Below are 121,896 nucleotides of genomic sequence, written 5' to 3' on the forward strand. Positions count from 1 at the left end.
CCTTCCCTCCCTTCTTCAGTGAACATGACATTTGGAACCTGAAGCTGGCATCTTAATAAAGTTTGCATACGGAATAGGGCTCTGTGTAAGCTGAAATGCCCAGACTCCCATGCGGACCTCCTGAAGTCAGTTTCTGCTGATGGCATCTGAGGGAAAGGCGAAAGCATCTTCAGGAAGCTGGGGAACACCCTTCAGATGAGCTCAGAGAAACTAGCTGGAGCCATAGTGAGGCCTGGTATAAAACTTCAGAAAGATTTTTCAGTTGCTGTTGGAGTGTGACCGCCTAGCGTGGTAGAAATTCCACCTGGACTTGGAATCCTCGCGGTCCATGAATGAGCTTGGGACCTTGGGCGAGCTGCTAGAATCGCTCCGGAGCTCAGTGTTCTGAGCTGCAAGCTGGGTGGAGGGAGGGAATGCTGCTTCATCAGGGGAAGTGTGGGAAACACAATACCGATCTTGGAGGATGCCTTGCCTGGCCCTGGACGCCTCAACCGGAGTTCATTCCTCGCTTCCACCCTGGCCTTCTTTGTAGGAGCCTGGAAGGGTCAGAACGGCTTCTCAGAGGACGCTTCCTGCTCAGAAGACTCAGAAGAGTTGTTCTGCCCAGGTTTTGTCCCTATATAAACTCAACAAGCCAGGACCCTTTTGATGCTCCACAGAAAAAACTCTGTGTCCTCACCTCTGGTTATGGCAAGTTCAATACCAGCCTCTTACTTTACCTAAGGAGACACAGAGGCATTGGAATTTAAGTTCCTTTCAAGGCTAAAAGATAATTATCAACACCTGCAAAAAAGAACTTGTACATTAATCTCCTAAAACATGAGGGATTTTTTTTTCGTACACAGGAAATGAACACATTTATTTTCTTCCCTGAGAAGGCCTCCACTCAGGCTGCTCAGAACTTGTTAGCATCCAACGCAACTGGGGGCATTTATTTTGAAGACACATTAATATTTTTCTCTTAGAAAACGTTCCAGGATCTTTGAAAATATTTTTTTTTTTTTTAGACCATGCATAAAATCTCCTCTGTCCTACACCATGGGATTCCCCAGCACTCTTGCTCCCCTCCAGGCCAAGAACTCTGCCCCTCACCCTTAGACTGTCCTCTGCCTCAAATTCCTCCATTATGGGCCAGACATTATCTTTCATTTGGCTCCTGGGGAGTTAAGGAGGCCAATAGCTGTTAATGACAATGTAGCAAGAATAAATCTGTACTCATAAACTTAAACAAGCAATAGATAGAATTGTATTTATTTTCCTCATCCAACTAATTCCAGACCCCTGAGTCTTGAAGCCTTCCGTAGGTTTCCCCAACCCTCCAGCTTCCTGTCCCGCGCTCTGGAATCTTGCTGACATTCTGGCTGCTTATTCTAGTAGGGTTTGGATAACAAGCAGACCCCAACTGGTAGGTGTCTACCTCATCTGCCTGGTCCTATCCATAGGTGATAGGCTTCACATCCTCCCCTAAGATGAGCTAAGTAGCATGAACATCTCCGTACAAGTGTACCAGTGAGGATCTCTGGCTTTTGAGAACAGACAGGTAAGTCCTAGGGCACAAGCGTACACGGTTTCACTCTGCACTTCCAGATTGCTCCCTAAGACCACTGGACCTACCCTAACAATGGTTCTGGTTCCCCATGGCCTCCCTGACATTGGTCATTCTCTGGTTTTCCAGTTTTGTCACCTGATGGATATAACGTATATCTTTTTAGTTTCTCCTCTCTGTGGTTAAGGGTGACGTTCAGCATTTCTTTGGGTCTTTATTACATTCAGCTTCCCTTCCCTATGAGCTGCCTGTTCCTGTCCTTTGCCCATTTTTCTAAACTGTTCTTGATTTTTTATTGTTGATTTTCAAGAGCTCCATATATATTCTAAATGTTACATTATTGTTATTTTCTCCAGCTTTTTATTTTGAAAAATCTGAAACAAACAAAAAAGTGACCTATCATAACAGATTTACCAACTGTCATCTTGTTCCGCATCTGCTTGCTTGCTTGCTTTGGTATAGGTATAAATATAGATATATAAGCATATATTCGGATGAAACATTTGAAAGTAAATTGGGCACATTCAGACACTACACGACTAAATATTTCAATGTAAATCTAAGAACAAGGACATTCTGTTACATAAACCACAATACAATTCCTCTACTCTACAAATTTAGCATTTATATAACACCAATGTCTAATTTAGGGTTCATATTCAATGTTTCCCATTATCTTAATCTCCTTTGACATTATAAAAAATACCTCCCAATCTATCAATTTTTTTATTAACCCCATCTATGAAAACCGTTTAACAAAATCTTTAATTTTGATATCATCAAATGCATTCATTTTTCTCCCTCAGGAGAAAAGTTTTGAGGGTCTCATTTAAGAAGTTTTCGGCTACCCCCAAATGTAAATGTATCTTTCAACAATTTCTCCTATTAGCTTTATAGCTTCACCTTTCAAATTTAGCTTCTAAATCTCAGTGGGTTTCACCTTCGTATGAGGGTAAGAAGTCGGGATTCGACTTTCTTTTCACAGAGTGAGCAAGATTTTCCAAAGCTATTTATTAAACCATCTGTTCTTTTCCGGGTTGTTTGCCGCATTCTGTTATAATCCAGTTCCCACCAGCATGGATCTGTTCTCAGTCTCCCTCTCCTTTCCATTTGTCTATCTGCCCACTCCTGCTCAGGAGCCACTGGTGGTCTTTGCATCTGGGTAGAGAACAACCTCAAAGGTCCCTCTAGCTAGACTAAGAATCCAATTGACACGACACAGGTTAACAGGCGGAAATCACATTAAAGAGCGTAGGTACAGAGAACCCACACAGACATGGAAATGCCAGACAACATGAGGTACGTATGCCATTCTCAACTGAGAAGCGGCCATGGTGTGCACTTCTCAAGGTGGTAAGAAGAGAGGAGGTTTGGTAGTTAGGTGTTTGCCTAGCCATACAGATGGGTCCACTCAGATAATATTTTTCTCTGTTAATAACATTATTTGGAAAACACCCCCAATTTAGATTCTTCTGGGTGGTTAAGGGAGGGACAGAATTTCCCTTCAGCCTGCAGGGTCTCAAGTGCCTTTAGCTCAAAATAATCCACGGGCCCAAATAGCACGTTAGGAGGTGGGTGGGGGGGCTGTCCTGAACCCGTTCAATATATTTTCATTTATTTCCAATAAATTAATTGCTTCCTTTTTGCTCTTATGATTCAAACTTGACAGCTGTTTGGAGACTTCGTTATCCTACTAGATCAGTTTTAGATCATATTTTTTAAGGTCCTCAAACATTCTTACCAACAGCCAACCACTATAGTAACTTTTTTTTTTTTTAATTTTATTTATTTGACAGACAGAGATCGCAAGTAGGCCGAGAGGCAGGCAGAGAGAGAGGAGGAAGTAGGCTCCCCGCTGGGCAGAGAGCCCGATGCGGGGCTCAATCCCAGAACCCTGGGATCATGACCCCAGCTGAAGGCAGAGGCTTACCCCACTGAGCAACCCAGGTGCCCCCAGTAACTTTAATACAGAGCTGCCTTGACACTAAGTGTCAAGCCCTCTGAAGTGCAGAGAGGCCCGGTGGAGAGAGGCTGGCAGCCATATTTACCCATCATGGGCATCTCTTCTTGGCTCTTAGCAAGCCCAGGGGTAAAGGCATTCCTCTCTGTCCGAATTCCTGCATGTCCATTCAGGAAAGGACTCCAGGTGGCTTTGCTCACACCAAGACTAATCCCTGGGGCCCTGGAATTCTGATAGGCTGAGCCCAGTCAGATGACCACCCCTGCTTGGGGGGGTGGTGGACAACGTGCCCTCCTCAGATGCAAGGTTGGTCCAGGTGATGGGAACCTGGAGGACACCCAGCAAGAGCTGACAGGCTGTGGAGGGCTCTGCTTTCCTTAAGGACAATATCCAGATCTCTACTCCCTCTATCCTGGGCTTTTCCACACTGGCAGAGCCCTTGACATTTCCTGCCATAGGATAAAAAGCCCGGGCCGGTCTTCTTCCCACACCCGAGAATAACACTGCTAACCCACAATGCAAGTGAGCTGCCCATCATTTCTTGGGCTCTTACTGTGAGCCAAGCCCTGTCCAACACACTCTATGAGGATTATTATCTTCACTTCCCAAGTTAGGTAACCGGCTCCAAGAATGTAAGTGACTTGTCCAAAGTATTGGTGTATAGCCAGTGTGGGATTTGAAACCAAGTCCTGGTTCCGGTGAACACCTGGGACTTTGCCCAAGAGCCAGAGAGGGTAGGGAGGGAGGCAGGGGTGGGGGCGCAGGGTGCAGATCTCAGGTCTCCAAAAGCACACCGCCTTATACAAATACAGGCCTAAGAGGGGACTTGCAGACTATCTTATTTAACTACCTCCATTTGTATTTAATTTTATTTTATGGGCCCTCAGGGCTAGGGTTTTAAGATCCATCCATGTTTCTAAGTGAACATCTGGTCTGTTGCTTTTAAATGCGTCTAAGCCAACCTCCACCCTGGTTCACCGCCCACTACTGCAGCCACGGACTCCCAGATCCCAACCCGCTCCACAAAGGACACTGTCCTCATCCACGGTCATGGCTCTGTTTTTAAAGGTGAGGGGAAAAAAAGGCGTGGGGGGGGGGGGCAAGGAGGAGAGAGAGGCTGGCAGCCAAGTTCATCCATGGTGGGCATCTCTAGTTAGCTCTTTGCAAGCCTAGGGTGGGGGAAGACGGAGGGGAAAGGCATTTCTCTCTCTCTCCTAGTCTCTGCGTGTCCATTCAGGAAGGACTCAGAGTCCTTGCTTGGGTGTTCACACCCATGATGAGTCCCCAGGGCTGGGCCTTCCTGAGTTGGGTCAGGGGACAGCCCGTGCTTTGGGATGGGAGGAGCTGCTCCTTAGCTCCCTCCAGAGGATAGAAGCAATGGGGAAGGGACGCTTCCTTCTTCCAGGGGAAAAAAAAAAAAAAGGAATTCTGGCAGAGAAAAACAGCAGGAGTCCTCACAGGGACTTGGGATCACTCCCAGGCTGAGACGCCGGGAGCGGCCATCCCGGCAGAGCCCTCCGTGGGGACGGAGCGCAGTGGGACTCCCTGGAAGGAGCAGGGGGTGGGCGCACGTGGCCAATGCTGACGCCATCTGGAGGGGCGCGCTCCCTGCAGTGAGCTTCCACACGGGCCTCAGGAAAGCCTCTCTGAGCCCTCTGAAGTGCAGAGCAGGGAGCAGCAGGGCCCCCTCACTCACCACACACCCCCTCTCCACGTTGGTCCAGCCCACAGGGAGGAGAAGGTGGAACCTCTAGGAGGAGGGTCACTGCGTCTGCGCAGAAGCAGGGGCACAGAGAATCTCCTCCCAGGCAAGCGGGCTGGGAGCTCCGCCCTCCTTCCACTCCTGGGAGTGTGGTCTCTGATCCTCCCTCAGGGCTAAATCTCTCAGAAAGTTGAGGAACCAGGGCGCCTGGGTGGCTCAGTTGGTTAAGCCACTGCCTTCAGCTCAGGTCATGATCCCAGGGTCCTGGGGTCAAGACCCACATCAGGCTCTGTGCTGGGTAGGGAGCCTGCTTCTCCCTCTCCCTCTGCTGCTCTGCCTGCTTATGCACTCTCGCTCTCTCTGTCAAATAATTAAATAAAATCTGAAAAGAAAGTGGAGGAACTAGACCCTGCTTCCGTGGACCTAATTATGGTCAACAAAGCAACCCACGGCCACCAGGGACCAGGATTTGGTGCATCCACCGCCCAGCGCCCTCTCCCTCTGTGTGGCTGCTCCAGCGCCTCCCAGGTCTCACCGCAGGGACTAAGCCCTGGCTGTCCAAGTGCACACGTGCACTGTATCCCAGGCTCTAGAAGCTTCCTTCCTCTTTGCCTCACTTCCCCACTCCCTTGCCTGCCTTTCCCAGGATCGCTTTCCAAAAAAAAACCACTTTCACTCAAATCCTTCCCTCCAGGTCTCTGGAGGGACTCTAAAGTAATGTGATAACCAGGAAAGTAAATCTGGAAAGAAACCTGGACGCCTAGTAGCAGAGCAGGTATCCTACAGGCTGCGGAGTCAGACAGTCTGTGTTTGAATCTGCCTCTACGAGAGTATAAACATTTAATAGTAAAATGAATGCTATTTAGAGATTTGAGGAAGTGGATTTCAGAATAGGCAGAGCTGGGAACTAGAGGAACACGAAGGTAACTCAAGGATGGGAGGGAAGCTTTTACAAATTCTGAGAAAACACAAATAATCTATTCCTCAGAGGCAACTCCAGAAAGGCTCTGGCTTCCCAGGATGCTCTGGGGGAGGGAGGGCAGGTGTTTAAAAGGACAAAGAGCAGAAGGAGTGACCCTGGCAAAGCAGAGAGCAGAGGCTCCCACTCCCAGTCCGAGCTGCTGGCATTGGAAGGCCAAACCCCAAAATGCACATGACTTGCTAACAGACCAAGGACAACAGAGAGGGTTCTGTTCAAGACTGCCCCACAGGAGCTCGAGGGGCAGGAAGGGACAGGCCTGTGCTTGTGGCACAGTGGGCTCCTCATGGGTGACAGGGAGAAAGCAGAACCTATTTGACTCCTGTCTTTCCTATCAAGACAACTGTTTTAAAAGCATAACAGGTGAAGACAGAGTTAAGAGAAATCAGCACTCAACTAATGTGCCCGCAGGCAGGAGGGAGGTTGGCTTGGGCTGTGCGGCCCCCAACAATCTGGGCTCTGAGGGCAGACGGGCGAATGGTTACTAGGAGTGGGCTGCAGTGCTCGGTCCTGAGTCCCAGCATGCTCTCCAAGAAGCATAAGGAAGGTTCCAGGCATAGTGCTTGTCACACCAAAGGCCCTTAGCCAGCATTCTCTCCCCAGGACATACAAGGACTGGAGAACACATATGGCTGTCATGTATGGCGTGGCGGGGTGCATTGACATCTAACAGGCAGAGCCCAGGGAGGTTTGACTCCCTAAAAGGCACAGCAGAACCCCCTAGCCACAAAGAATTCTCTGTCCTAACAGGCTGATCATGCGGAGGCTGAGAGAGCCAGCTCTAAATGGGTGACTGTTGAATGAATGAGAGAGCAGTTGAGCGTCCACAACGTGCCCTGGGACTACACAGATGAACAGGAAACAGGCTGTCCCCTCGAGAGCTTGCCCTTCAGTACAGGAGACAGAGGCAGGTGGCTGCTCACTGTATGAAATGTGCTTTCATGGAGGGGACATGAGAACAGAGACACAAGAACCCCCAATCCCACCAGAGCAAAGGTGCCATGCAAGCTGGGCTTTAAAAGATGAATGGAACTGTATCCAGGACACAAGGCAGAGATGAAGGTTAGAAACACCTCCGTGTTGGGGATGCCACAAGCAAGCCAGTGGGACGAGGGTGCTCGTAAGGAGGAATGACTGGGGACAGAGCAGGGGACACCATATGCCTTGGTAGGGCCAGTTGCTGGAGTCATGCCAGCACAGGGTTCAAGAAAGTTGTGATGCAGATGATAAGATCAGATCTTTTTAAAATAAGAATATATGCTTTGTCTCTTTGGTTAAAAAAACAAAAAACAAAAAACTTCCCTTCTGTAAAGAACTACTATAACATTAATCATATTCATAAATGCACCATAATGACCAAAACACAGTGATTCCACTAGAATCTTCTAGAACACGCCAAAACATTGCCCCATCTTGCCCTGTTTATGTGCCAGATTAAGTGGACACTATAATTGTCAGTAAATTTACAGGAGTGTGTGACATTAGCAAAATCCTGTTTTAGAACATTTCTATCACCTCAAAGAGTCCCGTGTGTGCATTGGTAGACAATCCCCATGAAGACCCCCACTCCCAGGCAACCACTAATCTGCTTTCTATTGCTATAGATTCGCCATTTCTAGAAACTTCCCGTAATGAAATTGTATAATATGTGGTCTTTCGCTTCCGGCTTCTTTCCCTCAGTGTTGTGTTTCACTCAGCTCGTGTGCGAGCATGAATCAGCCGTCTGTTCCTTTTTATTGCTGACTGATATTCCAGTGAGATGTCTGAAAGAGGATGCCGACGGAACGAAACATGGGGAGGAGGAGGAAGAAGTGAGAAGCCAGGAGACCCTCTAGGAGACCAGGGTGGCAGTGGGCCTGGAGAGAGGGAGGGACTGGAGGCCGTTCGCTCACAGGAGGCTGGGTGGGCAAGGGGAGAAGCCTGGAGGCTGAGAAAGGGGCAAAGCGAGCCGAGGGCCCCTCTGGACAGATTCACAGCCGGCTGAGGGCGTGGAATGTCCACGGATCCAGTCAGCTCTGAGGACCCTCAGGGGGTGGCGGGGGGCACCGAGGCTGGCTCCACAGGCCAGTGGGATGAAGACACTGAGAACAAGTCTGTCAACTGTGCTGATGACACAAAGCCATAAGGGGCAGCAAATTTGGGATGCCCAAATTCAAAAAAATCCTGGCAAGCTCAAATGATGAACCATGGCAGAACCCAGGCAGCTCTTGGGGAGACCTAAAAATGCCAGTGGACTGTGGTTTTTCTGGATCCTTGTCTGTCTTCCCGCGATGCTGAGAACCGAGACAGTGTCTGCCGCGTCCAAGGGGGTTCATGAGAAACTGACCCTGGTAGCTTGCTCTGGGTTTTGGGGCCTCCTCTTTTCAGCTTCCTAGGGGACCAGGAGCCCCTGTGCTCCAGTAGGAGGGTTGGTGGCTGCCAGAAACTCCCACGGGTCCCCAAGGTCCCCAAGTGGAAGGTAACTGCTTTCTTCCATCTTTAAGCCTAGCATGCCAATCCATGGGATGCGGGGAAGATGGAGACCTCGTGTCTCTTCTTGCTGATCTCTACTTGCGTGTTTCTCCCTGTAAAGTCTGTCCCTGAACCCTGCCTGTGTTGTGTGCGGGAATTTATCCCACGCCCTGGTAGACAACAGGTGATCAACAAAGTAGCAATAGCATGACAAGAGTGATTTCTTCATTTTGTCCCCATCCATTCCAGCAGAACGCCTGGCCCATGCTAAGTGTTCCATAGACAGCTGACGGGCACCACCTTGGTGAAGGGCACCTGCCCTAAACGGGGAGTCCCCCTTTCCCGGCAGCAAGCAGGGGTCCTAGCGCTACCATCTACTCATTGTGCACTAATTCTGGAAAACCGGAAATTCAATGACATGCACTGTAATTTTTTAACTATAGAAGTCGCATCTGCTCTCCAAGGCCGATCTAGAAACTGTAAGCAATGTTAACTTTTTTATTAATTTCTTTCTCTCTCAATCTAGAATGTGTGTTCAGAATATTCCTTCATTCATACACATATAAAACACGTATATAGTCTATGTACACGTAGCCCACATATCTTTACTACGTAACTGGGTCAACAGCAGCATTTTTCAGTTTCAACGGAACATTTTTCTGTCGTTCAGACTCTTCGGAAATACCTTTTATAATCGGGGCAAAGTGTTCCATTGTACGTAGGTTACCCGACTGACTGGCCCATCCTCCTCTCCCTGCCTGGAGAAGGTTGCCTCTGGGTCTGGGGACTGGCTTCAGGGATCCCTGGCCTGTGCTCCCCCACACCGTGGGGCTCAGGAGTCCTTGCCCAGCTACCTGCTTCTCTCCCCTTTGCCCTGCCCGCTCTCTGTACCTGCAAACACCCCTCTTCCGGTTACCTTGCTCCCCATCCCGGGGGTCCCTTGGCCTGGGTTCCCACGTTCTTCCCACCAGCCAGTTTCCAGAACTGCACCTCTCCACAGTCCTGGAGTCCAGGACGTTCCCGGCTCTCTCCTGCCATCTCCTGCCCGTTTGCAACACGTCTGGCAGTGGGCTTCACTCCCACGGCATTAGAACTAACTGGGAAAGGACAGGCTTGAGCCAACATGACGCCATTGGACATATTTTGCGGTAAAGTCCCGTACTTACTTTGTTCTCAGTTATCTACATATTCACACTACGAGAGGCCCGATCTCACTGCTTCTGAAAATAGTCCTAAAGGTTTTCCTTGGTAATAAGCCCAGGAAGAATCAATAATGCAGTGTGGCTGCATTATTGAAATGAAAAGGGCTCATTTCATTTCCAGCTAGAACCAATAGGGGGATGTCACAGGAAGGCAGTTTCAGGTCAACATAAGGAAAAAGTTTTATAACGGGAGTTGTCCTCCTATGAAAAGGACTGGCAGTAAGTGGCCCAGAGCCGGCAATGTTCTAGAAAAGATGGGATTTCCTAGGCCTCCAAGATTTTATTGCTACCCCCACATGCTCATTGTGTACACTTAAGTGACTACAAAGAGAGAGAGAGAGAAAGAACACTCAAACACCTATGGAAAGTGTGAGCACGGGTGAATCTTCATTATGCAGCTCATACCCTGGAATCACTGGGGCCCAGAGGCCTTGGAAGACCCAGCAAGTCCTGAACAAACCCCAGGCAGACTTTGCACGAGGAGCTGGGCATGGCAGAGTGGGGCAGCCCCTGGTCTCATTCACTAGGACAGTCCTGGGGTGGAGTGAGGCACAGTGTCCTCCACTCTCCCTGCCTGGCAGGCAGAGCTCACAGGCCCCACGTCCCCTCCCCATCAGCTCTGGGATGCTTTGTGGCTGTCACACACACACACACACACACACACACACACACACACACACAAAAGAGAATGTGCAAAAACAGGGAGGCAGAGGGGCTTGGGACAGGTTGCTGGGAAAGAAAGCATTCAATATGGCACACGGCCGCCTGGCTGGGGCTGAGCGGGGGATGACACGAGGCTGCCGGGACAGACGGGGCTCCTAATGAGAACAGCCATGCTGATGAACTTGGATTGCAATCTGAAGGCCATGGGAGACACAGAGAGCTGTATGAGAAGCCTGAAGAACTCAAGGACTATGAGGTGAGTGGTTCCTTTTAAGGGTGAAGACCAACTGAAAGGATGAAAAGCTTTGATCCCTACTTTTTTTTTTTTTTTTTTAAGGTAGCTTCATGCCCAGCGGGGCTTGAACTCCTAACCCTGAGATCAAGATTCAGATGTTTAACCAACTGAGCCACCCAGGTGCCCCTGATCCCTACATTCTTGATCTCATGGGCTCCCTTTCTGGCAATGACCAACCTGAGACATCAGACAGTGCCATATGGAGAGGGTGATGCCTCGTTCTCACTGAAACACATTTCGATTTGCTTCCTGTGCCCACGATGCTTCTGCCAACATAGCCATCCATAGACTCATCTTCTACATGGACTTCATATCAAAAACAACATCGCTTCTAAGGAACTCATTTTTCTGCAAAATTAAAAAAATTGGTTGATGGTCTTCATTCATTAGTTTTTGGCTGGTACCAAATCACCCAGAGACCGTTGGCCTTCCAGAAGGGTGTCACCTATTGAAAATCCCAGTTACAGCGTCATTGGAGAAACAAGATCTTTGAGGTCAGGGAGCTTATCTACAATATACAGTACATGTCTTAAGCCAGCGACCACTTCATGGTGCCCAGAACGGAGCAGTGGAGGGGAACCAGCTCTGGCTTGTCAGTATCATGTCAGTATTGACCCACTCACAGTGTTTGCTTCCCACCCCTAGAACTCAGAGCTCTTTTGGTTAAAAGCTTTCAGTCTTGAAAGAAGAATGCTTCCACCAGAAGACAAAAAAATGGCTTCTCGTATATTCACCATTTCACCTCCTCAGGCTGCTGTGGTGGTGGAACAGAGTCACCGCATCACGCAAGAGGAGAAAAGTTAAGTTGGATCGTAGAAGATCCCATGGGACTCCTCTGGACACTGCAATGATCAGTGGTAAAAATGAATGGAAACCACAGCCAGTGGTACAATTGTTGTGTTTGCCCATTTCCTTAAAGACTCCTACCGGGCCAATTTCAAGCTAGCGATAAAACATCACCACGTTAGGAATGCATACGTGGGGAAAGGGGAACAGTAACACACTGTTATATGGCATTCCTACCATGTATATAAAAGATAAAAATGATCTCCAAAATATAGGGAGTGGTCAAATAATTAGGAAGTGACGAGTTTGGGTATTTATTACATTGTTTTTAGTATATGTGCTGCCGAAGCGAGCACTATTACATTGTTTTTAATATAAGTTATTTAGTGGTGATTTTGTATAATTTAATTCTTAATAATGGCTATTTTTAATAAGTGAGTCCTTCCATTGCCAAAAATTTACCACTCTTACAAGGCAGAGCAAGGTAAATCCAGCACACCGCTGATAAGCAATTCCCTAGAAAAAGGGTCATTAGCCTCAGATGCCTCAGAAGAAAATGAAAGTTTGGATCACCTTTCCTGGTTAAACAATCCAACCGAAGTTCTGGCTGAAAGCAAAGAGAATCTTAAATATTATGGAGGAGAAAAGTCACAAACCCCAGTTCTGGCCTTGGGTCCATTTGCAAAAACTAAGGCTAGAGCAGTTACCCGTTCTTACTTCCAGTCCTTGTGTGCGTTCGTGTGTTGTGATTCATTTCCCTGTCTTTGCTCCACTGTCCCCAGCTGGGGTAATGAACTTCACAGGTTAGTCTCTAGGTCAGGTCACAGAATTCTGGGAAGAATGTGTCAGGACTGGAAGAGGAGGGCGTCCCCAGAGACCTGGGATGTGGACTTGGAACTGGTTACAGCCCTTATGAGATGCTGGGTGGTCTCCCTTTGACAAATGGACGAATGCAATCTTTATCATATGAGGGTTAGGACAGGGAGGGCGGTTTGTGTTGTCATACTTTGTTTTTGAAGCAGTCATGTGGGAAGAAGGAATGATATCGATATACAGTAACATGTGACCTCATGATGCAGCCCTGGATATAGCATGATGAACAATTGCTCTGTCTTCTGCCCAACCTCTGTTCTCGAATGGGGGCAGGTATAACTTATCTTCTGCTTCTGCAGCAGGACTGAGGAACACGGAAGGAGGACCAAGCCAGGCCCGGGAACAGCAGGCTACCCTGGATGGTAAAGGAGAGAGACAGGGAGTACTCTGTTCCATCACTGGTATTCCTTCCAGATCAGGACAATGAAACGGGAACCGATGAAGTGGGGGGAGGTTTAGAATCACTGCACCTGTTTTGGAATCCCTTCCTGCTGCAGAATCCAGAATCATTGCCTTGCTATGTAAGCTGGAGCTGATGCCTGCCCCAAATGGCAGCCAGGACCTGGACCCAGCTGGGTCATGTGGTGGGGAGGCTCTCAGAGCTGCCACCCAGCCAACCGCTGCCTCACCATTATGTAATTGGTTTCACGGACATACAGTTCACATCTTATAAGAATTTTCTTGGATAATGTATTTGCATTTAGTACACAATGGTACACATAGTAAATACCTAGTATTACAGTAGGGTATTATGGTAATCGGACACCAAAGGGAAGTTAGCGGATACTCGTGCTCTGTTTGATTTTTGGCTTCCCAGAATTTGAGCCCATGTCTAGAATTAGGAAATTCCCACCCTGTGGGTGTTAGACTGAGCCAGTGCTGACGAGGCCCAAGACCCACTTTCCAGCCTCCCTCCCATTTCACACAGCCAGGTGCAGCCAGGACCAGGCACTGCGTGAGAATGACAGGGAGCGTCTACGCTGAACCAGCTCTCGATAATGACAATGGTGTCTACGCTAAACCAACTCTACAACATGGTTTGCTGCATAGGCCTTGCGCTTTGTCTTTCCATCTTTCCAGGGATTCTATGAGCTTCCTTATATTTTTTTCAATAACTTATGTTTATTCTCCAATCAGGCAACTGTTCTTGTAATTAAAATCCTTGGTGGATACTACATGCATAATTTCTGAGGGGAAGTAACAGTCTCATTCTAACTCCCAGACTAGTGGCCCAGGATGTAGGGCCACCCCTCAACAGAGTTCTGGGTTGGAGTGAAGGGATGAGCCAGTTTGAGCTACTGTAGAATCTTTTTTGAATGAGCCTCCAGCATCCATTTGCTACTTCGTTGGGGAGCTCTGTGAACTCCCGGGCTTTAATCTCTCCTCCGTTCATACTGCTTGTCTCCCAGCCATTATTGGAGAGGCAGGAGAGATGCCCTTGTGTCTCCAGTGGCTTGTTTTAACCCCTGAATGTCTCCTCTCTTGGTTAACGCGCACGAGCAAGGACTGACCGCACAACACCAGCGGTGAGGGGTTCATAGACACGCATGCAAGCACACACACATCTCGACCAAACAGTGTCAGAAAAAGGAACCTGAAATCCATAATTCAGAAAAAACAGGAAGAGCATGAGTGGTCCAAATACCAAGACAAACCAACAATCGCTCCAGGAATAGAACCTCATAAAAGTTTTAGGCTGAGAAGTACTTATGTAAGAATCAAAACGTCTCTTTTCCATTCAGGTCTAGATAGGGGAGTTCAAGTGTTTACCTGAGGTCACACTGGTAATCAGGAGCATACCCAGGACCCAGCACCAAATCGTGCTTCTATCTCTACTTTCACAAAATTATACATTTTCATCATTAAATGTGTTAGCTATGACCTAACATAGTCTCTCTCTCTCTCTCTCTCTCTCTCTCACACACACACACACACACACAGTGTTCAGTAAGATGAAAAGATTTTCTACAGAAAGGCAAGCCCAATTTCCAACTGAGCCCACACTAATCTTTAAAAGACATCCCTCACTTTATTTACAGTTAATTTCTCTCCCCAAGACATGAAACTCTTCTACAAAGTGCCATTTTGGAAGGATCTCAGCAAGCTTCGTACTTTGGAAATTTTATTGAACTAGTTTTTCCACCATGGGCCCTGGCTTTTCCTGCTGATCATTACAGCCATAGCAAAAATGGGGCCATCCAAGTTCTTGACTACATCCCAATCCCAACACAGACGAGAAAGGATTGATATGGGCCAATATTGTCAATGTAACACACAATTACAGAAAAGGCCCTTCGATTCGCCCAGGTCCTAACAGCGCTGTCCTCTGGATTAGAGAAGTAGCTGGGGGGCGGGAACAGAAAACCCTAGCAGACTAGTTTTCCTTTGGTCTTTAGAAAGCTCAGAGGTGATTTTGCAGGCTAAGTGTAGTTACCATATGAGGACTATACCCCTACCTTTATCTGAACCTTCAATTTCCTTATGTAATTACTTTACGTCATGTATGTTTCTGCAAGTCAGTGCTTACTTTTCTGAAGAACAAAGTGAATTTATGATTTTAACATTGTGAAATAATTACAGTCACCAAAAGTTTTAAAGATATACAGAAAGGTCTTGCTTACCATTTACTTAGTTTCCTCCAGCAGTTACACTTCAGCTGAATAAAATATCCAACCCAGGGACCTGATGTTGGTACAATGTGTGTATAGTTCCAGATCAGGTTATCGTGTGTGTGTGTGTGTGTGTGTGTGTGTGTGTGTGTGTGTGTGTGTGTGCAGATCTGTGTAACTATGTAATTTCCACTGAGGTCAAGACCCGGAACATCCCACCCCCAGAGAGACCTCCTTTGGGCCATTCCTTTCTAATCACTTCCCCACTCCTAAACTCAATTCCTGGCAACAGCTAATCTGTTCTCCATTGCTCTAATTTTGCTGTAATTTCGTCATTCTGAGAATGATACATAAATGGGTTCATGCAGTATGAGAAAGTTAATGTATTTTTGAAGTACATCTTGTTCACGCATCTCTTCTCCAGATCATTTTCATTTGCTATTTTATCCGTACATTCACTTATTCAAGTGGAAGCTTCTGGGCTAGGGTAGCCATGGCTGGAGGGATTCAAAGTTTTCTGAGTATCCCTAAGCCCAGCAGTTTATCCTTTGGTTTAGGAGATAAAAAGACAATAAAATGGATGCTGGACTTCTGGCTTCCCAAACTGTGAGAGAATAAATTTCTGTTGTTTTAAGCCACTGTGCTTATGGTAATTTGTCAGAGCAGCCGTACGAAATTGATATCTGCCCCATCAACTAGGACAGCGCCTTTCAGATACATGGCAAGTACTCAAGAAATGTTTTATGAATATCTTGAGTTCAGAATAAAAGGAAAGACTAACACTCTTCCAGGGGCACCTGGGTGGCTCAGTTGGCAAAGTGTCTGCCTTCGGCTCAGGTCATGATCTCAGGGTTCTGGGATGGAGCCCAGGACCTCAGCAGAGAGGGAGCCTGCTTCTCCCTCTCCCTCTGCCCCTCTTGTGTGTTCTTTCTTTCTCAAATAAATAAATAAAACCTTAAAAAAAAAAAAAAAAAAGTAAGATTCTTCCAAAAGGGGATTCCTTGAAATCGTCACGGAAATAGGATTTGGGGATGTTCCTTGAAGAATTAGGTAAATTATAACGGCAAGAAATAGAGTAGGGGATCATTTCAAGTGATGGGATAAAATGGGAAAAACAAAGAGGCACGAAAGCCCAGGACAGTGAGGGCAGTGACGTGGACCCAGCTGGGCTCGAATGGAAGATACAGATGTCCTGACTCCCTCATTTACCAGCCCTTGTATGGGTTTTCATTTGCTTTCCTCCAATACGATCAATTCTACCAACGTGGGAAACATGTACAGATTATGCTTCGAAGACTGGGCACCAGCAGGGCTGTTCTGTGGTGTACTATAGAAATCCAAACAGGTCTCCTTGACTCGCCTGCAAGGAGGCTATTTGGAACCTAGCAGGATAGAAAGATACTTTTCCCTCCTCTGGGAACTGGCTCTCTAAATTTCCTACCAACTGTTTATGATTGTTTAGCTAGCGTTCTGTAATGGGTCTTACTCACCAAGTCCATTCATCAGCTTTGTGTGGATGTGGTAATTTACAGAGCAAACTGATAGACTTGTCCTCTGTCTCCAAGGACCCTAGTACTCATTTCACTCCTGGTATCCAAAAAGAAATATAGTCAATTCTATTTTATCCAATATTCTGTTCAGACTCTGTTAATGAGCACATTACTGTATGTATAGCATAAGGATAACCAATGTGTGTGTGGTGTTGCGGATGACCCTGAGATACCATAAGGTCTTGACAGGTCTTATGAATTCTCAAAGTCAAAATCAAATTACTTCAATACAACTGTTTATTTACAGGAATTCTTCATTAACCAGAACATTCCATTCCCTGTCTACATTAAAGAACAGAGTTTTCCATAATGACAATCCCCAACTGATAGGTCCCACCAAATCCCTGCCTATTTAACCCAAGATTGTCTCTCCCCACCCCCCAAGAGCAACTACAGAAAGATTTGGAACTTGAAAGAACATACAGATTTTGAAGTGGAGGTAAGAGATAGGTAGACCAACAAAACAGAACAAAAAGTAAAAAAACAACCCCAGAGAGAAATTTAGCATGTTCCCAAGGTGGCATTAGAAATCAGTGGCGAAAACACAAATGACTGCATTGAAGATAAAAGGTAATTGAATTAATCAAACTATGTAGCAATATAAACAATAATTAAGCTGAATCTTTAGCTCACATGATATCCTAAAACAAATTCTGAGTGGATTGTGTGTTTAATATAACTCATAATACCATAAAAGCACTAGATAAAATGTGTATCTCTGTGTTGGCAAAGGATATTTAAGGCATGACACCAATGTCACAAACCACAAAAGATGGCCAAATTTCTACACAAAATTTAAACTTCTGAGTGGGAGAAAAAACAAAGTTAAGCACAAATGACAACATTAGAGGGAAAAAATTGTCAACCTACACAGCAAAGAGGTGCCAGCCTTTTGTAAGTGATCCTTTCATTAGTTATGGGGCTTAAAAGCAATTCCAGCCCACACAGTCCAATCCGACTAAGCACTCTTAACCCTAGGCTCTTAAGACAAGGGTAGGAAGACTATATACTGGATTCCCTGGACAAGGCAGAAAGTGCCCTCCCAAAATCCTGTATCATTATTTTTCGACAGCACGGTCTTCCTTGAACTGAATATATACAATGGTATTAGAAAAGATACTTCACCAAAGCATTAAAAATATTGATATCGGGGTTTGAGGCGAATTGAGTTCTCCTTTCTTCCTGATTGTATTTTCCAAGTTTCTAAATTGAATATACGTTGCTTTGGAGATAAGAGGGAAATTTTTATATCAGCTCAAGTTTTTATTTGTAAGATGCAGAAACTAATCTTGTCTGTTTTAACCAAATAGGGGATTTATTATTTATTACAAATGTACTAGGTTAGCTCATTAAATTATAGAGAAGGCAGGAGACCAGGCTTGGGCCCAACAGACAGAGCTTCCAAATCATACAGCAGAGTCTGTCCGGGGAGAAAACAGCAGCCTTCCCAACCAAGCAATAGATGCTAATCTTTGGGCCCCCTCCATCTCTGCACCAGGAGCTTGATCTTGGAGCACACCAAACTGTCCCAGCTACTGGAAAGACATCACCTCTGCCTCTTACCATCACTTAGTGCCCCACAGTTGAGGGCATAGTTGGCAAAATGACCTGGCCTGGGTCATGTGTCTCCATCCCGAGATGCCAGGGAAAAGCAAATATCTGGCATTTTTAGCCTCTATAGTGGGCAGATGTCTCTTCTCTTCATCTCATTAAGGTTTTTAAGATAATTTCCTAAACACAGAAAGACGGTTCTTATGTTGAGTGGTCAAGAGAACAGTGAACGTCCACTTCTTAGTACACTTTAAAGAAGAAATCTTCACCAAAGATAGAGGGGGAGGGACGACTCTGTGACAAGTAATAATAGTTTAGAGGGAATTACGAAGATGGGGTGAGCAAAGTTCAACTGAGGACGAAGGCCTCCTCTACCTGCTGCAAATTTTCTTCTTCACTCCTTAAAATGTGATTTCTTCTTTATTATTCCCCTAAAATTATCCAGTTAGTACATGATGGGGAGCTAAGCATGTTGTTTTTTTTAAACTAAAAAATCATTTATAATAGAAACACTGGGGATCGAGAATAAGAGGAGAGGAAAAAACCTTCTTCTTCATGGACCCAAATGGACCACAAATGTGGGCCATTATTGCTGACTCCATCATCTCACCAGCTACAAATGACTGCAAACCAAAAATGTTATCCTAAACTAGCTTCCGCTTCTTACCATCCAGTCTGATGCAAGCACTTAGAAAGTAAGACACGCTACCATCCCCCTGCACGTGCCCCAGAGGGAGCACACATTCCCTCTGGGGCAACCCCAGAGGGGAACACCACCGGCTGTGCTTGACCCTCTGGGGGACGGGCTGGCCCGCCTGAGCACCAGGGCCAGCGGCGCTCTAGGGAACAGATGCTATGTTCCCATCCATGATGCTCAGTCCTTGCAGTGGCTGCTAGGAAGTTGAGTCACATCGAGGCAGCTCCAGAAAAGTAAGCGGTATATTACGGTGTCTCTGTCATGAGTTCTGGATCCCAAGCTGCTGCTTATTTTTCCTCTCCTTTTGATATTTACACCCTCCCTTCTCCTCTCCCATATTAAGGGAAACACTGCAAGCCACCTTAACTTCCTTTTTGTAATGAGGCTGGGCAAAAATAATAAATGTGCATATTGACATTTGCTTGGGAACCTCGAATTGTAAATTCGAGACACCAGCTCTTTATGCTGGTTAGACATCAGATCACAATTAAATCTTCCTCAAATTCTCTGTCGTCCTGGTAACTGCTCTCTACTTAGAACATGAGGGCGAGATTACCCAAAAGGGTCTGGAAGGGGAGCAAGAGCTTATTAAGTTCTTTCCGATGCTCAGAACCACACGAGCAGTGCTGGAGCAGTAGCGAGGCGACAGGAGAAAAGCCCCCGCTCAGGTTATCCGGATTGCTGTGATGTATTTGGGCTCTGCTGCCGTTAAGTAGTTATGTACATTATAATAACAAGATTGGCTATGGCACACCAAAAATATTGACAATGAATAGTATTTTGGATAATCACAGATTGCAAATCCTCTTAAACGCATTCAACTCTAACAGATATATTTAGACTTAGATGAACAGTAGCTGGAGGAATTTCTTAAAACGTCAATTGGTGTGAATGAATAAAGATGGTTTTCAGGGAGCCATATTGCTTAGGGATTAAGGCCAACTGGAACAATTCACTTTAAAAAAAAAAAAAAAAAGAGGCTCCAAGCTCAAGAGAGCAGCTCCCCTTTATCTGATGGAGGCACGGAGGCTTCGGTCCTCAGGACTGGTGCTGGCGGCCCTGCCGTGATGGTTCGGGCCTCTCCATTTGCACAGAGAAGAGTTTGTAATTGTGCATAAATGGGAACGCACAGCTCCTGTGAGACAATGTTTGCAGCAAGGATGAGGAAAACAAAATCTCAGGAGCAGTCATTTTTATTTTGGCTTAACAGATTTTAGCAGGAAGACTGAATATGAATGGGCTTCATTTTTAAATCCTGAAGACAATTTCTGAAGCAGCCCATAAGGTGCCACTTTAGTCGGAGGCAATTAAAAACAGCCTAGAATAGCAGGAAAGAAAAATCACACCATTTGTTTGGACATTGCAAGGGGGAAAAGTTACGCATGAGATGAACTCCATTCCTACATCCTCCCTGTTATCTTTTTTGCTTTTTTACTCTTCCCGGGGTTTTGGAGGTGGAAATGGGACAGGAGGCACGGCGGAGAAACAAGTAAGAAACATTTCTAATGCTTAAGATACTGCTTGTCGTGCTTTAATGACCATAACGTGAGGTACGTTACAAGCACTTAATTAAAAGGAAGGCGCGGACTTTATCCCCATGGGTCTTCTCAGGAGTGGATCCCCTCTTTGATAAGTTGGGCATTACTAAAAAAAAGTAAACGCGTATTAGAAGTAAATTCTCTCTTTTGTTTCCTTTCATTGTCCTTAAGGACCACTAGATAAGGCATTTTTGAACTTAAAATCTTGATGATCTCGAGTGACCTGGAAACTACTGGAAACCTAGTTTCTCCAAGTGGGATATCGAGAGGGGATGCCCAGGGAGTTGGATTTCCTGCAAGTCCCACTTTCAGAGTGCCCTTCACCATCGTCTCGTAGCCTCTGAGGCGGCCACTTGATGAGGAACAAAACTAATTAAAGTCACACTGAATCTGTATGGTAGCTGTTCACAACGTGGAAAATCACTCTTTTTTCACAGCTTCTTTTCTTTTAAAATGTATGCCCTTTTCCTCGTCCTTAATGCGTTCTGTATCTATGACACAAATACTCTTCGCCGTGGGACCTGGACTCAGAGGCGTCAAAACCCAATAAAAGAGTCCTGTAGCTTAATGGTCCTTAAATGCTCAACATCTTTGTCACTTAATGTAAAATCCATCCGATCTAATAGCCGTGACGGAATTAAAGATATATAATTTTTTTCCTATTAAATGTTAATCTTCTGACTTGGCAGAGCAATAGAAGCTCTAAATTATTAAGAAGGCAATAACCTCTCTAAACTCTTTCCTGAATTCAGAATACTCCCAGGACCGCTATCTCGAAAAACAAACTGCAAAGCTGTTTAAAATATAAAAATCAGGCCCATTCAGTACAACAATTTGAGACCAAATAGCAATTATAATGGGCATTATTTTTACTGACGTCTCTTCTACTATTTCATGGAGTAGAATGTAAGTATATGTAGGTGCACACAGACACACAGACACACACACACACACAGCTACTGGGGAAGCAATCCTTTCTCATTTACATATGACATTTTTGTAACCTTCCCTTTCTGGTTGAATCCATCCCTCACCGAAGTTTGTTCCTGCGGGTATAAATAATGAACCCAGCCTCTAATGCATAAGCGACACCACATGACCAGTAACACTCACCACGAGGGCACTCAGCTCCATACCCTGGAATGCCACCCCTGCTGCAGCTTCTGGCCTTTTTTTTTTTTTTTTTAAATCTCTACCATCATGTCTCTTGCAAGGTGGAGGCCCCTACATGTGGCCAGAGACCGAAGCCATGCTCAGACTGCAGGTTACTATTTACCGAGAGGTCTGATCTAGGCAGTCATGTTTCAAGGCACCAAGGCCCAAACCTGGGAAAGAACTTCCAACAACAAAGACTCCGACCTAGCTCAGCTGGGGAGATCACTGAATGGAAGGGAGCGGAGATGCCCTTTTTCTGTGTTGTATTTTGCATATACATATGTGATGGTGCCATTTTTTTCCTCTTTTCTGAAACGTCATCGTTGCAGAATATCACTCACAGCATGCAGCAGCCAGGAGCGAGGCCGAGGCTCTTCCTTCTCTGGCAGGCGTGGGCCGCCATATTTTTGCCTGCTCATCACAGGCAAGTCTCTCTCTGTCCCTATGTTGGTGCCAGAGGTACCGCCATTACTTTGACGCACAGAACTTGTGAGAAGAAAAAAGATCATGCGAGGCTGCAGAGTCCAGTGATGAGGAGAATGCAGAGGCAGCACGGAGTAGTTGTCTCCCACTGTGGTGAAGCAGACATCAAAAGAAGTTTCTGGCCATTGCTGCCTAAGCTTCAGCTTTATGTGGGCAGGCACCAATAGGCCTTGTCATCGTGGGCACCAAAAATGAACCTTCCCTTTTCTACTTTGAAGCAAGTCAACCAAGAACAGGAACCCTTCAGGTAGGTGAGAAGCATGTGTAGAAGTTTTTAGGTGCTTGTTTGAGGAAAGCTGGTAATGCACTTGTGTTCTGAAGCGGCAAGATCCCTAAAGCAGCAAAGATCCAACGCCTAAGAGTTTTAAACCATGGAATATCTGGCTAGGGACAAGAGCAAAGGTTGGAAATAAAAAGCAAGCCATCAGAAAGATGAAGCTACATTTGCCTGGAGTCTTAGAACAGCGCAGGTTTAGCTAGTGAATAAGTCACTGTAATATTACAATTTAAGATGTTTGTTGAATGAATATTCGACTTTAAAAGTTCTTTATAACATGGATCCTCTGGCAAAAAGAATGAGCTTTCCCAATGAAGCAGGAATGGTAAGAATGAAACAGTGGGAAAGTAATAAAGCTTTCAACAAAGGAATGCGCCCCAATAGGAATTTGGTGACTTTTCCCCACTCACATCTCAGACACAACTGATCTTCGTTCAGATGTCCTAGTTCTTCTGAACACAGAACAGAAGAGACCAGCATCTACCTACTCTGTACATTCCACTGTTTACTACCTAAAAAGCTTCAGCCTTCAGTGTCATAAAGGCTATCTCTGCCTTTGATATCAAAAGATGGGTGAAGGAGAACATGGCATTAATTCAAGGGGGTTCCTTGCTCCTCCATGTGGCGGACTAATAATGGGCGACATCACCGGTGGACCCCATCGTTCTCTACACCAAATTCTCCAAAGTGGCACATGGCATAAATGACCTTGTAAATCTTTTACGAGGATGCTCAAAACAATATTCCACATTTTACTGGTGATTGGTGACAAAATAAAGCACACATGAGGTTCCCTCCCAGCTCTACTAAGGAAAATGCAGCACTGAAATGTGACTATTCAGTAAGGAACGTTTTCTACTTTAGAGCTTCAAAGGAGACCTAAATAAAACTGATGAAACAGAACTCGTGCCAAAAGACAACATTAAATATGAAAATTAAAGAATCCAATTTTTTTACATGAAAAAAATATCTAAAGAATTAAAAAATAAATCCAATTCTGACTTTTCACTGTTGTTCCTACACTGAAGAAATGTGATGGTTTCTGGTGGAAGAAGCTATTTTGATGGCTCTTTGTCCTTGTTACTATACAAAATTGGAACCAGAAAATCTGGGTGCCTGGCTGGCACAGTCAGTGGAGCATGCAACTCTTGATCTCAGGGTCGTGAGCTCAAGGCCCACGTTGGGCACAAATAAATAAATAAGAAATCTGGTCCAGAATGTTCAAAGATTATTGCTAAGGCACATTTTGCGATGAAAAGAAAACTTGGTTGAAATGATTCATTTGCTCAGTTTATTTGCTAACAGTCAAATTAGTAATCTTCAATCTGAATGGTAAACAAAATAGCAAAACACATAAACTCTTCTTAATGAGATGTAGTTAATAAAAATGGTTGGTTACAATATTTACTAAAACATGGCCTATTTTATTTTTTTCCTTGTGAGCTACGTTCTTACGGTTTATTATTGCCCTTTCACCTAAAACCTGAAAAATGTTTTCTAAAATCTGTTCTCTAATTTCGCAGGAAAACTGCATGTTATTAATTTCATTAGTGCAATTTTCCTATAAGTAAGTACAAAGCATTTGGAGGATGTGTGTATAGTGAGTGTTTGGTTACTATAGTAGCAAATGTCAAAGTAGTTGCTTAAAAAAAGCCTATAATTTTTGACACTTTGAAAAATCTAGTATACCATTTATCATAGTTCTCTAAATACTATGGCAAGAGAAATCACAAGTGAAAATTAAAATGCTGTTGTGGATATTATGAGGCCATTTTAATATAAATTCCTGATATATTCTACCCTTGCCTGTTTTTAATCTAAATGTAATTTAGCACTGCACACCGCTTTATAAAAAGAAGTGTATTTAAAGGGGCATAAAAGTTACTAGGTAAGAAGAAAAAAATCTGTACCTCTAAAACAAGTCAAAGGCACTCATGAAGTTACTTCAATAAAAATGCAACTTGGCCAGCCAAGTTATGATGCATTCCTTAAAATCACATTCGGTTTCATGGCTTAGCTGAAGACCAGAAAGATCTTTTGATCCACTTACCAAATTAATTTCTCTAAAAGAAATCATTAAAAATTATTTCAGCCTGACCCCTCTTCATATGGCCCTACGAAGGTGGCGTATACTTTATTACGGACTCAACAGTTTAAAAATACATAGCCCATCTGAGGCAGTGTTAGGTTGTTTGCCCGACCATAAAATTAACATATATAGAATATAAGAGTTGAACTGATAGGGAAAAACTCAGTAACATACCCATCTAATTTAAAAACAAAACAAAACAAAACTGGGGTGCCTGGGTGGTTCAGTGGGTTAAGTCTCTGCCTTCAGCTCAAGTCATGGTCTCAGGGTCCTGGGATCAAGCCCCACATCAGGCTCCATGTTCAGCAGGGAGCCTGCTTCCCCGTCTCTCTCTGCCTGCCTTTCTACCTACTTGTGATCTCTCTCTGTCAAATAAATATATAAAATCTTAAAAAAAAGAAACTTGCTGATGAAACAAAATATATTTTATTTCAACTGTAACCAGCACAAAGCAGCTGAGGAAGGCCATGGAGTTGTACTGGGACTGCTGAGCACCAGCAGCTAAAGCACGCCCCAGCTGGTCGGGACTGCCTTTAGCACACGAGCCCCTGCCGCATTTGTATGATCTGGAGTAAGGCCGCCTGCACGTCTTCATCCATGTGACCCTGGAGAGAAAGAAGAAAGGCAGAAATATTTTATGTCATCCTCACGGACACAAGAATTCTAAAGCCCGAGGCTTTGAAACAGGGCCTAAGTGGTTGTGATTCACCAAATGCTAAAGCCTCATCATTGCAGATATTCTAAAGGATTTCCTGGAAGGAGGGCAGAGCTGTGTGATGGAAAGAAAGAAAGTCAGCTTAAAAGTAGTAGAAACCAGCTGCTCTTAACACTTATTATCAGAAGACAGATGGACAAACTTCTCTCCTTCTCTTTTTTTAACAATGGCTCAGATAATAGGGGCAGCATGAATTGTAGATAAGCAAAGTCAGCTACAAGTTAAGTTTTTTTCCTGCTCCTGCTGAGAAATGCTTTTGTAATTAGAAAAGTAATTAATGAAAAAGACCCCATACTTATATTCTTATCCTAAGTAGGATCACATGTATGATTTTCCAACTTGCCCTTTCACCTAATGTCACAAAGTCTTTCCCCAGCTGTATCCCTAATTATTTTAAGTTATTGGATAATAACACTTACGGATATATCATTTCTTTACTTGGTCCTGCAGTGATGCCCATTTAAGGTGTCACCCATCTTTATAGGCAGATTCCTAATGCCTGTTCAAAAAGCAGGCTCAATTGCTAATTTTGCTAAGCACTACAAAACTTCCCCTACAGGCGTTGTAACAATTTACACTCCCACCAACAGGGTATAAATGCCAATTTCCCAGACACCTTGGCCAACACTCCAGACGATCATCTTGTTTAGTATTTGCCAATCCCCTTGGTGAAAAATGGTACCTCCTTTGCTTATTCGCATTTCTCCATTATTGACGAGGTTGAGATCTTTTTTATATGTATGTTAGCCATTTATATTTAGGAAGAAACACTTTGAACTTAAAAAGATGGCAAGAGGTTGATTAAATGCGAGTCAATATGGTAAGCTTACAACACCCTCTTCCCCTTTTTCTTTGCTTGAACACTTGAACAGGTTTTAGCATAACACTTCCTATTAATATAAAAAGTTATGCTTCCAAAATCTGTTTCTATAACAGCAGGATGTTTAAATTTCAAACATTAGCCATAGTTGACTAAACTGAATTTCTTAGTTAACTTTATGATGCCAGAAGGCAAGACTATTTCAGATGCCAGTTGTTTTTGTTATGTTTCATTAGGAGTCAGTAGAATTTCAACTTTTGGAAGCAGACTTTAGACAAAGTTGAAAGGCTCGCTAGTTTGCAGTGTCTCTCGGCGAAGGCACACTCTTCCTCTTCTGGCCAATACCAGACCTGAATGAGTTCCTCATCCTCTCTGATACACATCTTCGACACTTTTCTACCCTCTCCCTCCTAAAAGTCCCATTCCGCTATCCATCAACTGTCCTCTCTAACAACCGCAATATACAGTTTACCCTTAAACAACAGGAGTTTGAACCATGGCTCCATACAGACACAGATTTTGTTTTTTATTAATATCATATGGCATATGATATTAATACAAAATACATGTATTTTCTCTTTATGATTTTCTTTTCTTTCTTTTTTTTTTTAAATCAGAGAGAGAGAGGGGGAGAGGGCGAGCAAGCACAAGCAGACAGAGTGGCAGGCAGATGCAGAGGGAGAAGCAGGCTCCCTGCCAAGCAAGGAGCCCAATGTGGGACTCGATCCCAGGACCCTGGGATCATGACCTGAGCCAAAGGTAGCCGCCCAACCAACTGAGCCACCCAGGCATCCCTCTTTATGATTTTCTTAATACTATTTTTTTCTCCAGCTGACTTTATTATAATATAGTATATAATAAGTATATAATAAATATAACATAGCAAAGGTGTATTAATTGAATTGACTACTTATATTATTGGGGAGGTTTCCAGTCAACAATAAACTATTAATAGCCAAGTTTTTGGAGGGATCAAAAGTTATATGCGGAGTTTTCGACCTTGCAGGGTTGGCTCCCCTGCCTCCCGCTGTTCACGCGTCAATGGTACTGTGAAATCTCAGCTCATCTTCTAGCTCCGCAAAAGAAAGTAGCCAATCATACCATAATCCATTCTTTTCCTTTTGTTACCCCTTTATCTCCTATAGAAAAGGAAGGCTTTTTGGTTTTAAGAATTTGACACTGTAAAGTTTCTTCCTTTTTATTATTTCACCTGGTTCCTTTTATTAAAAAATGACCTTCTTGGAAGCTTTCTCTCATCTCAACACCTCTTTAAAACAAACAAACAAACAAATAAACAAAAAAACCATGTGGACTGACACTTCAAATTCTAAACAAGTCCTGTTATATCTCACCCGCCATTCTAACACTGTCTCTTTTAATACGTCTTCCTCAAAAATCTATTCTGAGAATTTTGGAGATGCTGATCACAGGATTTCTACAGAGCATTAAGTATGGCACTCTTCATATGTCAAACATATTCTTATTCTTCTAAAAAAAAGCTTTCTCATTATACCCCCAAAGAAGGGAATTCTTAATCTTACGCTTCACTGAGTTTAAGCCTCAATAAATAAATGTTATTGGTAATCTCCTACCGGAACCAATTTTTTCGTTACATTCTTACAATTTTGTGCACACTTTGTCATTTTTGCACTTTTATAGTACTACATGTCCAAGAAATACTCCCAAGAAACAGTGAAGTCCTTCACTCTCTTGAGCTGAGAGCCAGGTATGGCTGTCAAGACGCTATCTCCAGCTAGCAGTGCCACGAGCACGGGCCGCCATCAGATGCTGCCAAATGGTCTATAAAATGAGTGACAAGCAGATGGAGAGAACACGAAATTGAAGATGTTGTGTTACCATATAGCTTTGTAAATTTTGCTGGGAGATACACAGCCATGATTAAAAGAAACACAATTATTTTTAAATAAGCATATGGGGTACAACTACTTTACACATCAATGACTTTCTCATAAATGTACTTGCAAATAAAAAATGGTCTTCTCCAAAATGGGATCGAGGAGTGCGGCTGTGCTGAGCACAGATGACGTATGGAACTACTTAATCACTGTATTGTACATCTGACACTAATACAGCACTGCATGTTAATGACACCGGAATTTTTAAAAAATAAAATGGATGAAAATACAAATGAAATCTTTTCCAAAGGAGGAAGAGTATTCTTTTTTTTTTTTTTTTTACCTGTGCAGCACTAAGAAGATGTGTACGGTAAATTGCAATCACCTCTTGGTGCTGTCTGTCAGCATCCTAGAAATGTGAAAAGACAGACAGGTCAGAGCATCGGCATTCACATTTTCAAACACAGAGAGGCTTGTGGGAATGCCACCTTCAGGCTTGACACTACACAACAGTAGTGCGCTCCCACCATGTTATGCTCCTGCCACACCTTGTAACAAATCACCTTGGGCTCCATGATGCAAAACCTTGTAGCATAACAGTAACATAGACTTTCCTAATCAATGTGTGGGAACCTAGTGAAAGCAATGCCACTTGTCCTCCGTACTGGGAAATCACTGCCTTAGTTGACATCTCATGCCACCAGATCATCCAGATACCTACTAACTTCTACATCGGATTATTGCAAAAGCTTCCCATTTTGTCTCCCTGCCTCTAAATTTTATTTCTTTTCATGCTCCTGAAATTAAGGTAGCTCTTTGCCCATATCACTTTTGGCTCAAAAACCTCAGGAGAAACTTCATTCCATATAAAAGAGAATCCAAACTCATCCACTTGCTTCTCAACAGGCTTGGCAGTTTTGCCACAAACATAATTCTGGTGACCAGCCAGGCTGAGCAGCCTCTCACTGCCTCATGGTATGGCCCTCGCAATCCACTCCACCCCCTCCTTCCTACAATTTCCCTTGCCTGGAATATTCTCTATGTTCCATTCACCTACCAAAATGCCATCTATCTTACAGGTTCAGGCCAGTTGTTCCCTTCCTCTTTGACTAGCTCCCACCACCACACCAGGGATCCCTCCTTCCTATGAATTCATAACCACTTGGAATCTGGGATCTTATTCTCAATTCTATATTTGATATTTTGGGGTTTGTTATTTTACTTTTCGTGGATCTGTGTTTTGCCTAACTTTCCAGAACTCCCTGGGACAAAAACTATGTACTTTCTCTCTCCCTGACAGTGTTTAGCGCAGTGTCATGAACATACTGAATAATAAACCAGTATTTCCAATTATTGAAGGGACTACCATATCCTTTCAACAAGATCCAAATCAGTAATTTATCATCATTAATTTGTAGGCCAGGGGTGTTAATAAAATGAACCCTTAAAAAACAGCTTTCTTCTATCCAAAAGCAACTCCTAACCAATTCCTATAAAATCAGAAATTATTAGCAACAATTTACATTTGAGTGGGCTACATTTTCCTTAGCATTTCCATGCACATTATATTATCTCATCTGATTAAAAAAAGCAAACAAATAAGTAATCAGTTATTAGCCTATTTTATGGATAAGGAGGCCAAGGATCAAGGGGAATGTTTCATGTCACTCACTTTTAAGTGGCAGAGTTTAGAACAAGCTCCTATCTTCACAGATTCTCAATTCACTTGCTTTCTTTCCCATATAAAGGAGATACATATATGGATATATATATTTCCAGATGTCTTCTTTTAATATATAAGGTTCCAAACCAGAGGGATGCCTACCTTTACTTGTAAGCGTAAAATATCAGTATTTTAGAGACTGTGCTGCAGTTAGAAAGATATCAGATTTGGAGTCAGCCAGTCCTAGGATTAAATTCTAGCTGAATGTCCCTAGGCCTCAAGTATTTTCATCTTTGCTTCTTTAAAAATAAAGTGGAGCGGGGGCACCTGGGTGGCTCAGTGGGTTAAAGCCTCTGCTTTCGGCTCAGGTCATGGTCCCAGGGTCCTAGGATCGAGCCCCACATCGGGCTCTCTGCTCAGCAGGGAGCCTGCTTCCTCCTCTCTCTCTGCCTGCCTCTCTGCCTACTTGTGATCTATCTGTCAAATAAATAAATAAAATCTTTTAAAAATAAAGTGGAGGGGGTGTATGTGGGGGGAATAAAACCTTGTAGGACTGTGATAAAGATCAAGGTCAAAGTATGTAAAGTGTTCAGGGCCATGTCTGGCATATCAAAGGCAGCACATCTACTACTAGTACAAGTAACTCTGAGCAAACGTGATTACCTTCCTGGACCTGAGCATAGCCACAAATTAATGTGCCTTCTAAATAAACTTTTACCAACTAACGTGAACCCGCACATGCGGGCATGAAGGCTCCAAGGGCAGGCTACTCACAGCCAGCTGCTGCTGCAGGGACTTCACTTGCTGCTGCAGGGTGTCGACCAGCTGGCTCTGCCTCTTGCTGGGGCCCCCGCTTGGGGACGTGAGCTGTGAAAGGCCACTGAGTGCCTGCTTGAGTCTTTCCACGTCATTGAGCAGTTCTGTTATCTTATAAAGAAAGAAAAAAGGCATGGGAGAAACCTGTATTATTCACTTATTCGATTCTAATGGACACCTTTACACAAAAATCCCTCCTTGAGGCACACAATTTATCTTTATAGACCAGAAAATTGAGGAATGGATATTGTCAATATTATGATCAATAGTACATAAACTATACAGGTTTTTTCATTAAATTCCTCTCAATAAATTCCTTATAAACGCATTACCAAATTGAGAATAAATATATATCCTAAGATTGGACTGTGACCTTAGTCTTTTTATTCTTAGATAATACTTAAGTACTTATGAAAGTCTACAGATTATCTTCTAGGTCATCTGAACAGGAACTTATGGGGCACTGCCTCCAACAAAGTTTGAAAAGACAGCATGGCTCATTTAAGTCCAGCACTAACTCATGTCCCTGGTTTGTGTCAAGAACATATGATTTTAGACTACTTCATCTTAAAAAGGGGCGGGGGGATCAGGAGGCTCTTCAGACCAGTGGAGAGAGCAAAGGCTTTATTTAAGATCAGCCTGATCTGTTAGTGATTAGCTGTGTGAGTTTGGTTAATTTCCTTTCTTTCTCTGAGCTTTAGTTCCTTTATCAATGAAAGGGGAGAAGTTCTTTCATAGTTAAGAAAATCAAATGCAATCATAAATACATGCCTGGTATGTAGTATAAGCTCAATTAAGTGGCAAAAATGTTAAATAGTTATTAAAAACTTGCTCTTGTATTATTCAATGTTACATTTGTAACATTCTTCTGAATAAGCGGAGAGCATTTAAATTCTGGGCCATCGGAGCAGATAGGTCAGGTTAGTACTGGCACTTCTCCAAGGAGGTGGGCTGGGATGTGTCTGCTCTCAGGTGTCACTGTACCCCTAGAACTCACCACGGCACCCTGCACATAGAAGGCATTCAATAGTTATTTACTGAACTGATAAAAATGCACCCAAATGCACCCTGATTTCTCGTCTTCACAATATACACTTTACGCCAACTACCAGTTTCAAAAATATTGTTGGGCACCTGTTCTGTAGATTGTAGCATGAGAATGAAAGAAGAAAAGGTAAGTTACAAACCTGAGCTTATAAGGTGGTTGAGACGATCAAGCACATAACTCAATAATTGAGACATTTGAAATGGATGGCAGCACTAACAGAAACCATGCATTTTGGGAGGGGAACAGTTTACTGGAGGCTAGACGGGACAGTGAAGGCTTCAGGAAGGAGGACACATGTTGAAGTGGGCATGAAGGAATGTACAGGACTTAACTCGGCAGGCACGAGGGGCAGGACATTCTGGGTGAGGAGACCAGGGTGTGAAAAGACACGAGGACAGACTGTGCAAGGAACTGGAGGGCTCGGTTATTGGTATGAGTGAGTGCCAAGATCAAGTCTGGGGTGCTCCCCCATGTCCTTCGTTTCTCGGAGCCCCGAAACAGCTTTCTTCCTCCTCTCTCTCATCACCCTTCCATATCCTAAAACCCATTGCACTGACCACTCGCTTATGAAGCCCAGGAATCTTGAGTCTCCCCCATCTTTCCTCAATTCTTGGCTCTACGAGTTGAGGAAACCAAAGGAGAAAAGCTTTGCCTGTATGACTTGACTTTTCTTTCAATCCTGAATTTCTTTGCACACCAGCAGTCTAACCGGAAAGGTGGCATTTAGTGGTCCCGTAGTGAATGCTTTTGTAACCCCGTCCCGTGGGATGCTGCGGTAAAGGGCCCTGTCCCACTCCGGCAGCTCTGCCCTGGGGTCTGCCAACGCCAAGCCATGCACACGCCTCGTAGCCTACCTTATTATCTTTTGCTTCAATCTGTTTGGCAGATTCCTGTATTCTTTTCTGTAACTCTGCGATTGTGGTCAAGGACTTATCGCACCGCTCCTGCTGATCCTTGATTTCTTGCTCGATGCTGAAATGCAGTAATTCCTTCTCATCTTTGGCACAAAGTTGCTTCTTTTGGGCCTGCAGCACCTCCTCGCAGGCTTCCTCGTACTTTCTATTCAGATTGGCCAGTTTTTCATTGAGGCTGGAAATCTGGGTCTCCAAGTCACTTTTTGTTGCTTTGTATTTAGACAAATCTACCACCTCTCTCGTCTCTAGCTTTTTTAATGCTTGTTTAGTGTTCTGAACCTCGGACTGGAGTTTGGAGACCTCTTCCGTTTTGTTTTGGCTCTCCTCTTCCTTCTCCCTCAGGCTGGCCTTCATGATGCCCACTTCCTTCTCAAATGCTTCCTTAATCCGCAAATGCTCTGCCAGGGGCACCGAAGAGTTCTTTTGGTTCTCTAGCAGCTGACGCAGATTGGCCACCGTCTGCTGCTCTTTCTCGTAACACCTCTGCTTAGTCTTCAGTTCCTCCCTCAGATGCTCGATGGTGCCGTTAAGAGATTTTTTCAGGGCCTCAACCTGCTCCAGGGGAACATGCTGCTTCTGCAGAAGGGTCTGGGCCATAAGAAGCTCCGAAGCCTGTCTGGTATTCTCGTCCACCAGCTTCTCCTTCTCAGTCTTCACCTCCGTGTACTTCTGTAACAGGTCTTTCAACTGTTTGTTTAGCTCTTCTGCTTTCCTGTTCAGTGCTCTCTCTGTGCCATGAGAGTTCTCCACGAGAACGTTCTTATCCTTTAAATCCTTCTGAAGAGCGCATATCTCCTTCTTCAGCTTGTCATTCTCGTGCTTGCACTTCTTGGCCTCTTCTTCCCTGACGTGGTATTTTTGCGTCTGCTCTGAGAGCTTTTCTTTTAGTTCTTTCTCTGCTGCTTTAAATTTTCTCTCACACTCTTCGAAGCTGACGATTGGAGCGTATTTGAGCTTAATGCATTCCTGTATCGTGTCAAGTTCCTTCTTCTGGGCTTCGATTTCGGCATGCAGGGTCACAATCTCGTCTTGGCCCTTTCTGTAGTTGGCCAGTATTTCCGCGCTGTCATCCTGTACTCTCTGCAGGCTCTGGTTTACGGCACTCATCTTCTCCTTGTGCTCTCGGAGGCTGATATACTCGGCTTTTATTTGGCTCTGAGTGTTTTCCAGGTTTCTTCTGAGGATTTCATTCTCACCTTTAGTTTTTACAAATTCCTGATTGAGATCTTCGAGCTTTTTCTTCGTGTCTAATAACTCTCTGTTGGCCTTATCCACTGTGCCATTCAACGCGGTTTTCACCTCCTCATGGGTTTTAGCCGGCACATACTGGGTACTCAGGGTCTTTTTCAGGTTAGTGTTTTCAGACACGAGTGCATTTATTTTCTCTCGCTCTTCACCGCTCCTCTTATTCAGTTCGGACAGCTGTTGTTTGAGGTCAGCGACACTGGATTTCAGAGCCGAGACCTCTTTTTGGTGCTTCTCGGGAGGCACAAACACAGTTTCCAGGCGGCTAACATTCTTACTTAAACTGTCATTTTCCATCAGCAACTTCTCCATTTCCAGCTTCCTGTCCGCGTATTTTTGTGTTACATCTAAAAGCTGTTTCTTCAGCTCATCAACAGTGATATCATGTGACTTTTTCATCTCTTCGCTGACTTGTAGAGGAACGTAATGACTTTTCATTTCACTTGTTAAGTTCTGGACTTGCTGGTTGAGGGCCTTGTTCTCCAGATAAACCTTTTCAATGTCCCTTTGCAACGTCTGATTTTTCGAGGTGAGTTCGGTGACCTTCTTCGCCAGCTCTCCTGCTCTCTGCTCCAGTCTGCTTCTGAGCTGCTCGTGCTCCTCTGGCTTGATGTGCTGAGCAAGTTTGGCCTTATAATTCTCAAGCTCTCTCTTCAACTGTCTGATTTCTGTAAGTGACTTTTCATACTCTCTTTCTGCCTCTCCTATTTTTTTCACCTTCTCGTTTACTTCGCTTGACAACAAGCTCTTCATGCTTTCAAATTTTTCCGTCGGAACCGAGAGGGCCAACTTGGCTAAGAGTTCTTTCACCTGGCCTTCCGCCTCGGCCACCCTCCTTCCTTTCTGGTCTCGCTCCGTTTCACACGTACTGAGTTCCTTCTGTAAGCGCTTATTCTCTTCCACCAGCCTGCCTTCGTCCCTCCTCAACTGTTCCACTACCAGCTCATTTTGTTTGATCTGGTTTCGCAATTTCCCCACTTCAGCGGATGCGCCCTCGTACTTCGCCTTCATATCCTTCAGCTGGTCCTTCAGCCCCTCCATCAGCCTGTGGCTCCCTGTGGCTCCTTCACTTGTCAGGTGCTCCTTAAGGGCAAGAAAGTGCGTCTGCATCTGTTTTACTTTACCTTCGGAGTCATACATTCTCTTCTGCACGTCCTTCAAGGCGTCTTCCAACTGCTTTATCTGCTCATCGGAGTCCGCCTTGACCCGTTCGCACTCCAGCGCTAACGCCTTGCACTCGGCCACCTTGTGCGCCAGCTCATTCTGCAGCTTGAGGCGGTCTTGTTTTGCCGATTCACAGAAAGTTCTCATTGCCTCTAACTCTTTCTTTAAAATGTCATTTTCAGAATATGAGGTTTGATTGGTTAATGACAGCTCCAGTGGTCTTAACATGGACCTGCTCTGCATGTAGGCTGGGACCCCCGGGGAAGTACACTGAAAAGGGAAACCAAAAAAAAGATACTAATCACAAAAGCCTAAAGAAGACAACGACTTAACTGCCAAACTTACAAAGTTCCTACATCATCAGCAGTCAAGGGGTTTTCAGACCAGCACCCTGGAAAACTACAGTAGTGATTCTGGGTATGAGTCCCTTCATATGCTCTCAAGCAGTGATACTTAGAGAGTCTGTTCATTTTAAGTATTTCTGGCAGAACAAAGAAGGTAAATAGTTGTGACCTCTGGGGACTACTTCCTCTTCCTTTCTCCATACACAGTAACTACCCACAAGTGATAACAACTTTATCAAAACTCATTATTATTTCTATGCTTTATGGCACATAATTAGAACTTCCAATTCTGAACAAAGTCATCAGAACCCTCAAATCAAAACAAGTATTACAATTTTAAATCTGCAAATTATTTCACAGAATGATACATTATATAACTTCTAATAAGATATATAATTTCTTGGGCGCCTGGGTGGCTCAGTGGGTTAAGCCGCTGCCTTCGGCTCAGGTCATGATCTCAGGGTCCTGGGATCGAGTCCTGCATCGGGCTCTCTGCTCAGCAGGGAGCCTGCTTCCTCCTCTCTCTCTCTCTGCCTGCGTCTCCACCTACTTGTGATCTCTCTCTGTCAAATAAATAAATAAAATCTTTAAAAAAAAAAAAAGATATATAATTTCTGAATATCCTCGTTAACTCCAATGTAATGTTCTCTAAGTTATAAAAATACCACCAAAATAAGCAGCACAGCTAGTATGAGTTGTCAAGAGAATATTAGCTTACAAAAATGAAACCAAGTTTTCTTCGGTCAAGTAGGGTGAATGAGAACTTAGCATATAATCTTAGTACAAAATCTGACTGACATCTCATTCCCTCCACTAAGAGTTGACACAAAAAAGTATAATTAAACTTCTCATGAAATAGTTCATAAACAGAACATATAAGCACGAAACACTAAATTCAACAATTTTATTTTTTCCCATACAGCCTATCGCAGTAAGGGCCCCTTACAGGTACTAACTCATTGATAAAACCTATGTGCTGTGCACACATTCCACTATTTTAATAAGCAGGTTTCACTGTTGTTTAGTTAAATCTATACTGCCTTCCCCAGGGTCAAGAAAGAAAATTAACAACATGGAAGAATTTCCCGGCCTCTCTGCTTCTAAATTATCTTTCAATTTGCCAATGATCTTTAGACTAAAACTGCAAAAATTTACCAATTACTTATACATCTTTACAATTTCCAGACTTTTTTTATTATAATCAAATATTTATCTAATCTTAAATACTTTTCATATGATATCCATTTTCTCAACCTAGAATCTTAGAAGCTTCCAGCTTAAAATGATCCTTTTTTTTTTTTTAATATTGTACTTATTTATTTGAGAGAGAGAGTGTACACAAGTAGGGGGAGTGGCAGGCAGAGGGAGAGGACGAAGGACGCTCTCCACAGAGCAGGAAGCCCGATATGGGGCTTGATTCCAGGACTCTGGGGATCATGACCTGAGCTGAGGCAGATACTTAACCGACTTAGCCACCCAGGTGTCCCTGCAGCTTAAAGTGATCTTAAGACATCACGAAGGCTAACTCATTCTGCCTATCAATAACAGAAGGTTAAAAAAGCCTTTAAAAGTCCAAATATTGGGGCGCCTGGGTGGCTCAGTGGGTTAAAGCCTCTGCCTTCGGCTCAGGTCATGATCCCAGGGTCCTGGGATCGGGCCCCGCATCGGGCTCTCTGCTCAGCAGTAAGCCTGCTTCCTCCTCTCTCTCTGCTGGCTTGTGATCTCTGTCTATCAAATAAATAAATAAAATCTTTAAAAAAATAAAAATAAAAACAAAAGCCCAAATATTTATGCCTTTAGTCCACGGGAGGTGCTAAAAATGCAAACTTCTATCTACTGGAAAGTAAAGATGAGAAGGATATCAACAAGAAAATCAGACAACACTATCTCTTGGAAGGTTTTCTTATTTTGAGGTGAATTTCCAACACATAAAACAGATATTTGAACATAAGGAAAAATACATTTCAAAGCCAAAAAAATTACTTCTGAGTTATTCATAACCTGTCTTCCCCTCTATATGGGCAAATATGAAGAGGTAACCAATCACTGTTAATAAATACAGGCTTACTATCCAAGACAATGAAATTGTAATTCAAATCTCTTATTTAAGCTACTGTCATCAGAAACACTCTAGAGGGCACTAGAAACAGTAATATCTGCTTTTATTAAACTCAGAACACCACCAACAACTTTTCTTTGATAATGAAAACCTTATTCAATGTATATGTACTAATATAGAATGCTGTTTTCCTCTTTTTAAAAAGGCACAAATGTTTTTATTTATTTTTTTTTAAGATTTTATTTATTCATTTGACACAGAGAGATCACAAGTAGGCAGAGAGGCAGGCAGAGAGAGAGAGAGCAGGAAGCAGGCTCCCCGCGGAGCAGAGAACCCGATGCAGGACTCGATCCCAGGACCCTGAGATCATGACCTGAGCCGAAGGCAGCGGCTTAACCCACTGAGCCACCCAGGCGCCCTGCACAAATGTTTTTAATAAATATTTTTAAATTAAAAAACAATTACCTGTGAATCTGCCGTGTACATTTGACCCTGTTTGAGAAGCATATCTTCTTTTCCTACATAAATCCAAATAAATGATATCTTAACTTAAATACCCATACCAAAGTAGGCTAAGAATTGATTTGGTGTTATTATCTCTCCTCTAGTAGTCAAACAAAGGCATGAGTTACAACATAAAATTATCCTTGTTCTAAAATATTCCCATTTTTCATTATTATTTCTATATATATAAGGAAAGTACCCATATTCTTCTGAATAGATACTAAGTTGGTTTTTAGAAATATGTAAGACTGTTAGATTACATAAGCTACATGATTATTATAAAATGTATCTTATAATCAGTCAAAATAAAAATGGTGTTCTTTATATTTATAGGATAAATGAGCTTGAGGATAATTTAATATTTCCTGGGAAGGAAAAAAAAATGGATTTTCTAGAGGAATTATTTAGAATTAGCAAATAATACATAAAAGTTAATATTAATTACACAGTCTTAAAATAACTAAGAAATAAGTGTTTATGTAACTTCTAATTTTTAGATGCCTCCCTGCATTGAAACTATATCCAAAGATTTCTCCAAATCAGAAGTTATGTTTCTTTTCATAAAAGACAAGCCCCAAATATCACAAAATAAATGTCTACTAATGAACAAGGTAAGTTTGGTAACTCATATAAGATACAACTTAAAAATACAAGTGGCTAGGGAAAATCAGAGCCTCAGCATTACCGGATGTTATGCTAGAGGCTACAGTAGTATCATTACCTCTTCCTACTTCCGTATGTTGAGGTATAACACACAAGCAGTTGAAATTGAGTGGCAAGAATGTCATATACAGTTAGACAAAATGAATAGGTAGAAACATTCTTCTTTGTTTTAACTGGGTGAATGGTAATGATAATCTATGCTTTTGTACTTACGGTTACTGAAATGACTTCCTGATCCTAAATGATCAGTCTGAAATCAGAAGCATAAATTTACGATGAATATTGCTTCATTTTGTTAAATTCTGTATCTATTTTAGCTCTTAAATGATCCAATTATTAAAGTCACATTTCAAGATTACTTGTTTCTCCTGAGTATGACTCTACTTGAAACTATAAAAAGACACAGCATTGATGACAATTCGAGAGACCAGTTGGGAATAAAATACTTCACTGAGCATTTTAATAAAAGCAGCCAAGCGGTTCAAGGAAAAACTTTTCTGCTCAAAACAAAAAACAAACAAACAAACAAAAAAAGTGAGCCCCAAATGAACTGAAACAACTTTCAATACACACTCTTCACTGCTTCTTTACCTCAAAAGGAAGAAAATGGCTTCCCTATCAAATGCAATCTGTATCAAAATACCAAAGCACTTGTCAAAGAACTAGAATAATAGTAAATTTTGAATGGAACCACAAAGACCCCAAATAGCCCAAGCAATCTTTAGAAAGAATAAAGCTGAAGGGATCACAACCCCAGATTTCAGGATACACTATGAAGCTATAGTAATCAAAACGGTACAGGGACGGCAGAAAAACAGACACATAGACCAACAGAACAGAACAGAGAGCCCAGAAATAAGCCCAAGCTTATATAGTCAATTAATTTACGACGAAGGAGGCAAGAGTATATAAAGGAGAAAAGACAGTCTCTCTTTAACAAATCATGTTGGGAAAACGGGACAGCTAAATGCAAAAAAAAAAAAGAAAGAAAGAAAAAGAAACGGAACCATTTCTTACACCATACACAAAAATAAACTCAGAAATCATTAAAGACCTAAATATGACATGTGAAACCATAAAACTGGTAGAAAAAAATAGGCTATAACCTATTTGACATGGGCCATAGAAACAGTTTTCTAGATAGGTCTCTTCTGGCAAAGGAAACAAAAGCAAAAATAAATTGCTGGGACCACATCAAAACAAAAACCCCTTGGGCGCCTGGGTGGCTCAGTGGGTTAAGCCGCTGCCTTCGGCTCAGGTCATGATCTCAGGGTCCTGGGATCGAGTCCCGCGTCGGGCTCTCTGCTCAGCAGGTAGCCTGCTTCCTCCTCTCTCTCTGCCTGCCTCTCTCCCTACTTGTGATCTCTCTCTGTCAAATAAATAAATAAAATCTTAAAAAAAAAAAAAAAAACCCTTGCAGAGCAAAGAAAACCATATAAAGACCATCTAGTGAATGGGAGTTGATATCTATAAATCACATATCTGATAATGAATTAATATCCAAAATATAGGAAGAACTTATACACACTCCCCAAAAATAATCCAATTAAAAAGTGGGCAAAGGACCCGAATAGACATTTCTACAAAGAAGGCATACAGATGGCCATCACATGTAAAGACACTCTACATCACTAATCATCAGGGAAATACAATTGAAATAACAATGAGATATCCCCTCATACCTGTCATAATGGCTAGTATCAGAAAGACAAGAAAAAACAAGTGTTGGCAAGAATGTGGAGAAAAAGGAACCCTGTGCACTACTGGTAGGAATGTAAATTTTCCGCAGCCACTGTGGAAAACAGCATGGAGGATCCTTGAAAAATTTAGAAATACCATATGATCCAGTAACTCCACTATTGGGTAATTTACCCAAAGAAAACAGAAACACTAATTCGAGAAAATATATAAGCCCCTGTGTTTACAGCAGCACTATTTACAACAGCCAAGATATGGGAGCAGCCCAAGTGCCCATCAAGAAAAGAGAGAATAAAGAAGATGTGGTGTGGGGCGCCTGGGTGGCTCAGTGGGTTAAGCCGCTGCCTTCGGCTCAGGTCATGATCTCAGGGTCCTGGGATCAAGTCTCACATCGGGCTCTCTGCTCAGCAGGGAGCCTGCTTCCCTCTCTCTCTCTCTCTCTCTCTCTGCTGCCTCTCCATTTACATGTGATCTCTCTCTGTCAAATAAATAAAATCTTTAAAAAAAAAAAAAAGAAGATGTGGTGTACACACACATACACACAAAGAAATATTAGCTGTAAGAAATGATGAGATGTTGCCATTTGCTAAACATGGATGGACCTCAAGGTATTATGCTAAGTGAAATAAATCAGACAGAGAAAGACAAATACCGTATGACTTCACTCCTATGTGAAATCCCAAAACAAAAAAGTGAACGAACAAACAAAAAGCAGAAGAAGACCCATAAATACAGAGAACAATCTTACGGTTGCCAGAGGAGAGGAGGTAGGATAATGGGTAAAACTGTGGAGAGCCATCCAGCAGATGCAAGGAGTCACGTAGACGAAAATGCCTGAAGATTGAGGAAGTGAGAATGATTGGCTAGGTAGGGTTTGGGTGCGCTCGTGGCTGATGCATGAACAGCACCAGGAGCCAAGAGAGAAATGCATGATTACTGCTTGAGAACAATAGAGCCCTCTGTGGTTACATAAGGGTTCACGAGGAGACTGCGTGCACGGGGCAGTGATTGGATAGTTGGGCTGGACCGCCTACATGTATGTATTGCCAGAACTTGCTTGAGAGAGGAGTAGAAGTAGAAGTAGAAGTAGTAGTAGTAGTAGAAGTAGTAGTAGTAGTAGTAGTAGAGACGCTAATAAAGAAGTTTGCTCCTCATCACGTTTGCGGGTCGTTCTTGCTGGCGAGAGCGACAACTGGTGCCGAAACCCGGGAAACTGTCCGCATCGCAAAACGGAGATTGAGATAGAGCAACGATAAGGTAAGGAGTGCACCTATTTCTGTCTAGTGAGTGACAGGGAAAGTTCCTAGGATTAGGACGATACAAGTAAAAGTTCCCTCGGCAGGGACGATACAAGTGAAAGTTCCCTCGGCAGGGACGATACAAGTGAAAGTTCCCTCGGCAGGGACGATACAAGTAAAAGTTTCCTCGGGATGGGGAACGATTTTAGTAGACGTAGAATGGAAGATCCCCTAAAAGACGTTCTCAAGATGAACGGTACCCCCTTAAAGGCAAAAACAGCCAGGGCCTTTTTAAAAGAAGTAGCAGAGATTGCCCCCTGGTTTATAGAAGAAGGGCTCCTAAATTTGCCACAATGGAAACACCTGAGCGAGGATTTAAAACTCTGTCCCTCTACATCCCCGGGGACTCTCGCCGTGTGGTCCCTGATGAAAGTATGTTTGCACTCCCCCCGAGAGCCCCTGCAGCGAGCAGTACTACAGGGAGGGGAAGTTTTTTTGCAAGTGAAAGAAGAATCCCGTAAGGGCTCCTCCCGAGACTCTGACTCTGAAAGCGAAAGCTCAGAAGGGATGTCAGAAAGCGAGTTGCAGGAGCTAGGAAAGATAGAGGCAAACAACAAGAAGGAGGAATCTCCCGGTCTCCAGACAGACTTGGAAGCCATGAGGCAACGATTTGAGGATAAAGAGGCGGAATTGCAAAAAGTATTAGGAGAGTTAAGGGTGCAGGGAGAAGTAATGGCGCAGCTGAGAGCAGGGGCGGAAGCCGCAGTTGTGGCGCAATCGAAATTAAAAACGAAAGTTACGCCGCTTCCGCATTCTAGCTCCACAGCGCCACCCCATGAGTGGCCCCCGCCTTATAAGCCCAGCTGCACCAAGACGTGCTATTGTTCGGGCTGCGCCGCGGAAAATTGGAGAGAGGTCCTTGGCCCGGGAAAAGGCTTTTTTCCAGTGTTAGAAGATCAGAATCAGCAGAGGTATCACCAGCCACTAGATTTTAAGTTGGTAAAGCAGCTGAAGGAGGCAGTTAGCAGCTATGGGCCCCAGGCAGCCTTTACGGTCTCCCTTGTGGAGTCGCTGGGAGCACTCTACCTCGCTCCCGAGGATTGGGCCAACTTGGCCAGGGCGGTATTAAGTGGAGGACAATATCTAGAATGGAAAATCCAAAATCAGGACAATTGTCTGGACACAGCACGGAGAAATGCAGCCGCAGGTAACCCGCAATGGAATTTGGAAATGCTGACAGGCACGGGGCCATATCTCGGGGCCCAAGTGCAGAGTACATACCCCCCTGCGGTGTATTAACAGATAGCCACGGCGGCCCTCAGGGCTTACTTAAAAGACTCTGAGAGGGGCAGGAGACTTGCAAGGCCAATTATCCAAACCCAACCCGGTGCTTGGGTGGCACTGAGGTTCCCTTTGTGTTTTCCCACAGGATGCGCCTGCTCCACTCTGGGTGCCGGAACGCCTCACCAGGCTGGTGGCTGTGGAACCTGTGGAGGATGCTGCTAATGATGATGATAGCAACGACGACCGTCCTGCAACCTGTCCCCGTGAAGGCGGAGCCGGTTCAACTGTGGCCGAGACAAGAGATTGCCCAGCTTCAGGCCCCTCTTCAAATGACTCACCATAGAGTGCTTTTTTCTTATCCGGACTCATGTTTGTTACTAACGCTTATTTTAATGCAAGCTTGCTAAAAGCTTTATGAGCCCTCTTCCTGTCTCATTTCCCTTCCCTGACGCACGCATGGTATATTGTAGGACTAGTGGTGATTGTTCTTTTCATGTGCCTCTTGCCTTGTACACTTAAAATTATATTCGCAGAAATTTATAAGGTAAAAGCTATTGTACGTAACCACCAGTTAATCACTCGCAGTAGGCTCAAAGTACCACCTTGAATGCCACTCAAGTATCTCTTGGCTCCGTCAGCAACTGGGTTAGTATGTCATAACAATCAGTCTCATTCCTCAAAACCTGGGCAGGCATAGGAGCCCTGATTATGTTGATGATTCTGGCTCAAGTACTCCTTCTAAAATGCATCTGTAGAATTGCACGACAACAGCAGCTATAGCAACGGGCTTTGGTCTAAGCCATGATGGCTCTGGAGGTCGGGACCTCCCCCCAAATATGGCTTAGTATGCTGGATCGGTAGTCAAAGACGGGTAAGACTGATCCCACACCATAGCAACCTAAGACAGGGGCTCTTCGACCCGGGAGAGTACCCGATGACGGGTAAGCATGTGTGCTGAGGATTGGCAACCTAAGACAGGCACGATCCCTGCCATGTAAACAAATAAAAAAGGGGGAGCTGTGGAGAGCCATCCAGCAGATGCAAGGAGTCACGTAGACGAAAATGCCTGAAGATTGAGGAAGTGAGAATGATTGGCTAGGTAGGGTTTGGGTGCGCTCGTGGCTGATGCATGAACAGCACCAGGAGCCAAGAGAGAAATGCATGATTACTGCTTGAGAACAATAGAGCCCTCTGTGGTTACATAAGGGTTCACGAGGAGACTGCGTGCACGGGGCAGTGATTGGATAGTTGGGCTGGACCGCCTACATGTATATATTGCCAGAACTTGCTTGAGAGAGGAGTAGAAGTAGAAGTAGAAGTAGTAGTAGTAGTAGAAGTAGTAGTAGTAGTAGAAGTAGTAGTAGTAGTAGTAGAGACGCTAATAAAGAAGTTTGCTCCTCATCACGTTTGCGGGTCGTTCTTGCTGGCGAGAGCGACATAAAACAGATGAAGAAGAGTGGAGATACAGGCTTCTAGGTATGGAACGAATCAGTCATGGGGATAAAGGCTACAGTATAGGGAAGCAGTCAAGAGTATTGGAGTGGCATTGTATGGTGGTAGCTACACTTGTGGTGAGCAGAGTATAATGCACGGAGTTGTCACATTACTATGTAGTACACTTGAAACTAATGCCCCATTGTGCGTCAGCGATTTTCAGTTTCTAAGAAAAGCTGGGCAGATGTAGTCCATGTTTGTGTATCTGTATGTCAGACTCATAGAGGTGACCACAACAAAAACGGTCCACAGTTCTGTGACTAAATTAATGCCACCCCCACTAATCCACAGCGCACCAAAGGGTACGGAAAAATGTCTGCAAATTTAGTTAAGCTCTTTGTTCTATGTAATATTGAATACAAGAGCTTGCAATAGTTGCTAAATTGGCTTCTACATGTATGGGTCAGGGGAGGCCTACATCATACATAAGGAGTTCAAAAAACTTGGTTTGGGTTTATTACCTTTAGTAGATTACTCAAATAAACAGGGACAGATGAGTTGTAACACAAAATCAGCTTCATTCTAAAGTACCCATATTAGCCTATATTTTCCCTATAAACATAAGGGAACTGCCTATATGCTATATATTACACATAAGGCAGTATTTCTGTTGGCAGCTTATGAGGAATTTTTAGCACGTTGAGATGATACAGGAGTGAGTACTCAATACTTACAAATAATGTATTTTTAGTTTTAATGGCCACTTTCATAAATATTGGGTCACATATAAAGTGCACCCTCTAATTTTCTTCTTGAAAGTAAAAAACTCATTTCTAGTATAAAAATTCATCAAAATGAATATATATTGACTGGAGAAAATGTCCCCATTAGCAAATATGTAGAAAGTTATAAAACAATATTCCCACCTGTTGAATGTGTATGTATCACTAGCTATGCACAAAGGAAGTTGTCAAAGGAGATCAGTCAGGGGCTAAGAGTGTTGGCATTATAGGTGTGTTTATTTTCTGCTTTTAGTTTAACTACATTTTCTCGGCTTCCTAAAATAAATGTGTTGTTTTTATAAGAAAAAACGTGTTATTTTTCTACAATATATTATAACCTCATTCAAAGTTATAGACTTGGCTGAAAGTTTGTTGAAAGCTACAGAAAACAATTTTAGTCTCGGGGCACCTGAGTGGCTCAGTGGGTTAAAGCCTCTGCCTTCAGCTCAGGTCATGATCTCAGGGTCCTGGGATGGAGCCCCGCACCCAGCTCTCTGCTCCATGGGGAGCATGCTTCCTCTTCTCTCTCTCTCTGCCTGCCTCTCTGCCTACTTGTGATCTGTCAAGTAAATAAATAAAATATTTTAAAAAATTTTTTATTCTTAAGATGTGAGAGCCCACTCTTAGCAGAAAAGTAATACATAAAAGTACCCAATTTCACGTACCCCAACTTTGGCGGACACTTCAAAAATCCCATATGCACATCTGTATTTTCTCATTCAAGCTACTCTGAGCATAAAACTAGTCAGACTGCCTGCGTTCAAGTTCTGGTCCTGCCACTTCCTATTTATAGAGCACCACATGGGTAGACTGCTCTGGGCCTCAGTCTCTTCACTCACAAAGTGGAGATAACAGTAAGATACACCATACAGGATTGATGTGTTTATGAAATGCGTGTATAGTAAACAGGGCCATTTCCTGGCAAATGGGCAAGACTACGAAACGTTAGCTATTACTAGTTTCACTATTAACCTTAAAAACAAACATCTTCAGACATGAAAGACAGAAGCCACTCCACTAGTTCATTAGTTTATAAATGTGTATTTCTGAATAATCTTCAGAATTTAGTCATATCAGTGTGAACATGCATCAATGCAAAACTCACTCGCCTGCAGTAAAGTATATGAATGTTACATGTACACTGCAGTAAGTGTCCGCATATGTATACCCCATGTCATCACAACCCAGATGAAGACAGAGAACATTCCCAGTGCCCTCAGACACTTCTTCATGCCTCTTGTCGGTAACCCCTCACCAAAGGGTGGCCTCCATCCCACAGATCAGTTTTTTGTCTAATTCTGAATTTTTTTCACAGCTGCATACGTTTTTCATCTCCAAAGGAAAAAAACTGCTTCCATCACGTACTTTGGGGTTATACTCCCCAGTAAAGATAAAAGATTCACACTGTGGGCACCTGGGTGGCTCAGTGGGTTAAAGCCTCTGCCTTCAGCTCAGGTCATGATCCCAGGGTCCTGGACTGAGCCCTGCATCCGGCTTTCTGCTCAGCGGGGAACCTGCTTCCCTTCCTCTCTCTCTGCCTGACTCTCTGCCTACTTGTGATCTCTCTCTGTCAAATAAATAAATAAAATCTTTAAAAAAAAAAAAGATTCACACTGTATCAGCCACCTTTCAGTGGCGCCAGTGATAAAATATATATTATGGCCTTGTAAAACAAACCTCTGCAGGTAAAAATCAGTCGAGTGGTCACCATCGGGAGTGTGGGTTGTGACAGGAAGCAAGTGTCAGGAGGTTTCTAGGTACCAGGATGTTGTATTTCTTGATTATGGTGTGTCTGACTTATGAAAATTTTTCAACATATACACTTTAACATGTGTGCTTTATAATGTACACTGTATTTCAATAAAAACTTAAAAATACCATGACTTTGGAAAAACTAAGTCCTAACTTATCCAACCAAAGCTGAGCTTATGAACTGAATCACACTGACACACTACGCTCAACCTTAAGTGTCATAACTAATGAAAAGATACACAAAACTCTTTCTGAGATAATCCTAGAAATATACTATTCATTTATGAGGCTTTGTTCTTTTCACCATCATACACATTGCAAATTCCAAGGTACGAGTGTGAAGTTTTGTAAAGATAAAATGGACAAAGAGGAAAGCCAGGGAAGAGAAACAGGTATGGAATGCCAGACCCATGCAGGTCAGTTTCAGTGGTGTCCTTTAACCTTTGCAACAGCTCTGTGGGGAAAGGGACAATCATCCCCATTTTGCAAAAGTGGCAGCAAGCTCAGAGACTTTAAATAAACTGCCTGAGGTCACACAATAAAGAAGAAAGCGATCATTCAAATTCAAGTCTGACTCCAAGCTCCTTCCACTGCCCATTATACGTTATATGAAAGAATTTACTTAAGCTTTCTATACCTCAAAATATTTAAATCTATTTTTCAGAGTCTCAATAGTTCTTAGGCTTTCTTCATGTTGCTTTTCTTTAGCCACCAAAAGGGACTTCAGCTTTTCTTTCTGAAATGGAAAGGAATAAATACAGAGCAAAATCACTTGCAACTAGGTTAAAAATATGTTTCAGAAAATGTGAATTAGAATAACTTTGATTTTTTAGGATTTTTAACTATTAGCAGAGTCGAAAGTTTCTACAAATATACAATAAAATATAAAATATATTAAAACACTATGAAAATTTCACATTTCCGCATGTTTCAAATCTTATTATTTTCAGACATTTTATTTACAATGTTTAGAATTGTATATCTTTTTGTTAGAAGTTTCAGAGAAAATGAGGCATTCAGAGGCAATAACAACAAAATGCTTAAGATAACCTATGCTACTACCCCTAAAAACGTATTTTTATAGTCACATGTAGGTTTTGTTTTTTCCTTTAAGCAATAACCAGAAATCAAATCCTCACCCCCATCTCAACACGGGACTCAAAACTCTACTGCAATGTCATCTTCAATTGACATAGCATTTTATAGCTTTAAAGTAAAATTTATCAGCCTACCTCACTTTCCAGATCGTCCGCAACCATTACTTCCTAAATTTAAAAAGAAGAAATGTATTTTCATTATGCAAAGCTTAATTTTGAAAGGCATGAGCTCAGCGAGTATCTTTGTAAAAGGCCAGCACATATCTTTAAGATTGGGAACAAAGAGGTGAGGAGAAAATGTCTCTGAATGACCAGCTCTGTGGTCTGAGCCATCACTCATTCTTCTCACTGACCAGGTTAAGAAGCACTTCGATTCTTCTGAGAACCCATCCATTATCAACTCCTCTCTCTCCAATCCCATAGCCCCCAACCATAGGTCAGCGCTTTGCTATTACCATACACCGCCAGTAATCTCTGTTCCTACGTGTGACACTCCAAATTTCATGTGAAGATTCCAGGGAGAAAGAACTTTTCTGAAGGGCAATGACCTCATTGTACCTCCTTTTGCATCTAGCACCATGACCTGATGTGGCAGGCGATCATTAACGATTTGTTTTCAATGATGATTATTGGTGGTAAAACATTTTTTTCATTTTTTTTATATTATGTAGATTATTTACCTCATTCAGCTGTAGTTGTAAACCATTGACTTTATCCAGTAATATTCTCTGTTCTTGCTGAATTTTTCTCAACCTATCTTTCAAATCTTCATTTTCAATCTCCAGATCCTTAAACAGTAAAGATAACAGGTGCCAGAACAGCCTTAAAAGAGCAATTCTTATGGAAGAAATTTTCAAAAGCAGTTCACTATCATGGTCAGATATATACCTATATACCTATATAAAACCTATATATACCTTAAGTCCAAAGACACAATATATTGTGGCTTAAATAGTTAATGGCTTAAAATTGATAGATCAGAAATAATATACAGGCATATTCATTTTATTGCACTCTGCTTTCCTACACTTCGCAAATACTGTGTTTTTTCACCAATTGAAGGTCTGTGGCAACCCTGCATCGAGCTAGCCTATCAGCATCATTTCTCCACCAGCTTTCACTTACTTTGTATCTGCCATATTTTGGTAACTCTCAAAATTTCTGAAACTTTTTTACTATTCTGTTTATTATGGTGACCTGTGATCAGTGACCCTTGCTGACACTACAGTAACTTTCTTAGGGGCACCATGAACTGCGCCCATGAAAGACGGCAAACTTAACCAGTAAATAACCAGCAGTGTGACTGCTCTACCCACTGGCCATTCCCCCATCTCTCTCCCTCTCCTCAGGCCCCCATTCCCTGTGACACACGGCATTGAAATTAGACCAACTAACAATTCTACAATAGCTTCTATGTGTTCAAGAGAAAGGAAGAGTAACTCGTCTCTCACCTTAAATCAAAAGCTAAAAATGATTAAGCTTAGTCAGGAAGGCATGTCTCGAACTAAAAAAAGTCAAAAGCTAGGCCTCTTTTACCAGTCAGTCAAGTTCTGAATGCAAAGGAAAAGTTCTTGAAGGAAACTCAAAGTGCTACCCCAGCGATCACATGAATGATGAGAAAGCAAAACCAACTGATGGCCGAAACAGAGAAAGTTTTAGGTGTCTGGATAGAAGATCAAACCAGCCACGACATGCCCTTAAGCCAAAGCCTCATCCAGAACAAGGCCCTAACTCTCTTCTATGAATTCTGTGAAGGCTGCTAACCCAATATCCACCTTGCAGCCCATGGATCAAGGAGTAATTTCAACTTTCAAGGCTTACTATTTAAGAAATACATTTTGTATGGCTGCCTTGAAGGAGATTCTTCTGATGGATCTGAGCAAAGGAAACTGAAAACCTTCTGGAAAGGATTCACCATTCTAGGTGCCATTAAGAACATTTACTGATTCATGGGAAGAGGTCAAAATACTAACATTAATGAGAGTTGGAAGGAAGTGTTATCCAACCCTCATGGAGGACTTTGAGGGGCTCCAGGCTTCAGCGGAGGAAATAACTGCAGATGTGGTGGAGACAGCAAGAAAACTGGAATTAGAGAAGTGGAGCCTGTAAGAGACTCTTAATGTCACAAAACAAACTGAGGGTGGCCAGGGGGAGGGGGATAGGAAGAGGGTGGTGGGAGTATGGACATTTGGGAAAGTATGTGCTATGGTGAGTGCTGTGAAGTGTGGAAACATGGCGATTCACAGACCTGTACCGCTGGGGCTAATAATACATCGTATGTTTATTAAAAAAACTTTAAAAATTATTAAAAAAAAAAAAAAGGAAGTGGAGCCTGCAGATGGAACTGAACTGCTAGCTACTCCACAATACAATGAATGATTGAGGAGCTGCTTTTTACAGACGAGCAAAGACAGTGGTTTCTTGAAATGGAATCTATTTCTGGTGAAGACACTATTAGATTATTGAAATGGTGACAAAGGATTTAGAATATGACATAAAGTTAGTTGATAGGGCAGCAGCAGGGTTTGAGAGAATTGGCTCCAGTTTTGAAAGGAGTTCTACTTTGGGGAAAATGCTACCAAGAAAACTTTTGTTAAAGGAAGAGTTCATTGCTGTGGCAAAACTCCTTGCTATCTTACTTTAAGAAACTGCCATAGACTTCCCAACCTTCAACATCTCACCACCTTCATCAGTCAGCAACCATCAACATCAAGGCAAGACGCCTGCCCAGTAAAAAGATGACAACTCACTGAAAACTCCCATGATGGCTAGCACTTCTTAGCAATAAAGTATTTTTATTTAACTTTTTTCTCTTTTAAAAAATATTTATTTAGGTAATCTGTACACCCAACGTAGGGCTTGAACTCACAACCCCGAGATCAACAGTCACATGCTCTTCTGACTGAGCCAGACAGGCACCCTAGCAATAAAGTATTTTTAAACTAAGGTATACACATTGGGGTCTCTTTCTTTCTTTCTTTCTTTCTTTCTTTTTTTTAGATATACTGCTATTACACACTTAACAGACTACAGTATAGGGGCACCTGGGTGGCTCAGTCAGTCAAACGTCTGCCTTCAGCTCAGGTCATGAATCCCAGGGCCCTGGGCTACAGCCTCATACTGGGCTCCCTGCTCAGCAGGGAGTCTGTGTCTCCCTCTGCCTCTCCCCCTGGCTGGTGTTCTATCTCTTTCTCTCTCTCTCTCCCTCTCAAGTAAATAAATAAAAACCTTAACAACAAAAAGACTACAGTATAATGCAAATATAACTTTTAATGTACTGGGAAACCAAAAAATTCATTTGACTCACTTTACTGTATTTGCTTTGCTACAATACTCGCTTTATTGCAATGACCTGGAACTGAACTGCGCTATCTCCAAGGTGTGCCTGCAGAAGGTTATAGTCCTGTTATCTAATTAATATGAGTATATACAAGACAGCAAAGCACCATGATTCTAACAAAATAAATAAATTACCTGGAAATAGAAAATAGCAGAAGAATATGCCATTTTAACTTTTGCTTAACACCTCTCAAGTTTATGACTGGGTTCTAATGCTTTCGCTCCACTAATTATTTCCATGCTCTGATGAAGCCCTTAAGGCTCCAATTGAGAGTTCTTTTACAGTTATATAAACAATAAACTATAAAACCCCAAATAAAATGCTTTTGTCTTATCATATGGAAAACAGCTATACAACTTGTTTTTGTTGTTGTTTTTGTTTTTTTTACAACTTGTATTTTAATGTGTTTTAGTCATAAACTAAACCATTCAGTTATGGAATCTTCCTCCCACATAATCCACATGAGAATTATTTTCTGAACACTCTGATTAACATAGAACATTATATGGTTAAACAAAATGATTTTTCTTTATCAAAATAAAAAAAAAGTTGTATCAAACTAAACACATTTATTTACATTAGTAACCATCATTTTTCATCCCAATACTTGTTTTCTAAAATGAATACAAATTTAGGATTTATGGTCCCAAACAGATTTAAATCAACAGAAAGTTATGTAAAGTTGTTTAATTATTTCCTTCCTAATACATATTAAAACAATCATTTCTGTAAGATAATATAACCCAAACATTCCTAACAAAAGTCAATTCTTTTGGAAGGGACTGGGCAAGAAAACAGAATCACAAAACATAGCAGGCTGCCCTTCCTTCCCCTGTTCATTTCCCCATTTCATGCTCCTCTTCCCACCCAACCCCACTACAAACAACACAGTAATTCTTTACAAAGAGGATACTAATTTTTTTTTTACCTGAATGTTTCGATGCTCCCTCTGACTTGACTTCATATTTACTTCATCTAGTATGTATGGCAAATTTCGCTTTGGTGAAACATATAAGAGAACACGGGTTAGCAAGTATAAAAATACAGAAATACTTTTCCTCAGTAGGCAACATATCCAGTTAGGGATGTGCGGCTTATCCAACATGTCATTTTACTGTATACAACACAAGGTGGCAGTGTTTGCACTTGGAACTCCAAGTGAAGCGCATCTTTGATTATAGGTTTTAAATAAATCAAGTATGATTTATTTAAAAATACGAAGACATAATCAAATTTAAAATCCCAACTGTTAAACATTTATTTTTACTAAAGTTTCCAAGATTTGGAAAGTAGAATTTGTACTAAACACAAATCTAGAGTTGCACTATAAGACATCAGCAACTATCCCCAAAGGAAAAATCTAGTACTTAAAAAGGACGGGGAATTACAGTAATGTTGAAAAGAGATACGGAAATTATTTATTTCTTTAAGCACTGATAAAATATCAAAGTATGTGGTCAGGAAGACAGACAATCCTCTAAACGACTTGGTTCAATCCTCTAAACGACTTGTTTTGTACACTTACTGCTTTGAAACCTTATTCCAGCCTGAAGATTTGCTTTAATAAAACCATAACACAATCATTAAGCAAGAGAGCATTTAACTTTTTTTTGGCCAAACTGACCCTTACTTCTACATAATAATTTAAAAACCTATGGTCTCTCTGAGAGCTTTAAAAAAAAAAAACTACCACTTTAATTTTCCAAGAAAATTTTTTTTATGTTTTACATTATTTATTGAGTGTTGTTTTAACTGTTATTCTAATCAGTTTGGATTTAGAATTAGAAAGGAAAGGTCCTATTAGGAGGATATTCCATACCCACAACTTGGCCCAAACTACATTTCTAGCTTCATTCCTTCCAGCAAAGGACTGTTCTTTGTGTGGGATCTGATCCATTTCCTTATTCTACCTTCATCCCCGTCTTCCCTCTAGAGGGTCTTTCATCATGGGGCAGATGTTTCCCTCACCTGCCTCTCCTCCTCGGTCATGCGCACATCACTCCTCCATGCTGTCCTTCTACTGCGCCCTGGATGTGTTAAACACACTCCTGCATCAGGGGGTTGGCACCTGTCCTTCCCTCTGCCCACTAAGGCTTCCTCTACAGAGCCCTGTGGCTCCCTTCTCGCTTCTTTCATGCCTCTGCACAAATGTCACTTCCTGAGAGGCCTTTGCTGACCACGCCATCTAAAATAGCTTCCTGCCCTCTCCCCTCTTCATCCCCTAATCCTGTTCCACTTTTCTTCAAAGCAGATGCTATGATACTAAATATTAGCATCTGTTTGTTTATTGTTCATTTCGCTCACCAGGCTGGGAGCAACGTGAGACAGGAACTTTGTACACTATGATTCCCCAGCACCTAGAACAGTAATTGGCATATTGTAGGTGCCCCAGAGAGGTCTGTCAAGCAAACAACTGAATAAGTCTTATTTTTAAAACTATACTGTACTCTTCTTGATAACAGGGACTCTATGTCCTTTAGCACAGGAACAAATGCTATCTACGGTAGCTATTTTAAAATGTATTCAACAAAGAATGGAAATACCGAGTTTTACTGTTCCTAGCAGAATATTAACTCTGTGTATTCATTTAGAAAACTCCTAGAGCCCTAAGCAGATTACCATTCTCACATTAATATTCAATAATTCTTTATTTTAAATATGTGTATATTTCAGAAATCACTTTCTCTGCTCCCATATAAGTCTGCTGGTACAGACATTACAGAGTGCATTTTTATCCACTCTACTCCTACTTAGATCATCTGAGGAACAGGAGAGAAGGTACAAACGGCTGCTCCAGATAGAAAGGTAAAGTGATGGCAGACATGACCCATGCATGAATGTATTACTTAATTCTGATGGACTGGAGAGGAAAACATGCTTTCATATAGCTTTCAGATTCCGGTGAGAGGTCAAGGAATGATGTGCAGAGAGGATGATGGTCAGAATTTCTCAGCAGGTACCTGATTACTCTCCTCAGGGTTTGGAAGGGCTCAGGTTCCTCTCACTAGAGAAAAGCTGAAAGCCTGGAAGGGAACAGCCAACAGAAGAGGAAAGGTGCCTACTACGCTAGCTCTTGAGCAAGATGGTGACAGTGCAGAAAACCAGCCCCACTTACGCTAACCTGAAGAGATTAGGGGGAAACAATAAGATATTTACTGAGACTGGAACACAAAACCAGGGTTAAATAGTGATTTGATAACAAAGTTACAGCAAAGTATGAATTCTTTCATATACTGCATTTTTTTTTGAGGTCCTACCAACAAGGTGGAAAAAGTACAAAGAAAGCAAAATCATAACAACAGTATTGAAATCACAATATATAATCAGTTTTGAACTCTGTTCTCTTCATTTCATAAGGCACTGGAAAAATTTTCCTATAACAGTAACCATTACGCTCTATTAGTAAGGGAGAAATGTTTATGTTTATGATCTACTGGGCTAAAATCAATCGTTGAAGAATGTCAACAAGGTACCATATCTCATATTTGAAAGTGCTGGAGGCTCAAGGCCAGCAATCAGGAGGATATTTCCTACTGGATGTCATTGAGGTCCACTGCCTCATGCTGAGGGATTGCATCAAAGCCTCAGGATCTTAATACCTGGGTACTACATGGGCAGGATTAACTGAGCAAAGAGAACAACATGCACTTAAATTTGAAACAGCTGCGTAAAATCATTAACCTGTAAACTCTTTACTGAAATTGCACAATATATATAATTTTTAAAAAATTAAAATTAAGATCTACCTGCTGTAAAGATGGTCCTTTCTTCCAAAGTTCTCTCCCTAAAGATTTAAAAAGAGAGAAAGAGAGGAGGAGGGGGAACAGTAAAACAGCAGGTTACCTTGGATAGATAACAGATTATGAATTCTCTAACTATATAATTGAGTCACTAAAGAAATCAGTTTTAAAGCTCCCTCTAAAGCTTAACTGCTCTACATTTAAAATGACAGTGACCTATTTTTACCTATCAAACGGCAAAATTTTTTTTTTGTTATGTTTACATCCAGATGGATAATATTCAATGCTAGAAGGGGAAGCAGTTGCAAAATAGAAAATTTTAAACACTCCTAAACAGATGGCAGTTTGTCAATATATACCAAAAGCTTAAAGAAATGGGTATATCCTGAAATATAGGATTCAATTTCTAGGAACTGATCCTAAGACTATAATAAAAAAACGCTAAAATATTTACACATCATGACAGTCACGAAATTGTTATGTATATTAGCAAAAACTGTAAACAACTTAAATGAATGTACAGAAAATTGCTTAATTCAATTAAATATATGGAATTTTATACATTAATAAAAATTTTACACAAAATGTTTATCTATGAGGGAAAACACTTCAAAATCTATTACACAAAAAGTAATTTGCAGCTCACTATAAGTGACCTCAATTTCCCGCATAGGGTGAAGACGAGTCTATTCCTTCCTGCATAGGGAGAAGACTGGAAGGATATTTCTCCTTAATAAACACAGAAAAATACTTGATACAAGTATTTGATAAATACTGATTGAATATTTTATATACATGTTCAAACAATGATTCTTTCTTTAAAATTCTGTATCAAAGCTAAGTACTAAAGTCCCCCTCCTCATTTATATATATATAAATATATACGTATATGTTTATATATATATATTAATAAAACACACTTGATTGGGCTCTTTCTCCTCATTCCTTAACCTACTCCATAGTACAACAGGGTCTACTTGATAAACTAGCAAACATACACAACAGGTACTGCCTCAAAGTGACTAATGCAAATACACAAAGCCACAGCACAGAGGGAGAAAGACCAATGATGTGCAGCATTAAGGACTGCTTTGCTTCTTAAAACCTGCAGTTCCACGGTCTGAGTCTTTAAAAGCTGTTCTTTATTAAGCTAGACTTTTCTAGCTACTTTGCTACCTACCTTTGTTGGTATTTTCCGACGCAGTCTTCAATAAAGTTAGAATGTCCAGATTGTCCCCGATTCTTGCATAGTAAGAACAGTCATGGCCCAGGGCATCCAGCAGGCTGACATCAGCACCATTTTTAAGTAAGACTTCTACAGCATCTTTACAACCATACTCGCAGCCTAGCATGAGAGCAGTTCTAAGAGGGAAGACAGAAGCATAAAAGATGTTGAGAAAGACCCAAGAAAATACTCCAGAAATATTCCAGAGGCCCCTTCTTAAATAGATATTACTTTAAAAAGTCATAGTTGTTGGGCCACTGGGTGGCTCAGTGGGTTAAGCCTCTGCCTTTGGCTGGGGTCATGATCCCAGGGTCCTGGGATCAAGTCCCACATCAGGCTCTCTGCTTGGCTGGGAGCCTGCTTCCTCCTCTCTCTCTACCTGCCTCTCTGCCTACTTGTGATCTCTCTGTCAAATAAATAAATATAATCTTAAAAAAAAAAAAGTAATAGTTGTTATACAGATTTTATTTCCTATTTTTATCTTAAAGTTTAACTTTATCATATTTATAAAACATTTGCTTTCTTAGTTTGCAGAGCTAAAAATCTGGCATCACTTATAGACACGTGTTACTTCTACTACCAAACTAACCTCCTTTACTCCAGACCTTCTGTGTTCTACAAGTAAATTACCACAATATTCTCCCATCACTGATAGTTACTCCATCTGCTCAAAACCTACAGCTATAAACCCAAACTATTCAAGTCCTTCATGAACAAACCTCATCATGTAAACCTCTTCAACCAATCCCTTCCACTCCAAAACAAGAATCAGATTCCAGTTCTGATTAATCTCCTTAAAAGAGCTTTCCTTCTCCTAACTGGAGACCTTCATATCTTCTTATCTTCACACTTCATTTTAAAACCTGCCTCCTCCAGAGGCACTTGGGTGGCTCAGAGTGTTAAAGCCTCTGCATTCGGCTCAGGTCATGATCTCGGCGTCATGGGATCGAGCCCCGCATCGGGCTCTCGCCTTGGTGGGAGCCTGCTTCCTCCTCTCTCTGCCTGCCTCTCTGCCTACGGTGATCTCTCTCTGTTGAAAAAATAAATAAAATCTTTAAAAATAAATAAATAAATAAAACCTGCCTCCTCCATAAACCTTAACTATCCCCATTATCATGGACCACTGGTTTATTATGTCTTGGCAGGATCATCAGCACTGAAACGCTTAACAAACAGCAATATCGCAATTAAACACTTGAATCATCATGGAAATTTAGAAGGAACTTTGAAATTATTTTGTTCCATTCCTATTTTATTGCTGGAAACCAAAAAATACCTCATGAAATGAAGTGACTTATCCTATACCTAACGCAGTCTTTGTGAATATTGGATTTCATAAGAAAATGGATCCTTGCTTTTATTCTATGCATATCCTATTTCTCTTTTATACTTCCCAATAGTTGCTGGAATACAATTTTATAAACACCGGGAACCACCAACGAAGTTTTTTTATTAGAGAAAAAAATGTTATAAGTAAGACCAGGAAAAAAATACAGAGTTTTAATTTATTTTTCATTTCTTCTTATATTTAAGATTTTGAATTTGAGAGAAAAGGAGCATGAGTCGGAGGGTGGGGGAATGGACAGTGGGAGAGGGAAAAAGAGTCTTAAACTGATTCCATGCTGAGCACAGAGCCAGATACAGTATTCGATCTCATGACACTGAGATTATAACCTGAGTTGAAACCGAGTCAGATATTCAACCGACTGGGCCACCCAGGAATTCCAAATTTTAAATTTATTTTTAAAGCCATCTGTTACCCAGCCTATTTAATACACGTTGTCCTACCTCATCGTGTACGTGCGCGCGCCATTCCAAAGTGCTTGAGAAAATATAGGATCTTTAAAAAAAATTAGGCATTATATATGGAACAACCAGATCATCCCTCTCGGATCCTAAACTTTATTTTTAAACCCAATTTTCTTAGTAATGGTTGAAACCAGATTATAGTATTTGCAAAAACAAAGTAATGTAAAAAAGCCACTTCCTTAATAATCACATTAATGACTTAATTGCTTAAGAATTTCCTCCTTTGAGAGGTCTAAACAATAAAAACAAGTAGAGCTATAAAATTTGACATCTGAAGACTTTTATTATACCTATTTACTTCCAGTGAACTACAAAAAAAAAAGGATACATGTTTAGAAGAATAAAATTAAGTCAGAAGAAACCAACAGTTTTACTAGGAATCATTTACAAAATCCCAAAAATTTGTTATGAATTATTATAATGCTCCAACTTGGGGATAGGATGTATTTCAGATACATCACTGTTGGAAACACCAGGACCATGAACATGAAAATAATAATAGCAGCGCCACGATACACTGGACCTGGAGGAGGGAAGGAGAGAGTTACAGACAGAAAAGTATTAGTGCGCACCAACTAAAATGACATGAACACAGAAGCAACAAAAATGTAGGGAACCTCAGGGTGTGGCAATGAACTTGGTTCCAGAGAAGGAGACATGGAGAAAGTCTATACGGAAAAACGGAAAAAATGTCAAGCTCCAGGACACCCAAGAACATTTACTCCCAAAAGACTGACTAACAAAGAAGCAGACTGTAGGTGTGATTTTTTATTGTTCTCCCTCATTATCTTATCTGAGCCCATTTTTCACTAAAGATTGCTTTAAAGCTTTAAAATAAATAACTGGGATATAATTCCTTTCTTCAGTTTTCTGACCTGAAGACAGGCTCTAATCACTGCTTGTATTCCACATTTACCCTATTTCCCTTTTCTTCCTTCATCAGACTCTGGGGAAAAAAGAAAGAAAGAAAAGAAAAAAAGAAGTGGGTGCTAATTCCAAGAAAAGAAAGATCCAAAGGGGGATGGAAAAGACAAGTCACAGCGGCAGAATTTCAGAGTCACTGTGAATCCAGCTGGTGTCTGTAGAGCTGTGATAAAAGAATTACCTGTTCTGTTTGTCTCTGGAATTAATCTCTGCTCCTCTATCTATCAGCAGTTGACATATTGTTGGCCTACACATCTGAGTAGCCAGAACCAGTGGTGTCCGCCCATCCTAAGCAACAAGAAAAATAAAACAAGGTTAAGACAACAAATCTCCTAAAACATAAAAGTTTGAATACACAAGTTGAAATGACAATAAACATACACGGACTCACCACATCTTTGGCATTCACGGAGGCCCCATGGTCACAAAGCAGCTGTATGCTGGAAGGACAGTCTGCCATGGCTTTGAGGAGCAAAGGAAAATGATAAATGGTGAACATCTGTTGGTAAGACACATGGTGCTTTGCTACATCCATATAAGGCATAAGTTCTACAATTTCTAAACTACCAAGCTTCACATCATCCACTTCTTAGTTTAGCATTTTAAGTACCTATTGTAGAAAATGGGTTAGACCAGATCATTTTATAAATGTACAATTTATTGGGACCAACGAATATTGTCACCTGTAAATAAGACAATATACTTCTACCCTAAGTGTAAACATAGAAATAAAAATGAAATTTAAATTTTCTACTTAGAGTATTTTTTTTTAAAGATTTTTATTTATTTATTTGATAGAGAGAGATCACAAGTAGGCAGAGAGGCAGGCAGAGAGAGAGGGGGAAGCAGGCTCCCGGCTGAGCAGAGAGCCTGATGTGGGGCTCGATCCCAGGACCCTGAGATCATGACCTGAGCCGAAGGCAGAGGTTTAAATCACTGAGCCACCCAGGCGCCCCTAGAATATATTCTTAAATGTGGCTACAACTGACTTGATCCTTGAAGGGTTAGCTCAATTTTTTTCTTTTTTTAATGAATCATATTCAGGTCTTTATAGAAGAGTCACAGTAAAAAAGGTTTGACTCATATAGTTCATAGATTTCAATGTCTGCCTTTGATGATGCAAAGCAGGGTCATTTTGCTGAAATATTGTAAAACGACACACTGCTTTTTTTCCAACCAACACTAGAGTTCATATTTGTATTAGGAAAAAAATTATTGTTAACATCATAAAATAGGATTGTGTTTCAACTCCCCACGAGTTTTTATTAAAAGTTTTTATATTATTTTTAACAAATACTTCCTGTGAGTATTTATTATGAGTTGAGACTAGATTATTAGCCACAAAAGTACTGACGAAGTCAGCATTCTTGTGTGTGTGTGTGTGTGTGTGATATATTCCACAGTCTAAAACAAAATACACATAAGAAAATCAAGTAAATTTTCATTTCTGCTGTCTTTAATCCAACAGTCTTTTACATAAAATATAGTTTTTTAAAAAAAGATAAACTGAAACTGAATACATTAATCCAAGAATTCTAAAACTAACAGCCATTCTGGCCCAATTGAAAATAAGAATGAAACAATGTAAAGCATAATAAATTCCAGAGCTACAATATATTGAACTAGTAAAGTCAGCATTAAAGGTGCTATGGTGGAGAGTGGCAGCCATTCACCCAAGCGTGGTCACCCTTTCTTCCATGGTAACGAGCCTGGGGGTGGGGGGAACTAGGGGCTCACTTGGAGACCCCAGTTCCCAGACTCCCTTGCATGCTTGCATGCAGGCATGACCATGTGCATTAAATCTCACCAGTGGAATGTGACAGGAGAGATGTGTGCTACCTTCTGACTTTAGCTAGGGCTTAAAAGAATGGTTTATACATTTCTCCATGATTTTTCCCCTTCCTGTGAGCAGGAAAACAGAAGTGCTTCAGCTTCAGCCTTAAAGATGAGCACAACACTCTAGCTTAAGGCAGAACAGAAAAATGGAAGGAATCTTGGTCCCTGAATGGCCACAGGGAGCAGAGGCACAAGCCCCTCTGAACACTGGGACTACGACAGGAAAGAAAGAAATCCTGTGGGGTTTGTTAAGCCAGTATTCTTTTATAATGTCTTTGTCACAGAAGCCTAGCCTTATCTCTAGCAGAGACAAAACTGCTATCAGGAGTTCGGTGCTGTTACAATAAATCTGTAAATCTACGGCACTGATTTAGTGGTTGGGAACTAAGAAGTTACTAAACATATTTCAGGCTAGAAATCTTGTGATTTTTCTCACACTATGGCAAAACATTTGAAAGAGCTATATCGTCCATCATTATTTAGGTGTACCATTTGACGATGAAGCCTTTCAAGGTGAAACCATAGAAAACAGCCAAAAATTTAGTGCACATTGGCAGTTGCTTACTTTCAGCAAGGTCTGGTAAGAAAGAGACAGGTCAAGCAAGAATTAGCCAGTTTATGAACACATATATTTGGGACCTCAGAGATGTGGGGAAGCCAACTGCTTCTCTGTGTCAAACAGCAAGATATACCACTATTGTTGGTCACAACTTTTCTCCCACCAAGGAGAAAAAAAAAATTTAGTCTTGGAATAAATATCATGGTAAGGACATTATAATCCCATTCAAAAGTATTATTAAAAGTATTATTTCAGATGGCTGTGAGGTGGCAGCCATTAAACGAGGCAGAGTCATGACTCTACAAACAAGAACGAGAACTAAAGGATGGTTAAGAACTTCATGTCCAAGAAGTAACTTTGGAGATGGACAAATGGAAATAGCTGGCAACAAATAAACCAGAAAGCCGACCAAGGTTTTATGGGAACTGTACTACGCAAGGTCCCAGAAGGTCCTTGCTAACACTCATGATTGTTCCAGCCCTTAAGCTCCCTCTACAGAGGACATGCTTGTTTGCCATTCAATTTACCTGTGACCTTAGAGAATAATGGACAAGTAAGAACCTCCCAGAAGGCAGAGCTAGGGCCCATAGAGAACAAGGGATAAGGCATTTCTCCTCAAACACAAAAACCACACTGGGGGTCATTGTGAGGCCCAAACAACAATGCATATGAAAATACTTTGCAAATACCACCACTTTATATAAAACAAACAAACAAACAACAACAACAAAAAACCCTTGTGTAAAAAATTAAACTATCACAAAAGCATGTAAAACATAAAAAGAAAAAAGCTGAAATAAATTAAGGTCCCGAAGTTTGAAGGAAATTTGCAGTCTATTACATTTTTAATGAAGACCGCTTTTATTTACTTCAGATATTCCATAAACATGACAAAAGAGGGTAACTATTTTACTTTGGCTTTCCAGTAAACAGTAGGAATGTCAGACTAAGAAGAGTCAGGCCAGAGGTCAGACAGTGGTATAGTCCAAAAACACTTAATATCTAACTTTTGCCTTTAAGACCACTGAAGAATAATGCAGATAAATTTAAATACACAAGTATGATCAATAAAATCTATGAAATTATGAATATAATTTTTTTTTAAATACAGCACATAACAGTGATATGAAATTTAGCATCAAGGCCTAACCCAACAGCTACCACCACCATTAATTAAGAAATTATGACATGCCAGGCACTATTTATAATTTAATTATAAACCACTTACTGCAGTAGTATTAACTTTATTTTGCAGATGAGAAAAATGATGTTCAGACATGTTAATTAGGTAAATGTAGTTTTTAAGGAAAAAAATCATCTTCCCATTTCTCCTACCACATCCCTCCCTCCCTCCCCCCCACCCAATCCCCACAATGACACAGTGCTTAGAACTTCCTTGAGAGCAGGATCATGTGTGTTTATCTCTGGACTTCTAGGATCCAGCAAACCAGCCTTGGCTGAATGAATCTTTTTAAGCTGTACAATCAAATAAATTTCATATTCATGTATACAAAAACTTTGTAATACTCTGTTTCTCCATGAATTATACAAATGTATGCATATTAAAACTTGGAAATGAATTTCAATGCCGAGCCGTTTTAACAAATACTGGCTATATCCCAGTAAAACCCTCACTTACCTGCATCGTGAAGTGCGGTTCTTCCCTGAAGATCTACGTGTTCAGTGGGACAATTGTACTGTTAAAACACAGAAACTTAGCTGGGAGAGTTTTACTTTAAAGTTAAACAACTAGACTCAGATGAACAGCTGTTATTTAATCTTAAAATATTCCATTTATCAAAAAACCTAAGGACTACTAGACAAGCCACTAAATATTTTGACATGAAACAAATCTAATAACATTATACTGTAAATTCAAGTTTTCCACCAAACCGGAAACCATATGGTACATTATAATAGCATGGGATGTAGAAACTGTTATTGTTTGGGGTTTTTTTCTCAACAAGAGTTAAAATTTGAACTGAATCAGGAAAAACAAATGAGTTCTGCTATGAAACTTAGTGGTAACAATGTTTCTAGAAATGGAGGACTGGACCCTTTAAGTGAAAACTTTCTTCAGTCCACTAGTTCAAGGAATTCTGTGGCTGCCTGACTACAAGTTTAACTAGCGGTATTGATATCATATCATGTAGTCTAAGTGACTGATGTTTAGAGAGAAATATATAGCTCCTATTCCGTATCACTTTATGTCATAGACCAGACAACAGAAAATTCCAGTCTCCTGCTAATGTCAACAGGAAGGTCAAGCCTTTGTTATTTATTTTTAATACAGTGAGTTATGCGGTTCACTTCCCTCAGAGTTTTTGCTTTTTATTGTTCACATTCTTTCACAAATGATGGAAAAGAAATTATGTAAGCTAACAGTCAGAATTAACCTACTATTTTCTTTGATCTCAAATTCCAAAAACACACTGAAAACACATTATTAGCAGTCAAAGTAGTAAAGACAAAGTATTAACCACTTTTACTACCTGTAGAAGTTTTTGTAGACACAATGCATGCCCGTATTTCGCAGCCAGGTGAAGAGCATTTCTTCCTATTAAAAAATAATAATAATTTAAGACATATGTGAACAGTTATTTTCTTCACAAGCAAATTTTCCATAGAAATGTGATTCATTTTTTCAAGATTAGTTGACAAGATACTTAATTTGTAAGCATGCTTTCACTCAGGTTGATACTGTAGTATGAGATAATGTAAACACCAAAACAATGAAGGTGGGAAGAAAAATTAAATCTACAAACCCATAAAGAGCAAGAACTTTGTCTTATTCACCACTGTATCTCCAATACCTAGAGCAGTACCTGGGACAGAGTAAGTAATTAAAGTCAACCAGGAAAAATAGGAAGGAGAGAGAGGAAGAGGAGAAAAAAAGAATGGGAACTGGAGAGCAAGAAAGATACCTAGATTTCTCATAATATTTCTAAACAGGCAGTGTGGACGCTAAAATACAGGAAGTTAAGAGAGGTAAGTCAAAGAAACTAATTTTCAACTTAAATTCAAAGATCACTGTGTCTCTGAAAATCAGACAACTCGTTCAAATATAATGTGTATTAAAATGTGCCATTTTAAAGGAAACAAATCATCAGAAAAGTTAACTGTGAACACTGAAAAAGGTAAAGTTGCAGACAACATTCTACCTCCAAACATGGTTTCTCCTAATTGTATTTCTTCATGCATACATCTCATTGGATAGTGAAAGATAAAAGGGCCATTCCATCTTTCAATGTTTCATGCTCTTAACTTTCTTCTCACTTCTCAAACCTCTCAAAAAATGATCTGACTTCACTGACAGACCCTTTTGCTAGAAGAGAAGTCATTTGTATTCTGTTCATCCTAGGTGAAGGAATACACCGACTTCAACTTCCAACCTTCACTAGGTTTTATATGAGTTTTGATAAGTGGATTAAGTTTTCCTGGATCTGATCACTTCTGTGTACTGACCAACCAGGTTCTAGAACAAACAGCAGTGAGGCCAAGCCTTTTTTTTTTTTTTTTTTTTTAAGATTTTATTTCTTGGGGCGCCTGGGTGGCTCAGTAGGTTAAAGCCTCTGCCTTCGGCTCCGGTCATGATCCCAGGGTCCTGGGATCGAGCCCCACATCGGGCTCTCTGCTCTGTAGGGAGCCTGCTTCCTCCTCTCTCTCTCTCTCTGCCTGCCTCTCTGCCTACTTGTGATTTCTCTCTGTTAAATAAATAAAATCTTAAAAAAAAAAAAAAAAAGATTTTATTTCTTTATTTGACAGACAGAGACCACAAGTAGGCAGAGAGGCAGGCAGAGACAGAGGAGGAAGCAAGCTCCCTGCTGAGCAGAGAGCCCGATGCAGGGCTCGATCCCAGGACCCTGAGATCATGACCTGAGCCGAAGGCAGAGGCTTAACCCACTGAGCCACCCAGGTGCCCCGAGGCCAAGCCTTTTTAACCAAGTACAGGTATAACACATTCATCCATACCTAAACATTCTCTAGTTACAGATAAGTCAGATGTAATGATTTCATGTTTCAATTTGCTACTGACTGTGAAAATTGACGAAGAAAACTATCATTTACATGCAAAGTAAGAGAGAGTATGGAGTAGGATGGTAGGAACAGTCCCTGGTGTTCAACACAATGGGTCACATAAAAACATCCGGTGGGGTATTTCCTTAGCCAAACCCAAATCCAGCCACTTGAGATAATGCAGTAAAAAAAACGAATATCAAATCTAAAGTACAACACTATGAATTACACCCAAGGTGCCTATCAGGTAAGACCTGAGTCATAAATACCTCAAAACCAAAACCACGCTTACTTGAAATATGATTACTTTCAATATACTTTCATACTGTTAGCAAATGAAGGAGTTAAGATAAAATATATAAATTTTTTTATCAAATTATTATTGAATATCCACCTCTGGATTATAATAGACAATATTACAGCAAATAAGACAAGGTCCTTGTCCTCAGGAAAGGACAACACTAAAGACAAAAACAGTAAAACAAGGCAAATACAAATATAACTAAACAACAGCAAAAACAGAAGACAAAGACTTTAGGCACAGTATGTCAGGCTGCAGCATACAAAATGATGTCTGCTGTGCCTGGGAAAGCATTTAAGCTTGATCTGCACTGAAGGAGGGAGGGCAAAAGTCACTCGGCAAAAATATCCAGAGCAGAAAAAATACAGACAAAAAATAAGGTAGATACTTGTTTAAATTAAATCAGAACAACAAATAAATAAAGTCTAAAGAGGTATATGGTTAGTCCAAAATTTCTATAAATATTCCTCTACATCAATGGAATGCTTTGGTAAGTAATTTTACATATTCTTTTTTTTTTTAAGATTTTATTTATTTGTCAGAGAGAGAGCCCACAAGCAGGGGAAGCAGCAGGCAGAGGGAGAAGCAGCCTCCTTGGTGAGCAAGGAGCAGGATGTGGGACTTGATCCCAAGACTCTGGGATCATGACCTGAGCTGAGAGTAGATGCTTAACCATCTGAGCCACCCAGTAGTCCCAGTAATTAACATATGCTTTTCTTCCTCCTTCAAAGGTGGCAGATAGTTTGGTCTTCAATACAAAATTTGATAGACCTTTGGGTAAAGATTCTCCTCACTGAGATCTCTCTTTTCCTCTGCCTCCCTTCCATTTCTAAACACAGTGCTGGTTTTATTGTAATGTGTTCATTATTTGTCTCTATACGGAATCTCAGGATAAAATATTCAAGTTGTTAAGGAAATTCTGGTTCTAGGTCACCGCCTATACTTGATTGAATAACAAAGCAGAACTGCAGAGAAAGAAGCTGTCAAGAGAACTGAGAATGGTTTTCCTAAGAAAACCAGCACAAGAACTGAAGAGGTCTATCTGGTGCTGTGCAGACAAACTTACACGCTGTAAGATTTTAAAAGCCAGACATGGTACAACTAAGTTTAAGGAGAAGGCATAGCAAGAAAGAGACTTAAAACTGCCTACAAAAAAATAATTTTTTTACAAATAAGAGCTAACCAAACACAGAACAGATCTCCTTGTAAAAAGCATCCTGGGTGAGGACACAGACTCCGACTGCATTGCATCTACTGAAGGACCCCGGGCCAGTTACTAAATAGTTGACTCAGGGCCTCGCAGCCTCATTGCGATGGTATGGGGAGACAGGGAGTTAGTGTGTGTAAAGTGCTCGGCAGAGTGCCATGTGCCATGTCCCCTCTTCTTGCTATCATCGTTCTTGGTCATGCCGTTGCTGTTGCAAAGCAATTAGGTTCCCATCATGAGAAATGTCCAACCAAATACCGAACAACATTATGACAGCAAGGATTCATAGAGTCAAGAGTATATGAGTACAAACTAAATGGCCCCTACAGGTTCTTCTAACTCTTGAGACTTTAGGATCCTATAATATCACGAAGATGAGCACTGGACCTCAGGTCTCCAAATACTCATCAGATCAGCAATCCTGTCTCAATTCCCTGTGCTTTACCTCTCCGAGACCAACAATGATACCTCAGAAGTGAACTTTTTCTAAACCATTTAAAAAAACAGAAAATTGAGGGTTGTCTCTCTCTAAATCACAGTTCGGTCTGAAAAACGCTGGCAGTGGATAAGGCTTGTCCTCCTTTTCTGTTTTATAACTGACTATGGCAGCAACTGACCTGCAGTGTCGCTGGTGGCAATGTCAACTCCATGCATAAGGATGGCATTCAAACATTCAAGATTCCCCTTGGAGGCCACAACATGGAAGCTGAACAAAAAAAAAATATATGTTATGCCACAGAAACTATGAAACATCGACTTAAATGTTACAGAATGTCACCTTTTATTCAACACACACACACACACACACATATTTTAAAATCTACATAAAATATCTATGTATTTTCTACTAGAAAAAAGAAACCTATCCCTTATTAATGAAAAATTAATTTTAACCCAAATTTACATAAGGAGTCAATGCTCTCCAGAAATACCTCCTTATAACCAATGGAATGTTCCAATGTGCAACAGTCGTAATAAAAGAAAATTTATACAATAATACCACTAACTCTATAGCTTATTAGTACTCGGTAGTACAGGCATCAATGCTGGAATGCACTGAATGCACTGAAAAACTTCTACCAGATCATTTTGCTTCATTTCAAGTATACCGAAACTGCCACAACAAATGAAGTTAGAGCAGAACGCTAAGGCCAAATACAGATCAAACACTTATCCCTTCTCTTTAGAATTATCAAATTAGAACTCACATGGAAAAGCCTTCAAAACAACAAACTAAGCTATACTTGGAAAGCCGTGGAGGAGCTGGTGTCCTCTTCCCCCAAAGTAGCCACAACTGCCACCTAATTCTTCCCCTTTGTTCATAGACCTGTATGAGTGGGTGAAGTTTTGCACACACAGCCATGACAAACTTCCTAATAAGGCAAGAAAAGCCTGCTTAAAAAACCGACTTTAAGCCATCAGGTATTCAAGATACAAGAGAAAATATCCCACTGTTTCTTTGATCATTTAATACTTTATTAATCAACAAACATTTACAGAAATATTTTGTGTGCCCTAAGAATGGACAGTGACCAACTGACTATACTCCACCAAATCCAAACTGTTAAGTAAGGACAGGAGGGCTTGCCGACAAAGGATGCTGACCACAGGTCAAAATACAACTGACCCGTAACCAAGTACAATAACCACTATGAAGATGCCAGGAGATAAAGGATATACAAGTGCTCGGCAAGCGGCCTAGATACAGACAAACTGTATCACACTTTCAAGAGGGGTCTTCCCTAACCATCCTGTTTAAAATTTTTACATTTCCCCATTTCCTAAAACCATAGTATTCCAACTTTTCCAATCCCTGCCTTTACTATTCTATATCGAAACACATATTTTCAAAATGATATATAAATTCAAGATTTATTATCTTTGTAAGTGTACCAGTCTCTTCCCACTCAACTCTACACTCAGTGAAAGCAGGGATTTTTGCCTGTTTTGCTTCCTATTATATTCCCAGACCAATCTACGTACCAGACAGATGATGGGCCCTCAAATATTTGAATATCTGAACGCTTAGAGACAAAATCTGGAGCTAGGTTGCAAATTCATTTCCAGATATTACAACACTTGGCCATGTATCTCTATTCGTATTATGACGGATGTAAATGCAAACCAGAGACCAAGCACTACTAAGTAAAATAAAGGAGGTTTGTGTATAGGTTGAATTAGAGAAACAGAGATGCTTCTAATAAAAGGAATAATTATGTTCATAGGAACCAAGGAAGTTCTTCTTAGAGTGGAATTAAATTGCTGTAAGGCTAAGGGTATTGATCTCTGTGACACCAAAGTATGGAATTACACTAATTATACTATGCCATACACTGTTAGAACCTTCTGAGAAATGGTAATATTCTTCAAGTAAAGGTTTCACAATCTTGGAGGGAACATTTTTTTGTTTGCTTGATTCCCTTTCTTAGCTCCAAAAATTTGGAAGACATTTTTCTTCAAAATAAATCAACATTACGCTGATGTTGTCCTAAAGGGCAGAAATCACAACACATCTACAATACATTATTAATGCGGATGTGATATAAATAGCAGACTTCAGAAGGAAGATGTTATCGATCACTACAGTGTATGCAAAGAGCTTTAAAGGAAATCTGAAAAACTACTTTACAGAAATACTCGTTTTTAATTTAAAAAGTCAACTTTGTCTTTTTTTAAACTAGACGCATGTTACTGCTTCCATAATACGAAATCCAGGTAATGTGGACGATCTCTGACAACAATGAGAAGAGCCACGTACTGTAAGACATATGTTGGAAGGTATCAGTGAGCTAAGACAGTGAAAAACCACTAGGCCAGGACACGGGGAGGGACAGAGGCCCTGAGAGGTAAGCTTGGTTTCTGAAGCCATTTTTTGCCGAGGAACATTTGCTGATTCCAGAGAAAACAGCTGGGATGCCAAAGAGCACTTCTGACAGCCTGAGGGGATGGCGAGACAGGAACTGGTATCCGGCTTTCTTAGTGGCAGTGGGGATTCCTGGTGAATCTGCCCTGTTTTGCTTTGGCAATGGGCTATTCCCCAGGAGAGAGGTGAACAGGAAGAAAACAAATCCTTGCAGTGCTCTGGCCAGGCTTCAAATATTTCATTTTGAAACTGGATCGAGGTCAAGAAGCACATATTACTTCTGTCTTAAATTTCAGAACTAAAACAAACCAAAAGTCATTTGAAATAAAAGAAAGTGTGTTTGTAACATGTCCCATACTTGACTAAATACAAAATGCTCTAATTAAGGAAGAATACAGTCTGTGTGTGAGTAGCAAAAGGAAAATATCTTATCCCATGAATCCTAAAAGAATTCTATTTCCTACAGTGAAAACCTCAGAGACTAATACTACTCATACGTCTTACAAACTGAAGTTCACAGTTCATCAGATTATTCCAGATTTTTATAACTCTGACCATTAATACAAATAATTTCACTCAAAACTGAATCTCAGATTGAAAAAATATGAACAGTAACTCAAGCAACCGTTCACTCAAAACATTCAAAGCATGGTTGGGCCGAACTGAAGAAATAAGGTTTCACTGACGATTTTCATCCCAAATATTTCCTTCATCTTCTAACATCTTGACGTTTGGTAAAAAAAGAAACACAAAAAATAAAGTCACTTTTATATATTAAATTGTCACTGCTTATACTGTGAGCCTTACAGAAATAGCTCAAAGTTTAGCAAAAACAGGAGCAGGACTCAAGTAATGTTTCTGTGGCTATCAAATCAACTATTTGAAAAAATTGAAATAGTATTAAAAAATTTGAACTTTTCAAACTTTATTGGTATTAAAAGCTACTTGATTTTTATGTCATGCTTTGCTCTTTTTCCTATACTTGAATATTTAAGCATCCTAAGGTAGTGATCTACATTAAACATTAACTATCCACTTCCTAATATTCATTTCTATATTTAGTATCTGGTTTCCAGTTATAATATTCTAAATAAACTCGTGCAAGACTGAGAGGAACTTTAGGAAATGAGACTTTTAACCTCTAACTTTGGAAGGTTTCCCAGATAAGGTTTTAACTGCTGTAATCACAGAGGGCAGTAACAGAATGTACACCTCCCCTTTAACCCATCCTCAACAGGAAGGGAAGGGAAGAAGATGGGGAGGGGTGGGAGAAAAGCTAAACAGGGAAACAAGCCAGTAGTCCTTCTCAGTGACCCAAAAACCAAAGGATGAGATCACAACCTATGTTTCCCTAAGCCACTCTAGTTGTTCTGCCTCCCTTTCTGTTCTGAACATTCTCACTTAAAATAATGACCCAAATATAAAAACAGATTGGGAGTTCAGACTAAACAACTAGACCACTGGGTAATATTTTAGTATTCTCTCTAGATTGAAAATCTCTTACACACTGAGAACAAATTATTAGTCCATAATGTTTGAAAGCAATGTTTGAAGGATTTTATAGCATGGGTTTTGATAAAGCCTTTTTAAGTTGATACCTTGACAGCCACAATTCACAAATTTCACTTGTGTCCCAAGGGTCTACCCAAATTCCCTTGAGGGAATTGTCATCAGTAATACTTACGCAGATCTGCCTTCCACATCTAGTTTGCCTGGATTGGTGCCCTTTTTAGCAAGGATTGAGGAAACTTTTTCTACATCTCCCCTCTCCGCCGCTTTCATCAATCGGTCATCATATTTGTTCCAATCTGCTGCATGCTACAAAAAGGAAACACATATATAAACATGGCCTACTCTCTATACTATATTTAAGACTTTCTCAAGAAGGAAGGAAAAGAGAACGGAGAGCAGTACTGCATAAAACATCACTCAATCTCCACTGCATCCCACATTTCATGAGAAGAGCCTCTCCAAAGAACATGACCTTCAAGAAATATTTTAAGGTCTAATTTTGAGAAAAAGCACGTTTCTCATGTTCTCTGTTTTCTTTGCCTTCAGAACAAAGAAATTAGTAATTGTTGAACACCAATCTGTGCCAGGCGGGAATTAACCAAACGACCCCAGTGAACTAAAATCATCATTCCCATTTAACAGATGGGAAAAGTCAAGACTCCAGGGATGTTAAAAGACCTCAGCAGCCAAACCCAACCAAGACTTCTCATGATTTCCAAAATCAGTGTGCTTTCCAGTGATTTCCAAAATCAGTTCTCCTAGTCTCTAACTCCTGCTTTCATATTTGGCTCTGGTCACCTATCTTCCAAGACCTTAGATGCAATGGAATTCTGTACACATTTTAAGACCTCCACAGACTCACACAGCCTGCTTAAAAAGTACTGTTGGAAATATATTTATGGAGGCAAATTAGACACTTACCTGCATTCACATATACTCTGTCTCTGTCTCAACAGAGGAAGCAATTCATTAATCTTATACACTAGGATAAAAAGAAACCTCTACATAGAAAAAACAAAGACTCTAAAGTATTAACTATTTTAAAATCCTAAGACAATAGGATTTCAGGTGACTTTCATTTTCTTCCTTCTTTTTTACTTTCAACATATATTGTTTTTGTTTAAAAAAGATTTTTGGTTTTAATAAAAACTCAGTACATGCTTTTAAGAGGAAGATCAAAGGCAATTTTTTAAATAGGAGGATGTACCACATAATATACATTTTAATTGTATCAAGGTTATTTTTAACTTTGGAGAAAACATATGCAAGACATTTTAAGGCCAATAATTTGGATTTTTTTCTTAGTAGGCGGAAATGTAGAACCCAGAACTAAAATACACACTATTTAACCATGTTAAGGTTTTAGCCTTTTAAAATATGATATGTAAACTTATTGCTAAATTCTGTACTAAGCCCAGTACTATTTCTAGAACAAAGAAAGATGTACCTATTTTTCACTGAAACTTACAAAGCAATTCTTGTGTCCACAAATAGCAAAACAAACCTCTGAGGGAGAAAAGAAATGAATCTGTTATATGAAGCATATCCTCTGTCTGATCAGTGGGATTAACTTTCTATTACCTCTCCCCTTCAAACAGCAACACAAAACACCAACTTTCTAGCTAAGTAAGCAGTGTCTTCATTAAATACTTGAAGTGAAAATAAGTATGAAAATTGAATATGAAAAAAGATAGATACATTAAAATTTTAACCTACTCCTGAAAAGCAATGTTTCCATGGAATCCGGTTCAAATACCTACAAAGACTTCAGCATCGTTGTCTCCAAATTAGTTAAATTTGGAGATGAGCCCACTTCATTCTAACTTGAAAAGCTCAAATTGTCAGCATGGAGACTAGGCCTATTTACTGGCTCAAAGACTCAACTACATTTGAGGCATCCCCCCTTCTTTAGCTTTAAAACAAAACAGTTTACAGACTCTAAATTGGGGAGTGGCGTAGAAGCAGGCTTAAGATAAGACTTAGATTTTCAAATGCCTTAGGGATTAAGTCCTGTTTAACACAGAGATACTTGCTTGAAATTGATTAGTTTATCCTTGCAGTTAAAACCACCTCAACTTTATTTCCAAGTCAAACGCCAGCTGGAGAAAGGAGCTCTCTAAAACAAGGGGAAAAAAACCTGTAAAAGCCTAAAGCAAGGCTTTTAAAAAGATAATTAAACATGATCCAAGTCTCATATTATCATGGGATTTTTCAGTTCCACTTCACCAAGCACCGTTTTCCATTCCTGTCCACTGTCAGTTAACAGAAATACTGCTCAATTACTAAGATTCTATTGTGTGCTTTCTAAAACCCCAGAAAAGGAAACAAGAACTGTCATTTGCTTTCACTAACCCCAATCTGCTTCTCATCAAATACATCAGAAAGAAGAGAAGGCAGAGAGACTAAAATTAATTAAACAGCAGTACATTTTACAAAAATACAGCTCAGAAAGCCCAAGCCCAAGTCCTTCGTGACACTAGACAGCAGGGATACCTACTCTGTTCTTGGGAGCACAAGAAAACCAACAGTTCATCATAGACAGGATTTAGTCTCTGGTTGCGAGCAGCAAACTACTGGGCATTAAGTTACAAAGCTCTGTGGCTCACAAAGCACGCCCTCAGACAAACTCCTAACCAGTGACTCCGTCCCTCGTTTTACAAATCTTCCTGTTCCACAATCTTCATGCTGGGCTACACTTAGCTTGGATCTCTAGCGATATTTTCTTCGTCTTCAGGATCCTTCTCCGCCTTCATAACGCTTGAAGATTATCTTCCTTATGGAGCAGCCCCAAGTCAGGTACTGTAACTCCTCTGATTTCTTAATGTTTAGAAGCTGTCTTTCTCTGAAGCTGTCCCCCTCACGGACTCCACTGGAAAAGCTGACCAGCCCTCTACATCCTGCTGCCTCAACACTGCAACACAGAGGCTGCTGTGCATGACAAAAGCGTCCACCTCCAAATCCTCCCGTAAACAGTGCGGAGACAGCCTCCCATTGGTCAGGTTCTATTTCAGATTCCATAGGCCTTGACAGCTGAGTGATAGAGAGGGGCAGCTAAGAATATACTGTAAACGCATGCTTCTCCTCTGAGTAATAGATTTCAGGTCTACAGGAGACAAATGACTCAGAACACATTGTAAAACGTGCTTCTTATACATCGAGTGACGTTATGACAATACTGTTAAGAGGCAAATTTGGCTATTCCACAAGACGGTATTTAAAACCAGTTTCAGTCTTAGGATCTATCATGAAGTTATAATTGCTTTGATAAACAGAATATAAAATGCTATTTTAAGCAAATGTGTCATACCCTAATTTAACACACACACACACACACACAGAGTAATGTTTTCAAATTTTCTCCATTTTCCTTCATAGTCCTATCAGGCTCGCTGCATACAACCAGGTTTCAGTTTACAACCGCTGCCAGTCTGTCTCCTAACATGAGAAATGAGAAGAGCCAGAGGCACTGCCAAGACACTAAGTAGACTGTGTTATGATGAATACTTTCAACAAATTTTAAATTTAACTCACTACTCTTAATTTCTAAGTTTAGCGCCCTGGCTGATATGACAAGTAAATATTTTATCAGTTGAAAATCAAATTATCTGGATTTAGGAATTACAAAAAAAATAAGCAGATTTTTACTAAAGGAGGCAAATGCATATTGAACACTGGGCCAGACTGTAAATACAACTCCATTTGCGGACAAAGCAGACCACTTCTCTACATTCTTTATGACGTTCAACAATACTTGTACCAAAGTTCCTTCCATTATCAAGGAAAACAACAAACATCTGTGAGTTCCAGGCTGTTTCTAACCTTCTGTTACCATGGTAGCATGACAGTAATTTATACTTCCTCCAAAAAGACGAATTTGGGAAAACTGTTTCATGGCAATGCAAAACATTCCAACACAAGTGTTTATAGGAAGGAGGTTAACTGCTATACTATATAGATCATGCCGCCAGTTAAAAACTGTTATGAACTTCATCCACTTCAATCCACTTCCTACTAACTTTATAATATTAGGCACATATTCTAATTATAAAATATGTAAGTTCATACACCATAATGTATTGAGACAATTATTTTTTTTCCCCAATTATTTTTTTCACATTAGACATCACAATGAAGTCTTGGCTAGACCTTAAGACTCCACTCTATTTCACTCTTCTACAGAGGAAATCTGGGATGAAACTTGGGCCCTGTCCTTAGGTTAACAAAGCAAGCACATTCTAGAAATAGGACTGCAAAGGAAGTAAAAAGGAGGAAATCTGTAACGAGTAATAAAAACATGTAAGCAACTGTCCATGTTAAGCTTCAGGAAGACAGGATTTATGTGCCCTCCTCTACTGTCGTCCTCCTGAGCCTCTCCATTCTCTGTCACAATCTCCTGTTCCTACTCTCACACCGTCCTTGCTAGCTATTTCTCAAAAGCTCGAAGTCCCATTTTACTGTCCCCCATGCCTACAGATTCTTCTCTCACTTTCTAAAAAGACATTTCCTCAGGGGGCTTCCCAAACCTCATATCTAAACAACCCTAGCCTTACTCTACTCCTACCACTTTTTTTAAACTCCACACCCCACATGAGCTTGAACTCATGACCCCAAGATCAAGAACTGCATGCTCTGACTGAGCCAGCAAGGTGCCCCTGGTCCTACCACTCTTAACCTTCTTGCCCTGTTTTACTTCTCTTCATAATACCCATCAGTATCTGCCATCGTATCATGTTTATTTACCAGCTTACTGCCTATGTCTGCTTTTTGCTTCAAAAAGATTCAAAACAATCAGAGGGCTGACTGAATTCAACAGCACATTACAGAGGGGAGACAAGATGGTGGGAAGTAGGAGGAGGCGCCATTTCAACCTGTACCCTAAAGTGAGCTGATTACTCACCAAAAAACTCCAATCACCCATGAAATCAGCCTGAGATCAGAATTATACACGTCTGGATCTCTACGGGGGCAGAAGATGCCAGTGGGCAGGTAAAGCGGAATGGGAACATCGGACTGATATCGGAAAATAAACAAAAGGGGGAGGGAGCCACGAGAGGCGACCCATAGGAAAGTAATACTCCAATACAAGAGTGCCCTGCATCTGGGGACCAGCATTAACTTGGAGTCTGGTAGAAAGCACTCAAAAAGAGCAAAAAATCGCAGGGGGAAATTGTGGGAATCGGGGCAGTTAGGGGCTTAAGTCCCCGGACCCAGGACAGCCACCCCTGGAGCTGAGCCAGAGAGAGTGCAGTGGAGAAACCAGGTCTTGGTCCCTGAACCTCCAGAGTGCCTAAGAGATCGTTGGGTCTCGTGAGGGGCTGGGAGCCTCGCCAGAAAGCAGAAGCATAGCCTTTTTGCAGTCTCCACACGCGTGCCGTGCAGTGCTATCAGAGCCTGAGAGAGGTGCGCACAGGCGCCAGCCCAGCGCCCTCGGACTCAGGAAGACCAGGCACTCCCAGACCAGGCCAGCGGGAAAATCTCAGTGTGCCATCACTGCCTGGAACCTCTCTGGAGGTCCAGAGCTGCCCAGACAGCCACCGCTGTTGTGGTTTTGGGTACAAGCAGGAGTTCCTGCGTCTCCAGGGACCGTCACTAGAAACGTGCTCTCCCAGCGAGGAGAGTTCTCTGAGGGCGAACTTAGGTGCTTGCAGCACCTAAAGGGGAACAGACTGAGGCTTCTCTCTGAGAGGGAGGTCGGGGTGCAGTTTGCTTTCCTCTAAATAGCACATTATAAGGATTATACACCATGACCAAGTGGGGTTTATTCCTGGAATGCAAAGATGGTTCAACGTATGAAAACTGATTAATGTAATACACCGCATTAATAGAATTAAGGACAGAAACCACATGAGCATCTCATTTGATGCTGAAAAAGCATTAGATACGATTCAAACATCTTTCATGATAAAAACATTCAACAAACTGGAAATAGAAGGAAACCACCTGAACATATAAGGGCCATATATGAAAAGCCCATATATGGGCTTTAAAAAGCCATATATGAAAAGCTGACAACTTAGTGGTGAAAGAAGAAAGCTTTTCCTCTAAGATCAGCTTTTCCCATTCTCACCACATTTATTCACAGTTTTGGAAGTCCCAGCCACAGCACTTAGGCAAAACAAAAAAGGAAATTTTATAAAAACTAGAAAGAAAGAAGTAAAATTATCTCTGTTTGTAGATGACATGATCTTGTATGTAAAAACACCCAAAAAAATTTCCACAAGAAAAAGAATTGTTAGAATAAACAAATTCAGCAAAGTTTCAAGATACAAAATCAACACACAGAAAATCAACTGTGTTCCTATGACTAAAAGTAAACAACCCCAAAACGAAATTAAGATAACTTTTCCACTTAGAGTAACATTAAAAAGAATACAATAATTTGAGGCACATGGGTGGTACAGTTGGTTAAGCTTCTGCCTTCGGCTCAGGTCATGATCCCAGAGTCCTGGGATTGAGCCCCACATCTGGCTCCCAGCTCAGCAGGAAGCCTGCTTCTCCTTTTCCCTCTGTCACATTCCCTGCTTGTGCACTCTCATGTGCTCTCTCTCTCTGAATAAATAAAAATATTTTTAAAAATACAATCATTAAAAACAAACAATCAAGGAAGTGAAAGATCTGTACACTGAAAACTACAAAACATTGCTGAAAGAAACTAGAGAATGCACATATAAATGGAAAGGTAGTGTTCGTGGCTTGTAAGACTTAATACTGTTAAGATATCAAAACTACCCAGAGCAATCTACAGATTAAATATAATCCCTGTCAAAATTCCAATGCCTTTGGTGTTTTTTTTTTTTTGTAGAAACAGAAAACATCTTAAAATTCATATGAATCTCAAGGGAACTCAAATAGCCAAATAATCTTGAAAAAGAAAACCGAAATTGGAGGTCTCATACTAATGATTTCAAAACATATTATAAAGCTACAGTGATCAAAACAAGTGCAGTACTGGGATAAAGACAGATACATAGACCAATGAAACAAAATAGAGAACTATTGAAATAAACCCTCATGTATGTTGTCAAATGATCTTCAAGGTTGTAAGGCTACTCACTGGGGAAAAGAGAGTTTCTTCAACTAATGGTGCCGGGGAAACTGGATATCCACATGCAAAATAATGAAGTTAGGCCCCTTATCTTACACCATATACAAAAATTAACTTAAAATGATTAAGACCTAAATTTAAGATGTGACCACAAAGCTGTTAAAAGAAATTATAGAGAGGAAACTTCATGACACTGGATTTGACAATGATTTCTTAACATAGGACACCAAAAGCAAAATCAGACAGACAAATGGGATTACACTGAACTTAAAAACTTCTGTACATCAAAACAAAAACTTCTGTACACCAAAGGACACAACCAATAAATTAGTGCAAGGGCGAACTATGGAATGGGAGAAAATATTTGCAAATTATATTACATACAGGGCTAATACGCAGAGTAGATGAAGAACCCTTATAACTCAGTAACAAAGAAACAAATAACCCAATTAAAAATTGCCAAATGACTTGAATAGACATTTCCCCAAGGATAATACACAGATGACCAACAAGCATACAAAAAGATGCTCAACATGATTAATCATTAAGGAAATGCAAATCAAAATCATGAGCTATCACTTCACATTCATTAGAATGACTATCAAAAAACAGAAAACAGTAAGTATTGACAAAAATGTGGAGAAAGTAGGGCCCTTGTGCACTGTTGGTGGGAACGAAAAATGGTGTAGCTACAACAGAAAACAGGATGGCATTTCCTCAAAAAATTTTAAAAAATTTAAAATGGAACTAGTACATGATTAATGCAAAGTCTCAGAGAGGGATCTGTCCAGTGATGTTCACAATAGCATTATTCACAATAGACAAGATATGGAAGTAACAAAAATGTCTGCTGATGAACGAAAAGATAAACAAAATGTGATATACACATGCAATAGAACATTATTCAGCTATAAAATGGAAGGAAATCCTGTCACATGCTATGACATGGATGAATCATGAGGACATTATGCTAAATGAAACAGACCAGTACCCCAAAAGACAAATACTGTATAGTTCCACTTACATGAGGTATCTGAAATAGTCAAATCATAATGTGGTAAAATAAAGGAAGTAAAATGGTGATAACCAGGAGCTGGAGGAAGAGGGAAGTGAAGAGTTATTGTTTAATGGGAATAGCTTTTCAGATTTGCAAGAGGAAAAAATTCTGGAGACCAATTACACAATAATGTGAATATACTTAACACTACTGAACTATACACTTGAAAGTGGGTGAAATGGTAAACTGTACCTGTTTTTTAGCACAATTAAAAATAGAAATAATAAAATGAAAGAAATGTAATCTCTCACAATAACATAATTAATATTTTTTTTTAAAAAGGCAGTGAAGGGGGCGCCTGGGTGGCTCAGTGGATTAAGCCTCTGCCTTCAGCTCAGGTCATGGTCTCAGAGTCCTGGGATCGAGCCCCACATCGGGCTCTCTGCTCTGCTGAGAGCCTGTTTCCTCCTCTCTCTCTGCCTCCCTCTCTGCCTACTTGTGATCTCTGTCTGTCAAATAAATAAATAAAATCTTTAAAAAAAAAAAAAAAAAAGGCAGTGAGAGTATAGACCAAACAAGATTAGCTATAGCTTGATTGTTCCAGCTGAGCTATAGGTTCATCTGGATTCATTATAGTAAGTTATTCTCTCAACTTCTATATATTTCACACACTTGATACAGGGTCTGATAAATCCGGTTGGCGTATAAATTTGTAAACTATATTACATTATATTGCTTAAACACCAATGCCCTTTGCAGACTCATTGATATGGCAGGAAATGCAGCACATCCTCTCTGGATTAAAATTATTAACATTTTAACATACTTTAATGAGTCCACAGGCATATGCTAACAAGATAAGCCCTGTGATATCAAATGGAAGCATTCTAAAAAGAAGCAATAAGTTTTTTAAGGAGCACTAATGTTTATTGGATATTACAATAAATACCCTTCTAAAATCAGGGACTGCATGCAGTCTTTTGAAAAAAAAAAAAAAAAAGATATTCATCAAACTCAGAACACAGAAAGCCAAAGTATATACAGTAAATGTAAAAATACAGCTGTTTCTAGAGAATACACAGGACATTCTAACACAAGTAGTTATTTTGCTTTTAAGACCTAATGGGATGGTAACTTTAAACTCCAAATCAACATAAAGGAAGTCACTTAAAAGTTTTGATAATGACTCCCTCATATTAATATCAATTGTAAATTCATACCTTTTTTGAAAATTATAAAATGCTTAAAATGCTATAAAAGTAATACATTTCCAGTGTAGCAAATATATAATACACTTCAGTTTGTATGTTAAAATACAGAACGTATAATTCTACCATGCAGAAAGACCATTATTAAAAATGCTGTATATTAATCTCTAATCTCTATTCTATAGAAGATCTAATCAAGATTTGTCTTAAACCTACATTGAGTCCAACAGTTGCCTCATTTACTCAATATTTAGGATAGAAGGTCTCCTGAGAAGAAATTTATAGATGCGAATAATCAAGGAGACTTTAAAATATATGCAAATCCACATAAAATACTTATATTTAAGAGGTAGACTCGATAGATTACAGTCAAAATGACTGATGGCCCATTTTAACCTAAAGGCAACTTTTTATTGATTATCCCAAAGAGAAATATACAGGATAACAGTAAAACTTTCATAGAAAATTGTTTAAAACCAAGAGGAGTCAAAATATCTAATTATTTAACAAAAATACTTAATAATTTTGGTGTCATGGACCCCTTTAAGAATCTGATGGAAGCAATGAATCCTTCTTTAATTATATATAAGCACATACTTGGAAAAATTCATATTTATTTTCAGAGTTCACTGATCTCCCTACAAATATGGAGTCCATGAACCCCAAAATAAAAAACCCATAACATAAAAAGAAGTAGCAAGATATTGTTGTCTTTTATACGGTTTATAAAACAAGTACTGGAGAACTGCCAGAGGACTGGATAATTTAGTTGTTCAATAAAAATTTACTGAGCATCTATGCAGAAAGGGATCCTCCTGAAATCTGATCGTATTCTAAACTGCAGTAATGCATCAAACAAAGCCATGATCTATCTAGTTATATAAGACAGAAATCTAGAAATCAGTCTTAATACCTTCCATCCCCTTGGTCCTCCATCACCAAATCCTGGTGATTTCAATTCCCCATTATTGCTCAAACCCCAAAGCTCATTGTCATGTACACCATTATTATCCTACTTCAAGTTAGCAGCATTTCTCAACAGGACGACCACAGTGTTAAACGGGTCTGGCCATATTCATTCTAACCCTTCTCTATATTCTCTACACTGTAGCCAGAGTGGCTTTTCTGAAATGTAAACCTAGTCATACCAGTACCACTAGCACTCCCTTCCATGTACACTGTCCCACCCCACTTAATATGCTTCAGCACTTTTCTATTCTTGTAGGACAAAGACAAAATTCCTTAATGGAGTCTATGACTTCCTGAGCAGTGTTGCCCCTACAAATCTCTTCAGCCTCATCACATGAAAACGTGAACACTGTTTCTCATGTTGTAAATGCAGATACTGAATCACTACTCCTAGTGAAATTTTGTCCATTATAATTAGTTGCAGAATAATTCGAGAATCCTATTATTACAACCTCTTGTTCAGTGCTTTCCATTAATTATGTCGTTTCCACTTCTCTAATCACCTGAAAATAAATTTTTGATGTAAAAATGCAAGTGTATTTTAAACATAAGTTTAGATGTCCTTTATAGCAAAAAAAAAAAAAAAAAAAGGATGAAAACTTCCACATTTGCATATCTAAACTTTTAGAAGCACCCACTACATGTCATGAATGGCACGAGGGATACAGCAGTGAATAAGCCAGCCTAAGTCTCTTTTTTTAAAAAACCACTTTATCAAAGCATGACTGACGTGCAAAAAGCTCTACATATTTAATGCATAAACTCAGTGAGTTTGAGGATAAGTATACACCTGTAAAACCATCACAACCATCAAAGCCTTAAACTACCAGAGGCTCTCTTCTAATGGAATTTGATGTTCTAATAGGATAAGATAAGGTAAACAATTAAGGAAACCCAGAAAGTATTGGGTGAGAACAGAGGGGGAGATATGATGGAATGCTGGCGATTGATTAGAGTGGATAGACTGGTAATCCCAAAGTTGTGAGAAGGTGATATTGATGACGGGATTCAAATGAAAAGTAGCAGCCGGCCTGTGAGAATTTCCATCTCAGATGGAGGCATCAACTAGTGAAAGCAGTTTAGCGTATTTGGAAGAAGGCCAACATAGTTGACATATAATGAGTACAAAGGATCACAGAATGAGATGAGGGAGGTGAGGGCAGGTACCACCAAACTGAAAAGTAGGTTTCCCCATGTGTCTTACACATTTTTCAAAAGACCATTCTTTTTCATAGGGATCTTCTGGCCACTTTAGAATCAAGACTAAAAAGAAAAATTCATCCCAGCTTACTATTTTTTTTCACTTCCAAGAATTTAAAAATAACCAGCTAAATCTCAACTAGCCTTGAAATGTTTATAAGATTAATCAATTATTTTAACATCATAGTTATTAAAATCCACCTCGCCCACATCAGAGCTAGAGAGCTGAACAAACCTGGCAATGAACTACACTAAAAAATCCACCATAAAAGGAATGACAGCACCTCCAAAAATAGGATTTCACAATCACATCTACAAGATAAGTCTCCTCAAATAAAAAGAACATAGGGGCAACTAAATAAAGTCTTCTCCAGTTGGAAAAAAAATCCTAAATATAAACTAAACAACATGTACGTTTAGGCAAACTGCCCTAAATACCTAATTGAACCAATGAACAGGCACTGATAGTACTCTACAATTATCAACAATCCTCGTTACTAAACCCAAGACAAGCTCTGCCACAGCTGAAAACTGAGCAAACAGCACAAAGCAAAGCTCACAAAGCATAAACATTCCTTACAGATTAGGCTGCACAATTAAGAACTGTTCTACAGTTCATTGGATTGGTGATAATTAAAAATATTTCCCCCATTCCATGTGGTCCAAAGGTTATTTATCACCCACCCCCACCTTATATAACCTGCAAATTAGAGCTTACGTAATAGAAGAAGCAAAGAATGTTAAAATAAACCAGAAAAACAAAAGCTGTACATCCATCCAGCATCTCTATCCCTGGCCCCTCTCTCTTCCCTTTCTCATTTTTCTTTAATCTTTATTTAATTATGCCCCATCCGCTTTTCTTTATCTCTCAAGCCTCACTGCACCACTGGAAGTATGTACTTATTAGGACTCAGTGAAACAAATAAGGGAAAGGGAAAATTATAAGCCATCGAGCACATTTCTGACCAAGACAGTAACAAGCGAAATCTTTCTTTAATGGAATTTCTCTCATAAAAATACCATGGAGACCAAAAAGGTAGTAATAATGTTATTATTACTATTTAAATAATAAATCTAACATCTTCCGAACTGAAGGTGGGTATGAAATCTGAAGGGGAAAAAAATCTTTGAAGAACTGGAGAAGAAAGATTTAGCAAGCACTGCTTTGATAAGATTTCTTGACCACCAGGTTTGGGCCTATTCTAGTCTGCTGTATAAATACCCCTCCCTATTGCAGGGGTTCCTTAACAAATTCCTCCAACAAGTTCCTATAACAAATGTCCCTTTACTAAACTTGTCTAGGCACCCAAAAGAGTTTATGACAAATACAGACAGGATATCACCTCTCCGATTTTATTAAGTATCATTCATTTTGTAATATCATTTATTTTACCTTCCCTCACTAGCAGAAGCATTAAATTCCAAATAAATGCAGATCTTAAACACAATAAATGATGTTTATCATACAAGAATAGAGCTTTCAAGCTGCAGAAGTAGATTTAAAATGTTAACCAAGTGGTTATTTGGGAAAAGTAAACTTTGTCCCTAGACAATGTTATAGAAAAATGTATTCAAATTAGAGTTCTTTAAGTGCCTAAGTGCCGGGAGTGAAATTATTTAAATATAAGGTTTATTAGGAAGGTCTATTATGCCTCCTACCCAAACCTACACACAACCAATGAACAGAGTAATACTTCTGGTGAGTTTTAACAAACGTTTTCACCAATGTCTGATAGATTATATATATATATATCTGTCCTGTTTTGAGATAAATATATATATTTTTTTTTTCTCTCAAAACAGGACAGATTTAGAAAGCATTCTGTGTTTATTCCTAACAAAGTCAAGAGCAAAACAGATACACTTATAAAAAAAGCCTCTCATGAGATTTGACCGCAATGAAAAATAAGAGCTATTTTTTTGTTCACTTGGCTATTTTTTTCTTGGCTTTGTAAGGAAACATTAGCTAAACAAAAATATGTTGCAAGTACTCAAAAGACTCTTCAAGAAGTAACCTGACAGAAACCTTACACTACAGGCCAATATTTTTAAAATCTAAAATGAGAAATATAAACACACAGAGGGTTATAGGAAAATGTGTGGTTTTGCAAACACATCAGAAGTTAATTGCTTTCTTTTTTACTTACTGAATGAATAATACAGTTCTATACAAAAGTCCAACTCCTCGTACACACTTATTTTACACAGGATATCCTTCCTTTGAGTCTTAATAAATGTCTCCCATGTTAAAAATACATAGCCAAGGTAATAATTACTTTCATAATACTTACATAAATAATAAAAAGCACAATATTTAAATTAAAGATTCAACTTCAAAATTGTTTCAGAAATGCTTCTAAGTGCATTATATATACATAATTGTTAAACTTTAAGAAGAACTCAAGTCATACTGTTTTTTTCTAGTCTATTGTTATTTCTTTCCAAATTGGGCATAAAGAAACTAAGCAGTTTACAGTGGTGAATTGTGCAGCTACTATTTATTTATTTATTTTATTTTTTAAGGATTCATTTATTTGACAGAGGAAGAGAGAGAGCACAAGCAGGAGAAGCAGGAGAAAGAGAAGCAGACTCTCTGCTGAGTGGAGAGCCCAATGTGGAGTTTGATCCCAGGATCCTGGAATCATGACCTGAGAGATGCTTAACTGACTGAGCCACCCAGGCAGGTGCCCCCGACCAGTACTCATTCCTTTCACTCCTATAAGCCCATCTTTGTGCCATGTGACCTTGCCATGCTTCCCATCAGCAGAAAGTATTTATTTCTTCATCCCTTAAATCTGAGCTGGACTTGTAAATTATTTTGACAGATAGGATGTGGCATAAGACCTTATAATACTTCTGAATCTAGGTCTCAAGAGATCTTGTAGCTCCCCATCTGGACATACTACCAGCACGGCATGAACAAGCTATCCTAGAGCACCAGAGATCTTGAGAGAGCAGGATCCCAGTCACCCAACCATGACAGGTAGCAGTGCTGGCTAGCATAATATGCCAGATATATCAGTATGGCCATTTTAGACCAACCAACCCCTAGAGGAGCTTCCAAAAGACAACAGCCGCATGAGTAATTCCAGAGAAGACCAGCAAACAACCATGCAACAGAACCCAGCTCAAATTGCTGACCCATGCAGTAAACAGCAAATAAAGTAGCTGTTGTTTTAAGCCACTAGATTTAAACCTAGGGCTGTCTGAAGCCAGGGCTTATGCTCTCTCCACTAACTAAAGCTGCAATTTCCTCTTTGGTTTGGAAACAAATATATCTTGTAGTCTAATTCAATTTTATTGATAGTATACAAAAGCAGTCAAGTTGAGAAATAGTATTTTTTTACCCATTATCTTAAAAAAGAGCATGAAAAATAAAAATAAGTAATTGGAAAAGGGGATGAGTTAGGCACACTAATATACCTTTCTACCACCTTAAAAGAAAATAGATACATTGAAATCTGTAATTATAGTAATATGAAACTGATAAAATTTTGTACAAAAAGTACTTTCCATTCCCAAAGATACACCAGCATTCATTTAAACTAACAGCATTCATATGCATTTTAGCCATAAAAACTAAATCTATATGTGATCTAAAAGAAAATCTGAATGGCTATGCAATAAAAATTAAGAAACCACTAATTTTTATGAATCTAATAAAGTCTGTGACTTTAAACAATAAAATATTGCTACTGTAGTGTTTAATGAGTATATACTTATCCTTGAACAGAGACACTGCACTAGGAGTAGGCCATGACAAAACAGGAACCCCAATATTAAGGATTGACAAACACTTCTATATATTAAGCGTTGGCCAACATTTTCTGTGAAGGACTGGATAGTAAATATTTTAGAATTTGCAGGCCATACAGTCTCTATTTTAACTACTCAACTCAGCCATTATAGAGTAAAACAGCCATAGACAGTATATAAAGAATAAGCACGGTTGTGCTCCAATAAAACTTTACTTCTAAAAACAAGCAGTGGGCCTTAGTTTGCCAAGCCCTGTTTTAGGTGCTCAATTATCTTCAGCCAAAACATACTGCGTTTATTAGCTATGATCAAGCTAATTTGTTTGTCCTTTACAATAAGAGAGAACACTGTGTTCATATTCTACTATCTGCAAAATAGCACTACGTATATATGGACAGTAAATTCTGTATCATCATGGCTCAGCTATGGTGCCCATTGTTCTGTCAAACATGAACCCAGATGTTGCCAGGAAAGTAGTCTGTAGATGTGACTGACCTCTAAAATCTGTTGACTTGAGTTAAAGGAGATTATCCTTCATAATGTGGATAGGCCTTAAGCAATCGCTTTAAAACCTTAAGAGCTAAAGAGTCCCTGACAAGAAGCCATTCTGTCTCACTGACTGTAACATAGAAATCCTGCGTGAGTTCCTAGCCTGCCCCCCTGCCTTACAAAATTTTGGATTTTCTAGCCCCCACAATTGTGTAAGTTAATTCCTTACAGTAAATAAATATCTCTCATATAGACAGATAGATATAGATACATAAACAAGTATCTCTTACTAGCACTATTTCTCTGGAGAACCCAGATACAGTATATTAAAGTAATATACGACTAAATTTAAAATATATAATTCTGATTTTTTGTCCATCATCCGGAATTAAATTGTGGTAGACTGTATTATTATTATTGAAACTATTCATTCCTGCTTCCTTGCAAGATTATTATTATACACACACACATATATATTTATGTATCTCTCCCTATGTAGATGTGTGATTTGTGTATCATCTCATAGGGAAAGAATGGCCATCCCTAGGTTATTGACTTGGGGATCACCTAGGAGATATGATTTGGCCAACAGAATGTGAACAGATGTGATACATATTACCTCTAAGCAAAAACTTGAAGCAATAATCCAAGTTTGTGCCAGCCTTCTTGATTCAGTCAAGAGACTAGCATAATAGCTATAATAGCTCATATAAGGGCTTTTCCTTTAGCCTTGGTTCTGGAGGGGAGCCACAGGCTGCTTCTACAGAGCTGACCCACAGTCTACAACATATAGTAGGAAATGTAAATTTGTTATTTTGAAAAACCACAGTTGTAATTACTGCAACAAAGCTGAACCCTGCAGACATTGCCACCAGAAGCAGGGTATAACCTTAACAACCTACCACGACCAAAAATAATAAAAATATGTGATGTGGGCTTCAAAGCTGGGTGATGGATAGCAAGGAACAGTTATTGGAGGTTGGCAAAATGGCAAACCACATCATGTAGTGGTAAATGAAACTGTTTAACATGTAAAAAATGAAGTAACTTGGTGAAAAGACTGGACTTGTGATTGGTGTCCGAAGTTTGAGGGGGACAGTCTTGTAGGGCTGAGCCCTTAACCTGTGGGGTCTGAGTTAACTCTAGGTAGTCAGTATTAAGATTAAGTTAAACTACAGAACACCAGGTTGATTCTCACAGAGAATTGGGGAATTGCTTGGTGTGGAAAAAACATACACACTTGAAGTACAAAAGAACCATTCAGTGAATAGTGAGGAAAGGAAACAAGTGTTTTCCTTTCACCCAGTAAACCCTTTCAATGAAACAAAATGGCTTGGAAGAGGACTCCCCACAGGAAGAGACTAAGGATGTGGTCCCACAGAAGCCCAATAAGCTCAAGATAGCTGTATTGAAGTCTAGAGAATAAGTTATATGCCAAAGAATCAAAGATATAGTAATTAGCACATGGGTCTGACTCAACCAAATAGTTAAAATAAATAAATAAATAAATAAAATAAAAGACATAAAGCAGCTTCTAAAACAACCCAGCCTGGGCTGAGTCTGTTACTCTTCTAGATCCTATTTGGGTCTCCAGGTTTCTATAGGCAAGAAGCAGGCCAGGAAAAGCTGTTCAACCCTTACCTCATTCTCCAGCCAACAAGAGCATACCCTTCAATACTCTATTCAAATACAGAGAAGGATGATATATTAAAGGAAACACCTACAAAGGGCATGGTCGAGAGCCATGGAAAACAATGGACTAGGGAGCTATACACAGGAGCATAACCAGCGCAAAATCAAGGAGCATCCCCTACTGCCAAGAAAAGGAGTCCTCATTATATTTACCCAACAGGACTTTTACAATTAAATGTCAGGGACCCAGTGACTGCTGGGTGTCTCCCTCCTTCCCACTTCTTTACAGAAATGTTTATTGTCAATGTCCCAACACTGTTCCATCACTGTTATGTTGGAAAGATAGAGAGTAGAAGATAACTGGTTTCTGGATCAAGGAAATCTATATACATAAAAGACATACAAATTCTAATGAGGTTCTAGACTTCAAGAGTAACGTGAGTGAAAGAATTCTTGAGGTATTTCCCATGACAAAGAGAAAAATATATTTTGTAAGCAGAAGAGAAGACAGTTGGCATTTGTGATGAAGAAGACAAATCATGGTAGGTGACATTATTGTTCACTTTTTACCAACCCCATCCTTGGAAGAGGCTTCCACACTCCTGCCTGATTTTGAACTTGTTTTCACTTCCAGTGGGAAGAGTATCTGTCCCTATGCCTCCCTGCTCAGAGCCCAGTCACGTAACATGCTTTGGCAGTCATGACGCACTGCACACCTGAGCAAAGGCTTTAAGAGCCATCACTTAAATCACAACGACCATCACGGGCTGGTTGCAGCCAGCCCTCTGAGTTCTCACTACCATGCAAATGGCAGATCCAGACAGAGGCTGCTCCTTCAGTCTGGGTCTCTGAATGAAAACGTGAGGAGGGGAGCGAACCGCTCTGTACAGGTAGCTCAAAGGCTACGTGTAATGTAATATTGTTATAAACCACCAAAATTTGTGGGTTGTTTGTGCAGGAAAGCTGGTTAGTACAGAAATTGAATGAAACAAAAGGGTAAGAGAAAAAGAAATATGAGATGCATGGCTATTATTTTGGTAGGTGACTATAGTATGAGACACCTGCAGTTGTAGGTGAGTACAGTTCATGATGGATCGATGTTTCTATGACATCATATGGGTAAATATGGTATGGGTAAATATGGCTTCTATAGAGGATAAAGCAATTCAGTTTAGTTGCTGGAAGTAAGGCTGTGGCAAAAATAAAACTAAAGTTGCAAACCTGATAAATTAACACTCATTGTTAATAATAAACACTTCACATAGTCCTCAACTATAATAAAAAAAGAATTTTACTACCATCTTCATTTCCCATATAAAGCAAAAGAAACCTAGGGAGGTTCAGTAACTTGCCAACATTAAATAACTATTAAGTGGCAGAGCTAAAATTCAAATTCCAAGACTAACTAATTTTAAACTTCAATTAAAGGAACATATTATTTAGTAATCATTCCACTGAAGTGATAACTGGGTTTTACACTTTTTACTAATTCTATAAGATAGATGCAAGAGAAAGCTGATACCATAAACTCAGTTCTAAATCTGAATTCTATTAAATATCATTGATGATGAATTGTTTTCTTTTAAACTCTATAATATTCTTATTAGTGTGACAACCAGGAGTCTAAAACAATACATTTTTTATTTTTACTTGGTACATTTTCTTAAATTTAGGCTATAGTAATTCAGAATTTTAAAGATTCAGATAAGTAATGGCCTAAATTTACCTTGTCAATAAGAAAAAGATTTCCCAGGTAAATTAATAATGCATTAAAATGAGTGATGCATCTTAGACTAAAAAAGAACACTTTAAAAACCATTTATAGCCCCTACACTGCTCAAATAAACCACAAATAAGAGTTATTTCTTGCTACATAATACACATTCATTGTAGAAAAACTAGATAACTAATATGTATGCCCCCCAAAAAGGTGGAAAATAAGAAACGATAACCTAGCAAAACCACTGCTAAGAGATAACAGTAACTATATTTTCTTACATCTCTTCATACTTCTCAATACACGATACACATTTACTTTTAAAATCAAAATGAGAACATATTATATACATATTTCATATAAACAATTATTCTTAATAGGAATTCAACAGAATTGCTTATGAGTGAATATTCCTAACTTGGAGAATTCCAAATCTTTATTAAAGTATCAACCTTTCTGGCTCCCTCTGCTGGCAACTAAAAGCTTTTTTTCTTTGCAAATAAGTGTGAAAAATCGAAGGAAAAGAAGCATTAATTAATCATTATTAAAAACACTAAAAACCTGTCTGAGTGTACCGTTTGGCCAGAAAGTGTACAGTGAACAATTTTTGAGTGAATTCCTATCAGCCAACAGGGATTTGGCATCAGAAAACCCTGGACTGAGTTCCTAGCTTGATCACTTATTTGCTAACGACCTTGGTCAAATTACTTAAACCTTCTGAACTTCAGCATGCTCATCTGTAAAAGATCAACCACCTCACTAGTTAGAAAAATAGAGTTAATATATTTATGCCTTGGGTTGCTCCGAAGTACTGAAACAGAGTAAGTGCAAGATAAGTGGCAGTTAAGTATTACTACCACTACTACTACTACTACTACTACTACTACTACTACTACAACTACAACTACTACAACAACTACTTCTATCACCACCAAGGTGCTCAGCTGTGGTTAGAAAGAGTAAGTACTAAAGAATTCGAACAGGTCTACTTTCATAATATAAACTTACTGTACTTAAGACTTCTTAAAAACTTCCTGTTGCTCTCAAGATCAAAGTCCTTAACATGATCTCAAATATTCTTCATGGTCTGGCCCCTGTTGACCTCTGAAGTATAATTACTGAAGTTGGATATTCTCTCTCCAGCCCTCCAATCTCTTTTCAGAGGGAGTTCTTCAGAAGTACCGAGTACTCTCACAACGTACCTGAGAACACCCTTCCCTTCCCCTATGCTACTTAACAATAACCTGGTTTTTTAGGTTTTCTCTGAAAAGCTCAGCTTTTTCAGAGAAACTTTCTCTGACTTCCCAGGCCAAGTCAGGCCTTCTTTGTTATGTATTCTGGAATACCTCTCCTTCATAGAGCTTATCACGTAGAGTGGTAGCTTGATATGTAAGTGTGTGAGCATTGTAATAAGGTCTCCCCCATTCGTCTGTCTACATGTTCCTCAAGAGCACTGTGTCCTCACAACCTAGTCACTTCTCTGCATTAAGTAGGCAATTAAGTATCTGTTGAGTGACTAAAGACACTGAAATTAACAAATACTGAAATTAGAGAATTCTTTCTAAACCTAACTACTTCAGATAGAAGGTGACCATATAGATAATATTTACAAATATTTGGCTTTGTATTGCTTCTTAGGTCAGGGTAGCTGATAGAAAATACACATACACTCAGAAAAAGTTGTGTCCTTCCAAGAGGGGAATCTTTAAGGACACAGAAACCTAATATATGACAGTCTTAATTAATACTTCCAACTCAAATTTTTAAAATCTTTAATGTGTGTGGTTTGTTTTTTGTAACAACTATGCAACTGAAATGTGTCTGAAACTAAGTGTTTTATACTGTACTAGGGAGTTTCATTTTTCAAGGAAACCTGTGGTAAATGAATTCCTAGAGCTAACAATAACCTGCTAACAGGTGTGCTTCGTGGTTTCTTTGGTAAGTAGGGATACTGCACTCTTTTAAACCAAGGTGTACCTACAATTGCCTTGAAGAGTTTGACCCTTTTACAGATTACATTCTTTTTTTTTTTTTTTAAAGATTTTATTTACCATTTGACAGAGAGAAATCACAAGTAGACAGAGAGGCAGGCAGAGAGAGAGAGAGGGAAGCAGGCTCCCTCTGAGCAGAGAGCCCGATGTGGGACTCGATCCCAGGACCCCGAGATCATGACCTGAGCCGAAGGCAGCGGCTTAACCCACTGAGCCACCCAGGTGCCCCTCTTTTTTTTATATAGTAAGTATTCCCAAGTATATATGGTAAATTTTGGCCCCAAATGGCTTTTTCCTCTATTCATTTACACCAAGCCAAAAAATAAAATCTGGAAAGTCCAAACCAGGCAACGAGTTTGCAATACATTTCTCAGATTAAAATCTTTATTTGATAGACTTATTTGGTGAAAATTAATAAAGAGAAAGCTCACTAAAACAGAGTCAGGAAGTCTGAAGGGAAGCTCTCAGGCTCTACCGCTCCTCAAACTGCAGACCCAACAGCAAAAGACACACTTGCACATCAGTACTATTAGCTACTACTTTACTACCTCAACAGGAGGGAGAAGTTTTCCTCAGGTCCCAGCCAGCCAGTGAGAGTCACAACTCATGAACAGCCACCATACACCAAACTCCACTTTACTCCAATGGACTTTTTGTTTATAACGGCCCTTCTAACTGCCCCCAACCCTTTCCTTTATGAAAGTGTTCCTCTCCTCGGTTATTAGGACTTCCCTGTGGTTTTGCAACAGTTTGCTTACCCTAAATTGTAATTCTCCACTATCCTCAAATAAACTCATTTTTGCTGATAAAATAACTGACAGTTTAACTTTTATTTTATTTATTTATTTGACAGAGAGGGAACACAGCAGGCATAGTGGGAAAGGGAGAATCAGACTCCCCGCTGAGCAGAGAACCTGCTGTGGGACTCAATGCCAGGACCCTGGGATCATGACCTGAGCCCAACGCAGATGCTTAAATGACTGAGCCACCCAGGTGGCCCTGGTAGTTTTACTTTTTTTTTTTTTAAAGATTTTATTTATTTGACAAAGAGAGATCACAAGTAGACAGAGAGGCAGGCAGAGAGAGATAGAGGGTTGTTAGTACATCCTATAACTGCAAAGTAGTTATTTTCTTCCCCACAAGCCCATTATGTGTAGAAAATCCAGAAATTAATTGCTTCCCTTGTTATATTAAAGGAAATTAAATTTTAAAATATATCTCAGATTAACAGAAGCAAGACCTCAGGGAATCATTGAGTCCAGGAATAGTAAAAACCTGGTGTGGATGTGGCTATTCCCATGGCGAATATGGATTAATCAATCTTAGCACTCCTTCTAGTCATCAAAACACCATGGCTTGAATATTTGCAGGGATAAACTTGCTTCCTGATTAGGGAGAGACTGGATGGAAGTAGTCAGTCCACTGGTCAGCTATTTAGTTCTCCTTGTATACATTAATAAGATGACACTTAACACCACAGTGAACTTGAGGTGTAACTCAGCATCTTTGAATCTGCTTGCCACTTCCCCTGCTTGTGCTTCCTCTCTCTCTCTGACAAATAAATAAATAAAACCTTCAAAAAAAAAAATCCACTAATCAAACAGAGATTATACTAATGGACCATCCTCCAACTTGCTTTTTGCACATAATAAATATATTTTGGACATCTTGAAAAGTCTAAATGATAATTTCTAAAGATTTATAATTTTCCATGATCAGAGAAAACAAAAATTTTTAAAAGGAGTAAATAACAAATGCTTTAGTTTTACTATCTTTGTTATTTCAGGTATTCTAAATTGATTTTAAAATTTAATGTTGGGTGGATCATAATACTAATATTGTACTGAGAGATACCTTTATGGGAAACACCTCTGCTTTGGGGTTTGAAAGAAATTGCCAAATTTCTAAATTAGTTAATTTTCATGTTTTAAAAATATTTAACAACTATTAAAAGCAATTTTGAGTGTTTCACATTCTATTTTATATCATTCCATTAAACAGCTGTCTAAGAAGAATAATTTAAATATGGCATGAAGTAATAAGTAGTTTCCATATTTGGTAGCATATTTTAAGTATTTTGTTTTTATTGTCAAATTCTTATAGTGAATTATTCTAAAAATTATATTTTATTATACAACTGGAATTAAAATATTTTGTACTGATTTTAATAGAATGCCAACATAGGGGCGCCTGGGTGGCTCAGTGGGTTAAAGCCTCTGCCTTCAGCTCAGGTCATGATCCCAGGGTCCTGGGATTGAGCCTCACATCAGGCTGTCTGCTCAGCAGGGAGCCTGCTTCCTCCTCTCTTTTTCTCTGCCTGCCTCTCTGCTTACTTGTGATCTTTATCTGTCAAATAAATAAACAAAATCTTAAAAAAAAAAAAAGAATGCCAACATAATCAAAGGTCTTCAAATAATATTTTCTGCACTTGAGAAATGGAGCTTCAATATCTTCATTGTCAATATCTTTATTAGTCTGCTTTATTATCTTTATCTTAATTATCTTTATTATCATCTTAACAGAGGGACTGTACTTACTTAAAATGAGGTGATTATTCTTTTATTTATTGAAAGAGAGAGCGCATGCATATTCAAGCAGGGGGAGAGGGAGAGGAAGAGAATTTCAAGCAGACTCTGCTCTGAGTGTGGAGCCCAACTTGGGACTTAGATCAGGACCTGAGCCAAAATCAAGAGTCTGATGCTCAACTGAGTCACCCAGGTGCCCCTTGGGGTGATTATTCTAATTGTAGTTAACAAATGCTTCCGCTTGTAAGCTTTTGGCTGATGGTGACAGAGCACACGAACTTTGCTAATGGCAGGGCTAGGCACTGTGTGTCACAAGAGTTTCAGCTCACCGGTTACCAAATGCTGATGAGTGATACTCTTAGGTATTGTGAGAGGTATCTCACAATTGTCTCACAGACATTATTTTCTTTCTCTGAATTTCAAGGATGTGGAAAATGTTTTATAATGAGCAGATCTGAGATCCAGAATAGTTGTGGTGATTTAAAATCATTACTCTTCAGAGTCGGCAGACTAATTTGAATTGGTGGTCTCCTAAGTGTCTGAGGCACAATGTCTTGGAAGGTTGTCCCTTTTGAATGCTAGCAGTAGCCTATTTGAGAACCACTCTTGTATCGTGAACAGATTAAGAAGAGTGAGATGTTTCATACGGAGTCTTATAAATGTCTACATTAGAGAAGAAAAATGGTGTTTTTCTTGAGGTCAAAATCTTAAATTTTATGTTAGAGTCCTTCTAGTAAGTTTTATTCAGTTTTTATATTTCTTCTATATTTAAAAACACCTGTTAGTCTATTTGCTTATATGTATTTATGAAATATAATAATTTTGTTATATAGAAGATGTCTGGATCTTTTAAAAGAATATCTTTTGTACCTCAATCACAGCCTTTTACTTTAAAAAAAAAGAGAAAAAAAAAGCCACAGTCCACAGTCCTTAAACAGAGAACCAAGCCACATTTAGAGGCCAGCTACTACAAATAAATAATTTGATTAAGCTTTTCCAATAATACAGATAATAACAGAGCCTCACAATGCAATTTAGCCTTCCCTTCTCACACACCTCCTGAACTTGTCATTAATGTGCTGGGGAAAGATGAGTTTTTAAAAAGACCAAGGAGTACATTATTCTAATAGAATAATTTTTTAATTGCATTATTTCTCAAGTGACAGTATGTAGAAGATGCAAAAAAGTTTTAAAAATAGCCTAGTAAAAAATTAATTTAGATTAATCAATGGCAATGGGACCTATTACAGATTACATTTTTTCTAGTGTCTATCTGCATCCTGGACTGGATTACGATAATCTACTAATTGGTCTCCTCAGTTCCACCCTTGTCCCCTGCTCCCCACAGTTATTCTCCACACAAGAGTCAGAATCATTTTTAAAACAAGTCAGATCACGTTTAAAACCCCTTAGTAGTTTATATTCTCACCACAAATATTGAACCTAAAAGTGATAATTAGGCAGCAAAAAAACCCAACATACGGATGTTCTGCGGATAAGCAAGCAAACAAAAAAACCCTGCCCTGCTGAATTCTTCAGACTGGAATCCAAATACATTCGGAAACCATTACCCAAACATGATCCAGATACCAAGAGATCACTGATTTAATCTCTTTCCACTTTCTCCCTTTTGCTCACCTGACTCCAATCGTAATGGCTTTCCTGTTTTTAAAACATGAAGACAACAAATACAAGCCCATATCAAGGCTTTTTTAACAAGCCCTCTGCCTGGGATTAGTAATAATTAGACAAAAAAGCAAGTATGTCCATTCCCCCACAAAAGCATTACTCTATCATAAAGTATCAGTTTTCTCTTGCTGCAAAACCAAAATACAGTGATTTAAAACAGCTCCATTTGTTATTGCTCACAAGGCTACAGGTCACCTGGGCAGTTGCGCTGTGCTGGGCCATACTGAGGGATCTCAGGACTATACATGCATCTACTACCAACTTCCCACGTTGGCTGGCTGGGGGCTGGGTGGTCTAGGATGGCATCTTTCCCAGGTCTGGTGATTGGCCTGCTGTCGGGGTAACAGAGCAACTGCTAACTAGCAGTCCGGCATGGGCTTGTTCATAAGAGAGAACAGAAGCACGAAAGATCTTTTGACAGCAGGCTTAACATCATTTCCAACACTTTCTATTGTCCAAAGTAAAGCACAACCTAGAATCAAGAGACAGGAAAACCGCCACATTGCAGAATGTGGATACAAGGAGAAGTAGAGAACGGGGCCCTTTTTCTAATCAATCTATCAAATATTGTAAGAGCACTTTTTTAAAAAATCCGCTTCACCTAAGATGGCGGAATAATGGAAAATGCAAAGGATGACATAAATTATACTTTGTTATGACTTGGCACTACTGACATTCGGAACCTCAGAAGTTTCTGTTGTGGAGGGGCTATCCTCCACATTATACAATGTTTAGCAGACTCCCTGGCATCTACCCACTAGACATCAGTAGTACCCCCCAAGTTGCGACAACCAACCCAGATTTTGCCAAATGTGCCCAAGAAAACAAAACTGCCTGCAGTTGAGAACCACTGCTATAAGGAGATGAATTAAGGTAAAGATAATATGGTCTATATTTGCCAATAAACTAATTTTGCTTTAAAGGCTATTCAAGTGATTCTAAAAATGCAAACTTTATAGATATGTAAGATGTATACCAACTTTCAAGGGGCTACATATTAAACATTCAAAAGTCCATTGATGATAGATTCCTGCTAACTTATATAATTTAACCAAAAACATTAACATGTTGTTAAAATCAATACGAAAAATAATTGTGTCAGCAGTTAAACTAAATTAATACTCTAGAATTTGGTGTGTAATGCACATCTAAGCCCCAGGATGATTCTTATTTGTTTCTTAGAAGAACAATCAATCAATCGTGTTGTTTCTCTCCCAACCTTCAAAATTCTGTCTCAGAACTACGTCTCACATCTACTCCTCTTCCCATTTCGCGACAATGGCAATGCACCTCCCAATTCCACCTCTCAGTCCAGTGCCAGTTACAGATGTGAAACACACCACAGAAAGGTTCTGTAATAAATTACAGAAACAGAGTGTATTCATTTAAAAAGCAAGCACAACAACTCAGAGTATAGCCTTGACAATTAAAAAAGAGACAAACCTAAACAATGTATTAGAAAAGCTAGCAGTCGGTCATTAAATACTTACTGATCTAAACTGTTTTCACAATACTTGCATTGCTAAAATGATATATATAAACCAAACTACTTGAGCTGCGTTAAAAAATTTTGCAAATCTTTGTCAGCTGAATACGCTCTTAAATTAAAGTATAAATCTGTGATAGCGTTGGCAGAGCTATCACATATACAAGAACCAACCAAGTCATATATACAAAAACCATATATACAAGAACCTCAGTGCAGATTCTCTGAGCAAAGAGAAGAGTTTCTCCTCCAGAGAAAAGAAAATAAGATAGGATAACTTGCTACTCCCATGATGCATCAATGGGCAAAGCCAGGACTAGGGTTTGGGGAGAAATTGTTTAGGGTACCAATTTAAGGAAAGACTCATTCTTAGAGGTCGAAGATGAGCCAAAAATATGAGGCAAGAGCCTGTTGTTTTAATTTGACCTCCAGTCCAGCAGGAACTGCACTTAGCAGAAAACAGCACCCTGATTCCCACATCCCCAAGGTCTGTCCTGTACTAAGCCATGACACTTACACCCTACTCATCTTACCATCTGTGTCCCCTCAAAGAACCACGAGGTCTGCTTAGCCTGTTTAGAATGATGATACCAAACAAGGATGGGGAAACTCAGCAGAAAGGGTCACCGACAAGCATATAATCGGACCACTTAAATATTTTGAAATTATGAAGGTGGAAAAATCAGGCATTCCAGGAAGTTTCTAGAACTGTCCTTTACCAAGTTGGCCTGGTGTTTAAAAGTGGTTTACAGGGGTGCCTGGTTGGCTCAGTCAGTTAAGCCTCTGCCTTCAGCTCAGGTCACGATCTCAAGGTCCTGGGACGAGCCTGTGACATCAGGAACTGCATTGTCAGGTCTGCTGGGCTCCCTGCTCAGCGGGGAAATTGCTGCTTCTTCTCCCTCTGCCCTTCCCCCTTGCTCACACTCTCTGTCTCTCTCAAACAAATAAATAAAATCTTTAAAAAATAAAAAATTAAAGTGGTTTACCATTGTTAAACATGTGTATTCACGCTTCAAATTGAAATGTTATCATTTTCATCTTTTTTTCCAGTCATTGCCATTTAATTGAATCAATGGTATCACCCCGGAACAATGAAAAGCAATAGAATCCCATGTGGTTAGCAATGCTAGTTTTAAGAAACCAGTGTGATTTAAGAAAAACTTAAGAGGATACAGTTTCACCTTCGTGAGGCAACAGCATTCCTTCCCCTGTTATCCTTTTTGTGAAGGATCACCCTGCTCAGCAGTCAGGAGCAGACACAGGAAGTTTTATCTTACAGGTCAGACCCAAAAACAACAAAAACTCTCCAGGAGAGCTTCATTGTGTTAAATGAGACACTTCATTTGTCTTGGGGAGTACACCCAAACACACCACACCCAAAAATCTTTATTCTGGGTCCTAAGTGGAGTTCCTTCCTCTTTTGTGACTCATCTTTCCCACGCCCTCAGAATAGTTGCACAGCAGGAATGTAATTAGATCTAGGCAATTAAGAAAACTGCTGTTCTACTTGCTCAGTGTGTATCTAGAAAACACTCTGACATAAATAAGAGTTTAACTTACAGGACTCCTTGCATTAAATAACGCTTTAACTTTAATAAGGCCGAAGGACTTAAAGTGGCTTGAAGATGAGTAATAATAAGGGGGAGTCCTTTCACATCTTTATCTTAAAGGCCATACATGACAGCTTTAAATCTTTCCAGGGGCCATTCCTAGACCTCTACTCAGAAACTCTTTAAAAAACATGCTGGCCTGTGCATTCTCCTCATCAATACAAGAGGGGCCACCAAAAGCTATTTCCTCAAGAGATGAGTGATATGGTAAATGTCAGGAAATAACAAGGGGTCTTGCTACCAATGAGCTTCGTGGTATTTGATAATTAAGCAAAATTAGGAGGAACATTCAGAACTTTTTCACATGTAACACTTGCCAGTAAGTCTTTCAGGCCCATGAATTTGCATGTTCCAGTAATAAATTCCCAAATAAAATTAAGCTCCTAGTTTTACATAGATTTATTATAAATTCTAATAAGATAAAACTATTTTAATTACAAAAAGTAACATGACAAAAAATGGAAAATAAAAATGTCAAAATTCATAACGATCATCTTTGCATATCCCCTGCTGGTCTCTTCCCAAGTGAATGTTTTATATCATTATTATCAGGCTGTAACTATATTTTTTTATTCTGATTTTTTCTCTTACAAGAATTCCATCTCTTCCACACAACTTCTTCATATGGTTGCAAAATGATCTTGCATAGTAGTCTTCTACTACTGTGTAAAAATACACCACAAACTTAAGAGGCTTTAAAACAACACTTATTTATCACTTCACGTTTGTGTAGGTTAGAAGTCTAAGTGGGACCGACTAGATTCCTTGTTTAGGGTCTCACAAATCAAGGTGCCAGCCAGGCCGGCCAGTCTGGGCTCCTACCTGGGGATGAATTTGCTTCCCGAGGCTCATTCAAGTTTTTGGTGGAATTCGGCTCCCTACCGCTGCAGGACTGAGGCACCCATTTTCTTGCTGGCTGTCACACCAGAGCCTCTTTCCCCCAGTTCCTGAAGGCCACTGGCATTCCTTCTCCCACAGCCCATACACCCTCAAGCCAGCAACGACATAACAAACCTCTCTTGTCCTTTAAACCTCTCTTTCAGTTCTGCTGTCAGGGAAAAATCTGTTTTTAAAGGGTTCATGTGATTATAATAGGTCCACTTGGATAATCTCCTTTATTGGCTACCTCAAAGTCAAGTGATTTCAACCTTAAATTACATCTGCAATATCTCTTTTGCCGTGTAGCAACATAATCATAGGCATATTATCTCATCATAGCCAAAGTCCTGGGTTGGGGGAGGGGGTTCACAGGTAGTCATTTTTAGAATTCTGTCTACCACATCTCTGTACCACAGTAGAAAATGTACTTCCAACCGTGGGTTGTGCCTGAAAAGCTAGAAGGGAATTTTGCCACTGGACCAGAAAACCTTTAGGGTCCTTTCCAATTCTAAAATGCTACAAATCAATTATTTAAATGCATTAAAGAAATAAAGTGAAGGTTATTTTAAAACTTGGAGAGAAAATAAAATAATACAGATTTTTAAATTGGTTAAATAAAAAAAAAAAGAACTGAATTTTCTCCTGGTTTAAAAACAGAAAGATGTTTTTGCAAAACTGTCACCTTTTGGGGGGCCAATGTTCTACTCCAACAAGAGGTTGAAATTTAGGAAATAAAGAACCATAAAAATGGAAATAAAGGTTAGTGCCACTTAAGTGACAAATCATAGTGAATGCCTGGGGAAATGAGAAGCAAAGAACTCTGAATCCAGTGGCAATTTCTACAACACAAAACTCCAGTTTCATTCTAGATATAAAGATTAGAGGAGGTAAACGAGCCAAAAGAAAAACCAGGGGCGCCTGGGTGGCTCAGTGGGTTAAGGCTTCAGCTCAGGTCATGATCTGGGGGTCCGGAGAACAAGCCCTGCATCGGGCTCTCTGCTCAGCAGAGAGCCTGCTTCCCCCCCTCTCTTTGTCTGCCTCCCTGCCTACTTGCGATCTCTTATCTCTCTGTCAAATAAATAAATAAATAAATCTCTTAAAAAACAAAAAAGAAAGAAAGAAAGAAAAGGAAAACCAGCTCATATACTGATTATTCCACAAAAGTTCATTAAAAACTAGGACTAAGGGGGTGCCTGGGTGGCTCAGTGGTTGGGCCTCTGCCTTCAGCTCAGGTCATGATCTCAGGGTCCTGGGATGGAGCCCCACATCGGGCTCTCTGCTGGGCGGGGAGCCTGCTTCCCCCTCTCTCTCTGCCTGCCTCCCTGCCTACTTGTGATCTCTCTCTCTGTCAAATAAATAAATAAAATCTTAAAAAAAAAAAAAAAAAAAACAACCTAGGACTAAGGATATAACTAAGGATCAGGCTAGAGTCAGCTAACTGATTTTGGTATAAGACCGTTCCCATCCCCAACACAAAAATCTAGTGACAGAGGAGGAAGGGGAAAAGAGGAGAAAAAAGAAGAGGGGAGAAAGAAAGGAAGAAAAGAAAGAGGAAGAAGAAGAAGAAGAAGGAAGAGAGGCAGGCAGGCAAGCAAGAAGGGAAGGAAGGAAAAAGAAAAGAACCTGGCATACAGTAGGAGCTAAATAAATAAATATGTGTTGAATGCAAGTACAATGTAACAGATCATAAATATGTTTGTTAGCCTTCAGAAAATTCACCCTCCTTGCCAAGGAAAAGAAGTCTTTCTAAATCTCAGCTGCTCTTGAGCTAAAAATTGCCTGCAGCCTGCCAGGAGGTTGACAGTGGACCCAAGGTGGGGCAGTCTGCAAGAGGCTGGGTAACTGTCCTTAGGAGTCACAGGAAAATGAGTACAGGCAATAAAAGTGTTAAGACCAAAAAAAAAAAAAAAAAAGTCTGTTAAATATTGGTAGAACTGATTTTTGCTTAAACTTTAAGTCTCAGAGTAATTGTAACTTACACAGTGGCAAATATATACAAGTAGAGTGTCTCTCAACAGAATTCCAAAGACTGGTTTCCAGCAAAATAAGCCAGGATTCTCCCTATTGATACTAACCAGTAGAAAGAACACATTGATAGCTGTGAATGACACCACAGAATGAGAAGCTCCTAACAGCCATGAATATAAAATACCAGACATAGCTTAACCTCTTATCAAATGCACAAGTGTCATGTTTTCTACAGCTTGCAAGGTTCTCATTCATTGTGCTGCTCTACAATGAAAGTTCAGTGCGGAAAAATAGGCATTTTGTAAACTTACAAAGATTTTTCCCTGTCAAGTGTGTTATTCAGCTAACCAACTCAAAACTCCTTTGTACAAAACAAAAGTTGTACTCTTCTTATTCTCCACTCATGCAATAAATAGGAAAAGCGATTCAAATTAGAATTCAGATCTTTCCATTCTACAAATAAATAATAAAGATGACTCTTCATCTCATCAAGAAGTGAGCAACATCTTCTGTATTTTCAGAATTGGCTCAGTACAACTTTAGGGACACCTAACAAATACTAATGTAATATTTTAACTGACAAATAATAACCACTGCTTACATTTCCATTTATATTGTTCTACAGCTTCCAAAAGGTTTTCATTCTTTTTTAGTACTTAAAATCTCTGGTAGGGTAGAAAGGCAAGTAAAATTATCCCCATCTAACAAGAGAAAGAATTGAAACTTAAAAGTAATTTGCCCAAGGGAATGCATGGGTGGCTCAGGTCGTGATCCCAGGGGGAGCCTGCTTCTCCCTTTGCCTGCCACTCCCCCTGCTTGTGCTCTCTCCTGCGTGGGTGCTCTCTCTCTCTCTGACAAATAAAATCTTAAAAAAAAAAAAACTAATTTGCCCAAGGTCACAGAGTTTTTCAATAACAGTGCCTGGACTCAAACCAAGATTTTCTGACATCTTATTATTCCCGATCTTTTGCCTAAGAATATCTCTACTTAAATGGTGTGGACACTAAAATGGAAGATGCTTCTAAAATTGCATGACATTTTTTATTTACATAAGGAAAAGTAAAATCATAATTTGTCAAAGAAAAGCACTGATTTTTATAAAAATTCTTATGAAATAGACCAATAAAAAAACCCAAAGCTACAAGAAATACAAAAAAATAAATGGCCATATAACTAATATTCTGAACTAGAATATTTATTTAGTAGTCAAATAAAATATTGGACACATTAGTAATTTACATGTTCATACAAGAATTTAAGTATTTCAATAAGCTACTGTCCACCCAAAAATGGTATTATGTTCTTAAAAAATATCATTCCAGGTGATAGTTAAGCTTAGAGAAAAGGAACTGAAGAAAAACTCCAAATAATCTTGAATATGATTATGAATTTTGTGTTTACATTCCATAGGCAATGCAGGGTCTGGGATACAGTAAATACTTAAAGAATATATGATTTTTTAAAAATGTGCATTCTTCAATTCTAATGACTTAATAATTATTTAATTAAGAATTTCAACAAATTATCATTCCCTATAAAGGGAATTTAAAAAAAAAAATCTGGGGCACATGGGTGGCTCAGTCATTAAGCTCATTCTGCTCAGGTCATGATCCCAGGGTCCTGGGATGGAGCCCTGCATCAGGCTCCCTGCTGGGCAGGGAGTCGGCTTCTCCCTCTCCCTGCTTGTGTTCCCTCTCTGTGTCTTTCTCTGTCCAATAAATTAAAAAATCTTTAAAAAAAAAAAAAAGAAAAGAAAAAGAATCATTCCACAAACAGGAAAGTATTTACATAGTGGCAGAATACTGAAATTGACATTTTAGTCAGTATAATCTATTCAATGCATGCGGTATAGATACCTCCCTGAGACAAGGACAGTCTACTGACAGGTCCTCCTAAGGTTTCAGATCATTCAGGATCAGCCTGCAAGCAGGGACAGATATAGCAGTGGAGCCTGAAGAATGGAGAGAGAAATAAGAGTAATAAAAGAATCCCAACTAAAGAAAAGTAAGAAAAGGGCGCCTGGGTGGCTCAGTGGGTTAAGCCTCTGCCTTCAGCTTAGGTCATGATCCCATGGTCCTGGGATTGAGCCCACATCAGGCTCTCTGCTCCGCAGGGAGCCTGTTTCCCCCTCTCTCTCTTCCTGCCTCTCTGCCTACTTGTGATCTCTCTCTCTCTGTCAAATAAATAAATAAAAATCTTTAAAAAAAAAAAAGACAAGAAAAGTAAGAAAAGGTTCAATAGGAGGAGCCAGCACCAATGCCCTGATCCCTGGATCAATCTAGAGACCAGACAGGCAGAGCACCAGTACTCACACCCTGCCTGCAGCCTTGTGCTTGCACACCAACCTCCTCTTCCCACCTGTCCCCTCCCTTTTATTACTCCTCCTTCCCTAGAGATGCTCATCTTTAAGAGATAATTTCTACATCCCAGAGGGCCACTAAAACTCTCTTTTCTTTCTATCCTTCATCTAGTTTCCTTCTAAATAAATATATCAATATTTCAGTGTTTTTTAAGTGAATCATTTTAAAAGAATACTAACCATTAGCAGGAGCATTTCAGGAATGTGACAAAAATGATCAAAATAATGCATTAATATTACTAAAATTTGAGACAAAGTATTATCATGTACAATGTAGGATAAAGGAGTCTAAGGAATTGGAAAACATTATATCTTCCAATTTTGCTTCAACCTCATAAGTCATATAGTGCCTAAGTTTCCTATCTATAAATAAAACCTACCGTTCAAAATATCACTATTATATTATAGATAAGTAGGATGTCTTATTCTTAAGTGATGGATGCTACAGTATTAAAAAGTAAAATATAATGTCTACAACTCTTTTCAAAAGGCTCAATGAAAAATGCATGTCTATTTTCTATCTTTATATACATATACATATATAGGGCAAAATGCAGCAGAATGTTAATATTGAATCTAGGTATTGAGCAGGCAGATCCTAGTTCACGGTGCTATTCTTTCTAATTTTCTATTTCAATTTTTCATAATAAAAGTTGGAGAAAACAAATTCGATATATACTCAACATCTGTGTTTATGATTATTAGCAACGTAAGTTAAACTTTCAGAAATATTTTTGCAAGCAACACCATCAGAACATTGAGCTACACATCCAACCTGGTTATACAGCAAGTCACATGAAAACAAGGCTAACGTGCTAGCATACAAGAAGACACAGGTGGTGTTCTAGAACACAATTACCTCTAGCCAGGGACTGCACCTCCGCAACACTGCAGCACGCCCCGGGGGCTCAGTGGGGCTCGCTCAGGGCCAGCAGGCAGGGGCTCTAATCTGTTGACCATGTGTGAATTTCACAAGTCACAACTTCTCTGGGGCTCATATTCGAGTTTCTCTCATGGTGCCCTCCTCTCTGTCCCTTGCAGAATGATTCTGGCCCTCACAAATTCCTGCCTAACTATGGTAGCAGCCTCATACACCAGCCATCTGCAGCCAAGCTTGACCCCTTCAAGATCCTGAACAGAGCTACCAAGTAATCAACCCAGAAGACCTTTGATCCTGTGATTCCCAACTTCTGAACACACAGGACAAAGTTCAACACTCTGAAAATATGGCATATTTTAAGCCATTCTAAGATTTAGCCCCAATCTCCCCTCCTATCTCCTACTCCATCCCCTTGCCTATTATTCTAGGGTTCACCAATGCTAAGCTGCAAACCAACTACCCTCTCCCCCAACTCAGGGCTCTTCACTTCACGCCTTTTGCTCTTGCTGTTGCCTGGGAGAGCAGTTTCATCCTTTCCCGGATCACACAGGCAACTTCTTAATGGGTACAGGGTTTCCTTCTGGGGTGATGAGAATGTTCTAAATCTGGACAGAGATGGCAGTTACATAACACTGTGAACATGCTATATGCCACTGAACTGTTCACTTTAAAATGATTAATTTTAGGGGCACTAAAGGTGGCTCAGTCAATTAAGCACCTGCCTTTGGCTTCAGGTCATAATCCCAGGGACCTGGGATCCAGTCCCTGCATGGGGGTCCTTGCTCTGCTTCTCCCTCTCCCTCCACACCCCTCCCCACTGCTTATGCCCTCTCTCTGTCAAATAAATAAATTAAATATTTTTTAAAAATAAATTAAAAATAAATAAAATAAATAATTTTACGTTCTGTGAATCTCCCCTCAACTTTTTTAAAAAAACAGCAACAGCAACTCATCCTATTTAAAAACAAAAACAAAAACAAAATCACCTTCACCAACTCCTCAGCCGGAGACTGGAACAGTCCCCTGTCACATCAGTTATGACTTTGTTTATAGAACTCCCCCACCATACTTTGAGCCTCTTGTCTTCCACTGCTTCTCATTCCCTCCTGCTCAGCCTAGGCCTTCAAGAAACTTTTTTTTTTTTTTTAAACAAATGAAAAGTAGAGACACCTCTTGCGCAAGAGGCTAGAGTAGATAGTCTTTTGAAGATCTCAATCTAAAAGTCTCTTGTAGAGACTTTGGAAATGGGAAAGGAAAAGATCAGGAAAGACTGTGGTTCATCTGGTTATGAAGGATAAAAGTGGAAAGACCCTTAGTGAGATTTTTCAGTTAGTAATAAAGAGAAATAACATTTACTGAGTTCTTAACTATAATTATTAATCCCATTTTCCAAATGAGGAAACAAATTTCAGTAACTTGCCTAAGGTCACAAAGGGGCAGCAAGACTCAGACCCAAGTGACCTGAGACCCTGCCCCGCCTCCATTCTGCCCCAGGCAGGGCTGCAGGAGCTATGAATGGACATTCTTTGGCCCACAATTTGGCTTTTCTAAGGCTGAGGAAACACTCCATTTTCCACCTTTATCTACTTAGCCACTACCACAAATGTTGTTTCTGTTTCATAAAGTCTTTTTTTAAAAATAAAATGTTAATTTTTAAAAAGAATCCAACATTTAAAAAAAGAGATGAATCATAAAAAAAGCTCTCATTAAAAATATCTCTCACATGTAAATCAGCAAGTGTTTGTGGGCTTTTCCTCCCTTACAGGGCTAAAAAGATCAGTGTGTGATACCCTCACTAGAACCCAACTGTACCAACTAGGCTTCTCCACGGGAGACTCTTTTCAAGGACCCCCAACCTCTGTACAAGGTAAGTACCCTGCAGATGAGGAAATCATGGAATAACAAAAACAAGCTAGAAGAAAAATTATACCCTCACTTTTTTAGTTTAGAAAGCATGATGTACATATCCTTCCCCTCTTCCCTCTAATTATTTCACAATCTGGTTAAAAAAAAAAAAATGAACCAAAAGTCACTGAGATTGAAAAAAATAATTATTTGTGCACCTGAACGGGAAAACCTTATCACAGAGGTAATGTCAAATCCTGACAACATTATCAATAAGGTTAATATTAAAAACATATCATCCCCCGCAAAAAAAAGTATATACCCCATGGTACGCACTTGTACATGCACATCTCCAGACAGTAAGCCCACTTTTCAGTTCTACTGGATTCTCAGCACTGGTTTCACCCATACATCCTCCTAAATATTTAAAACCAAGAACTGGGGACGCCTGGGTGGCTCAGTGGGTTAAGCCGCTGTCTTCTGCTCGGGTCATGATCCCAGGGTCCTGGGATCGAGCCCCAAATCGGGCTCTCTGCTCAGCAGGGAGCCTGCTTCCTCCTTTCTCTCTGCCTGCCTCTCTGCCTGCTTGTCATCTCTCTCTGTCAAATAAATAAATAAAATCTTTTAAAAAAAAAATTAAAAAAATAAAAAAAAATAAAACCAAGAACTGTAGGATACTGTGTTGGGCAAATACACACACACACAAAATCAAAAAAGCAAGACGGGTAAGAATATCACAGATAATATGACAAAGTAGAATTCAAGACAAAAGTTTAATGGGACAAATTAAGGACTTTTATACCATTATTTACACTCCACAGTGAATATAAAATAGCCAACAGTCTTAATGTACCAAATATCACAAAATTAAGTACATAAAACAAAAACTGGAATACAAGGGAAGGTGTCAGCAACACAGCTATAGTGAGACACACACTACTCTCAAAGCTATAATAAGCCAAGTAGCAAAAATTAAGATATAACACCCAGAGATCAACAAGAACAAGGCATCAAAAGGAAAAAATGGTCAAACACAAACAGTTCCTAAAACAAGAAGTAAAAGTGGCAATAAGCATAGAAATGTATGTCCACACTGCCTAGAAATCAAAAACACAAATTAAAGCTGTATTTTGTTAAAGCTGTATTATTTTTCCAATCAAGTTGACGAATATGTTCTAAATCATATTACTGGAAAGGTGTAGTGAATGCAACAACTGTATACAGTGCTGGAAGGAACACAAATTGGTTTCGAGACTTAACATAAAATGCCTCCCTTCCCCCCTAAACACTCCTCCCTCCAATTTTCTTTAGTATATAGCTCAAGAATATAAGACAATAAACAATATAAGAACAAATGTCATAGCTTTACATTTGAAATTCTACCATTTCACAATAGTTAAAAACATGGGTTCCAGGGTCGAGCTACCTGATCTCCACTTATTAGGTATGGCACCTGAGGCAAGTAAACTATTTATCTATAAAATGTCTATAAAATGATGGCAATGGTACTGACTTCTTAGGGCTGCTGTGAGGTTTAAGTAAGCTAAGGTAAAGCACTTGGAACAATGCTGGGGCATACATGCTCAATAAATATTGGCTATGGGCACTTGGATTTCTTATAACTAACTTCTTTTCAAGTAATTCACTAGCATTTACTTAGTATTCCTAATGGGACATTCACATCTGCTCCAATCATTTCAAATGACTTATAATTTTAAATATGGGGGTTATTAGAATCAAATATGATTCAATAAATTACACACATATCATTACTATAGCATCAAGGTAATTAAATGCTGACTGAACAACAAAGAGGCAATCTGGAAAATTTAAAAAGAGCATAAGCAGTGGTTTATGATATGGCATGGGGACATGTTTTATTCTTTATCTTCAACTGTATTTTGTTTTCTACCCTGACCATGTATGCCCTTTGGAGGGTGGGGCAAGATTTTTAAAACAATAGACAGCCATTTACCTTGACGGGTTCAGTCACATACCTACTCTCTTTCAAGGGCACTTAGCAGGTCTGATTCGATTGTGTAATTACAGTTCATCATATTGCATCTTTTGCCAGAGCTTTAGTAACTCAGCTATATCAGTTCATCATTTGCACATCATTTTGGAGACTATATCATTCAGGAATAAATTAGTCAACGTCATTAATAGCCAAGATTTCTGAGGCTAACAAAAATATAAAAGAGGAAACCGTTTTGGGGACAACAGGTAAATTTATTCCTGTATTTTTGTGTTATATATTTAAGCCTAGACATATATAAAGCATTTAGTTATTTTATGATTTAGGAAAATGAGGCAATAAGCATATATTAGTCCACCTTTCTATTTACAATTTCAGTAAGTACATTTCAATCAACATTTTTCGGCAAATTAAATTCCCTACAGAAATCAATTTGATTGCTCTTGCATAAATAAGCTCGGGCAGGTGGAAATTTTCAACCATTTGTTACATTCCTTAGGTGTCTGGGCAAATGTCTGCATGATTCCTAACAGGATACTTAAATCCTCCATTATGATAGAGATAAAGTACATGAGTTATAATGTTTAAGTCCAAAATTCTTGGATGTAGATTTCTTTACCAAGCATTTCACTGTAAATTAAACAGGGCTGATAATAATGTTGCTGGCTATTAGCTAATTCTAGGGGGAAGGGGAAAAGGGTGAACTTGTTACCTCATCAACAGAATAACTTCTTCAGATGAAACTTTACCCGCTCCAATTAGAAATCTCTCTGAACAAGGATTTAAACTTGTCGAGGAATCCAAACTTTTAACTCAGGTTAAAAAAACTAAAAGGCGGGGCGCCTGGGAGGCTCACTGGGTTAAAGCCTCTGCCTACAGCTCAGGTCATGATCTCAGGGTCCTGGAATCGAGTCCCGCATCCAGCTCTCTGCTCAGCAGTGAGCTTGCTTCCCCCCCCCTACTTGTAATCTCTGTCTGTCAAATAAATAAATAAAATCTTTAAAAAAAAAAAAAAAGGCAAAGCCTTCCTTTTAACTATTTCACCCAGATGCCCCATCCAAATTCTCATCCATACCTCATCTGCACCACCCCCTACCAAAACACCAAAGCTCCTTTCCAAACCTGGTGCTCCCTCAGAGCACTCTTTAATTTCACAGCCCCACACCACGCTGCACTTGGCTGTTCTCTTGCCTGGAAAGCCCTTCAGACTGCCCAACTGGCCCAGGCTCACCTTCACTTTCCAGCCTCTTCCCTGACCCCACCCTACACATCTGTGCTCCCACAGCAATTTATATACACCTCTATCGATGGTTTTAACATAAGGTATTATTATTTTTTGTTTAGCTCTCTTAAAAAGTTGAAGGCTGTGACTAGATTTTTCTTATGATAGAAATTTTAGAATATATAGAATATACAGTAGCATCACAAAAAGTAAATACAATAGTATCATGAACCAGCCAACTACAACAATTAATTCATGACCAATCCCATTTCAACTTGTACCCCCTACTCAGTTCTCCTACCCGCTCACTCACAGATTATTTGGAAACAAATCCCACTTCACATCATTTCATCTGTAGATAGTACACTTCTAAATGTTTCTCTTAAAGATAAAAACACTTTGCAAACATACAACCACATTACCCAGAGGAAGAGAGAGAAGCTGATCTTCCCCTGAGCAGTGAGCCCTATGTGGGGCTCAATCCCAGGACCCAGAGGTCATGACCTGAGCAGATGCTTAACAGACTAAGCCATCCAGGTGTCCCTATTTTTATTATTAATCAAGATCTAAATGAAGTCTATCATTATAATCAATATGTCTCCTAAGTCTCTCCTTTTTTTTTTAAGATTTTATTTATTTATTTGACAGACAGAGATCACAAGTAGGCAGAGAAGCAGGCAGATAGAGAGGAAGGGAAGCAGGCCCCCTGCTGAGCAGAGAGCCCGATGTGGGACTCGATCCCAGGACCCTGAGATCATGACCCAAGCCGAAGGCAGTGGCTTAACCCACTGAGCCACCTAGGCGCCCTCCTAAGTCTCTCTTAACCTCTAGATTTCTCCCCCATTTTTTTCTTCTTATAATTTATTTTTGAAGAAACTAGGCCATTTGTCCCAAGCATTTCCCACGATCATAATTACACTCATTGCATCCCATTGTTCCTCCATCCCTACATTTTCTATTAAATGGAGGAAAGATCTAGAAGCCTGTCATATTCAGGTTTGGTTCTTTTGGCAAGACTATATTCATAGGCAGTAATGAATATTTCCATCAGGAGATAAATTACATCTGGTTTTCTTTCTTTTTGAGACATTAGTAGCCAATTGTAATCACTGTCTCTGCCCTAGATCCATCAATTCATTAGAAGGTATAAAATTGTGATATACTAATTCCACCTCCCTTTTTCTCTTAGCTGGAATAAAACACCCTGCATAAAAGAGGAACTTCTCTCATCAAATACTCGGTTAGCCTGAGGAAAAGCATACCTCTTTCTTTGTCTTTATTTTCTGGTTCTTAAAAGAATACATCAGCTCTCTAGCGTCCTCCAAAAGTGACAACTTCCTCCTGTTTTTCTAATCATAATTACGAAATCACAGATTTCAAGACTTTGATACACTGTCATATTATCCTTACTGTTGATGGAACTGTCCCATCATGGGTCAAGTGGGAACCTCTTCAAGTTGACTCCTAAGTCCTAATCTTTGACAGTCTCCTTGCTTTCAAGGGGGACAAAAGATTCCAGGCTCAATTTGCACATTTTCTGCTTCCAACTTGGAATTACCTATTTCTTAACAAAGGATCTAATTATTAATTCACTCTTAAGTCCAAATTATGTTTTCCATAAATGTTTTCCAAATTAAATAAGGTTACTGCTTACCTAGGTCCAATTCCTGAAGTAATCATTTTAAATTTCAGAATATGTACAGATATATAATCACTGTATCACTCTTATTTAAAGAATTTAAATTGTTGGGGCACCTGAGTGGCTCAGTGGGTTAAGCCTCTGCCTCTGGCTCAGCTCATGATCTCAGGGTCCTGGGAACGAACTTCACATTGGGCTCTCTGCTTGGCAGGGAGCCTGCTTCCCCCTCTCTCTCTACCTGCCTCTCTGCCTAATTGTGATCTCTATCTCTCTCTCTGTCAAATAAATAAATAAATCTAAAATAATAATAAAAATAAAGAATTTAAATTATTAATTGCTCATCATTTAAATTATTGGCCCCATCCTGTACCAAAAGATGTACCAAAGCAACTCAAACATTCTGCTTTGGTATTATAATAAAATTCAGCAATTCAAATCACCATGATGACCTGGGTTGACATCAAAAGTATAAATACAGGTCTTCTTTACTGCGATCTTCCTTCAAGAACACAAGAAATACAAGGCAGGGGTAACTCTAGGAAACTGTCTGAATAAAATTTTAAGTTAAACATTTTAATCAAAGGTTGGCATCAGCTTTAATTAAATTGAATAAACAGTGCTCAATTAAGTATCATGAGTTTAAACATAATGATCTGTGATCTTATTTATATTACCCCAAAATCATTGTTATAATATTAACATCTTTTCAAACATACTCCAAACCCTAAGAGGGAAACACAAAACCCTCATTTTCAAAACCACAACTGAGACAAAACATAATCCTTTATGCTTTCTAAACATCTCGAACTTCTATTTTTTCTTAAAGATTTATTTATTTATTTGAGAGAAAACATGTGAGTGCCTGAGAAGGCAGGGTGAGGGGCTGGGACAGAGAGCATCTCACTTAGCGGGGAGCCCAATGCAAGGCTCCATCTCATGACCCTGAGATCATGACCTGAGCCAAAATCAAGAGTAGGACATTTGACCAACCGAGCCATTCAGGCACCCCAAACATCTCAAACTTCTGTTCTTAGTGGGAACCAAAGGAATTTTTTTGAAGATATTTTTCAGTTGCTATATTTGTAACTCTAAATGTTTTTAGAAAAAGCAATATTTTTTCAGGGTCCTGAAACATTAACAAGATGCTTTTGTACATATTTGGTTGCTCATTTACAGAATTCATTGTTCCAAAGTCAGAGCAGCCTAGAGAAATGGCAGCAAAAATAACCACAGCCTCCCATATCAGAGATAACTAACAATCAAGGGTTTCCTCCACTACAAATGTTAAGTGTAGGGATCGTTTAAGTGTCTGCTTACAATATTTGTTTGCAGTACATCTACTAGTTCTTGAAATACACCCCCTTAATTTTAATTACTCAATTTTCCTAGTCTGAACTAGGTGAAAACGGAATAGCCTATTCTCACTGTACATATAATTGTACATATAATTGCACATATAATTGACTAGATTTGAAATGGCATTTACAGTCATTTAATTACCCCTTTCAGAAATCTGAAGCTCCAATTTAGTAATTAAGATAAATGTCAACAACAAAAATAGTCTTATTTTATGATTAAAAGAGGCAGCTATCTCCAGATTCAGCTAGTATAGGACAAATTCTCAACTGTATTTTACCCACAGTTGATAATTATGAACTACACTTATATATATGTGTATAAGCATAACTTCTGTTGCGTGAGCTCTAAACTATGATAGTATTGACTATTTTAAATGATTTTTTCCTACATATAATTTAGCATGTTAAGATTCTGTATTTCACATACTATAAAATATATACATCGGTCTATTGCTAACGCATGTCTTTCAGATACATAAGCTTAAACAAGAAAAAATATTTATGAAATACACATCTAAGATTTTTGTCCTCAAATCAAAGTTGTGCGGAGCATATTGTGATTATTTCCATGATAATTAAAATGACTGCTTTAAGATTCAAATTCAGTAATCATGGGGAGGAAAAAAAAAGCAAGATATATGCCCCTTAACTTATATCAGAATAGATTCTAGGGCGCCTGGGTGGCTCAGTGGGTTAAGCCGCTGCCTTCGGCTCAGGTCATGATCTCAGGGTCCTGGGATCTAGTCCCGCATCGGGCTCTCTGCTCAGCAGGGAGCCTGCTTCCCTCTCTCTCTCTCTCTGCCTGCCTCTCCATCTACTTGTGATTTCTCTCTGTCAAATAAATAAATAAAATCTTTAAAAAAAAATAAAAGAATAGATTCTATACGGATCAAACATTTAACTTAAATGTTAAAAAAAATGAAACAAATTAAAAAACTAAAAGAAAGGAGGTAGAATTTTTTGCTTTTTAATATTGAAGAGTAGAAAGACCAAGATACTATGTAAATACAAGTCACAGAGGGATGACAAATTCAATTGCATAAAAATAACCACTTTCTGCATAGCAAAAGCCACCATAAACAAAGTCATAAGACAAATAACCAATTAAGAAAACATACTATTCATATCAAAATGAGTAATTGCCTTCATATAGAGTACATACAAATGAATTTTAAAAAATCAACAAGCCAACAGAAAAATGGAAAGGATAAACTGTTAATGAAAAAAAGGAACATGCAGTGGGGTCTTACAAGCATGGAAAAAGTAATTTCTCACACATGGGGTACATGATGAAGGAAATTTAACAGCATTCTTCAGTATTGCAAATGCGCCACATCCTTTAACGGAGCAATTCCACTTTTATGACACAGACACACACACACACACACACACACACACACACACACACACACTTGAAATACACACAGGCTTATTCATCATTGTATATTACAGCAGGATTTGAAGGGAGATGCTCTGAATGGGCCTAATTATTTACAGTTTTAAAAAAGGATATAGAACAACAAGTACAGTGTGCTACCATTCTAATAAAGGGTGAATATTTACATTCCTATTGGCTTGCATATGCTAAACTCTCCCTGGAGGAAGAGGCAAGCAACTGGTAACACCAACAGTACATACACATGTGACCAAATCTGACATTAGGGATTATGGAATGGATTGAAAGCAAAAGGAACCTACTTCTCCTGTACATTCACTTTATTCTACCTTGGTTTGGTTTTATTAGTCATCAACTCAATTATTTTCATTTAAATATTTTTCCCAAAATTTATTCTAGTATTTAACTTAAACAGATGTTCATGTTTACTAAGCCGACAGGTTCTACCTTTTCATACTATGTATTTCTCTTTATTTTTATGCTATTTTAAGAAAAAGAATGCTCAGTTAAGTAAGTGCTAAGATTTAAGTGGAGGGAGATGCACTTAATGTTCCAAATGTATACAATGCAAACAGGCATGCTGATAATAGCAATAAAAAATACTCTGCATTTCTAGAAAACGGGATAAAATTAAGGTATAAAAATCTCTAGGTGGAATGTGGATCTGTAGTGCAAGCCAAAGAAAATGGGAAAATACAGCAAATAAATATAAAAAAGCTATCTTTTATAAAAATGAAACACAACCTGTACTACAAAAAAGCTGAATCTTTATTAACTCAACCACAGTGACCTCTCACACACTAAACGACATTTGTCAATTATTATCTAAAAAACAATGTGAAACAAAATAATCTCTCCTATATGCTTATAAATAATTTCATGCTTTATTAATCAACATCAAATCATCAAATATCATGCCACCTACAACTCTTTTTTTTTTTAACTGGAAATTAAGGAGCCTAGTTTTGCCACAATTTCCTGTTAAGTCTAAGTAAAATCATCCCAGAAAGTCAGAATTGAGTAAGCCACAATTCCGAATTAACTCCTAACCAAAAGCAGATTAATTAGTATTCTCATAAAAAGCACATATAATCATTTGGTAAACTTCGTTAATTATAAAGGTCCTTTTTAATTACTCCCAAGGGGAACTGGGCAGTTTGAGCATTACATCTCATTGGCGTTTCTGACCCTTCACGACTTGTTAAGTAACGTTTAATACTATAGAATGCTGATGACATTGCCATTCTTCTGACTTGCCAAATTATCTAAATCCCCAGCATCTGCAGTCAGGCTGTTTCTCAAGATTTCTGATCTCCTGCCAACGAAAGAGAGGCCCTGAGTGCTCCTTAGCGTGCACACACGGAGGCCAGGCTGCAGATGAACCAGCGAATGCCTGTCCCGCACGGATCTGTCCCACAGGTGAAACTCGGCCTCAAAGGACAACCAAACTCCCCAGTTTCACCTCCGCTTCCAGGATCGCCACCCGATTCTGTCTGCCTCCGTCAGAAATCAAACTTCCCCAGTGATACGGCGAAGGCAGCCCGCACACGACGACACCCGCCCCCCCGCCCGCCCCGGCGCCACCAGCCTCCGAGTCCCGGGCCCACAGAGGGTGCGGAGAGCGGCGGGCCGGCGCGGGGTCCGCTGCCCGGCCCACCCGGACTGCGGGGTGCGACTCCCCCGTCTGGCCCCCGCGGGCCCGGCCAGGCAGAGCGCGCGTGGGCAGCCGGGCCAACACCGGGCGAGGGGAAGAGCCGGGGTCGCCGGGCGCAGGGGGGAGCGCAGAAAGCCGGGATGGCGGAGGGGGCCCACTGGCCCCCAGAGCGCCGGGGTTTCTCCCGGGAGCTCGGAGACCTTGGGGAGAGGGGCGGGTGCTGCGCCGGGCCGGCGACTGGGAGGGTCCCCAGGGTCTCCGCGCCGACCCCCGGCCCCGGCCGGAGGAAGGAGTCCCCGGGCGATGGAGCGGGACGGCCGAAGGCAGGCTGAGGAGAGCTGCGCGCGCTTCCGAGCACACGACCCCCCGACTCTCGGGAAGGCAGCGCCGGCAACCCGGGACGCGCAGGGGCCGCGGGACTCACCGCGCTGGCGGTGGCGGCGGCGCCAGACGACGCGGGGCCGGACGCGTCCTGCCTCCTCAGGCGGGACTTCAGACTCTTCATGGCCAAGTCTTCGCAGTCCGGCTCCCGGCGGCGCAGCGCGCCTCTGCCGCGCGCGAACCTTCAAGTGCGCGGGCTGCGAGCCCTCAGGAAGGCGGAGGAGGCGGCGCCGGCGGTCCCGGCCCCACCTGCCACCTGGGGGCTCCAGGCTGCCCACCGCTCCCCGGCCGGCGACGGGACTCCCCTCCCACAGCCAATCCTGCCGCGGCCCTGGAGGGGGTGGGGCCGGCCCCGACCAGTCAGAATCCGGGAAGAGGGCGGGACTTCCCTTTCAAACTTAATAACACCCTTCCTCTCCCTGCGGGAGGAAAAGTTCTGAACTTCGGCCGCGCGAGTGACTTCGGTGAGCGGCGGCGGCTGGGACGTAGCGAGAGCCAGGCTCCAGGACACTGGTGCCATTCTGCTTTAGTGATAGAGCCTCAGGTCGAAAGAGAGCATGGGGTCCAGGCAAAGCCGGCTGTCGTCTTGGCCGTACCCACCCCCCTCCTCCCCACGTGCTCTTTCCCAAGATCAGTTCCCTTCCTCTCTTGCGGTCCCGGGAAGGACACACGACAGCTCTCAACTTCCCTTCCATTCGCCGACAGATCCCCGTGCCTGGAGACAGCACGCATCAGAAACTCCGGAAACAAACAGCAGCCTCTAAGGAATAAAGCGCTGGCGCTATGGAAAAACAACGAGGAACATATTTTGAAAGACGCTACAGTAAATATTAGATCATCAATAATTACTTGATGAGTGAAAAACCCGCTGCTTTTGAGAGAAAGAGATGGTATGGAGGGACGAGGAGAGCATCAATAAAACATAGTGGTAAAGACAGTGGTTTAAAAAAGAGAGAGAGAAAGACAAAATCTTTGAAAAACAAAAAAGTATACCTGGAGCCCTTTGTGCTGTGCCAGACAGAAGAGGAAACAAGATCTAGCGCTTTCCATACGGTCACAGTCTGCTATACTTTTTTGCTTTCCCACTTGATCTTCCCTCTCTGCTGTAATATTCCCTACTTAAGCTGCTGAATTAATTTATAAGCCTCAAAAAAAAAAAGTGTGGTCTTTCAATCAGAATCTAGGCTTTCAATAATATCATTTCAGCTAAAAGTTTATAAATTAACTCGGAGAGTAATATATTTCTTGATTCTTAAGCTATAATTGCCCTGCCCCCCAAAAGAGTATTAACTAGTAATACCTATTAGATGCCTTTTAATAGCAGTCTGTACAGACTTCATCTCATTTTGTTTCATCATGGCAGCTCTTTGAAATAGACAATCCAATCCATTCATTCATTCAACCTACACCTATGTTTAAGGAGTACCATGCATTGCTAGTTACCAGAGGAAAAATGATAACCCTATGTCCTTTGCATCCAGGAAGCTTCGGACCTACTGAGTAAGACAGACAAAACAGGTAATATCACTAAAGTATGCAGTTTGCCCCAGTTGCTAGGAGACAACATAGATAGCCAAGTTCTCTAGTCTAAGGGGTTCAAGGAAGACCTGATGGAAGAAGCAAAGCCTAATTTGATACTTTAACTTATATATATTTTTAAATGATCCACATAGCCAAAGTGATAAAAAGTTGTCAAAGGAAAACATATCATGGCCTTTTCTTCCAGAAAATTTTCATTTTCTGTAGAAATACATTAAAGCTAATTAGTTAATTCATCCTATGCAGAAATTTGGATAATTAAGAATCATTTAAAAGAAGGATGAGCAACACCCCACAATTTGCTTTTAAAATGACATCTTCAGGGCACCTGGGTGGCTCAGTGGGTTAAGCCTTCGGCTCAGGTCATGATCTCAGGGTCCCGGGATCGAGTCCCACATCGGGCTCTCTGCTCAGCAGGGTGCTTCCCTCTCTCTGTCTCTCTCTGCCTGCCTCTCCATCTACTTGCGATCTCTCTCTGTCAAATAAATAAACAAAATCTTTAAATAAATAAATAAATAGAAATAAAAAAATAAAATGACATCTTCAGAAGTCTTGGCTGGAGTCACTTTTTCACAGCAAAATATTTATTCTAACATGCACCCATTTGAAAAGGTAACAGTCCATGTTTCTGACTAACAATGGATGCTCTTTGTCTGGAAGGTAATTTGCTTTCTTTGGAGTTTCCTTAGAGTAACTCACGGTTTTATTTAAATACTGTAAATGGGGCACCAGGGTGGCTCAGTCAGTTAAAAACTGACTCTTGATTTCCCCTTGGGTTTTGATTTCAGGGTTGGGGGATCTGGCCAGGTGTGGGGCTCCATGCCTAGCAGGGAGTCTACTCCTCTTCCTCTCTGTGTGCCTCTCCCTACTCATGCTTACGCGTTCTCTCTCTCTCTCTAAAATGGATAAATAAATAAATACTGTAAAAAAATTTTTTTCAGAGCTTTCTTGGAGAAGCAGCATTCAAAGGCTGTGGTAGTCCTTAACAAAAAAGTAAATAACAACGAACTACTTGAGAAAATTATTAAATTTTGTCTTGATTAGTTCTATGGAAGGAAATTTTCTTGACTCCTCCTTCTTCCTCAAGATGCACATTCCTTTAGGTTTTGGTGGCACTTTATAGCACCTGTGGACAGTTGTGTCTCTGTCCTCACCTACCAGTGCAGGGCCAAAATTATCCCATATCTGGATATTATAGAAATTTCCCAACCAGCCACCCAACCTCCAGATTCACCTCTCCCATCACCAGTAAATTACCAGTCATCATTAAAAGTCTTACAAAATATTCCTCCCTTGCTCAAAAACTTTTAGCATTTAATAAAATCTAACTCCTTTGCTTGGCATTTAAGGCTCTACAACATGGACCCAACCCTGTTCTCCAGCTGGCAATCCAAACAAATTACTCTTCCAGCCATTCTTCAAACATGGGTCCTGCCTTTCAGTTTCCACATCCTATGAGGTCTTCTTCACTAACATTCTATCTACATTCATCTAACAAAATCCTACTCCCTCCCAGAAGGATTGGAAGAAGGCTCCTGGAGTACGATAATAGTCCATGTGGTTACACAACTAGAGTGCTGGTTATGGAACTAGTGTGTTCATTCTGTGAAAACTTAGTTCGCCTATAGCCTTTCTAGGTATACTTTTATGTGTGTACATTATACTTAAATAAAAATCTCTCTTTAATCATACATCTGTTCAAAGTGCCCTTCTTTCTAATAGAGCCTCTTCTGATCATTCCACTGAAAGCGATGTCTCCATCTTCCAAATGGCTAAATTGTACATCTCATGGGAAACTAATACATAAGTTCTGAACAAGCGTTATTTCACTACTAGATGTCAAACTCCTTTAAACCAGGAAATAACTGACATATGTTTGAATTTCCTTCAATCCTTAGCGTATAGTAAGTGCTCAATAAATATTTCTGAATGAACTGATGCTTTTTTTTTCACGTGAATTATGGTTGATTTTTCCATGCATTCATGCGACACAGGACTGGTACTCCCCCTGTTGTGAGTACCAGCTGTCTTCTGCAACATCCAAGTTCTCATAGCCCTGGTAACTGGCTTCTTTTCTGTTGTTACTGCCTAAAGTCAAGGAAACAGACAGAACCACAAGTCCAGCTTGCATCAGTTTCCAAAAATGTTGGGCAAGTTATTTTTATGAACTGTCTGCATGATGTCCTCATGGTGTCTGTGTCCAGTGGCCTTTGTGGATTTTTCCAGGCTAGAAACTTGATAGCTGATGTCTGCTTGTTCCCATTTGAGAACAGCTAAGTAAATAGCAGAGGTTTGAATATGGAGTAGGGCTTTTTATATTGATCTGGAAGCCCCCACATGAAGTAAAGCCACTATTCTTAGCATTCAGCCAGACAGGTTTGGTTTGGTTTCATTAACTATTATCACAATTATTTATTTTTATCTTCCCTGCAGAGCCAAAGGCACTTACCAACCTACATGGATTTTTATTTGTTACCATACTGAATCTGTATGAAAGGGGTTTTTTGTTGTTGTTTATGTATTATAATTTATGAAACCAGTAAGGGAAATGAAATTTAAAAAATTATTTTAATAGGTTATACATGCACAATGTAAAGAAATCTCAAATAATATGAAAGGGCAAAGTTAATCTCCTTACCACCTCTGGCCCTTGGTCCCTGTTGTCAAAGAACTTGTGCTCTAGACTGGGGAACAGGGTTCAATTGAAGAAAGACTACTTATGGACCCACAGAATAAGACTGCCGATACGGATGGTATTCAGGGAAGGAAAAGAGCAGGAAATAAGTGTTCATGAAGGGATGGTGCCTGAGGCTGGATGGAGCTTCAGTGAGTGCACAGATGAGAAGGAACACCAGTGGGGAAGAGGATACCCAGGGGACCAGCCAGAGCAGGTAAGAGAGCACAGTCAGGAGATGCTCAATCATAATAATCTGATGATAATGGCAACAAGATGACAAAGACCATTCCTTAGAAGAAATAAAGAACTGACACACAAAATCAGAAACATACACATAAAAAGATGACTTTTGAAACAGGAAGATCTTCCAGACAAGCCCAGATAGGAAACCTGTGTCCAATGACTTCCCTCTTCATTTGCAGAGCTTCCCACCATTGCTGGTAGCCCAGGGAACCCGGCCAACAAAGCCCGTCAATAATTCCTTGGAGGGAGGCATTGTCTCCCAGCTCAGATGCCAGGACGATAGCTGCCAGAGCCACGTGTGGCCTTGGGGTCATGAGGAAGGGCACCCCCAGCCACAACTCCTACTGCAGCCCCAGGAATGTGAGGCCTAAGGCAATTCTCACACCCTCGTGTCTTGCCACATCCAAAACTAAAACACATTGCATAAGAGCTTTTAAAAAATAAATAGGTCATCTTTGGCACTCATTTAAAACCCATCTGCATTTCTGGTGAGCTCTCCAATGACTCCATCCTGGAAAACTAGAGTGGGAAGAAGAAAAGTGGGAAGAAGGATAGCTTCTGCCCCATTGACACATGTGTGCGTTTTCTTACTCAGCTTAAAAACTTCCAGGGAGGTCAATCCCTCTTAAAGAACCTTCTCTAATTTCTCCCATGGAGAGTTGTTCTGTGCTCTGCTCTAGAAATCTTAAGCCTGCTAGCGATCTCCCAAAGAGGGCTGCTTTCCATCTCTCT

The 121,896-nt window shown here is 40.2% G+C and overlaps 1 protein-coding gene across 3 annotated transcripts; it reads right to left on the bottom strand.

Annotated features, from left to right (window-relative positions):
• Positions 1 to 24,813: 24,813 nt before the first annotated feature.
• UACA (uveal autoantigen with coiled-coil domains and ankyrin repeats) lies at positions 24,814 to 117,029 on the bottom strand. 3 transcript variants are annotated; one of them, XM_032342597.1, is made up of 20 exons: positions 73,188 to 73,191; positions 72,304 to 72,341; positions 71,008 to 71,141; positions 67,078 to 67,166; positions 63,428 to 63,492; positions 62,575 to 62,632; positions 58,932 to 59,002; positions 58,722 to 58,828; positions 55,763 to 55,944; positions 54,589 to 54,626; positions 51,771 to 51,839; positions 48,183 to 48,290; positions 47,638 to 47,670; positions 47,043 to 47,141; positions 38,431 to 38,467; positions 37,516 to 37,568; positions 32,179 to 34,917; positions 30,235 to 30,387; positions 28,141 to 28,206; positions 24,814 to 25,011 (listed from the first exon to the last, which is right to left on the bottom strand). In XM_032342597.1, the coding sequence occupies exons 3-20, from the start codon at positions 71,103 to 71,105 to the stop codon at positions 24,940 to 24,942; spliced, it is 4,137 nt and encodes a 1,378-aa protein (XP_032198488.1). In that variant the 5' UTR covers positions 71,106 to 71,141; positions 72,304 to 72,341; positions 73,188 to 73,191; the 3' UTR covers positions 24,814 to 24,939. The 3 variants fall into 3 exon arrangements, with proteins under 3 accessions (XP_032198488.1, XP_032198487.1, XP_032198486.1); XM_032342596.1 differs by lacking the exons at positions 72,304 to 72,341; positions 73,188 to 73,191 and adding an exon at positions 116,749 to 117,029; XM_032342595.1 differs by lacking the exons at positions 72,304 to 72,341; positions 73,188 to 73,191 and adding an exon at positions 73,333 to 73,789.
• Positions 117,030 to 121,896: the final 4,867 nt, after the last annotated feature.

This window comes from Mustela erminea, chromosome 5 (genome assembly GCF_009829155.1).
Source record: "Mustela erminea isolate mMusErm1 chromosome 5, mMusErm1.Pri, whole genome shotgun sequence".
In the NCBI taxonomy this organism is placed as follows: Eukaryota; Metazoa; Chordata; class Mammalia; order Carnivora; family Mustelidae; genus Mustela; species Mustela erminea.

Coding starts and splice junctions, on each gene's coding strand:
- UACA (XM_032342596.1), bottom strand. CDS start 116,829: ATGAAGAGTCTGAAGTCCCGCCTGAGGAGGCAGGACGCGTCCGGCCCC. Junction 67,167..71,007: donor GATGTGGAAGGCAGATCTGC/GTAAGTATTACT, acceptor TTTTTTGTTCAG/CTTCCATGTTGTGGCCTCCA. Junction 30,388..32,178: donor TTGAAGCAAAAGATAATAAG/GTAGGCTACGAG, acceptor TTTCTTTATAAG/ATAACAGAACTGCTCAATGA.